This window comes from Myodes glareolus, chromosome 21, assembly GCF_982192425.1.
Source record: "Myodes glareolus chromosome 21, mMyoGla1.1, whole genome shotgun sequence".
Lineage (NCBI taxonomy): Eukaryota > Metazoa > Chordata > Mammalia > Rodentia > Cricetidae > Myodes > Myodes glareolus.
The window spans coordinates 64,122,930-64,262,276 of record NC_142046.1 but is presented as its reverse complement, the minus strand read 5'-3'; the positions used below and the strand labels follow the sequence as shown (position 1 = coordinate 64,262,276).

Here is a 139,347-nt window from a genome sequence, read left to right as displayed (position 1 = left end):
AGAGCCCTGGACCACTTTGCCTTTTTGGGCCCAATGCCCCATCCTAAAGGCGAGTAGGGGACCAGTGTAAACTGATGCCCTCCGAGGAACCCTCCCTTCGCTGTGTGGGATCCTAGTGCAGCCCAGCAGTTGGGCCTAGACGTCACAGCAGAGGCTTCTTTTAGGTTGCTTGGTGCTGAGCACCGCATGAGATGCTGTTGGACCCATTCGCTTTTAGTTTTGGGTACTCTGTCGACCTGTAGGCCGTTACTCCGCAGAACACCTAGTAGTAGGTCGCTGCTGGGTGGCGGTTTGGGAAACAGATGGTGGGAGAAGGCTCAAGATAGGTATCAGGAGCCTATTATATTATATTACCAGCCGATTGCAAACTATGAACCTATTGTGTGTCCTCATGAACAGTCGAGAGTTCCCACCTCTCTGCACAAGGGAAGAGAAGCCTTGTTCTAGCCCAAGTTGAGCCACGGTGGATTAGCAGCTCCCCGCCCCCCCCCTCCCCACACACACACACAAATATTGAACAGCATCTGGAAGAAATTCTGCTGCTGTGATGAGCTGGTGAGGAGCCCACCCTCCCCACCTCACCCCTTCCAGCCCAGAAATTAGTATATTTTGAACCCCCAAGTTTTGACCCAGTATGCCACATGATTTTTTTTTAATCTGTCTAGGAACCAAATGTCTGCTTTGCTTCGTTTGCAGAATAATTCTGCTCTTCAGTTCAGTAGCTTTTACCAGGTACCTGCTAAATGATGACAATAAACAGGTCACCATCAGCAATCCCTCAATATGGGTAGGGGATGAGGAAGCAGGGCTTTTGTACCCATTTCTATCAGTCTTTGTTAACAAGCACTCACTACTGAGTGTCAGGCACTGTCTAGGGAACACAGAATGCTGAGAAAGTGTGGTGTCTGTCCTCAGAGAAGCTCTCAGGCAGTTGAAACACCAAGAATCCAGACTCTGAATTTTTGTGTGTTTGTGGTTTTTGATTTTGTGTTTTGTTTTGTTTGTTTGTTTTTGTTTTGTTTTTTGAGATAGAGTCTTTTCACTTTGTAGTCCTGATTGGCCTGGAACTTGGAACTTGCTGTGAACCAGGCTGGCCTAGAACTCAGAGATCTTCCCACCTCTGCCTCCTGAATGCTGGGTTTAAAGGCCTGCACCTCCACACCCAGTTAAGTCTCTGAAGTTTTATTAATAATAACATTAAGAATCACTCCGGACTCTGAAGGTAGGAGGAGACTCACTTGATCTCCTGTGGAGGGAACAGAATCGAGGTGAGGGAGCTTAAACCGATAGCTAGGAAGTTTAACAGTTAGGAAGGAAGGTGTTCCAATAAGACAGACAGAACAGTACGGGCAAGGTGACAGGGTCAGTAGTGTAAAGTCCATTTGTCTGGCCGTCCCTCCTTCATCCTGACAATGAATTCGTGCATTCTGAGAAGGGTCCAGAACCAGCATATGAGAGCTCACACACACATAGACACAGTAAATAAATAGTTCACTTATTTTAATTGGAACGCAATAATTGTACATACGAATGGGTACAGTGTGATAACCCAACACATGCATGCCATGTGTCATGATCAAATCACAGTAAGTAGCATTTGCATGGTACACATGCTCATTCCTTTGTGTTTGGGACCTCGGGACTCTTCTAGTTCCTTATGAAATATATAATGAATCACTGTTAATAAAAACTTCCCTACCGTGCTATAGAACATAAGAACCCAGGGCTGCTGAGAGCCTGGAGAGATGGTCCAGCAATTAAGGGCGTTTGTTGCTCTCCCAACAACCTGGGTCTAGTTCCTAGGATCCACAAGGCGGCTCACAGACCATCCATAATTCCTGGAGATCAGACATCCTCTTGTGGGCACTAGGCACACATATGGTGCACAGATATGCAGGCAAAACAATCATGCATATAAAATTTAAAAAAAATTTAAAAAACTTTAAAAAAAGAAAAGAAAGAACTCAGGGTTGGAGAGATGACAGAGCAAGAAAAGTTGATGGCTGCCAGACCTGGCTTCCCGGAATCCACATGGCTGAAGGGGGAAGGGAGAGAACTGAATGCTTTGGGTTGTGTTCTGACCTTCACGAACAAACACCTCAGTATGTTCACGAACACACACACACTAAAGAAAACCTAACAGGAAAGCTCACTCGAGTCCCTCCCTTTCATCTAACCGTGTTTTGTATCCATTACCCACCTCCCTCCATCTTCCTGTCTGCTAGTCTTCCTCATTTCCTGGTAATATTTATTCTGTTCTCTGCTTCCGCGGGAACTCCTTCAAGCTTCCACATAGGGAACGAGCTAACTATGGTGGCTCACACCCTACCGCTCAAGAGATGGAGACAGGAGAATCGGGAGTTTAAGGTCAGTTTGGGCTAATATGAGAGTTGGCAGCTAGCCTGGGTTACATGAGACCCTGTCTCCAACACAAAAACAGAACAGAAAACCCACATTTAAATTACAATATGTAGTGTTTGTCTTTCTGTGTCTGACTTATTTCATTTATGGCACCCAACACCCATGGAATTAAAATTTAAGTAGAAATTTTGAATAAAATAAAATAATTACCCGTTCAAAACTAGGCACTAATACTCATTTTGAAAGGTTACAGGTGAACATTTAAATTTTTAAGCGCTATTGTATTTCACGTGCATGTGGTGTGTTTTATGTGACTGTATGTGTGGGTACCACATATATGTCTGACGCTGGAGGAAGTCAGTGGAGGGCGTCGGATCCCCTAGAAAGGTTGTGAGGCTCCTGGGTCCTCCGCCAGAGCAGCTCTGAATTGCTGCGCCATCTCCCCAGCTCCTAAATATGCTCTTCCAAAGAAAATTGTTTTTAAAAGAGGGAAATTAAAAAAATAGAAAATAGACATAAATAATTGATAACGGATGTTTTAAAGCTCTGACATTATGGACGATCTAATTAGCTCCCCTGAGCTCTCTTAGCAGTTAGTACATGAGATCATAATAACTTGCTTAAAAACAAACCTTTTAACCCAGGGCCTGATATACTTATAACAAACCTAGACCGCAACAATATAAAACTCAACGTGTCGTCAGGAGGTGATGTTTTATTCCAGCACTCAGGAGGCAGAGGCAGGTGAATCTCTGTGTTTGAGGCCAGCCTGGTCTACAGAGAGAGTTCCAGGACAGCCAGGACTACACAGAGAAACCCTGTCTGGGGGCGGGGGGCAGGGAGAATGAAAGAAAAGAAATCAACATTGTCGTTATTTTCTTTATTATCATCATTCAGTTCAGTGACTTTCAGCGCAGATGAATCCCCCAAAGGGATGCCAAACATCTTTAAAGGGTTTAAGTAACAAAGCAAAACTGGGGTAGTCATTCAGCAAATAAGTAGAGAACTCATTTAATAGGAATAAGGCTGGGCTTCCATCTCCGATGCTCCAGAATGCACAATCACAGATTGAAAAGACATTTTCTGCTTTTGGTTTGCTTAATTTTGGAATGTGATGTTTATTATTTTTTTAAGAAAAAAACCCTTCAAGTATTTTTTTAAACAATAAAGGTTTGTTTTGGTTATTGGGTTTCGGTTTTGTTTTGTTTCTGCATTCTCTGGGGCTAGAGAGATGGTCCAGTGGTTAGGACACAACCACCTGCAACTCCAGCTCCAGGGCATCCAACGATCTTGTCCAGCCTCCACGGACAGCTCTACTCACACGGATATACACACTATTAAAAATAAAATACAATAAATATTTTGATTAAAAAGGCCTTTCATGTTGTCAAGTTCTTTGGTTTCTCTTTGATTTCTCAAAGATAAATGATCAACTTAATCTCATCCGTCTTTGTTTGCTTTGTTTTTTTGAGATGGAGTCTCACATCCTTGACTGTCCTGGCATTACTCTTTAGACTAGGCTGGCCTCAAACTCACAGCGATCCTCCTGCCTCTGCTTCCCAAGTGCTGGGATTAAAGGCGTGCGCCACCACCATGCGACAGTCTTTAGTATCTCATGCATGCAAATTTCCTTTACTTCTTTTTGAGGCGGGGTCTCCTATAACCCCAGGTGGTCTCTAACTTGATATTTAGGTAAGGCTGGTCTTAAACTCATGATCTTTTGGCCTCAGCTTCCTGTGTATTGAGGTCACAGGCATGTGTTGTCACGCTACTGTGCTGCCTCTATTCCCATTTTTAACAAGGAGGGCAGAAAGAGGCTTCACTGCGCATTTTGCAGGGAGACTTAGTGACGCCGTTTTGTATTCTTTATGTTGGTTTTAGCAACATTCCCTTTAGGGCTGCGCTCTGATTTTTGTGGGTGTTTTTATCTTGTTTCCCTTCCTCCTTTAAAAAAAAAAATCTAAATTGGCTGAGTGGTGTTGGCACACACGTTTAATCCTAGCACTCAGGAGACAGGGGCAGGCACATTTCTGAGTTTGAGCTCATCTTGGTCACGAAGTGAGTTTCAGCATAGCCAAGGCTGTTACGTAGAGAAACCCTGTCTTGAAAAACCAAAACCCAAACAAACAAATAAACAAGGAATCTTCAGTTTAAAAAAAAATCATTGAATCAAAATAAACAAGAATACAATCTATGCCGGGGCCTGATGGTTTAGTGTGGGGGGAGGGGGTGGATGGAAATGGGGAGGCAGGATGTTCCTCTGATGCTCAGGCCAGGTAACTTCCTGGGAAGTGGAAAATAAGAGACCCCACTCAGACATATGAGGTTGTCCTCTAACCTCCACACAAGCTTGCAAACACACACACATGCACACGTACACACACACACACGAATCCAATCCAGGCAAGGGGTATGAGCAACAATACTCACTGTTACTGTATTTAATTCTTCTATTTTTGAAAGATATGAAAGTTAAAGCATATTCATAGGCCCCTAAAAGTATCATGGGCTAAAGGCCCTGAGCCTTGCCAGTCCAGATTCATTCTATTTGTGGTGAGTGCTATTGATTTTCCATTTGCAGAGACAAAGCCCTGCTCTGTTCTTATATCAGGGCAACCAGAAAAGAAAATGAACCCATCAAACAATATGAAAGCAAATAATCCTGCGGACGGGTAGACAAGAATACAGTCAAATCAGAGACCTCCGTAGCCTAGGAGGAAAGACTGAGGTCTAGAGACATGCACCCTCATGGGGCTGGGACAAGAATTCCAGAACTGGGCCGTTGTCTCAACCCTCCAGACACCCTTCTGTGATGAGGTAGCTCGACTGCCCTAGAACATTCCGGGAAGGGCTGACCGGTCCCCAGTGGCTCATTTTCACAGGATTCGGGAAGTTCCTGAATTACCCCATAGCCTGCTCTTGCCAAGCCCTGGGGCCTGGGGAGTGTTCTTCCCAGAGGACTCTGTGAGGAAACTCCTCCAGATGGCTTTGTTTCCAGAGGACAGCAGTTTGTAAACTGCTCAGAGGCAACAAGACCAAGACCGAGTGTCTTTACATCCACACGGTCACGTTTTGTTGAAGAGGAGAAGGGGGAGGGCTGGGGAGGAGCAAAGTAATGGGCTGCAGAGAAGGCTCAACATTTTTTTAAGATTGTGTATTTATTATGAATGAAGATTTCTGTCTGCATGTATGCCTGTAGGCCAGAAGAGGGCACCAGGTCTTATTATGGATGGTTGTGAGCCACCATATGGTTGCTGGGAATTGAACTCAGGACCTCTGGAAGAACAGCCAGTGCTCTTAACCTCTGTGAAGGCTCAACACTTAAGAGTGCTCACTGCTGTCTTAGAGGCTCAGGGTTGCATTCCCAACACCTCTTGCCAACATATAAGATGTAAAAAAGTAAATAAACTAGCTGCCCTGCCTTGGAGGAAGGGAGACCCACTTCTGTCATCCAGGTGACCAATGCTGACCAGAGGACCCACCCAGAGGGGGGAAGATTGATCATCCCATGCCCTGAGAATTTTGTTCCCTCCTGTTTTTCGAGACAGGGTTTTTCTGTATTGCTTTGGAACCTGTCCTGGAACTAGCTTTGTAGACCAGGCTGGCCTTGAACTCACGGAGATCAGCCTGCCTCTGCCTCCCAAGTGCTGGGATCAAAGGCGTGCACCACCACAGCCTGGCCTGGTTTTCTATTTAACCTAGTGGGGGAAGGCTAAAGATGCAGTCTAGAGTTGAGCTTGAACCATCCACGGGTTGGCTTTCTGGACCCACTCTCTGGGTGGCAAACGGTACCGTGCTAAGAGATAAAAATATAATATTTAAAAATACAGGCAGAGGAAGGAAGAGCTGGGGAAGGTGAGGGCCTTGTGGAGTCTCCGTTGCTTTGTAGCTCAAGGCAAGACCCAGAAATGTCTCTAGGGAGCTCTAAGTGAAAAAAGAAAACAGCCATGTTTGAATATATATAATTTCTGGCATGTAGTGCATGGGAGTGCAAGCTTTGTGCGTGTGCTCACACATGCGTGCGGTCATGCATGGCACGAGCATGTGGAGCCTAGAGGTGACTTTGGGTATCTTTCACTGTCACCTTCTGCCTTGTACACACACACACACACACACACGTGTCTACGCTCTACGCTCTAGAATCCAGTTCACGAGCTTCTGGCAAGGGGCTGGAGGTTGACGAAACACACAGAGGCAGACAGACACACGGACCTCCAATCGCTGGTACAAAAGCCCTTCTTTAATAGCACCATGGAGGCTTAAATACCCTGCAGTCAATGGCCAACAGGTGAAAATCCCATCCTCTAATCCTCTAGGCAAAGCACAGCTTTTAGTAACTTCAAGTAGAAGGTTCTAGACAGGGAAGAGCAGCTGAAGGCCAGGACTCAATTAGTCCCAACAACTTTTCACCTATCTTTTGAGACAGGGTCTTGCATTGGGTGCAGAGTTCACTGATTGGCTAAACCAGCTAATCAGAACACTCTGGGCAACCCCTGTCTTGGCCCCACCCAGTGCTAGGGTTATAGATTCTTAGGGCCATGTCTGGCTTTTTGGTGGATGCTGGGGATCAGAACTTAGGTCCTCACAATGCTTGGGAGGGGGCAGGCGATTTAAGTATCTCCCTAGCCCCAAGTTTGTATTATTTATTGACTTTCTTTTTGAGACAGGGTTTCTCTGTGCAGCCCTGGCCACGCTGGAGCTTGATCTATAGACCAGGCTCACATCGCACTCAAAGATTCGCCTGCTTCTGCTTCCCATTAAAGGCGTGAGCCACCACTGCCTTGCTCCAAGTTTGTATCTTACGTGAACACTCACTAAGTGAGTGTGCACACCCAACTGTGAAACCCAGTGGCGGGCTGGGTAGAAAGCAGCTATTTATCACGGGTGATTGTTGTTGTTTTACATCTTTTTGCCAAAGGATCAGGCAAACAGTTTATGTTAATGTTTAAATATTTGACTTTATAAAGGGATTTTTTTAAAATAGGAAAGTATGAACTGTACTGGGCTGGACATCATCAGGAAAGATAACTGTAATTTACTGGGACGGGGGCAGTACAACATAAAACTTCTCCCAGCAGTATCCACAAGCCCCTGGTGCAGCTGTTCCTCTGGAATTTGGGCGGTCTTGCTCCCCCTTCCCTACCCTCCTCCAAGTGCTATCTTTGCGTCTCTCCTCTAATTCTTATCAGCTCCCTAGAGGAGGCAGCAGGCAACACCAGCCTCCTTGTAGTCAGAAGACACTGTAGGGGTGGGGTGTAGGATAAAATAACACTAAAAGGCCTAATTGGACAATCCTGTCTATGTCCTTGGCAACCAGTCTCAAAGGACCTTACCTTTGGTCAACAAGTATTTACTGAGTTTCTGTTGTGTGTCAGGTGGGTGTGGGGGGCAAGAAGTTGCACAGACCAGAAAAGGAATCTGAACTTTTCAGGAAGCAGGCAAGAATTCTGACACTGGTCACAGTGGCCCTCCCGTGACTGACTCAGAGAAGCCCTTGGTCATAGCAGAACTTATAAGGCCAAACCAGGGCACGGCTGGTCTGCTTCTTTTGATACCCCTGTCAGAGTAGAGGTACAGCTCCATAGGTAGAGAGCTCTCCTCACACGCAGGACACCCTTGGTTCAATCCCCTTTACCACATAGGTTGAGTATGGTCGCGCACAGCTGTAACCTCAGCTGTGGTTAATCAGGAAGCAGGGGCAGGAGGATCAGAAGTTCAGTCCTATCCTTAGCTACTTACCTTGTTTGAGACTAGCCTAGGATACAAGAGACCTGATTCTCCTTAGCTATGGGTGTTCTTCCCTTCACTTGCTCAGATGAAACACAGAATATATCAGAAAGAAGTAACGGTTAAATTTTTAGGTGTCAACAGAGGGGACATTTGAGTCACCCCAACTTGGTAAATGTGCGCATTGTGTGGAATACACAAAAGCACATGTGTGTACCTGTGCATGCACACGCGGAAGCCAGAAGTGGACACTGGCTTCCTCTATCATTCTGCACTGTAGTTTTTGAAAAGGGTTTCTCTGAAACTGGAGCTGGTAGGCAGAGGCTGCTTGTTCATTCCCAACAGCCCAGAAATAATCACACAGAAACTGTATGAATTACAACACTGCTCGGTCTGATGCGGGAGAATTGTCTGTATTCTGTCAATCATATTTTAATAAAACGCTGATTGGCCAGGCAGGCAGTATAGGTGGGAAAACCAGACAGGAAGTAGAGGTGATGCAATGAGAACAGGAGAATTCTGGGAATTCTGGGGTACCAGGCATATCGACCTCTGACTTCAAGGGGTAGAGGTAGATTGACCTCTGTGACCTCAAGGTGTGGTAGTACACGCCTTTAATCCCAATGCCTGGGAGGCAGAGACAGATCTCTGTGAGTTCAAGGTGTGGTAGCATACACCTTTAATCCCAGCACTGGGGAGGCAGAGACAGGAGGATCTCTGTGAGTTCAAAGACAGCCTGGTCTACAGAGTTATTCCAGGACAAAGATATACAAAGATCCTGTCTCAAAAAGTAAAAGTAAAAATAAAAGAAATAGAGGTTAAAATAAAGCCACATAAAGATGGAAAATGCACAGAGAATCTTGATACTGTATGTTATTATGCTCTCTTTGAATTGTTTGAATGCTGAGGAAGGAGCAACAGCTGCTAAAGGACTGTTGTTTATAAATGCTGCTGAACTAACCCAAGATAGGTATTTTGAAAATACCTTGGCTTCAAAACTGAAGTCAAAAGGTATGTTACTTTGGAGAAGAGATTTTGCTTTTGTTTCCACAGAAAATGAGAGGTTGTGGATTCATTCTGAGTTAAGAAAAATCCAGTATGATCAAGGAAGGCCACCTGAGAAATCTCCGACAGGAACAGATGGCCCAGATGTCTGAGTTCTTCATCCAGAACAGGTTCAAGACTGCTGCCTGAGATGATCAAGACTCACAGGATACTCCAGTCAGGACTTGATGATAATTCTAAATTTTCTTTAGGTCCCCATAAGATTATCAGCGCCCCCAACCAGCAGGAAGTAGCCTGAAATACTACGCCCACATTCCCAACAAATGGACTGTGGGTATTTTCCTTTGTTTAAAAAAAAAAAAAAAAGAGGGAAATGATGCGGGAGAATTGTCTGTATTCTGTCAATCATATTTTAATAAAACGCTGATTGGCCAGGCAGGCAGTATAGGTGGGAAAACCAGACAGGAAGTAGAGGTGATGCAATGAGAACAGGAGAATTCTGGGAAGCAAGGAGGTTCCTCTGTCACTCCTGCGCAGACCACTGAAGAGGCAGCATGTAACTTGCCCAGCTGAGAAAGGTATGGAGCCATTATGGCTAACATGGATGAGAATAATGGGTTAATATAAGTTATAAGAGTTAACAGGAAGCCTGACCTAATGGGCCAATCAGTTTATAATCTTATGGAGTCCCGTATGTGATTTTCTTTGTTGCTTGCCGGCTGTTGGGGTACCAGGAGGGACAGAAACCCCAACAAGCCGGCCCTCATGTTACACTCGGTCTATTAGTTTGGGCTTCTTATTAACTAACTCTTACATCTTAAATTAACCCATTCCTATTATTTTATATTTTACCACAAGGTTCATGGTTTACCGGTAAGGTTCCTGGCCGTCTCCTTCGGTGACTACGGGGTGTCTCCCTGACTCTACTCTCTCTCTCTCTCTCTCTCTCTCTCTCTCTCTCTCTCTCTCCCCCCCCCCGTCTCCACTACCCCATCCCCAGTGCTGCATTTTAAGATGAATATGCCTCTTCCTCGCTTTCACATAGAGAGGTAAACGTGGGTCTTCATGCTTGCGTAGCTATCAGATTTCCCACGGAGCCATTTCTCTGAGTCCTTGAACTTCTATACTGGTGGAGTCCCGAGCAGTTCACCCGTTCCCTTTTCTGGTCATGTGCTGTCCTTGCTGATTGGTCTGCACAACCACTTAAGATTCTCAGCATTTTATTGGACGTTTTGTTATGACTTTGTTGGCTTTAATGTTTCCTTTGACCCATGAATCTATTTCCTCTATTGTATCTTTAACGCCTGAGATTCTCTCTTCCATCTCTTGTATACTGTTGGTGATGCTTGCCTCTGTAGTTCCTGCTCATTTACCCAGATTTTCCATTTCCAGAATTCCCTTGGTTTGTGTTTTCTTTATTGCCTCTAATTCAATTTCCAAGTCTTTAACTGTTTCCGTCACATGTTTGTTTTTTCTTGACTTTCTTTTTTTGTTTGTTTTGTTTTTTGTTTGTTTTGGTTTTTTGAGACATGGTTTCTCTGTTGTTTGGAAACCTGTCCTGGAACTAGCACTTGTAGATCAGGCTGGCCACAAACTCCCAGAGATCTGCCCATCTCTGCCTCCCAAGTGCTGGGATTAGAGGTGTGCACTGCCTGGCTGACTTTCTCAACTTTCTTTAAGGGATTTATTGATTTCTTCCAATATTTTTGTCTGTCTTTTCCTTGATTTCTTTAAGGGAATTTCTCATTTCATCTTTTTAAGGGCCTCTATCATCTTCATAAAGTTATTTTTAAGGTCATTTTTTTTCTGCTTCTTCTGTGTTGGGATGTCCAAGTCTTGCTGTTGTAGAATCGCTAGGTTCTGATGGTACCATATTGCTCTTTCTGTCGTCCAACGTATGATTGCACTGGCATCCACCCATCCCTTCCTCCAACCAGTATAGGCTGTGCCTGTGCCTCTGGGGGCTGCTCTTCCTCTGCTGGTGCAGAGTCTGTGTCTCCAGGGCCGCTCTTTGTCCGTCGGTGCGGGTGGTGTCTGTGTCTCTGTACCACTGAGACTGCGGTGGGTGATTGGGCTTGTGGAGCTGGGTGGAACTTGTAGATTACAGGGTCCGATGTGGGAGGAGGGTGGAGAGGCCTGCTGGCAGGGGTCTTACTTACCGACCAGCTAGTGGGGCTTATGTGTAGGGGGGAGAGGCATGGGATGTGTTCCAGGGCCTACGGTCTAGAAACAGGGCTGTCCAGCTGGGAGACCAGCCACTCACCTCTTTGTCCAGTCTGGGCAGGCAGTGTCCGTGCCTCCAGGGTCCACTGCTGCTGTAGTGAATTCACTTACATGACTTTTAAAAATCAATCTTTAAGAAGAAGTGACGTTTCCAACCTTGGGGATGGGGGTGTAGCTTAGTACATGCGAGACCCTCAGTTCCCTTCCCCCCACTACAGAAACCAACCAAAAGAAATCCCAGGTGGGCATAACAGCGCTTAATGCCAGCTTGGGAGGCAGAAGCAGGTGGATCTCTGAGAGTTTAAGACCAGCTAGGGATATAAAGTGAAACCTGTCTCAAGAAAAAAAGAGAAATTCAACCTGCATGCAGAAAGTTAGTGCAGTAGCAAAGGTATACTCAGGAATCTTTCAGAAGACAGGGTGTGTGTGTGTGTGTGTGTGTGTGTGTGTGTGTGCATGTGTGTGTGTGTGTGTATGTGTGCGTGTGTGTGTGTGTGTGTGTGTGCGCGCGCATGTGCGCACACGTGTATGTGTGTAGGTAGGTAGCATAAGTGGGGTTGACTGATGCACAGGTACCTGTACAGGTAGACAGAGGTCGGCTTGGACATCAGTCTCCAAGACCAGAGAAGATAATTTAGATTGTCTTATTCATGTGGTGAGACATCCTTTTCGAAGGGGCTTTGCAGTAGAATGATGTCCCATAGAAAACAAGCTCATCTTTTAATGATTCTAACTGTGGCGTGGAGACAGATGAAGAAAGAGTGGAAGATCGAGTCCAGGGGAGATTCAGTGGTCCAGGTAAGAAGTGGCTGTGCCAGGCTGTGCCAGGCTGTGCCTGTGCCTGTTTGTACGGCCACAGGAAAAGGAAACCAACCACAACGAGCAGTACAACCGACAAACAAAAACATCAATGAACACAAATGATTGCCTAACTCATTTGTTAGCAAGGAAATAAAAATTAAGAACACAATGAGATATCAATAGATTGGCTAAGAGTATTCATTGTGGCACTAGCAGAAGTTAATGAGAATTTAAAGAAACAGCAACTTTTTTATTTTTATTTTTTACTTACCAATCCCAGTTCCCCCACTCACTCCTCCCCTCCCCTTTCCCCTGCACCCCTACCTGTTCCTCAGAGAGCTTAAGGCCTCCCCTGGGAAGTCAACTAAGTCTGTCCTTTCATCTCACATTTTTTGTTTTTATTTTTTTGATTTTGGGAGGTTTTTGTTTTGTTTTGGTTTTGGTTTTTTGTTTTTCAAGAGAGGGTTTCTCTGTGCAACAGTCCTAGCTGTCCTGGAACTAGCTCTTGCAGACTAGGCTGACCTTGAACTTACAAAAATATATATCTGCCTCTGTCTGCTGAGTACTGGGATTAAACCACCCACTCACCTCACTTTAAAAAAAAAAAAATTAAACCGGGCGGTGGTGGCACATGCCTTTAATCCCAACACTCAAGAGATAGAGGCAGGTGGATCTCTGTGAATTCGAGGCCAGCCTGGTCTACAAGAGCTAGTTCCAGGACAGGCTCCAAAGCTACAGAGAAACCCTGTCTCGAAAAAACAATATATATATAAAATTTATATGTGTGTGAAAGAAAATTCCTGAAAAGAAGCTGTGTCTGGTCGTGAGCAGCAGCCAATAAAAATCTCCTGGAAGGAAACTGCGTCTGCAGAGAAGGATTGGAATTCTGTAAATTCAGAAGCTAATTCCCTTATCTGGAGATAGTTTTAGCCTTTTGGAACAGTCAGTCCTTGCCCCCACTCTGCGGCTGAACTAACACCTCATGATAATAAACTAAAGCCTCTTAGACATTGTCAACCGTGGAACACTGACTTCCACCAGTCCCGGAGCCATGCGATCGCATCTTAGGCCTGTGAAAACAGCTTCCCCACTCTCCACGTGTCTGCCGCTCTGTTGTGCCCACCAGGGCAGCTTAAAATCCTCTTGATTAATGACCTTCTCTGTTCTGTAAAACAATAAAGAACTTTGTAAAACTACTTCCACATTAGAACACATAATTTGCAGTAATTTAAATCTGCATTCCAGGGCTGGAGAGATGGTTCAGAGGTTAAGAGCACTGGCTGCTCTTTCAGAGGTCCTGAGTTCAATTCCCAGCAACCACATGGTGGCTCACAACCATCTAGAATGAGATCTGGTGCCCTCTTCTGGCCTGCAGGTATACAAGGAAGCAGAATGTTGTGTATATATAATGAATAAATAAATCTGTATTCCACTCAAAATGGCACCAGAATAAGCTGTCTTAGAGGTGTGGTTTCTACATCACATGAGCACAGGTGCCTACAGAGGCCCAAGGAGAGCACTGGACCCCCTGGAGCTGGAGTTACAGGTGGTTATGAGCACCTAGAGTGAGTGCAGGAAACTGAGTTCAGCAAATGCTTTAACCACAGAGCCGTCTCTCCAGCCCCAAGAAAGAGCAGCCTTTGGCCCAGTCATTTCCTGCTCACCCTGGGGATGAGAGATTCTCACCCTATTCTTAGAGGATGCTCTAACATACACTACCAGACACGGGACAAATAAGATGAGCAGGGGCTGATTAGCCACATATATGCTGTTCCCAAGGCTGAGACTGACACATGTCACAGTGGACCACACAGGGGCTGGGCTCTCAGGAACAGAATAAACAGTGAGGGGCGGTGGGATTCATACATCATAACAGGAGTCTGGGAGGGTTCTTGTTTGACTGATTCTGCAGGCTGCCAGGGAACTGAAATCCAGCGCTCAGTGATAGGCAGGAATGTACCTGATACCCTTGACAAGGAAGGTTATCAGCTAAGGCCTTACCCAAGCGGGCAGAAGGGAAGGAGATCTTGCCACAGCCTTTGGAAGCTCCCTGATAGTCTCCAGCTGTCAGGACTGCACATAATATTGAGCCTGAGTGTTTGGCCTGTATTAGTCATGTTTCTCCAGAGAAACAGAACTAACAGGATGTGTATATATAGAGAAGAATTTTATTTTAAGGAATTGGCTCACGTGACTGTGGAAGCTAACCCAAAAGCAGTCTCCTGGCAAAATTCCTCTTTGCTGGAGAGGTGGGGGTGCAGGGATTGTTCTGTTAGTACCTCAGTGGGCCGGACGAGACCGTCTCACATCATGGAGGGGCGACTCAATTTCTTCTAATGTGACGCTCATCTCAAAACCACCCTGGACTGGATGGCTCGGTGGGCCAAGTTCCATCCCTGTGATCCACATTGGTAGAAGAAAATATTTTTTTGTAGGTTTTCTTCTGGCTTATACATGTACACACAAATAAATAAACATAGTAGGGGCTGGAGAGATGACTCAGGGGTTAAGAGCACTGACCGCTCTTCCAGAGGTCCTGAGTTCAATTCCCAGCAACCACATGGTGGCTCACAACCATCTGTAGTGAGATCTGGTGCCTTCTTTTCTGGCCTGCAGGCATACATGCAGAGAGAACACTGACATAATAAAATTTTAAAAAGTCTTTAAAAAAATAAAAGTAAATAAGCATAGTAAAAAAAAAATTTAAGAGGCTGAAGAGGTGGCTCAAAAGTTCAAAGAACTTTGTGTTTTCCAGAAGTCTGGATTCCACTCTCAGTACCCACATGGGGCAGCTTATTACCTCTGCAGCTCCAGTTCTGGGGCGATCAGCGTCCTCAGCATGTTGGGCGCCTGCACAAACATGGCACACATGTGGTACACACACACTCACACACACACAGGTGCATAATTAAAAATAAATAAATAATCCCGGCACGATGGTGCCCACCTTTAGTTCAAGCATTGTGAAGCAGAGGCAGGTGGAACTCTGTGAGTTTGCGGCTACCTTGCTATATATAACAAGTCCCAGGCCAATTAGTGCTCCACAGTGAGACCCTGCCTCAAAACGAATAAATAAATATAATTTTTAAAAATCACCCTGATTGACTCCTCTAGAATGCTTGACCAAATAGCAGAACAGGGGCACAACCAAGTGAATATATAAAATGCACTGTTGCTAACACCAGCTGTAGAGGCATATACCTGTAAGCCCTGCACTGAGAGGCTGGAGCAGGAAAATCTCCATTTGAGAGTAGCTCGACACCCGGGGCTACACAGAGAAATCCTGCCTCGAAAGAGATCTCAGACTACGAGCAAATTCAGCTGGGCGTCGTGATAGACTACAAATATCCTAGCACTTGGCGAGCAGAGGCAGGAAAATCAAGGGTTCAAGGCTGGCCTGAGACAATACATAAAAGAAGGAGAGGGAAAAACTAAAAAGAATGATCACATTGCTCTGTAAACTGGGAGGACCCTCACTGGTAGAGACGCTGGAAATGTCAGTGGAGCTGATGCTACATGCCATTTCTCGGCCTTGATGCTCCTGTGGGTAAGCCCTAAAGAAACAGACTGAAGACAGTTACGTCCAGAGTAGCATTGTGCAAAACAGGCTGCACCTGGCAGCAACCCAAATATCTATCAACGGTAGAACAGATAACACTGCAGATAGTTAGAACACTGTAGAACAGATAACACAGCGTTATTTCAGAACGCTGAAATAACGGAAAACTAACAAGGTGTAAGGCTGCATCCACAGCCCAGCTCCGAGGTACTTTCATCCCTGTGACCCACAGGAAGATGAAGCAGGTGGACAGACTGAGCACAGAAGCTGAAGGCCAGCCTGAGAAACATAGTGAGATTCCACTTTTTCAAAGCTAAAAAGGAGAAATATAACTGCAAACTATGCAGAAACGAAAATAAACCACAGCCACATGCCGTAATCACTGATTTTTTATTTTTTTTTAAAGACAGCCAGGCTAGGGAGATGGCTCAGTTGGTAAAGTGCTTGCCTCACAAACATGAGGACCTGACTTTTTAAAAGACAGGCATGGGGCCAATTATGGATCAATGGGGTAAAGGAACTTGTTGCCAAGACTAATGGCCCGAGTTTGATCCCCAAGATTTGCCTGGAAGAAGAGAATTAACTCCCTCAAGCTGTCCTCGGGACCCAAGTCCCAAATTTAGTCCCCAGCATTCATGTTGGGCAGCTCATCCCTGTAGCTCCAGTCCCAGAGATTCTGGTGCACTTTTCTGATCTCTGCAGGTTCACGCGGGCACTCACACGCACACACACGCACACACACATGCACGCATGCACATGCACGTGCATGCACACGTGTTTTTTTTAAATTAATTTTTTAAAAAGAAGAGTGAGAAAACAATTTAAGAACAAACCCCGTTTGGAGGCACATGCCCTAGGGAGGAGGAGTCATGGCGGTCACAGGGCTCACTGGCCAGGCGGCTTAGCTAGAGAGCTCCAGGCGGGCAAGGAGAGGAGCATGGTTCCTTAGGAACAAGATCTGAAGTTGTCCGATGGCCTCAATGTGTCCACCCACACACATATATGCACATGAACATGCGTGCACTAATGTGAGTTTTCGGTGAAAGAAGTCGATGTCTAGGGATGCACATTGTGGTACAAACCTCAGAGCGAAGGCTGGGGGTCTGACTCAGTGGACAGTACTTATTTAGCATTTACAGAGCCCTGAATTTGGTTCCTGGCACTGCATCAACTGGGCACAACGGTGCACTCCTGTAATTCCAACATTTAGGAGACAAAAGCAGGAGGTTTGAGAGGCTGAGGCCAGCCTGCCTACACAGGGAGATCCAGACCACACATAGTGGTGTCTGCCTGTACTCTCGACGTGGGGAGTGGAAGAGAATCAGTTCAAGGTCAGCCTGAGTTTCTGCCATCGGTCTGAGGACCAGCCAGGGTTACTGAAGACAACTTTGTCACAGACATCCAAGGGTTGAAAATGTAAATCAGTGGTGGGGTGCTTGTCTACCACACAGGCCCTGGATTTAATCTCCATCACCATGCAGGGGGAAAGGAAAGAAGAGAGAAAGAGGAGAGAGGCAGGAAAGAAGGAGGAAGATATTCACAATAGCATTAGGATGGTGGTGGCCTACAGCACTGGACATGGTGACTGACAGAAACTACTGGAGTGTTGATGACCTCCTGCTCCTTAGTCAGAGTAATGGCTCATGGATGTCACCTTTATCGTACTTGATTAAACCGTACGTTCATTCCCATGGAATTTTCTCTCTGTGTATTTCCCCATAAGTAGTTTTAAATGATGGAAAGTTGAAGGCTCTGGACAGCCATTGCAACACTGTTTCTGCCAGGGTCCACAGAAGTGAGTCTGCTCCACGCTGACTAAAGGTCAGAGAGTTTGAGCTTATTCTTGCTCAGAGTTGTTCCCAACAGGTGTGGATACAAACAAGAGATCCTGACCGAGGGTGTGGTTAATTAGTTAATTGAATCTGCTCCATCTTGACCAAGGGTTGGAGAAATCAAGTCTGCCGTGTTAATGAAGTTTGCCCCCGCTGCCCTTTCGGAGTGGAATATATAAGCATGTGGAAGAAAAACAAAATCAGTATTCACCAGATTTCCCTCCTGATGCCATTCTGTGTTTCTGTCTCTTATTTCCCTCCTATCTCTGTTCCTTTTGCTAATAATTCTAATCCTCATGCTCCTACCCTGGAACGTGCAAATTCTGTCGAGGCTGGACCTTGACAGATGTCGCCTCAACGTGTGGCCTACGACACAATTCACCAGAAAATAAAACAATTTCTAAATGATTCCACAAACATGTTTAGTTTCAAAAATAAGCTCATGAGTCAAGCAAGGGGGTATACATCTATAAATTGAATTGATTGTCAAGTTTTATCACAACAATAGAAAATAAACACAAAGTATAGTCGGGTTTTCTTTGGACCACCAGCTCCCAAATAATGATACAGAGATGTCTTATTAAGTATAAAAGTTCATCCTTAGCTTAGGCTTGTTCCCAACTAGCTCTTAGAACTTAAATTAGCGTGCTCACTTTGGCAGCACATACACTAAAATTGGAATCATACAGAGAAGATGAGCATGGCCCCTATTGTTCTTTAAAAAGATATGATGTTGGGATGCCCCGAGCGGCCTGCAAGCCAGGCAGAGGCAGCCGCCAGAGCAGTGCAGGTTCCCCGGGCAAGCGGCAGAGTCAGGCGGCTGGATGTGGTGAACAGCAGAGTAAATGGACATAAGGCTATATTATGTCATATACATAATGGACATAATATGGACATAAAGCTAAACATTTATTACTTAAAGAAGAGGGAGACATTTATTACTTAAAAAGAGGGAGACAGAGAGACATAAAGACAAACATAGAGAGAGACACAGACACGTGTGCACACGCCAAGAGATGGACAAAAGAGAGAGAGTTAAGATGGCGACCAGGAGGTCAGAAGTGGCTGGGAGTGGGCGTGGTTAGTCCTTAAAGGGACCGCAAAGGAATAACAGCCCCTGCACAAGGGTGACATGGAAATTTGTGACACATTCCATATTTTTTAAAATGCAAACTTTTATTAGCTTGTTTATTAATCCACATTCTGCCACATGCCCAGTTACCTCTCCTTAGTATTTGTACATCTGAGTTCCTCCATCTCTCACTGGCAAATTCCCTACCTTTCAGATTCTCCCCCAGAGTTTCTCTCTCTTCAGGAAGTCCCACCTATTCTCTCTTACCTAGCTGTGGGCCACTGAGCTCTTTATTAAACCAATCAGAAGATATTTTAACAAAGACACATCTTCACAGTCTACAAAAAGATTATTCTACAACACAGAGTAAATTCACATCGGGGTGAACAAACCAAAACTGGACCTCTTGAACTAAGAGGTGACAGCCAACAGCTAGGGATGAATGCTAGACCCGAGAAGGCAGCAAAGACGTCGGATAAGCTGCTGGGCAATAAGGGTAAGTGTAAGCAAGCAAGAGAACCTTCTGGAATCAGCAGGAAGCTAGGACTAGTTTGTAAATCAACACAAATTTCATTATGCCTGTTATAAAAAAATTGTGGTACATCCATACAATGAAATGTTGTACATCTGTTAGAAAGAATGAGTTAAGACTACCTATAATTACTCAGTCAAATTTTCATGATACTTTATTAAGTAAGAAACAAAATTATTAGAGGGGGTGGAGATGCAATTTTCTTAGTAGAGTGCCTGTTTAGCATACATAAAGTTGTGGGTTCAATCCCCAGCACCACGTAAACTAGGCACAGAGGCACAAAACCTAGTAAAATAACCTAGTAAAATCCTTGCACTTCAGAAGCGGAGGCAGAAGAAAGATCAGAAGTTCCAGGTCATCTCATATACGAAGTTTAAGTCCAAGGATATATGAGACCCTTTCTAAAAAACAGCACAGGTTGGAAGATGGGGGAGAAAGACAGAGGAGGAAGGAAAAGAAAAAGGGAGGAAGAAAGCAAAAAAGCAATAATTATGTATGCTATATGTGTTTTTATAAACATATATAGTAGGGAGGCCACTAGTTAGTTCACAGCTGCTCAGTCCCTAAATAACCACACAGAAACTGTATTAATTAAATCACTGCTTGGCCCATTAGCTCTAGCTTTTTATTAGCTAGCTCTTACACCTTAATTTAACCCATTTCTATTAATCTGTGTATCACCACGAGGCTATGACTTACCAGGTAAAGTTCTGTCATCTGCCTCTGGCAGGGCTGCATGGCTTCTCACTGACTTCACCTCCTTTCTCCCAGCATTCAGTTTAGTTTTCCCTACCTACCTATATTTTCCCCTGTGCAGACCTAAGACAGTTTCTTTATTAACCAATGGTATTCACAGCATACAGAGGGGAATCCCACATTAAGAAATCCTGGAAGAATACACTTGAAGTGGTTAAGAGACATCTGCAATGACTTAATTTTGTAAATATCTGGCTTGTTTAAAGTTTTACAAGGAACATACATGATATTGTGCTGATAACTTTGAAAGACTAAAGTATCCTTAGACAAGTGAATGGACCAATGCAGAATGTCTATACAGGGAGTCATCAAAGGGTTCTCTTCTACTCTGAAAAGTTTTGTGCTACCAGCGAGGTCCTTTAGGGTTTTCAGGATTAGAAAGCTTGTGTCTCCACAAATACTTGGATCTAATTTCCAGTCTTCATTCCTCGTCTCTGTCCATCTCTTGGTATCAGCTGGAGACTGTCAGGAGGAAAAGAATAGGCATTTAGCAGAAGGGTTGTGGATGAGCAACCCTTACAGAAAGGTTCAGTCTCTGTGGAGCTAAGGAGGAAAATCCCATGTGCGGAGAGAGTGGTACATAAAAGTATTAAGTGCAGATATCATCTGTGGTAACAGTGACACCAAGAACCCACATCACACTTTTACTTGTGGCTGCCAACACTGCGGGTTCCACAGAAAGGAGCGTGTGGTAGGAAATCAGAGACAAAACTCAGTCATACAAAGCACAGATAAGTACAGAGAGCGTACACAACCTGCCTCCTGTAGGGAAGGACTGAATTCACAACTTTACACCAGCTGGATAAATGACCATCCACACTAGGAAGAACAGGGGCCAGACAGGTTTCAGCATCCAGGTATATAGTTTATGAGGCCACGCCACAGTAGGCGGGAAACCTTCCTGCAGCACTTGATTTGTCCGCAACTTTAAGCAGTCCATGTTCTTTCACTAGCCATACTGGTCTCATATCTTTCTGCCAGTCTTACTGCTCCTGATTCTCACTGTAAACCTGACTAAAACCTGCCAGAACTAACCATGCCATGGCCTGTCCTGAAAATCCTACCAGATGAATTAGTCTATAACTTTTCAACCCAATCCCACTCAGGACTGGGCATGAGCAGAAAATAGCCAAATTCTTTACCACATTAAACACTGTTGTGGGATATTCGTACACTGTGTGAAGATGTGTCACTGTGACTGGTATAATAAAAAGCTGAATGAATGGCCAATATCTAGGCAGGAGAGAACAGGCGGGACTTCTGGCCAGAGAGACGAAGTCAGAGGGATGGACATAGGCATGAGACACCAGCAGGACTCGAGACAAGTCAGACATTGGGGAGCGAGCCACTTGATAGAACGCAGATTAATAGAAACACGTTCATTAAGTTATAAAGCTAGTTTTTAAAAAGCCTAAGCTAAGGCCAAGCTTTTATAATTAATAATAAGTCTCTGTGTCATTATTTGGGGGCTGGCAGTTCCAACAAGGAAGCTTACTACAGAGCACAGTCCATTTCTCAATAGAATTATTGCTCTCAGAAACCTGTCTTTACTGTCTACATGCTGGGTAGTGTTTTTAGTCTTCCAATCTTCCACCAAAATATCCCATTGAGTAGTGCTTACAATATTGTGGAATTTCCTTGTCCTTCGTCTCCAAATTCTTCCTTTTCCTCCCAACAAACGATGTCCAAAGGCCTTGTAATGGAAAAAGTAAAAACTCTGCGGATCCCCGAGTGGCAGCAGTGGGCAGCAGGCCATGAGACCATGGAGGGCCACGAAGGCAGCTGGGTCCAAGGCAGGGAGTCTCATGGTGGGTGAGAGACCTCAGCAGAGCAGCCAGTCTCATGAAGAGAGACAGCCGCAGCGGGTGAGAGACAGACAGGTAGGCACGCCATGCAGAATGAGGTTGGATATTTATTTAGTGGGTTATGGAAGGGAAAGGGGAGAAAGGGAAAGAGCAGAGAGGGAGAGAGAGAGAGAGAGAGAGAGAGAGAGAGAGAGAGAGAGAGAACCAGAGAGAGACAGATAGGGAGGGGAAGAGCCATGGCAGCAGTTACCTCTTTGAGAGAGAGGGGGAAAAGGAAAGGAGCTCAGACTGGAGGCTTAAGGAAGATCTGCCTGGCTCTGTAGTGGGCAGGGCTTGTCTCTTAAAGGGACAGGACAGACCATTACAGGCTTACTTAACACATTGCTAGATTTGGTCACAGAAATGACCCTACCAACTTTCTATGTTAGTTTCTATCATGTCTCTGTGACCAAAACACCTGATGTAGTCAACTTCAGAAAGAAAACATTTATTTTGACTTATATTATCAGAGAGTTTCAGTCCACCATCGTGGGAAGGAAGGGCATGGCATGCAGCTCTTCTCACAGTGTCAAGAGCATGAAGTAGAGGCTGTTCACAGCACGGCAGACCAGAAAGCAAAGACAGACTAGCTAGAATCAGAGACCATGTGTAACCTTCAAAAGCTACCTACTACCTTGGCACCTTTAATCCCAGCATTCAGGAGGCAGAGGCAGGCGGATCTCTGTGAGTTCGAGGTCAGCCTGGTCTACAAGAGCTAGTTCCAGGACAGGCTCCAAAGCTACAGAAAAACCCTGTCTTGAACATGGTGAATGCATTGGCTTTCAGTTTAGCTCAGCTATTTCCCAGAATCCACAGCTCAGTGCACCCCAAGGCTATCAGTTGGGGTCTGGGGTATAAAGTAGAATTTGCCTGCAACTGTTCAAAGGACGGCTCTGCTGTTATGGAACTTCTTTAAGGTTTAGGAGCTCTCCCAGAAAATGAAGCACAGAGCCAGGTCAAACTCAGGGTCTTTTCTAAGGTCCCTTGGAAGCCATACAAGTGCTCCACTCTCCTGTTCCTGTCTTTTGAGTTTCTTCGAGCATCCGATCTGGCGCCAACCACAGACTTTCCTAAAGAAGGCAAACCCAGGTAGGGGTCAGACCTGTAGTTAGACAATCACAGAACTTCATATCTATATCATGTTACCAGAGAGAACGGCCTTGCTTTGCAGAGGACATAGGACTGTCAGATTCAGCAAATAAAATACAGTCAAATTTAAATTTTAGATACACAACAATGACAAAAAGTTGTATTATAAGCATATTCCAAAATTGCATAGGATTTACTTAAAATTCTGTTTAACTGGGTTCCTCCTTGCCAGGGTCTCATACAATCGGCTTATTGTGACAAACCCAACCATAAATACATACAGGTCAGGATTTGATTTTTGCTTGCTGGTTTGGGACTGTTGTTGTGTTTGAGTTGTTGGTTTCTGTGATTATTTCGCTTTGTTGTGGCGCTAAGGACTGAAACCCAGGCTCAGCTAGGAGTCTCAGACTCCTACTTCCCAAACTTGGAATGATTCGTGATGTATAGGGATAGGGAGGACACTGTAGCCACCGGGACTTTAGGACGCTTAGGCCCAAGCCTGGCATATCTCCAAAGGACGGCAATGGAAGACCAGACATTCAACTGCTTCTAAGACTTGATGTCTTAACTACCAAATGGTCTATTTCCAGAGTTACTTTGTCCATTTATTTAAAAAAAAAAAAAAGAAAAGAAAAGAAAAAAAAAACAAACAAAAAAAAAAACCTCATCTCTTGTAAAATGCGGGGCATGTTTTGCGTTTCTTCTGCTTTTATGTTGCTCCATGAAACACAGGAGGAACGGGTGGTTTTCACCCCTGTGAGCAGCACTAAGCTTCCCCACCCCATCCCATTGCATCCTACCCCGACTTCCACCCCACTCCGAGAGGAGATCAGGCTAAACTACTAGCCTGGCCCACAGTGCCAGAGCCGGACTGTCCCAGGCCTTTCCCATCCTGATTTACGGGAACTCGCGCTAGTGATCAATCATCCTTAATTTTTAACGGGGCAGTGTCCTGAACCAGCCAATAGCCGAGACTGCCCCCCGACACCCCACCCTCACTGACCTTCTGCGACTGTCCACTCAGTCTGCCTGAAGCTGCCTAGCGACCAAGAACTTGGACCAGGTTTTGTAACGGGACCTTTGGGGGAGGAACACGAAGTCAAGAGGGCTTGGCAGGGTGGTCTCCAGTCTCCTTCTTCCCCACTTTCCACTCCCCTGTTTGTTATCGCTGCAGTTTTCATAGGCTTGCTTCCCCTTGAGCCTTCTGCCTCCTCTTCCCTCAAAGCTGTGCTGCCCAGCTCGCCCTGGCCCTCCTCTCCTGCTGCCCCTGGCTCATTGTTTAGTTAAGCGGGACCCGGGACCCTGAAGATTGAACAGATGGGCTGAGACCTGGGCGTGAAGGGAGAGAAGGGCCAGCCGGTGCCGGGAAAGGGAAGCGGTTTGGGGAAAACAAAACAGAGGGCGGAGCCAGGGAGAAGGTGGCCCCAGAGGGAGGAGGTGGGAGCACACCAAGAAGGGTCGAGGCCCGGAACGGAATGGGGGCGGGCCTGGGGATGGGTTGGACCCCCTGAGCTCCTAGGCTCACGGCTGCCTCTGAGGCTAACTGGCTTCACAGGTCGCAGCTGACGTCGCTGCCCAGATGGCCTCCAGGCTGACCCCGCTGACCCTCCTGCTGCTGCTGCTGGTTGGGGTAAGTGGTCCCTCGGAGGGGGGCGGGGGGAGGAGTAACCCCCTTTGGGCCCTGGGGAAGGAGGGAAGCTCCTCCTGGGATTAAGTTCGTGCCTAGCCCTACCATAGGAGGAGGGACTTGAATTCTATATTAGAAGATACACTAGCTGAATGACCTTAGGCCGGTCCCTTCTCCTGGATTCCTTAACCCAATTTATAAAAGGCAGAATACATAGACCCCCACCCAGCTCACCATCCAAGCTTAGTGGGGTCATAGAAGGCAAGACGAGGCCCCCCTTTGATGCTGTGACAGGCTCTTCCAGGTCAGGGTCTGTAGAAAGTGGGGTGCAAGAAGAAGGCTGGCAGACAGACGTGGACCCGTGCCAAGGTTAGGAGCACCGTGGTCCAAGTGGACTAGGAGGACAGGGGGAAAAAGTAAACTCATGAAAAGAGTGAGTGCTTGCTTCCGGTGGGTAAGCAGGACGTTATTCTGAAAGTTGGCATCCTGGGTGACCTTGGGGAGTCACCACCTGACGACCGATTGAGCAAGGGATCCGATTTTACAGACTTTCCTTCCCACTTCTGGAAACACTGTCATATAAGGAGATCCTCCTGGCTCACCTCCCAAATGCCTAGACGCCCGGGGTTACAGGTTGTACCGTTGCACCTAATTCCCACAATTCTTCCTTTCCTGTTGGTATACTAATTGTTTTCAATACTCACTAGTATACCACACCCACTCTGAAAATTCACAGTCCTAAAATAAGGCTCACAGATACAAATGTCTATACTACCCTGGCAAGTGAGTCAAAACGAGAAAACAGCTTCCTGCTTGGCGGTCGCTGAACACAAACACCCGATAGCCAAATTGGAATTACCCCATGTTTCCTGCAGAGAATTCCCCTGGCGTTGCCTATTTCTGAAGGAATAGCCCTTTACCTGCCAGGCTACACCAAAAGCAGCTGGTACAGTGTGCTCACAGTCTTCCTGCCTGGAGTGGTTGAGGGAACTATGGCTCCCTAAGAATGAAACCCTGTTTCTTGAACCACAGGATAGAGCCTTCTCAGATTCAGAAGCTGCCAGCCACAGCATCCAGGACCCATTGGTCACTCAAAAGGAAAGCAGAGACATCGTCCCTGAGAGAGATGGCCCCTGGAGTTCAAGTAAACATACAGTACAGTCTTCTACCTGGCCAACGACCAATGCACCAACCAAAAACACAGCTGACACCACCCAGAACACCCAACCGATGGCACAACTACCCACAGATTCTCCCAGCCAGCCCCCTATGAATGCTTCTGGCCAGTCCCCCATGGATTCTTCTAATAAGCCCTCCATAACCACAGATCCTTCCAACCAGTCCCCCATGAAAGCTTCTGGCCAGCCCCCCATGAATGCTTCTGGCCAGTCCCCCATGGATTCTTCTAGCAAGCCCTCCATAACCACAGATCCTTCCAGCCAGCCCCCCATGAATGCTTCTGGCCAGCCCCCTATGAATGCTTCCGGCCAGGCCCCTATGAATCCTTCAGGCCAGTCCCCCATCGATCCCTCCAGTCAACCGTCTACAACCACGGATCCTCCCACGCAGGCTCCCACCAAACCCTTCTGCTCAGGGCCACTTGCTCAGTGCTCTGACTCAGACAGAAAGTCCTCAGAGGCTACCCTGGCGGAGGCTTTGACCGAGTTTTCCATGAAGCTCTACCGCGCCTTCTCATCCACCAAGAAGGCTGAGACCAACATGGCCTTCTCCCCATTCAGCATTGCCAGCCTCCTGACGCAGGTCCTTCTCGGTAAGACTCTGGCTTCCATCTAGGCTGCACGTGGGACTCTCTCCTAGGCATCACCAATCACACACTTCTGCGAGGCTGTGTCTCTGAGAAGCTGTAAAATGGGCTACGTGACAGGGGTGGTAGGTCTTCATTCTAGAACGCTGCTTTATTTAGCCATGTTTTAATAAGATCCTGTTGCTTATAAAAGCCTGTGGACTCATTAACAGCATATAAAATAAGGTCCCAGTCGTGGTTCAAAAGCAATGGAAGCTGATAAGGGAGATGAAGTCATCAGAGGTAGGACCTGAGATAGAGTCATGGTAATGCACTTCCTGGCTGTGCAACCATGGGCAGTTCACTTAAGAGCTCTTGAGTGTGAGTTCTTGACTGTGAAGTGGAGATGGTGAGATCTCCCTTCAAAGTCCAAGAATCAGATGATGTGGTGCCTTGACTCCCTGGGAGGTAAAAACCTACCACCATGAGAGTGATTTCCCTAGGAGAGGCAATGACAGATTACCACAGGAGAGAGAGAGAGAGAGAGAGAGAGAGAGAGAGGTGACACCCCTAACACCCCAGCCTAGAAAATTACAGGAAGGCTCGTAGAGACTGCACATACAAGATCCCTCCTCCTGACTTCCCAAAATCCTAACATCTCACCATAGTTGGTAAGATGCTGGTAGCACCTGACTCTCCTAATGTGACAGACAGCAAGACTGTCCTCAGACACCCTCAGAATCTCCTGGGAGATTCTTTCTAGTCTGTTGGTTACACTCTGTTCATTTCCATTCAAATACTGCATTCATCTTATTATTGACTCTGTGACCTTAAATGCATTAATAACACAATCTCTGAAAGTTCAGGCTCCCCTCTCTATACTAGAAAAGTGAGTATCCTATGTAAAAGGCTTGGTGGTAACTTAATAAGATAACATAGGAGAAGCATTAGAATGCCTGGACTAGATGCAGTGCTGTTGCCGTGGAGAAGACGCACATGGTGTTTCATAATGAAGAACATCCATCCTCTTTTACAACAGGGGTCTAAGGCCTCTGCTTATAGGATGATTCTGTAAACCCAAACCATCTGAGTCAGGGTTAGTGTGGAGCAGATACGTGGGATTTACAAAGGTGGAGATCAGTGGAGGAGACGTTTGAAGCCCCAGGAAAGCCAAGTACCGCCCACCACCCTCTTCCTGACACACAACTGTCTTCCAATGTGCTGAAGTCCCACCATGGCGAGACACACCCTCCATTCTAGCCGGCCCACAGCCCTAGTCCCAAGTAGTGGGTCTCTCATTCCTTCCCCAAGAGCTCTTCTCCCTGTCCTCTGTTGTAGGGGCTGGGGACAGCACCAAGAGCAACCTGGAGGACGTCCTTTCCTACCCCAAGGACTTTGCCTGTGTCCACCAGGCTCTGAAAGCCTTTTCATCCAAAGGTGTCACTTCTGTGTCCCAAATTTTCCACAGCCCGGGTGAGTGTGTCGGAGTCCGGAGGAGGGGAAAGAGGAATGGTACTGAGGATGGGTAAGAGCAGGCGGGGACACAGCAGGAGTTTCTGGTGGCTCCAGGGGCGGGACTCTCCCTCCCTGTGAGACCTGGGCAAATCATGTGCATTTCTCCATTCTTTGGACTAAGAGAGACTATGTATCTGTTAACCACAGGGCTAGAGGTTAGATGTTAGAAGCATAAAGTCGCCAAAAGATATTTTTGCTAAGTTTTAGGTCAAGGGAGTCTTCAGATTCATCTTTTGTACTTTTGTGTTATACGAATTTGTTATCATTTACATGTTTATGTTAGGTAGATAGTACCAGTAAATAATATAATAATGATAAACAATCAAAGCAGCAGATGATAAGGAGGAACCTCACAAATGATCTGACGCAGTTGTTTCTAAGCCTGGGACCCTCCAGTTGGCCTTTTCTGCAGAGCTGCTCAGGATTGGGTGGGGGTAGGAGGCACCCTTCACTTCCAAAGGTTAAAAAACACAGAGTTCGTCTAACACCTCTCTTTTGGGTTTTTGGTGTTTTTTTTTAAATATTTGTTTATTTATTTATTTACTTATTATGTATGTTGTGTTCTGCCTGTATGTCTGCCTGCAGGCCAGAACAGGACACCAGATCTCATTACAGATGGTTGTGAGCCACCATGTGGTTGCTGGGAATTGAGCTCAGGACCTCCGGAAGAGCAGTCAGTGCTCTTAACCTCTGAGCCATCTCTTCAGCCCTCTTTTGGGGTTTTGTTTGTCTGGTTCGTGTTGGTTTTTTGAAATAGGGTCTCGCTATGTCGCCCAGGCTGGCTTCAAACTCCGGTTCTCCTCTGGCATCAGCCTCCTGAGTGCTGGAATTCTGCGCTACCACACGAGGCTTCATCCCTACGCCCACTTTTTCTCATGCGCTTTTCCCTTCTTTCTTTTGTAAGAAAGCATTTTTCTCCCATTTTTCCCTTCTTCTTTGTGGTACTGGGGATTAAGTCAGGGCTTTCTGCAGCCCACTCCAGTGCCTCCACTGGACTGCATTCCCAGCCCTCTTCCTCTGCTTACTTATTTCCTGAGATTGCCCTCTCTGTAGCCTCAAGTTTTTTATTTTTTCCAAGACAAGATTTCTCTGTGTAACAGTCCTGGCTGTCCTGGAACTTGATCTGTAGACCAGGCTGGCCTCAAACTCACAGAGATCAGCCTGCCTCTGCCCCAGAGTGCTAGGACTAAGACTTGGGTTTTGGAGATTATCTGGTCTAGGTTGCTGAAATTATAGCCATGTGATATTGTGCTTGGCTTTCCCTTTCCTTCCCCCGCCCCCCATGAAAGTCATAGTTATAGAAAACTGAGAAGGGGCTGGAGAGATGGCTCAGAGGTTGAGAGCACTGACTACTCTTCCAGAGGTCCTGAGTTCAATTCCCAGCAACCACACGATGGCTCACAACCATCTGTAATGAGATCTGGTGCCCTCTTCTGGCCTTCAGGCATACATGGAGGCTGAACATTGTGTACATAATAAATAAATAAATTTAAAAAAAAAAGAAAACTGAAAAAAATACAGGGAAGGAAAAAATAAAGAAAAAAGGAAAAGAGATTGCCTCAAATCTTAATTCTCCCTCCTGTCTCTTTCTCTCTCTCAACAAGATCTCATTCTGTGGTCATAGCTAGCTGGACCTCCCTATGTGAACTATGCTGGCTTTCAAATACAGAGATCCTCATGCCTCTGCCTCCCAAGTTTCTGGGTTAAGGGCATGCTCCGCCATGCCTGGCATTAAAATGTATCTTTTTGATATGAATATATATATATGCATATATATATATATATATATATATATATATGAATCAGAGGTTTCGCTACATACTGCATTCCTTACCTACTTCCGACCAGTGGTGTCTTTTGTCCCATTCAGCTAATGGACAATTCCACTATATTCAATATTTTAGGGCTGCCTGTATCCCATCCATCCACATCCATAGTTCTGCTAAGGTTCTGGGTTTTAGGCTGCGTGAAGCAGCAGCCAAGCCTGGAGAAATACCTTGATCTATTTAGTCCAGTGAAACAATATATTCTTCCAAGCACTCATTTTCTCCAGTGGACTTGGGCGGTGAGAGCAAGAGTCAGGAAGTCTCATAATGAACTTCTCCTGAGGCTTGAAAGTAGGGTCTATTCCTGCTGTGTAGGGAAAGGACAGAGGGGCAAGTCAGGTGCAGGCTACTCCACTGGGGGCTGTCTAGCCGAGCTCTCTCCACCAGCAAGCAGAAGCAGCAGGGGTGCTAGGAATTCTTAGTGAGGGATGTTTTCTTAAGTCTGATTTGCATAGAATTCATTTGCATACAGTAGAGGTGTGGGCTGGTCCCTGCTCCAGTAAAATGCTGGAGTGTTCATTGGAGTGAGCAGGAAGAGCCATGGGAACCCCACCAGATGTGATGGGTGTTTAATCCCTGAGCTTGGGAGGCGAAGGCAGGTAGATCTCTGTGAGTTCCAGTTTGGTCTACCTGAGTTCTGGGCTAGCCAGAGCTCCGTAGCAAGACCCTGTCTCAGGAAGCACAAACAAACAAGGTGAAAACACGAGAGAAGTGTGTTCACTCTCAGACTGGCTCTTTGAAGGCGGGTGGGATTGTTGTGGGGGGTGGGGATTCACCCTTCTGTCCCGCCCCTCAGACCTGACTGTCAGGGACACCTACGTGAATGCCTCTCAGACCCTTTATGGAAGCAGCCCCAGAGTCCTAGGCCTGGACAGTGATGCTAACTTAGAACTCATCAACACCTGGGTGGCCAAGAACACCAACCACAAGATCAGCCAGCTGCTGGACAGCCTGCCCTCTGACACCCGCCTTGTTCTGCTGAATGCTGTGTATCTGAGCGGTAAGGAAAGCATCCAGCAGGCAGTGTGCGTCACGGGGTTCTACCTCCCACCCCGCGACTGTCCTACCCTGCCCTCACAGGGCCTACAACGCCTTTCTTGTCCCTACCTGCGTTACAGCCACCCTTTCTTCCTTTAGCCAAATGGAAGAAACCATTTGAGCAAAAAACTCAGAAGTCACCTTTCCTCTACAAAAACTCTGTGATTAAAGTGCCCATGATGAGCAGCAAAAAGTACCCTATGGCCCACTTCAGTGACCAGACTCTGAAGGCCAGGGTAAGTCCCTGACTCCTCCCATTCCTGCTTCAGGCATATGATCGCCCTGACTTCCTTGCTGCAATGGCCCTATCATGGTGGAGTGCCTGCTTGCAAAATCTCCATTTCTGTTTCTCCCACCTTGTAGTCCCACCCTCTTTTCTCCTCCTCCACTCTCTAGTTTTGGAGACAGGGAAGTTTAGGCTGAAAGACACGAGTCTAGACATGATTCTAAAGTTTCTTCATTCATCTTTACTGCACCAAATGGCAAAAAGTCAGTCTTTTTTAAATTCTGTACATCTCTCTCTCTTAACCCCCACTCCGGGTACACTGGTAGCTTACTGTGTCATCTGTGTGTGTACACTTTTGTGCAGTATGCATGTGCATAAGAATGCTTATATAGGTATCGCTCTGTGTGTGCAGATATGTGTTAAGTGTGTGTATACACAGGTGTTGAATTAATTTTTTTTCTGTTTTTTTGGAGACAGTGTTTCTCTGTGTAGCCACTGGCTGTCCTGGAACTCACTCTATAGATCAGACTGACCTGGAACTCAGAGGTCCACTTGCTTCTGCCTGCCAAGTGCTGGGATTAAAGGTGGATGCCACCACGACAGGCTAAATTAAATTCTTTAACAGAAATTGAACAATATAATTCTAGTGGGTAGGGAGAGAGAAAGGAAAGAGTATGGAGCTCAAGCGGGGCTTGATGGTTCATACCTTTAACCCTAGCTCTCTAGAAGCAGAGGCAGATAGTTTTCTGTGAGTTCAAGGCCAGCCTAGTCTATATATAAAGTTCCAGGATAGCCAGAGCTATATAACAGAAAGATACTGTCGCCAACAGAAGAAGAATATGGAGCCCAAAAGATTCTAGGTAGTAAATTCTCCCATGCCCAATGACTAAGCATTCCTGTATCTCTGTGTCTTGGGGAAGGTTTTTTGAGCCAGCATTCTATATCCATGGTGCATCCATGGACAGAAAACATTTGAGGAAAAAAATATACTGAACACGCACAAAGTTTTTCCTTGTCATTATTCTCTAAACAATATGGTATAGCACCTATGGGGTCTAATTATACAGGCCATATTCCTAATGGCATGGCAGTCATAATTCTGAGCAACCTGGCAAGGCACAATTTGCACCTTCCACACAGAAAGTGGTCACCTGGCCTTTAATAGTGAGACAAACTAACGCCACCCAAAACAAATGGTCAGGATATGCTGGTGCCATTCTGGTCTGGTCCTTCTATTGTAATGTGGGGAGCTGCCTGGGGAAGAGGTGTTTCTTAGTCTGTGTGACAGAGTGGGCATAGATAGTTATGGACGTGACCTAACTCATTCTTCCCCGCTACCCAGGAAACAGAAAGCTAATGAACTTCTCAGTTTACCTTTTGATATAAAAGCTGTTTGGATGATAAACGCAGGTGATTTTCAGAATGTAAATTCAGGACTTCATAAAGAATCCCTAAAAACTCCCTCCCAATATAGTTGTGTGAGTTGTGGTTTTATTCCCATACCTCCACTCTGGTATGAGAAATAATTTAGGTCTGGGCTGGTCCCGGACTCCAACACCGTATTAGAAGCAAGCTAGAGATAATTTGAAGTATAAGAGAAACAGGGCTTAAATAAATTACATCTCAAGCACAGTTGGTAGAGCGTTTTGCCAGGCTGTGGGTTTGATTCCCGGCACCTCATAGAAGTAACTGTGGTAGTGTAGACCTGTGATCCTAGCTTGTAGGAGGTGAAAACAGAAGGATCCAAAGTTTAGGGTCAGCTGGGTGGTGGCAGCGCACGCCTTTAAGTCCAGCACTCGGGAGGCAGAGGCAGATGGACATCTGTGAGTTCAAGGCCAGCCTGGTCTACAAAGCAAGTTCCAGGGCAGCCAGGACTACTGTACAGAGAAACCCTGTCTCAAAAAACGAGGAGGGTGGGGGGAGGAGGAGGATTAAGAAGATATTTCAGGGTCATCTTCTATTAGTTTAAACCCATCCTGGATTGCATAAGACTCTATTGAAGGAAGGAATGGAAGGAGGGAGGGAAGGAGAGAGGAAGGAATGAAGGGAGGATGGGAAGGAAGACAAATCCTACTCTTGTTATTACATAGCTAGTCAGGGTATGATCCAAAACTTGTGCTCATACCTCGGGCTCTCACCAGGACTGGTGCACTTTAGTCTGATCGACTGGTATCCCCACTTCATGGCACATCATGGCAGTCAGATTTGGCTGGTGCTTGTTGAACGAGTCTATACTAAAAAACAGTCTTGAGGAACAGGGCACGGGGTGGGAGAGCTCATACAGTGCATCTCGTTCTCTCTAGGTGGGACAGCTGCAGCTCTCTCACAACCTGACGTTTGTTGTCATGGTGCCTCAGAGCCAGAAGCACAAACTTGAAGACATGGAGGAGGCTCTCACCCCCACTGTCTTTAAGGCAGTCATGAGGAAGCTGGAGCTGTCCAGATACCAGTCCACCTACCTGGTAATGCCTCAGATAAAAGTGAAGAGCAACCAGGACATGCTGTCAATCATGGAGAAGATGGGTGAGTCCTGGCCAGGAGAAGCAGGGGGAAGGTGGTGCTCCAATGTTGCCAACATGCTAGAGCGTTTCTTCTTCACCTGTATCAGAAACTTACTCCTCAACCATGTGAGCTAAAGGACCAGGGCTTTATCCCATGAGATCATTGAGAAAACAAGCTCAGAGACTATCTGTGACTTACCCAAAGTTTGCATGTCTTACCTGTGAACTAACTGGAGTCAAGCCCAAATGGAGGTCCAGACCTCTAGCTCTCTGGGATATTTCTACTGGGGTTCCCTGGAACAGGTGACCCAGATGGACTATGGACATTCACTTCCTGGCCATAGTCACTAATTTGTTTGTTTGTTTTTCGAGACAGGGTTTCTCTGTGAAACAGTCCTAGCTGTCCTGGAACTCACTCTGTAGACCAGGCTGGCCTTGAACTCACAGAGTTCTGCCTGCCTCTGTCTCCCAAGTGCTGGGATTAAAGGTGTGTGCCACCACTGTCTGGCCACATTCACTAATCAGATCCATCTAGATATGTATGAGTCTGGGGTTTCTGAGTTTAGGGGAGACTTTAGAAGCACCCCTTTCTAACCTTTGACATCATCCCTAGCTAGATCTGTGGCTCATTCCTGTTTTGACAACTTGATCACCTAATATATAATCTGATTTCCTAAAACCAGGATCAGAAGCTAAATAATAGACTGAAAGAGATGCCTGTTACCCCTGCTGCTGAGGAATTGTGAGGACTTTAAAACAGAGATCAAAAAACAAATATTAGCTGGGTGGTGGTGGTAATCTATGCCTTAATCCCAGCACTTGGGCAGAGGCAGGAGGATCTCTATGAGTTTGAGGCCAGTCTGGTCTACAGAGAGAGTTCCACCAGGGCAGTTACACAGAGAAACCCTGTCTCGAAAAACAAAATAAAATAAAATAAAATAAAAACCCTTAAATATCAAGACAAAATGTGCTGCCGGCGTGTCTGTTGCTAAGGAAATATTAGGGTTCTAGGAGTTCTTTATCAGGAATTTAGGGTAGAGACCAGTAAATATTTCTATCAGTATATATTTCAGTATATAGCATTTTTGTCAGTATATATTTCTGTCCGTATATATTTCAGTGTATAGCATTTCGGTCAGTATATATTTCGCTATATAGCATTATACCTTCACGTGATCTCATTTTATTTTTTTTATATTTATTTTTATTATGTATACAATATTCTGTCTGTGAGTATGTCTGCAGGCCAGAAGAGGGCACCAGACCTCATTACAGGTGGCTGTGAGCCACCATGTGGTTGCCGGGAATTGAACTCAGGACCTTTGAAGAGCAGGCAATGCTCTTAACCACTGAGCCATCTCTCCAGTCCCATGATCTCATTTTATAGCATATTATTTATCTCTATTTATTTCTCAAAGTCCTTGGAGACAAGGAAGTAATATTCCATTTTTTCAGGGGAGACTGGGGGGGCAGAGAGTGAGGCCTCTTGACTCTTGAGAGTGGTTGATGGTTGGGCCTGATAACAAAGGTTCCCCCTTAGAAGACCAGGAGGCAATGACTTAGAGACTGAGAAGGAAGAGACTGGAGGGATTTGAGACTAACCCAGGAAATTTAAGAACAGAATCTCCACCCACCAAGAGTTCCCTGCTGATCTCGGTTTGTTTGTTTTGTTGTTTTTCCGAGGTTTCTCTGTGTAGCCCTGGCTGTCCTGGAAAGAGCTCTTGTAGACCAGGCTGGCCTCGAACTCACAGAGATCCACCTGCCTCTGCCTCTCGAGTGCTGGGATTAAAGCCGTGCGCCACCACCGCCCGGCTCCTACTGACCTCTGATTTTGTTTTTCTCTTGTTTTGTCTCAGACTTCTTTGACTTCTCTGATGATCTCAACCTGTGTGGGCTGACCGACGACCCAGCTCTTCAGGTGTCTTCCATGAAGCACCAGACGGTGCTAGAGCTGACAGAGACGGGCGTGGAGGCCGCTGCGGCCTCAGCCGTCTCTGTGGCCCGAAACTTATTCATCTTTGAGGTTCGGCAGCCCTTCCTCTTCCTGCTCTGGGACCAGCAACACAAGTTTCCAGTCTTCATGGGCCGGGTGTACGACCCCAGGGCCTGAGACAGGCAGGAGTCGGGCTCGAATCAGCCGGCCTACCCAGGCTTCCACTTATCCCGTGATTGCCTTCCCTGGCCCCTTCCAGCCTTAGGATTGGGCAGAGGGAACTGTTTTCATCCTCAGCCCCCATGGCACCGACATGCTCTCTAAACCACTTTTTGCAGCTTTATGGGTCGAGTTTACCAGACTCTACAAATAAAACTTGCAGACATTTCTTGCCTCTGGGTTTTAGTCGCCTCGATATCAGTGAGCAGGAATCAGTACGCTTCCTGCATCGCCTACCTGCTACTGTGTAACAAGCCACTCTACACTTAGGGCTTTCAATCGTGGACCATTTCTTATGTCCCCCGAGTCTCAGGATTGCCCAGGGGCCTTGCGGAGCTGGCTAGGTTAGCTTTCCTGGGCATATGGGTGCATCTCCCGTAGTTAGTGGGTTAGTTGGGGGATGGCTGGTTTCTGATGGCCTTGGGTGACACTTTTTGGCACGTGTGTCTCTAATGTCCTGCCACCAGGATGACCTCTGTTGTAAGAGCACAACCTCTTTCTCTCACTTCTGCCTGCATCAAGCTTAGTATTTTTCTGTCAGCAGTTGACATGGAGAACTCTCAGATTTAGAGTGAAAAGCCACTATGAAATTATGGGATAAACAGCCATTAATTGAGGACCACAAATGCAATTTATCTGTCATAATCCTTATCTTGATTATTTGCCAAAAAAAACAACAATAACAATATAAAAAAAAAAGGTGCTGAAGAGATGGCTCAGCGGTAAAGAGCAATGACTGCTCTTCCAGAGGACCCGGATTCAGTTCCCCCTGGATGCCTGACACCCTTTCCCTCCACAAGTACTAGGTATGTACCTGGAGTACAGACTTACCTGCAGGGGAAAACCACCAATGCACTAAACAGAAAATAAATTTTAAGATGTGGCAGTAGCAACAGCAATGAACGAGGTGGGGGAATGGTCGTAGGATTCTGCCAGGAGTTTTGCAGACATGGAATTGCTCCAGCGGCTTGGCCTGGCTCACTGGGGCTGTTCAAAGTCTTTGTGGAAAGTTTTCTCCTGGGCATGGTGGCATGGACCTGCAATTCCAACATTCTGTAGGCTAGCCTGGGCTACATAACAAGACTGTCTTTTAAAAAGTACAGCAAAAATGTTTCCTCTCTCCGCCTCCAAATTTGGTCTTGTTTGTTTGTTTGTTTTGTAGGCTGTACTCCTCAACTCCTTGATGTCTCAGTGTTCACCTCTCCTTGCGCCCCCCTCCCACATCCTTCCTCATGCCATCTTTCTATCTCTGTGTCTCCCCATCCCTCCCGGATTGAGTCCATTAGCTTCCCTGGCTGATGAGGTGAAGGACCCACACATCAGCCTGGATGCAGCCGCTTTCCCAGCTCTGCCCACACACACCTTCGACTTCAGGTTCCCATCCATTAACAGCCTAGAGGTCGTGTATTCCCTGGCGTCTATGCACGGAGCTGTCACTCCACAGACAGGTACTGAGCATCTTCCACATATGGTGAAGATTTAACCCTAAGGTTAAGCCAGGCTGCTTGAGATAGTTCTAGGTATGGAACCATAGCGGATGGCCAAGATACACACACACACACACACACATGCACACACACACACACCGCTGTTGCCCCACATTCCAGAAACTTCTGCCATCTTCAAAATCTATCTTCCCCACTCCCTCCTTCCAGAAAATCTTCTATAAGACGCTGAGACACTTGGGAAGCAGCTGACAGAATAGCATGTCACCTAACCTAACGGCACTGTACCCAAACTTGAAGCTCTTATCCTTTGGGCTTGTCCCTTTCTCCATGGTGCTGAGCTGGGGATGCCAGGCTCATGGCTAAATGCAGGATATAAGGTTGCCTAAGCTTCCAGTAACCCTTGGCAAGATAAGTTTAGCATGGGTCTTGGTAGCTGTCTTGGTTTTTTTGAGTAGTTTGTTTTGCTTTGCCAGACAGGGTTTCTCTGTGTAGCCAGAAATCATTGAATAAACCAGATTGGTCTCAAATTCCGAGACCTGCCTGCATTGCTGGGATTAAAGGTGTGTGCCACCACCGTCCAGACTGGTCTCAGGCTCCGAGACCTGCCTGCATTGCTGGGATTAAAGGTGTGTGCCACCACCAGCTTTCAAGGCCTCTTGACTATGAAGTCAGGAAGAAAATTAGCAAACTCCTGCTTAATTCCACTGATCAGCTGATCAACAGGCCAGCTCAAATTCATGAAATAAGGACAGAATCTCTGCCTCTTAAAGACAAGACCCCTGAAGTCACTCTGCAGAGAGCGTGCATGTAAGAACACACAAATCATTCTCGCACATTTTCAGTCTGTCTAAATGGTTGTTTGACTTTCAGCAACTCTCCCCAGCAGGCTGTTGCTCTGAGTTTTTCCTCAAGAAAACCAGGGAGAAAGCTGGGCAGTGGTGCACACCTTTAATCCCAGCACGTGGGAGGCAGAGGCAGGTGGATCTCTGTGAATTCAAGGCCAACCTCGTTTACAGAGTTCCAGGACAGCCAAAAGGCTACACAGAGAAACCCTGTCTAAAAGAAAGGAAGGAAGGAAGGAAAGAAGAAAGGAAGAGAGAGAGAGAGAGAGAGAGAGAGAGAGAGAGAGAGAGAGAGAGGCAGGCCAAGAAGATGGTTTAGCAGCAGAAAGCACAAGTCTGATGACCTAAATTCAATCCCCCAATTCGATAGTAGAAAGAGAGAAACAACTTTCATAACATGCCCACACCACACACATACACATACTGTATATACACATACACATACCATATATACACATACATACACACATACCATATGTACACACACATACCATACATACACACATACATACACATGCTCCACACATATACACATACCATACATACACATACACACATACACCAATAATGATAATAACAGAATAACAATAGCATTTTTTTAAAGAACCAAGGAGAAATCTGGGCTTAGTAGCATGTCTATAATAACAGTACTGAAGGGGTTGAAAGAGGAGAATTATTTGGGAGTTTAAGACCTATATGGTCAAGTGTAGGTCAACCTAGGCTATAGTGGGACCCTGTCTCAAAAGCACAAAACAGCCCTCAGGAAGCAGGTGCAGATGGATCTCTATGAGTTCAAGACCAGCCTGGTCTACAAAGGATGTTCCAGGACAGATGGGGATACACAGAGATTCCCTGTCTCAAAAACAATAAGTAAATAAATAACATTTAAAATATTTGCCTATATCATAATACTAGGAACAAATTTATTGCAAGCTGCCGCAGGATGATTGCATTTAACTTTATTTTTTTTTTCTTTTGCTGACTCTGTGGCATCCTTAACCCTAGTTCCTCTAACACACATATCTCTTGAAAAAGACAGAGGGCTACAGAGAATGACAGACATGTAGTCCTAAGTCTCCAGCCTGAAGCCCTTCTCTAGGGCAAACCTCCTCCTGTGGCTGACACCTGACTACACATGGCTCCACCTGTGTGAAATTCTAGTAAAGATCAGTGATCGTGGTTCCCGTACAATTAACATTTTGACCACATGGTGGCGCTATTGAAGCTTTGTCGTGCATAGCCACATGGACATTGCCCTTGAGTTTTTGGTGGTCCAGACTTGCTTCCCTCTCTCACCTTCCTAATGAAACATCTCAGAAATCTGCATGCAGTCTTCACATGAAGCCATGACAATCTTCACCATGCAGTTCGATTTTTTTTTAAAAAAATGTGCATGGGTATTTTACCTGCATGCATGTACGTATGTATAACCACTTGCCTGCCTGGTGTCCATGGAGGCCAAAAGAGGGTGCTCAACTGAATAACGAGTCTGCATCCATCTTAGGCTTAAAAGTCATCTTATAGTAAAGACAAATTAAGCTCATTACTGTTTATGATTACAGGATTGGGCTAGGCCCCACCTGTAACCTTAACTACAGATGGTTCTGTACTGCCTATTCCAGGAATGACAATTATGTCTCTGTTTAAAAAGTTAATAACCATCTGGCAACCTTACCTTTGTTTCAGAAGGGTTGCTATGGCTACCTTTCTAGGACTACCTGTTGTTATGACCCCCTCACTATGACCACCTTGTAACCATGCCTTTGTTTCAGGAGGTCATTATGATTGACTTGTTATGCTTAGTTCTGCTTCTGTTACCCCGCCTATTTTGCCTGCCAAATTCCCCATTTAGAAACCCACTGCCTCTGAGCTAGAAAAACCTTGTCTTCCACACAGCGAATGTGGACCCTCTCAGGCCTCATCGTAGTGGGAAGCAGCCTGTGTACTCAAAAGAAAAAAAGAACTAAAATAAATAGATAGATAGATAGATAGATAGATAGATAGATAGATAGATAGATAAAAAAAGCTAGCTTTAATTAATTGTTCATCTTAATCTGATTTGGGTGGTAGTCTTGACGATTTAGGTCAGTGGTCTTTATCCTCCCATCTTTGATATTAGCAGGATCCCCTGTGGGTGCCGGGAGTCAAGCCTGGGTCCTATAGAAAAGCAATCAGTGGTTTCAACCACTAAGTCATCTCTTCATCCCCTACTTCTGATATTTCTATAGGTTGCTGAAAATAACAGTGATCTGGTATCATAAGTTGCCCAATTATGGATTTAAACTTGATTCCTGGACCAAGGTATGGCTCAGTAGCAGAGCACTTGTCTAGAACACAAACACAAAATTAGGGCTGGAGAGATGGCTCAGAGATTAAGAGCACTGGCTGCTCTTCCAGAGGTCCTGAGCTCAATTCCCAGCAACCACATGGTGGCTCATAGCTATTCATAATGAGATCTGGTGCCCTCTTCTGGCCTACAGACATACATGCAGGCAGAACACTAGATAGATAATAATAAATAAATCTTAAAAAACACAAAAGGCTGAAGTTCCATCCCAATAGCAACAAACATCCTTGCAAAGTTCACCTTTCACCAGCTGAGTTGCTATTTCTATTACAATACCTTCAGCTTCTGCTGAGACTCTCAAATCCTCCAGACTTCCAGGTCAGAAACATCCTGGTGTTCGTCAATATTTAGGGTCTTGTTCTAAGCTGTGGTTGGTAGCCATAATAGTATAACCACGTAACGTGAAGTAAGCTCAGAGTTATTTAATTTTAGGATGCAGTTTGACAGACTTGTGCCATTATCTTTGGGTTTGACTGTGAGGGTGTCTCAGAAAAGACCAACATGAGAATAGGAAGAACCAGTGTCAAAGATGTGTCCTTGGTAAAGATGGGCACTATTGATGAAGCAAAGAGATTGAGGGCTGGACAGATAGCTCAGAGGTTAACTCCAGAGGCCCTGAGTTCAATTCCCAGGAACCACAGGTGACTCACAACCATCTGTAGTGAGAACTGGTGCCCTCTTCTGGCCTGTAGGCATACAGGCAGGCAGAACGTTGTATATTGTATATATAATAAATAAGTAAATTTTTAAAGGTAAAGGGAGGGCCTGAAGAGACGGCTTAGTGGTTAAGAGCACTGACTGCTCTTGCAGAGGTGCTGGTTTTGATTCCCAGCACCCACATAGTGGCTGTCATTGCCTGTAACTTCGGTTCCTGGGGATCTGATGCCCTCTTCTGGCCTCTGCGGGTACTTCACATGCATACAGTGTGCACACACGCAAGCAAACAAAATTACAACCAGACACTGGGCAAATGAGATCGCTGGGGATGGGGAGAGCACCTGCTACCAAACCTGAGGATCTGTGTTCAATCCTCCAGACCTACAAAGTAGAAGGAGAGAACCAAACTCTTCCCGTCTCTGACACCACACCAATGTCATAGCACACACATGCCTATACGTAGGCATAGTAAATGAATATGTAATGTAATAATAATTCTTAAGACATCTACACTCATGAACATAAATATAAATTGTCAAAAAATTAAGGTAAAGAAAATGAATTCTCTCACTCTTTTTTCTAGAGCTGGGACACACTTCTATTGTTGGTCATCAGAATGCTAGATTTTCTGCAATTTAGAGTCTCTTACTTTCACCGGCAGTTCCCAGTTCGCAGACCTTTGACCTTTGATGGTTACACCACAAGCTTCCTTGGTTCTGAGACCTTTGAACTTAGACTATGCTGTATCACCAGTTTTCCTGATTGTCCAGTTTATTAATGGCCTGCATGGGCCTTCCCAGCCTCTGCCATCATGAGAGCCAATCCCTTAGTAAGTGCCCTGTTGGCACAGTGTGGTAGCAGATGCCTCCGGTTCCAATCCTTGGGAGGCAAAGGCCAGAAGACCAGGAGTTCAAGGACAGCATCAGCTACATGGCAAGTTACAGGATACTCTGAACCCTGTCTCAGAAAAACCACCTACCAACCAGAAAAACAAAAACAAAACAATAACAAAAAACAAGCAAAAATAAAAACCTGGACCAGTTGTGGCAGTGGTACATGCCTTTAATCCCAGCACTCAGGAAGCAGGGGCAGGAGCTGGCAGATCTCTGTGTGTTCAAGGCCAACTTGATCTATGTAGTAAGTTCCAGGCCAGACAAGGCAACATAGGGAGATACTGTCTCAAAAGATCAAAACAAACAAACAAACAAAAAACCTTATTGTTTTCTCTCTGTGTCTTCCCTCCTCCTCTCCCCCTTCTCCTCTTCTTCCTCCTCTCCTTCCTCCTCTTCCTCCTGGTGCTAGGGGTCATACCTTGGGCCTCACACATGGCAGGCTAGTTCTCCACCGCTGACTCCAACCACAGTCCTGGTTTTGTTTCTTGGGAAGGTCCAAATTCAGGTTATGCCATTGCCCATAACAGGAGACCACACTGACCACATTCATGAAAAGAGAACATTGAGCCAGGCTGTGGTGGCATACACCTTTAATCCCAGCACTTGGGAGGCAGGTGGATCTCTGAGTTTGAGGCCAGCCTGGTCTACAAGAGCTAGTTCCAGGACAGGCTCCAAAGCTACAGAGAAACCCTATCTCAAAAAAAAGAAGGAGGAGGAGGAGGAGGAAAGAAAGGAAGAAAGAAAGAAAGAAAGGAAGGAAGGAAGAAAGGAAATGAAAAGAAAAGAAAAGGAAAAGAAAAGAAAAGAGAACATTGCTGAGATTTGGGATAATTCAAAACTTAGGTGATTTAACAATATAACTTCCAGAATAATAACTGGGGAGGAGGTGGAACAAACCTTCCACCCCTGTTGTAAGGTTTTACTACATTTTGTTCTTTAATTTACTAAATGCTAAATTTGCTATTAGTTTGTACAATGAGCATTGCAAAATTTACTTCCTGGCATGACTAGTTCAGCCAGGCTTTTTGATGTTGTTTTCAGACTCTGTGTGTGTGTGTGTGTGTGTGTGTGTGTGTGTGTGTGTGTGTCTACCAACACAGACCAGAACGGGCCTTGTTTGTACAAGCAGAAAGCTCTCTGAGCTCCTGAGCCACCTCCCTGACTCTATTTCAGCTTTTTCATAGCTTTTTAAAATGATCATCTCTAATTTCCATTACAAAGTTATTGATTTTGGAGGTGGATTTTTTGGAACTGGCACTTTCACTTAATAAGCTGAGATACCATCAACCCAGGATGCGGAAGATCTCTTCAATGATTTCTCTGGATGGTAAAATCACACCACATCATCATTAATGCCACTGTCAGAGGTTATGACGTTCTCAAACAACAGCTCAATCTCACATAAGACGAGTGTTGATGACAGTTATTTACTGTTGCCGGCCCAAGTGGTCCTGTCATTAGCAATAACTGTAAGCACAGTTTACAGCCCCTCAGCCGACAGCTTTGAAATTATGCAATCCTTGATGATTTTTATAATTGTAGAAGATTTGCAGTCTTTCAAATTTGTACCACTAAAATTTACATAATATACAAGTAGCACCAATCCTTATTATCTCCTTTCTATGGATAAAAAAAATGAAGCTTTTATTAAACTAATGTCCTAATTCAAAGTGTCTCAGCTGACAAACAGTGGGGTCAAGAGTAGACGCCAGTGTCTAATTCCAGAACTTGGTGCTCGATACACCAGATCCCTTTTTCCCTAAGTAGGTTTCTCTTCTAGAAGAAACTGCCATTCCTTCTCCTAAGCTGTGACTACAAACACACCCAGAAGATCGGCATGATTTTGGATCTTAGAAAGAAATGCTGGGGGAAAAATATGAGATTCCCTATTTTCTATAACAGGGACCTCAGGTGCCGCCCCCATAGATGCACGTAGAACAACGGTCTGCTGATTTCGGGTGGGGGTGGGGGGTGCAGGATGGACGGACTACCATCTGCGTCACTGAGACAGACCAGACTTCTCTGAATCTCTTCATGCAACACAGATGAATGCCTACTATTTCAGTGATTCCTCTCATGTCACATCATGTCTTTGACTTGCAATTTGACATGCATGCCCGTTTACACGCATACAAGCATGTGCCACCCGTGTTTACGTACATGCACACACATCCATGGATGGAAGAGTCACAGATAGGTGCCGATGTTCTCAGTCACACGCTCGTACCATGTGCGCATGCGTACACACTGTCGTCTGGAACGTGGTAAACTACATCCATGCCCCAACCCCTGAGGAGGGTCTCCTGAGGGAGAAGGGTGCGTCCATGCCCCATGAGCTTGTTGTCACTAATTACAAACCTTGAATTATCCTCATCCATCATTCTGAAGTGACAGGCAGGCCCCACAGCTCCCTCACGTGCTGCACTCTCCTTCTCCTTGAGTGACCACAGATCTGTTCCACAAAGCAAAAAGCATTTTAGCCCGATATTCAATCCTCTCCAAAAACATAAATGTGGGCACATTCAAGGCTCAAACTTTAGTCTTCTACTCCTCTCCCCGCCACCTGGAGAACTCACAGCGAACTCTCCTGCCCCACCGCCGATGCCCCCACTCCCTTTTCAGCTGGTTCGTACGTGTACCTGTATTCCATTGCCACGGTGCTGTGACTTCAAATTGATTTTTACCACATTTAAAAATAAGCTTTTAGGAAATAAGTTGTGCGGAGTCAACCAGTAGGGAAGACTAGAAATGTCATTCATACCAGGGTCCTAACTGCTTGTCCTGTCGTAGCCCAACTCTGTGCCCAACACAAGCTCAGGCTTGAGAACTAGTAGAGGTTTCTGTAGCTCAACATTTGCGCTTGGAAGTCCCGCAGGGACCTCTTCTATCGCAGCTTCAAATTCCCAAGCTGTATTGGCCCCACGAGGAGGGACCAGATACGAACTTTCAGGGTGCCAGGTCAGTGCCTGAGCAGAAAGTGCCCAGCAGCCGAGCCGTTGGGCCAAGGGTTCTTCCAATGAGCCGCAGTCACTGCTCTCTTGGTTGGCTCCAGGCTTGACCAGAGTCAAGTCTCAGACTCTGCTGCCTCAACCAGATGTCCAGTCCTGCAACCCCAATCCCTTAGCCAAGAAATTCTGCTTTGTGGGAGCAGGCTAGTTTCCTAGAGCATCCCAGGGTCTCCTTTGTGGAGTGAGGTTAGGACTGGCCACATGAGGGAAACTTGCGCTGGTGCTGATGCTGAAATGATGTTGTCAACCTCCCAGAAGGCATATATATCTTTTACCATTGTCCTTAGCTCTAAGCACAATGTCTGCCACCGTCCAAGTGGCACTGGGAGCATATTGCTTAAAGCAAAACAAAGAGAGAAAATCTTTTCTGTGCACTTAAATGTTTCTGCTTCTGCGTCTAGTGCAAACCTCCTCCCCCAACGTCTTCTTGTCTTCCTCCAAAGAGAACCCTGGCTACACTGCAGATACTGTCTGATCAAACTGCTAGCATGCTCAGGAATATTTGAGTCTTCTCATCTGCAGCCACTAATAAGTTCACTGGTTTGGGTTTTTTGTTTGTTTGTTTGATTGATTGATTTTTTTTCTAGCACTGGGGGCTGAGTCTAGGACTTCATTCTAGGTAACTGTTATCCTGACATAAAGAGCCCCTTTGTGAACCTAATTCAAACTCTACTTCATTACTTTGGTACTACTTACTTACTTCTTCTTCTTCTTCTTCTTCTTCTTCTTCTTCTTCTTCTTCTTCTTCTTCTTCTTCTTCTTTCTCCTCTTCCTCTTCCTCCTCCTCCTCCTCTTCTTCTTCCTCCTCCTCCTCCTCGTTCTCCTCCTCCTCTTTCTCCTCCTCCTTCTTCATTTTGGCTTGTTTGCTTTTCCGAGTTAGGGTTTCTCTGAGTAGATCTGGTTGTCCTGGAGCTCGCTCTGTAGATCTACCTGCCTCTGCCTCCCCAGCGCTGTGTGTCACCATGCTTGGTGGCGCCACTTATTCTTATGAAGATTTAGTAAGGTGGCCCAGAGTACACGCACCTGTAATCCCAACATGTGTCTGGGGTATTTGTTTAGGAAGACTGCGAGTTTGAGACCTAGCTAAGCTAAGAGTGAATTTGAGGCCAGTCAGGGGTAAATAATAAGACCCTGTCTCAATACACTAAAGCCAAATATAAAAAACAAGGCATAACTCTTATTCTATAATTTCATCAACTAGGAGAGTTCAAGGGAGAACTGGGAGAGGGGAGTAGGAGGATCAGCAGTTCAAGGACAGCTTTAACTATGTAGTGAGTCCTAGGCCAGCTTAGGTCACTCAAGACCCTGTTTCAAACAGACAAAAAAACAGACTTGGTGAAAGTGAGATTGACATTTTAGAGGAAGGTGGAGAGGTGACCGAGACTATCACTCTGGGAGAAAAAATAATGGACCTAGCCAGTAACAGTGGGTCATGCCTGCAATCTCAACACTTACATATACTGAGGCAGGAGCATTGTGAACTTGAGGCCAACCTGAGGTACATTACAAGACCTCATCTCAAACAAACAAAAAGATTCATACCGGCCCTGTGCAGTGAGTCATCAAATCAGTGACTGAATGAGCTAGCTGCTATAAAGCAAGCATATCCAGCCTTGGGGGCACGTGCCTTTAATCCCAGCACTCCAGAGGCAGAGGAAGGTAGCTCTCCAAATTAGAGACCAGCCTGGTCTGCAGAGCAAGTTCCAGGATAGCCAGGGCTACACAGAGAAACCCTGTCTTGACAAGCAAGCAAAAAGAGCAAGCTTGGGGCTGGAGAGATGGCTCAGAGGTTGGGAGCTTCTAGAGGTCCTGAGTTCAGTGCCCAGCAACCACATGGTGGCTCACAACCATCTGTAATGAGATCTGGTGCCCTCTTCTGACATGTATGACTATACACGCAGCAAGAATACTGTATAAATAATAAATAAATAAATAGCTTGCCTCTGCATCCCCTGATTGAATACTCATCCTTCAATCAATCATGATTTGACTAGCTAAGTCTTGGGTGATTGACAACCTTTGGGATGGCCCTCAGTGATCCCATCTCCTGGCATCCAGACTCTTGTGTAATTCCCTTCTCTTGAGTAACTGGTTTCTGACCAATAGGCTGTCAGTGTCGAGGGGCTGTCACTTCCACGATTAGGTTACCAAAGCCTGTGACCTTCATCCTGCCAGCAGGCTCTCTTTCTTGTCGGCGCGGAGGATGCAAGGCTACTGAGTTGGAGAGCCCCACATTGCACAGGGCTTAGCAGCACAGGGAGACGAAGGCTCTCAGTCCATCCGCCCTGGAGGAACTGAATCTTGAAACAAGGGTGAAAGCAAGCACGGAAACAGATCCTTCTTCCATGGAATCCCAGCCGGGAAAGACACCTTGATTATGGCCTCGTGAGAAACCACCGTCAGTGGATCCAGCTGAGCCTCACGACGCCCAAGCCACAAAACCTGTGAGGGGAAGAAATGCTGCTCTAAGCCATCAAGTCTGGACTAATTTGCTACTTAGCAATGGACAACGAATGCTTTGCAGCTGTGGAGCTGCCCTGAAGGAGCGGATGGGTTCAGTCTCGTATGAATCATGCTGACTGAAAGTAAAGAGTAGGTTCTCAGGCTGGAGAGATGACTCAGTAGTTAAGGACACTGGCTGCTCTTCCCAAGGACCACGGTTAAAGTCCCAGCACCCACATGGCAGCTAATAACTATCCCTAACCTCAATTCCAGGGGATCTGACACACTCACAGGAATGCACATGTAGGCAAAAACAAAACAAAACACCCAATGCACATAAAAATAAATAAATCTCTCTAAAACAAAATAATAGATATTTCAGCACTCGGGAGGTAAAGGCAGGTGGATCTCTGAGCTTGAGGTCAGCCTGGTCTACGGAGTTCCAGGACAGCCAGGGCTACACAGAGAAACCCTCTCTTGGGGTCAGGGAGGAACCTCCTGAAAACAAAATGAAAATGCCGTGGCCAGAGGCGTGGTGGAATCCACTCAGCTGTTCACCTCCCACATCTGTTGGCAGTGTAAGAAGACAGCTGGTAACACATGCAGAGATGTAGATTTGGCAATGATTGTTGAAGTTAAGACTGGATAAAATCACCACTAAAGACAGAAGAGTCAAGAGCAGCTCCCTTGGGAATAGTAACAATTAAACGGCAGATGGAGAAAGAGCCCAAAGGGATAGACAAAGGCAGAAGTGCAGAAGACATGGGCTTGATGTGAAACAAATTGAGGTTGTTTGGCAGGTGAGACGCGTCTAAGGAATTGCAGTCTGCTGTTGGAAATCTGAACCTACAGCTCAGAAGTTACATATTTGCAACTGTCGTTACAGAAGTGACTGGAGGGCTGGACGTGGTTCTGCACAGCCGTGACATTATTAGCATTTGAGAAGTTGAGGCAACCTGATGGTGAGAGCAAGACCAGCCAGAGCAACACTGCAAGACCTTGTCTCAAAAAACCCAAAACAAAACCAGGCTGCGGTGGCACGTGCCTTTAATTCCAGCACTTGGGAAGCAGAGGCAGGTGGATTTCTGTGAGGTCCAGGCCAGACTGGTCTACAAAGTGAGTTCCAGGACTGCCAGGACTTTCCTTTGCACAGTGAAACTCTGTCTCAAAAAAAAAAAAGCAAACAACCAAACAAAAAGCACACAAAAGCGAGTGTCGAAATTAGGCACGTGATAGTCTTACCCAGTGAAAGTATGAGAAAGAGGGCTTGCAGGATCTGCAAGAATCTGTGTGCTTGCTTAGGTGCGAGAGAAGAAAGGCAAACCTGCAGAAAGGGAGTTGAGCAACCGCCGGAGATAAAAACCAATCTGGGAGGGACCAACCTCCCAGATACCACGGACATTTCAAGATGCATGCAGATGGCCCAGCGGCCAAAGACACCCGCTGCCAAGTCTGGAGGCCTGAATTCAGTTCCTGGGACCCACAAGGAAGAAGGAGAGAACTTCCATAATGTTTCCTCCATCTTCTGCTTGAGGACCATGACATGTGAGCACACATGCACAGACACACATGAACAGTAAAATATAATTTAGAACGTTTAAGATAGGGCCTCTATATACTCTTTACGTCTCTGGCTGGCCTGGGATTCACTATGTAGAGCCAGGCTGGTCTTGAACTCTAGGGGTTCTGCCTGCCGCTGTCTCCCAGATGCTGAGATTAAAGACGAGCGCCACCACACCTGACTTTAAAAAGTCTGATAATATGAAGGAGCGAGCAGGGCTGGAGAGATGGTTCAGGGCTTAAAGGTGTGTCCTGTTCCTGCAGAGGACCTGAGTTTGATTCCCAGCACCCACATCAGAGAGCTCACCTCTGCCTGTCACTCCAGCTCCAGGGGATCTGATGCCTCCGGTCTCCTACATACCTGCATCCATGTGTACATACCCACTCCCCACATGCACAGAAGTTCTAAAAAAATATTTTTTTTGAATGGGTAGGTAAACGACTCTTGCCTGGCATACTGAAATAGATGCCGTGCATTCTTTGAATGTTTGTGAAATTCACGTGTCGAAACTGAGAAGTTTGGTCTCAGAGTAGCAGGGAGTAGAATAGTGATTGCTAGATGATAGGAAGGCTGGGGGTGTCCACACAGAAACATACAGGGCGGATAAATAACGGAGACTGAGACGCTTGTCTAGAAGGGAGAAGTACTAGTGTCGTACAGCATGACCAGGGGCTATGGGTCATAGCCACTTGCATAGCATGTGGAAAACTAGAGAAGAAGGAGATGAACGTGTTAACTGTCCCAATTTGACCATGTATACACTGTAAACCATGTGATTGACTGGCATCCCACACAGAAAAACTATACATTTGTTTGAAGTAAAAATAAATGAGCCGGACGCAAAGGAGAGATAGAGAGTAAAGATGATGGATGGCATTACAGAACGTGGGGTCTGGGGACAGGCTGGGAAAGATCTGAGTATAACGTATCTAGGCTGAGCTGGACAGTGAATGTTCTGCCATCCCTTCCACCGACATTCCCAGGCATCTCTGTTGTCCGTTGGTATTCCCTTCCTTTCCTTTTCTCCTGTTCTTTGTCTTTGCTCCTTCTCCTTCAGTTTTGCTGTGTTGTTTGAGACAGGGTATTATTACTGTGATGTCGTTCAGGCTAGCCTGGAACTCACTATGTAGACCAGGATGGCCTCAAACTCATGACAAGCAATCACCCTGCCCTCCGAAGTGCTGGGATGACAGGCATGCCTTTTTCTATAGTAAACAAAGTCTAAAACTTCTCAAGAGCTAGGTATATGGCAAACAGTTTACTGTAAATTGCCAGGTGGTAAATACACTAGACTTTTGCCAGCCATGCTTTCTGCTGTAATCACCCAGCAGCCACGGCTGTAGAAAGTAGCCATGGGCGATACAGTTGCATTCCCATGAACTTTATGTACACAAAGACAGGCAGACCCAGGAGTAGGGCTGTGACCTCCTGGCTGGTCCTTGCCCTAGCTTAGGGAAAGGGCTTGAAGACAGAATCCCTAGGGCGATCACTATTGCTGAAAAGCAAGGATGGCCAAGACCTTGATTGGTGGATGTTAACTCATGAACGAACAACCAATCGTTCACGTTGCCTGTGCCCTTACCTTCAAGTGACAGGTTCCATCTCCATCCCTAACAATGTCTTACTTTTTAGCTGTTGAAAACGATTCTCACATAGCCAAGGTTATGAAACTCATTATGTACCAAGAATGTACCTCAAACTCATTATGTACCAAGAATGGCCTGAAACCTCTGATCTTCAGGACTTTGTCTCTTAAGTGCTGAAATCCACCGTGCCAAGCAACATCTTCATCTTGAGCCTTGTAAAAAACATCAATAAGTTCCTACATGATGGAAGGACAGGACCAACCTTAGTAAGTTCTATTCTGCCCCCCATGCCTGCCCCCCATATACATTTCATAGTAGACAACAACATTTAAAAAAAAAAAACTAGTATCGATATAGAATCAGCTTTGGACAAGGATTTTGAACTTATTTTCCTGTGCATTGATGTCCTTGGTGATCAGCAACGTGAGCTTGGAAAACAGCACAACTTCTGACAAAATAAAAGGATTTCTTTATGACAGAAGAGGGGGGGACACCGGTGTGGTGGCACATTGTGGGTGTAATCACAACATTCAGAAGGCTGAGAGAAAAGGACTGCCGGAAATTTGGGGTGGATTTGGACCACACAGCAAGACTGTCTCAAAACCACCCCCCCCCAACAATACACACACACACACACACACACACACACACAGAGAGAAGTAAACATCCAAGAATATTCTGTTATTCATCAGGACAAAGATTCTGGATGCGTACTATGCTGTCAAATAAAGTTGCCACTGTATGAAAGCAAAGGGCTAGCCTCAGGTTTTCATAGCAAACCCGAAGTTGCCACACATGGTCTCAGAAGGAAACCTAACAAAAATCCGCATAACATAAACGTAAAGAGCAAAAAGTCGTAAAGAGCCTCGTCTTACAATGACTATATTCTGATGAAATTTAAAATGATATTAAACTAAATTTAAAAGCCAGTTGTCCCTCTACTCTAGTCAGACTTCAAGTGTTCAGTAGCTGCGTAGGTCAGGGTGGCTACCATCTTGGATGACACACGCGTAGAACCATTTCCGGTTTTACCCAGAAAATTCCATATGACCGCTCCTCTCTGGATCATTCTTTTATAAATGCAAAGACTGAGGCCTAGGGAAGTAATGCAAGCTTGTTACGGAAAAGTATGGGTCTAGACTCAAGCTAGCCTCCTTCCTCCCGAAACTCTAGGATTCCCCAGCTCAAAGATTCTAACTGGTGCTGGTAGGTGTGGGGGGGAGGCAATGCTGGTTCAGAGAGACGCTTGTGACTGACCAGGGAGGGCTTCAGATGCTGCGCATTCCTGATCAGGTCAGGCTTGCCCTGCGGCACTCGGGATTAGCTCTTCTGAACAGCCCCACCTCTTCTTTCTGGAGTTGCCAGCTTCCTGCCCAGCCCAGGGGGCGCATATATCAGGAGGCTCCCGCACTGCTTTGGGTGAGGCTAAAACGAGGAGAAAATTCCAGCTAGGGAAGAACTTCTGGTCAGAAGGGGCGTTGAAGGTAGGCAGGAAATTGACACAGTGGTCTCCAAGTCCAGCACCAGGGGCATCTGGGAACCGGGCTTCTGCCAGCCCATCAGGGAGTTGCATTTGGCGGGAATTCCATTTGCCTTCACCTGCACACCTGCAGTGTGTGTATGTGTGTGTGTGTGTTGATGTGTGTGTGTTGTGTGTTTATGTGTGTGTGTGTTGGGGGGGACGTCCAGGAATGGGGCAGGAATAGGGAGCAGGAGGCGAGAGGCCAGGGGAGGGGGCGCCCGGGAGCGCCCTGACCTCGAGGGCTGTCGAGAGGCGGGGAGAATGGGGGTTGGGGGAGAAGAGGGGAGCCTGGCAGCCAATAGGAGGGAGGATCTCGTTTCAAAAGGGTTAACCCACAGCCAATGAGCGCCTGGGGGAGCGGATCCTGCTCACTCCATTCAAGAATCCCAAGTATTCAAGATGGACGGCAGGGAGTGTGGAAGGAGAAAGGGGGCGCGGGGGGAAGAGCCCGATCTCTAGAAGAGCGGAGCGCCACGGCCAGCCCATCCCGGAGCCCTGGTCCCGACCGGCGGGTGGAAGGGCAGCTGACGGGGGCTCGAGTCCGGCGGGGACGGAGAGAGGCTGGCGGGGTACGAGAGGGCGTGAGAAGGGGAGCGAGGCCAGGAAGGGGAGCCAAAAGGGAGGGAAAGGCAGAGAAAGAGCCCGGGAAGAAGGAGGTGGCGGGCAGAGGAACCTAAGAAGAGCGATGTGTAGGTATTGGGAGCTCGGCGCTTTCCGGTTTTCTCTCGGTGAGGGAAGGGGGTGCTCCGGCCTTTTTCTCTCCTCCTGCTTTTTCCTCCCCTCCTCATTCTCCACTCGTAGGCATGGTCTCTATTTTTCCTTTCGAAACACTATCTGGGGAGCACCAGGCGTGTCTTACCGAGGTGGCCTCACTGTCATTTTCCAATGGGGGCGTGGTGGGAAAGGGTGGGGGGCTCTAAGCCTGAGCCATCTGCCTGTCCCTGGGCTTGGGAGGGTGTGGGGACGCGGGGGACTTGGCGTGTGTGTTCCGAGAGCAGCCAGGGCATTGCAGGGAATTCATCACCTCTAGAACTTGTGGGGTGAGCCCCACTTGCTGTAGGGGTGTAGGGTGTACTGGCTTTTGCTAGTAGCGGTAGCGTGTGAGGACGTGGGTAGCTGTGCCCCCCCCCTCCAGTTGGGGTGAGTGTCGACTGAGGGGCGACTTGTATAGCAAGTATGGCTGAGAGTTTGCGTGTGCGTGCAAGCGCGTGTGGTCCAGCCTCGAGGTGTGGCAGGGGCACAGTTGGGTGTCGAGGGGAAAGCGCCCCTCACCCCACACTTCCCAGCTGCCTCTCTCATCCCATTCACAGAACAGGGCTTTCAGGACCCTCCTGGTCTCCTCCTCCCGTCGCCATGGTTGCGGGAGGAGGTGGGGGGATTGCAGGAGGAGACAGTTAGAGCCAGCCCCTTGCCCCTGCTGCTCCAGCTAACCCCCCACCTGCCCTTTCTCTCCTTTCCACAGGCTGGGCCCCATCCCTGCTGCTCTGGCGGGCAGGGGCCGGAAGATGGTGGCCAATGAGGAGGGGGAGTGGAGAGAACTTGAGCCAGGGCCTCCCCTCCCCCATTTCCTCCTCTGTTTCTACACCCGCTTCTGGAAGGAACTGGGGGGGGGTGGCTCCTAGGCCCAAGGTGGGGGAGGGGTCCTGCTGGCTGTTGTATTGCTGGTCTCCCCTCTCAGGAATGAGTTGGGCACGTGAGCTCCTAGGGACTCAGTATCCCAGCTGCCTCTCCCCTCACTCCTTTAAGGAAAGATCTGGGGACTCCTTGATGAAGAATCTTTGGCTACCCTGAAGCTCACTGGTAGTCTTGTCTTTGTCCTTTTGCCCCATGTTGGCCTGGTCCAGTTCCCAACTGGCTTGCCCAACTCCAGGAGCAGAGAGGCCTGGCGACTGACCCAAGCGGGGCCTTGGTTTCCGTCCATTGGAACTGTGCAAACTGGGGCAGGGCCCCGTGTTTGCAGATTACAAGAACAAACTCTGTCTGGGAAGGCGGGAAAGAACCTCTCCTGCTTCCTGAGGGGGTGGGAGGAGGCTGGAGGGGGAAGCCCAAAGGAAGAGCTCCCAGTGGAATTCAGTCCTCCATTTTCCCCCCACTTATTGCAGTGAAAAGTGGGGAGTCTCCCTGAGGCTGCTCCACCATCTGAATGGATCCACAGAGGAGTTGCCTCTCAGCCTCTGTCCCTTTGGTCCAAACTGTAGCTGGCTTCTGGTCAGTAGCTCTGGCTGGCTCCCTAGTCCCGGGATTGAGTGTGAAGACTCAGATACTGAACGTGGGGGTAACGGGAAATTTGTCTTCTAATCCCACCATCAAGGAAAGCTTATCCTTAACTCAAGAGCCAAATCACTGATCATTTGACCTAACACCATAGATTCAGTGCTTGCACCCCCAGATCTGGGAGCTTCTCCCTCGATACCTGTAGCTGTAATCCTATTACTCTGGTCCTGGAGGTCCACCACCTGAGACATCACCTTGAGACCTCCAAGGCTCCTTTATCGAAAATTAAGAAGTTAATTTTAGACTGGAGACAAGTCCGAAGGTGCTGTGCTTCTGGGTGACAGGGTTCTCTCGGAAAGTCTGCAGGCCGACAGGCAACCTGCTATGGTCACCTGGACTACGGGTGAGGAGGCAGGGAGAGGAAGGCGGAGCCGAGTGGGCCGGGGCCGGGAGGAGGCAGGGCCGGCACGCCTCCGCTGCTGGCCGGAGCTCTTTTCACATTGTGCTACTGTCCTCACCTGTAACGAGCAGTGCAATGTTAAAAGGGCATCGGCCTTGTAGTGCTACCCAGTGCCGGCAGCCTCCTCCACATCGCTGTCTTCTCCCCGGTCTGGGCACCAGTCAGCTCCCCTGGTGAAAACTTGGGTTTACGGAGCCATGTGTGATCCCTAGGCTAGACATGGCATGCATCCCCATAGCAAGGGGGCTAGAAAAGTTTCAGCTGTTTGGCTAAGGCTGTTGCGCTCAGAAGTTAGGACTTTGTCCTGAGCCCAAGAGGAAGGTACCCATCTATTTTGTCAGGAGAGATTTGAACTGGGGGGGGGGGGTGAAAGGTTTTGATGCCACCTGCTGGTTGTGTGAGGATGTCCTCTGAAGTCTTCAGCTTTTAAGGATAAGCCTGGAGCAGCTCCTTAAGTGAAGAAGGTCTGAGTTTTCAGACAAAGCTTGGGGTGGACAGTTGGTGAAGTGGGGAGAAACGTAAGGAGGCCCACGGAAGACCTCTGGGAATGAGGGGTACACAGGAAAGGAAAGGGCCAAGAGGAAGGAGAGTTGCCTAGGCAGAGGCTTCAGTGTCCCTAGCATCCTCTGCCTCTTGTTATGGGAAGGAGGTCTCTGCAGCCAAAGTTCTCAGCATGACCTCTGGACCATATCACCTGATGGTGATGGCTCTTGTGGGCAGACCTGCCTGGGCACCCAAGATCTGGACAGCATTACTTGGGTCTTAAAAGATTAATGTCCTGAGCCAGGCCCAGAGTCTTCACATGCTCCACAACCATGCCGTTTACTTTTCTGTCTTTCACAGGACTCTCCTTGGGCGGTTTTGAGCTTGCTCTGGTGTGGGAAATGCGACCAAGAGACGGAACTGAGTCTCTACTCGTGTTTAAGGACTGAAGATAATTGGTATCAGTGAAACCACACAATGGGCCAGACACGCTTTCTCTGGACCCAGCGCTCAGATGTTTCTGGCTTGTGTTTACCCTGCACCTGCCAGTTCTTTGTCCTGCCCATGGTCTCTCCATGCTGATGTTAACAGTATTTAAGATAGTATAGGTAACTCTGAATCCATGAGTTCAAGCTGTTAAAGTTATCTGAGCCTTCCTGGGCATAGTGGTGCATGCCTTTAAAACCTGCACTTGGGAGGCAGGTTAAACCAAGTGAGCCGGAGACTAGCAGGGTCTATAAAGGAAATTCCAGGCAAGCCAGAGCTACATAGTGAGACCATTTGCCTGTGGGCCCTTCCCCCAAACAACAACTTCTTGTCTGACACAAAACAGCTATTGGGCAGTATCATTATACTTTTTTAAGTTTTAGGATAAGGGTGTGGCTCGATGGAGAGAGCTTGCCAGGCATGCACAACATAAAGCCAGGTATGGTAGAGCATACTTGTAATCCCAACACTACCAAGGTGGAGGCAGGAGGATCTGATGTTAGAAGGCCAGCCTAGACTATAGAAGACAGTCATTAGTCCATGCTTCCGTGTGTCCTTGATCAGCCTGTGGGCCGTGAGCCCCTTGGCAAACCTCTATCTCCAAAAAATACATTATCATTCATAACAGCAAAATTACAGTTATGAAGTAGAAAGTAACCTAATGGTTGGGGTCACCACAACATGAGAAACTGTATGTCAAAAGGTTGAGAACCACTGTTACAAGGTTGTCGTTCTCCCCGTTTGATCTTTTATGTATCATTCTCTTGCACTTCTAGCCACAGAAAAACACAGTTTCCTCAAAGTAGCCAAGTGTGTGCCACGGCACACAGTTCTGTCTGAATCTCTTTCCCTGGTGTTACCCTTTGCCCATCCTTCCATCGTGGTCTCTACAGTGAAGCCATCCCTGATTCTTTAAGTTCCTCCTCAGCTTCCTCTGGACTACAGTCCTTACCTTCTGTTGAGGTCCCCTAACTTCCTTCTAGCCACTAAACTGGAAAAAAAAAAACCAAGTTGTCAGGCCATGGCTAGCTTCCTCACCCTGCAACCCTGGAGGAGTTCAACACAATGCCTGGCAAGTAATACATACCTATAAGTATTTGCAATACCCATGAGTTGATCTGGAAACAAGGATGTAACCTAACAGATTTTTTAGCACACATATATGGTCTTCCCCTGTAGAGGCTGAACGCCTCCAAATCAAAATTTCACTTAAGTGAACCCCCCAACCACATTCCTTAGATCACACTTATGTGTAGATGCTATAGTTTTGAGCTATATCCCACTCTGGATCCACTGCCAGCCGTGTCTCAGCCCATAGATTTTCATTTTAGCCTCAAGGGTATCCATGAGTTGATTAAAACATTCCAGGACCAAGCATAACAAAACAAGGGGATGCAAAAAACTAGAACCCACCAAAACTGTGGAATAAGTTTGCACTAGCTGCTTATCCTGAGTCCAGATTTTAAAAGTAGCCTCATTAGGGGGAAGTCTGGGCATCTGGAAACATTAGATGACCCATGGACAAGCTCACCAAAACCCATGCCTCACGATTCACTGCTTGTGAAACAGGTGGAAAATCTTGCCACAGACAAAACAACTACTGCCTCCTACCGGTTTTTGTTTTTCTTTAAGGGATTCTTGCTGGTGCCTACTGGGGCAGTAGGAGGCCCACACCTACGGAAGGAAAACCGCACAGCACCTCAGTTGCTTTTCCCCTTTTTATTAAAAATAGACCCAAACACTTTATATATCATACAAAAGTTTCGTTCGCTGGTGGCAGTCACTGGAAAGACTGGTCCCGCAGCGCCGATGATCCACCGCCTCCAAGGGACTGGGTCCCAGGGAGCAGTGGCTGAGCCTTGGGGAATGCCCGTAAGTAAAGACTGCTCTCTCTGGCAACAGCCAGCCGGGGTGGGGGCTGTTCTTGGGGCAGCTTTCCCCACCCCACCCAATGGCAAAGATTAGATACTTAAAAGTGCCTCTGTAGTGCCAAGGTAAACAGCGGAGTGAAATGGGAACCCCTGCAACTGATTTCCCAGGGTCTAGGGTTTGTGTTTTTCCTTCTATTGGCCCCATCTCTAGGCCTTTTTTTTTTTTTTTTCTTTCCTTAAACCAAGAATGGGGTTGAGTAAACTACCCTCAGACTCTGGGGCCCTGATATCTGAGACCAAAATTTCACTCCAACCTAAGTCTTTGCTATTCTGTGGTCTAGCCCCACCACCAGGATTTGTCCTGGTTATTCAAAAAAAGGCGGATCAAAGTTTGATAACTCCTAGTCCTATCTGCCTGAGTTCACACCCTGCCATCACTGTTTTCAGGGCCGCAAGCATCTCCTCTCCCCAGTTTCGTATTTCCCTGACGCTACCCGCTCCTGAGCCTTCACTACCCCTGGGGTATCGCAGGCTCCTGTTCCGAGGGGACCTGGTGCTGCTGCGGTGGGGGAGGGGAGGCGGTGGTCATTTGGAGCCAGGTTTCCCCAGGGGTGGGCAGTACTCATGCTGGTGTGGACTGCTCACAGGGCCAGGGGACTGGTGTGAGGAAGGTGGGGCATGCGGAGGAGGGTCCCAGCCTGCTGAGTCCCCCCTCAGTCCCAGCCGTTGTCCTTCACCATGTGTGACATCTCAATGATGTACTTCCCTTCTTTGTATTTCTGGCTGGTCTCAAAGGCTTGTTCCTGGTGGGGAGTAAAATGGTGACCATGGGAAAAAGGTGTCTCGCACCTCCAGGCTCCTCTTCCCACACCAAGGCCAACCCGGTTCCAAGCTCCCTCTGTGGACCATGCAAAAGCCTGGTGTCTGCGCACTGGGTCTGGAGAGCCGCGGGGACCGTCTAGGAAGCGGCTCTTCTCAAATACTTACATATTTCCAGCCCAGGGTGGTCTTGCAGCTTTCGCAGAAAATGTCAGCTACCGAGTGGAGTCCTGTGAGCAGGAGGCGCTGTTCAGCTGGCCCACAACCCACGTTGACCCTGTCTCGGGAAACAAGGACCCAGCACACAGTAGGGTTGCTCTGTCAGTCCCAACCTACCCAAAAGGATTTCTACCTGGGGGGAACTAGAGCGTCCGCCTTCAGTAATCCACCCCTTTAGGATCAGTCCTTGGGCCTTCTTTAACTCCGCACAACTTAAGACTGCTTTTCTGATCCTTTTGAAGGCTTACCCCCATTTTGCAAAGAGAAAAGCTGCCGTAGCACAAGCAAACACACACGCACACACACACAAAGAAAGAGGTAGACTCACACGGAGTTAAACAGGTAGGCCCGGCCATGGCTCCCTTGGAAGGACTGTGGAAACAGGACAGACAGTGACCACTGGGAATGCCTCAACCCCACTGCCTAAATCCCGCTGGAGTGGCGGGAAAGGAGACCTCAGGTGCTCCCATTGTCTCGGAGGGAAAGCCCGGGGAGGCAGGCGGTGGGCCCTCGCTACTGCGTTACCTTGGAAATAAGCTCATCGTGTTTGGCCAGATGTGCTCGACAGTGGACACAACTGTAAGTGCGGTGACAGCGGGGCAGGTAGCTGCGGAAAGTCTTTGTGGGTAGACAGGCAGGGGCCGGGCCAGGGTCACAGCTGGGCATGACGGGCTGGAGGACGATGCCCTGGCGGGCTGGAGGGGCTGGTGCTGTGCAGCCCCCGCAGAGACGGTCGCAGGTAAAGCAGCGGAGCAGATTGGCTAGAGCCGTGTTTCAGGACGGTAGAAGTGTGGGGGGGCTGCCCGGCCAGGGCCCCCCCAGACGAGAACCAGATAAAAATGGAAATCACCTGGTAAGAAACGAAGGTGTTCGTCAGGGGGGGAGATGTGACCTCATGAGGAGCCGCTCTTGAGCGTCTAAAGAAGATGGGGCTCAGCTCATCTGGACCCTCCCACCTTTGCCATCAGCCCTCAGCTTCCCATTGCACTTTCTGTCCCCTAGAGTCCCATTCTGTTCTGGCAGCGGTTCCAGGCGTCCTGTGCCATGGCCAGGGAGTTGGTACCTCTTGCTCTCAAGAGGCAGTAGCAGCCTCCAGCATTTTCCACTGAGAGCAGCCTGCTGGCACAGACACTGCCTGAGGAGCAACATCACCTGCAGAGACTCCGCTTGGGTCCAGTTCTGTGAGAAACTGCCGCCTAACCTTTGCTCAGAACCTTATAAAAGTGAAGTGTTCCTGAGTTGGTTTTTTGTGGTTGTTGGTTTTTGGTTTTGTTTTTTCTGTCTCAGGGCCTCTGTTTGCAGTACAATTGGCCCACATTTTGGGAAAGAAGGGAGAGGGAACAGGCAGATGGGTGCTCACATCCCACTTAGCCCTTCTCCTGGGGTTGTCCTGAACCCTGGAACTCCACACAACTTGGTAGCTTCTTCAGTATCTCAGACCTTACACGTGGCTGTTCCTTAATCCTGCATCCTGAGCTACACATCCCAGACTAGAGGGAGCACTTGCTGTCTTCCTAGCCTCTGGACCTCATCACTGTTTACTTACTGTTAGCTTAGCTCTGAGTTAAAGACTGGCACCTAGCCCTAGGAGGAAAATTATCTTTCCTCCATCAAGCCTGACAGCTGGACCCATGGAAGACGGGCAGCACATCAGACCAGACTCCTGGGCTAAGCCTGGCAGTGTGGCATCGTGTGAGAGCAACATTAATGGGAAACAGCCGGGTAAGGGGACTCGCTATTTTTAAGAGCTGGGCTTTGGGGCACAAGGCGGAAAATGGCAAACACTGGTGACGGGGCAGCAGCACATGAAATAATTGCAGGGCTCTGATTAAGAATCTTGAGACGCTGGTATCTGCTCACCATCCCTCCAGTCCTGACGTGGCTGAGGGTACTGCAGGCAGGGGATAAGGAGGGAGGTGTCCTCTGGTAACTCCGATAAGCAGGTGAGGTGCCCTATCCTGCAGCTGTGGGTGGGGTAGCCTGTGTCTCCTTCAGAGGTGCCCGCTAACAGCTCTAGTGATGCTGGACCACCAAACAGAGGAGGCAGTCATCATTCCAATTGCCAGGGCAAACGGGCTGTTCTCCTGTCCTTTGTGGTGGCCAAAAGCACCCCGACTGTTCTGTTCTTTTCAAGGCTTGCCATGTAGTCTTTCCACAAATCCCCTTGAGTGAGACCATCTATCTTCAGTTTCTGGTTCTCAACCGTTGGCTGGGTCCCAGGAAGACACCTTGGGCCAAATTCAGGGTGACATTGTGTTCTGGACCTCCTTACTACACAGTTCAGCATCACTCTCTTGATCTGCCTTCAACTTTGCCTTCGAGTTCCCCTCAAGGTTCCCCCTTTAAACACCTACTCCAAGGGACTAGGAGTAGGAGAAGCCAGGTTTGCCCCCTCCCTCTAGCTTCTGCTCCGTCCCCAGCCCTGTCCTCTGTCATTGTCACGCCTCCCTCCCTGTCCCCTGCTTCTCAGTCCAGCAGAGGAGAAGCTGCAAAAAAGGCCAAAAAAAAAAAAATCCCAAGGAGGAGAGTTGGGGTCCTTTCTTTTCCCATCTCTGCCATCTCTTGTCATAGGGTGAAGCTAATCAGGCAAATGACTGGGGGCAGAAAAAAAAACAAAAACAAAGGTGAGTGCTGGGAAGAGGACGATCTGTGATGCTGAGCTGGGGCTGGACTGTAGGAGGTGGGGGGAGCAGAAGGGCTCTCAACTGGGAAAACTGGCAGCGAACGGCAGAAGTGATGAGACAGAGGCCGATGGAACCAGGTGCGAATCCAGTGCCTCCCGGGAATAAAAAAGGGGAGGGGGACTTGCGCGCACAATGGGTATATTCAATTGCTTTGAGGTTCTACCTCCCCCTGGGCCAGCATTTTCAGTATGGTATGGTCCGAATGATTAGCAGAGCAGCCAGCTCCCAGGGCGGGCTTTGGGGGTCTGCACCAGCAGCAAAAACAACAGTGATGTATGAAGCTTGGAGCCAAAGTTGCCGAGAAATAAGTGCGAGAGAATCGTCAGAGCTTGGGGAAGGATGGAGAAGCCGAGAGAGAGAAGCGGAGGCACCGGGGAGGGGGAAGGGAGGACAAAGGGTGGATGAATAATGCTTTTGCAAAGCGGGGAAAGCAACACGCAGCAGGAAGAGAAGATTTGCAAAGGGGAAAAATTGATTTGGAGAAGGGCTGCCCCCTCACCTTGAGGTCTGCTCCAGAGATCTCCGTCTATCTCTCTCAATCCCTCTGCTCTCTCTTCTCTCTTCTCTTTCGGCTCCTTCAGTTGGGAAGGGGATGGGATTGGGTCGTTGGGGGTTTGAGGACTGGGACTGCAGGCTGGATAGCTGCTGGGGGCCAGAGGTGGCCTCTCGTTCTGTACCTCAGTCTGTGGGTAAATGTGGCTGTGTGTTGTGGAACTGCATCATAACACTGTGACTCATCCAACCCCCCACCCCCCTCACCTCCCACGTCAGAGCAGGGCTGGGAGACACAGGAGGCGGGTTGGGAGGGAGGGAGGGATAGAGGGAGGGAGGGAGGGGGCAGGGGCTAGAGGAGTGATGATAGGGAGTGGAGGCAGAGGGATGGCTGGGTTTGGGGTGTGGAGGCTGGTGGTAGGCAAAAGGAGAGATGGGTTGTTAAGGAGCAGGGCCCTGTGACCAAGGAAACAGAACCTGAGGGAAGGGCAGGGATGGAGTTAGGGAGGCAGGGCTGGGGAAGTAAGAGATGGAGACAGAGTGAGAGCCAGGAAGTACACACACACACACACACACACACACACACACACACACACTACAGGATACATTTTTCCACTTCAACTGTGACATCAGCTCTGATGCAGGGTAAAGGAGGATATACCAATTGTCATGGATGACAAACTGGGCTCTCCAGTGTGCTCAGTACTGAGCACTTGGAAGCTTTAGCATCTCAGTGTAATGCCTCCCAAAGAAGTCATAGGTCAAATATGACATCTTGCACCCAAGAAGCTCTTATCAACTACTGCCTCCAAAACAATGTGTGCTGCAAATGGAGATGTCTATGGGACATAGGGTCTTGACTGGACTGTAGACTTCAAGACCACATCATCTAGTGTAAAACCCTGCACGTAGGAGAGACTTACAGAGCAGGGCTTGCTTGCATCTTCAGGCAATGGCCAAGTGTCTGGCTTTGATCTCAAAGACTCCTGAGTCAAAAATCTTAGCTCTGCCAATTATTCACCAGGAACCACGGGCAAGTGACTAATCCTCCTGCGCCACACAGCTCTTCGGCTCCATGAAGCTAATGATATTTACCTCATGGAGAAGTGACTGGGAGAAATGGCACGTACATTTCCAAAGGAGTACCTCACACACAACAGGCACTAAGTAAAGAATGATGTGATTTTCTTTTGTTCCCTTTTTGGTTAACTTTCTAAGCTGGCGTCCAAATTGGAGAGCTTTGTTAGGAGTGGGTTAGTGTTACTTTGGAACAGCGTTCTCCATGTGGGCAAAGAGGCAGGCAGAGGGACTGCCAGTTCCAGGCCAGCCTGGGCTTCATGGTGACATCAGTAATAGATAGAGAGCCCCAAACCAATACAAACAAAAGCATATTCTCAATTTATAACCCCTAAGCCTAGAGAATATGTACTATTAAATATTTGATATTTCAAGAGACATAATACCAAAATTTTGCCTTGTAGAGGGATTACATTTTTTAAAACCAGCTTCCAGTTAAAATTCATCTGACTTAGAATACTTCCTATGTGGTACAGGACTGTGTCACTAAACCATGGACCCAGGATATGCCCCCAACACAAGACAACCTCCCCCTTTTTTGTTTTTCACAGAGGATACCTTACAGAATATGAAAACAGTAGGACTTAGACTTCTAGAAAGTAGTATCCCATCTTTCTTCTCACATGTGAGGGGCGAGGGTCAAGGCAGCGACTATGGGCAATGAGAGATGCTGCTAGCTGGGTAAGAAGAGAGGGGAGTTCTGGATATTCAATCGGGAACAAATCTGGGGTTAGGGAATTCTGAAAAGACAATGTTCGTATCATGAGGGTAGTACTACAGGCCTGGATGTGAGAAGAACTGGCTAAAGAAAAAGAATAGTGTATTCTGGTTACCAGTATTCAAGAAGCTGAGGTGAGAGGATCCCAGTAAGAGGCCATCCTGAAGTACACAGTGAGTTTCAGGCCATTCTAGACTAGAGTGTGAGACTGTGTCTCAAACAGACAGGTTGGCTATGAAGGTGCAAGCCTGTAATCCCAGTATTCCATAGGTAGAGATGGGAGGAGCTGGCATTCAAGGTTCTCAGAAAAACAAAATCCAGAGGGAAAGGTTGAGAGGGGCAGGGGAAGTTTCGTCCGGGCAACAGAAATGAAAGGAAATACGGGAGCTGTAGAGAGACTCAGCAGGTAAATGCACTTGCTGTCAATGCCTGCCTGAAAACCGAGTTCAGTCTCCAGACAGAATCCATGAAGTAGAAGGACAGAGCCAACTTTGAAAAGTTGCTCTCTGGCGTCTGCATGCACGTTGTGGCCACTGCCACCCCGGACATCATCGTCAGCGTCACACACAACATTAGATCAGACAAAGGAGAAAGGAAAGCTAGGGGGAGGACGAGTGTGAGAATCCAGCCTTGAGAGAGAAGGGAAGGTCCTTAGGGCATGGACTTAGAGCCGGGAGCCAAAAGGATATCCATAAATGTAAATCAACAGAAGAACAAAATGACCAAAGATTTAGCTGGAGAGGAGAAGGAGTGGGACACAGACAGGATGGGTTGGGGGTGGGGTGGAGATGGCAGGAGTGCCTAGTGAGACTGGAAATGACAAGAGAGTGGGCAAGCACAGATGATTGATACGCTGCGTCCTTTTTCTGCAATGAAGAAGCGAAGGGGAGAGCCATCTCAAAGGGAGGAGAGGGCTCTTCCTAAAGGCAGCTTGAGATGATTATGCAATATCCACATAAAGATGACCTTCAGGTAACTGGGAGACATCACCTTGAGGGAGCGTGTGGAGGCAAAGAAGACTCAGGAGAATGAGTTCCAAAGAAAGAGGATGAGCTCCTTCGGGAGGCTGGAAGTTTGCTAATGAAGTCTAGTGCTAAAATTCTGAAGAATGGTAAAGGATCAGCCTATGCCTAATAGTTCATTTAAAAGCTACTGTCTGGAGCGAGAAAATGCAGGGTTCAATAAAAATCAATACAATTAAAAAAAAACCCTAATGTCTGCATGGTGAATGAATGAAATAAGTAAAGCAGATCCCCAAAGAAAATGGTGAGAGGTGACAACTTACCTCCCTAAAAACGGAGGGCTGCATAGGGCCAGAAAGGGAAAGGTAGACCAGAAAGCCTTTAATCCGAGGACTCAAGAGCCAGAGGCAGGCGGATCTCTGAGTGTGAGGGCAGCCTGGTACACAGAGTGAGTTCCAGATATCTCGAAAACCAAACCAAAACAAGGAGAGAGAGAGAGAGAGAGAGAGAGAGAGAGAGAGAGAGAGAGAGAGAGAGAGAGAGAGGAAGAAATAAAAAGAAGCAGTACCTGTAACACAGTTACCATAACTACCACACAGGTTCTAGCTGGAATTAAACGAACATGTACCCTCTGCACCTGCGCAGTCATGGAACAATACCTAACAGCTAACACTATGCAATTGTTTGCCCATTATTATAAATGGATCCAACTCCCTAAGTTCTTGGTTTGAATCTGTTTTAGTACATTTCTCATTGCTATGATGAAATACTTGACACAAAAGCAACTGAAAGAAGTTTCTATTTTGACACATGGTTTGGGAGGCAGAGTCCATTGGCACAGGGAAGCTGCAGCAACGGGAGCCGCTACCAGCTGTGGTGTTGGAACCTTGCTCACATCTGGCCAGATGAGGAAGCAGATGGGGTGGAAAGCTGGGTCTTACGCGACTTTTTCCACTTCCTCTTCCGATTCAGCCCAGGACCTCAGGCCCCCAGAACAACAGTGTTGCCCACATTCAGAGTGAGTCTTCCCTCTTTAGTCTCATGCTTTCCTGAAATCCTTTCACAGACACACCCAAAAGGGTGCCTCACTGGTGTTGTTCGTAGGGTTTACTAATTCAATCAAGCTGGAAAGCGAAACTAACCACCAAAAAGCCAACCTCTAAGCCTCATAGTGGTGCACACTTTAAACCCAGCACTCTGGAGGCAGAGGCAGGTGAATCTCTGTTGAGGCTAGCCTGGTCTATGTAGTGAGTTCCAGGACAGTCAGGACAGTGAGACATTGTCCGGAACAACAAAACAAAACAAAAACCCTACATTTACTAATAACTGAATGTTTGGACAAATGCCTCCGATTATCTTAGTTTCCTTCCCGAAGGAAACTGGAGATAATATACCTACCTGGGTTTGAGGGTGTTGTGACATAAGACACCTTAAAAAACTTGGGAAAACACTGTATGAATAAATGAGATTTTTATAGTCTCTTCAGCCTACAATAAAAATTTAAAAGGTGCCAGGCGGTGGTGGCACACACCTTTAATCTCGGGAGGCCAAGGTGAGTGGACCTCCGTGAGTTCAAGGTCAGCCTGGTCTACAAGAGCTAGTTCCAGGACAGCAAGGACTGTTACACAGAGAAACCTTATTAAAAGGCTAACTCAGATACATTATAGGCAATGTGCTTAGTGCTTTACATATATCTCATCCAATCTTCAAAACAACCTTAAGAGGTCGAATACTGTTATTATTCCCATTTTACAGACAAGAGACATCTCAGGGGAAGGCAGCCTGTGGTTTAACCAGTCAAGCAGTGAGCCAACAAGATTCCAAAGGCCCATACTCGTGAAAAGTGGATTGTAGACTTATGGGTAGACGTAGGGGAACCGGTTAGCAGTGGTGTAAATGACTGGCCTTGTATAACTGTCGGATTTACCTATAGAACAGTCCAGATTCTGGCAGAGGTTGATGGATAAGGGCTGATTAATAAGGTAAATATAGGAATTCACTGGGCTTTTATTCTACGTTTACTAAAGTAAACAAGCAAGCAAGCAAACAAACAAAAACCACCATCCTGGCTTGGTGGCTCATGTCTCTAAATTCCAGCTTTCAGAAGGCCCGAGGCAGGAGAAATCACCGCGAGTCCACGGTTGGGTAGCCTGGGCTACAGTTAGACCAGAAAAGAAAGAATGAGGGAGAACAATTAACTGGACAGGCACCCACAAGAGGAAGCTGTTAGCTCTGCGCAGCCTCAAAGCGGTGTGATTGCTGCCAATGTCCCTCCGCCTGGGTCTCCTGCTGAAGCTGGGTTTTGCTAACTTTCTGACTCGAGGTCTAGGCGAGCCGAGGATCCAGTCTGTGAGGCATCTCCCTTTCTGGTCGCCCTTCGCTTTCCTGGACAGCAGATCGGGACAGACCACGTATCCGCCTCCGGCGCGTGGGCGCACCGGCAACGCCTCCTCCCCGCCTCCTGCGGTCTTCCCGCACCAAGTGACGGCACTGCCCCGCCCACCTCGCGCGTCACGGCACAATCCTTGAACTACGACTCCCAGAGGGCCGAGCGGCGGCGCGCGCTCGCCTCCATCCAACTACATGTCCCAAGAGGCATTACGCGACCGCGCCTTCTCCCACCGCGCAAGAACGGAACCGCGTTTGCGTTCCGGCTGGTCTCTAAGTGAGCGTTGTGTCTGGTTGTGCTGCGATTCTGTCCGGAGGCTTCTGTTACGTTCATTTAGGGCCTGTGGTTGTGCAGGTAAGGCTTAATTAAGAACTTCAGCTCACTTTTGCGAGGCCTGGGCAGATTTCGTTGCTGGAGATAACTGCCACAAATGCTGAACCTAGAAGTGCGGTTTAGAATCAGAACTAGTAACTTACGTTTCTTTGGTAGATTGTAATTTACGGTGTTTTTTGTTTTGTTTTTCCTACTGTGATCGCTGTTACGCGAGGACGTGTAAGTTCCCACCGTATGATAGCTGAAGAGTTGGTTCGGGTGTAGATTGGACTGTAGTAGCTAGGAGTCCCAGAGCCGGACGTGCAAATGTTTTCTTAGTCTGAACCCTGTGTCCTGTTCTTTGCACACTATTCAGAGTCTAGTTTCTTCTTGGCTAATAGAGTTGGAGAGCGGGCATCTGTTATTTCTTTTCCAATGGAATGATGGAGCCGGGTGATGGTCGCGCACGCCTTTAATCCCAACACTTGGGAGGCGGAGTTCAAGGCCAGCCTGGTCTACCCAGCTAGTTCCAGAATAGGCTCCAGAGCTACACAGAGGAACCCTGACTCGAAAAAGAAAAGAAAAGAATGATGGAGAGAAACCAGTGTGATCAAGTCTCCTGTTAACAAAATTTAACAAAATCTGTAGGGAGTATTCTCTATATAACCTGGTCATTCGTTTACTCAGTGTTTTCCGTCGAGGTGCGCTACTATTCTACCTACTAGAGATAGGGTAGCAAACAAGAATACCTCTTCCTTCTAGTTGTGGGGAAACTGAATGAAAACAAATACCCAGTCGTAGTGGCATTTTATTTGTCTTTTAATAAATAAAGCTTGCCTGAAGATCAGAGAGTAAAACAACTCCACTGGTTAGTCTTACAGACCAGGCAGTGGTGGCACACACCTTTAATACCAGTAGCCACATTAGTTGCCATAGAAACTTTAATCCCATCTTTAATCCCAGCCCTAGGAAGTGATATAAAACAGGAGGAGACAGCTCACAGACACAGTCTCATTCTGAGATTCTTGGAGGCAGGATCAGGATTGCCATTTTGGACTGAGGTCGAGGTAAGAGCCAGTGGCTGGCTGTTTTACTTTTCAGATCTTCAGGTTGAACCTGGATTCTCTCTGAGTTTTTATTTATTAATCGTGCTTCACCCAGTGAGTCGTAAGGCAATAAGAACTGTGCAGAAAAGGTTAAAGGGATGAAACTTTTGGAAGATTTTGAATGATGGTCTATTGGTGAAAGTTTTTGTCCCCCCCAGCAGCTCCTAAATAAATACAAAGGGTTTTAATATTAATTATAAATGCTTGGCCAATAGCTCAGGCTATTACTAACTAGCTCTTACAACTTAACCTATTTATATTAATCCATGTGCTGTCCCTAGGCTAGTAGCATCTCTAGTCCATTTTGTGTGTCCAGCTCATTCCGCATCTGGCTAGGGACTTCTCTGACTCCACCCTTCCTCTTCCCAGCATTCTCCCTCTGTCAGGCTGTCTTTTCCCAATCTCTTTCTGCCCAGCTATCGGCCAATCAGTTTTTTATTAACAATTATAGCAGTACATATTTACAGTGTAGAAAGATTGTGCCACAGCAGTGGCCTGATGTAATGATTTGAACCAGTGTTTAATTTGGGTTCTAGGTATCGCAGCTACACAGAAAAGATGAGTGAGGAATCCAACGATGACAAGAAGCCAACGACTAAATTTGAACTGGAGCGAGAAACAGAGCTTCGATTTGAGGTGGAGGCATCTCAGTCAGTTCAGCTGGAGTTGCTGGCTGGCATGGCAGAGATCTTTGGCACAGAGCTGACCAGAAACAAGAAATTCACCTTTGATGCTGGTGCCAAGGTGGCTGTTTTCACTTGGCATGGCTGTTCTCTACAGTTGAGTGGCCGGACCGAGGTGGCTTATGTCTCTAAGGACACACCCATGTTGCTTTACCTCAACACGCATACAGCCTTGGAGCAGATGCGGAGGCAGGCAGAAAAGGAAGAAGAGCGAGGCCCCCGTGTGATGGTTGTGGGCCCTACTGATGTGGGCAAGTCCACGGTGTGCCGGCTGCTCCTCAACTATGCAGTGCGCTTGGGCCGCCGTCCTACCTATGTGGAACTGGATGTGGGCCAGGGCTCTGTGTCCATACCTGGTACCATGGGGGCCCTCTACATCGAGCGGCCTGCAGACGTGGAGGAAGGTTTCTCCATCCAGGCCCCTCTTGTGTATCATTTTGGCTCCACCACTCCTGGCACCAACATCAAGCTTTATAATAAGGTCAGTGCTGGAGCTAAGGTGGGGTGGAGGGAAAACTTAAATCAGGGTAGGAAGTAGGGCATTTTGTTACATAAAATAGAAGAAATTAGTCGTGTGGTGGTGGCACTCGCCTTTAATCCCAGCACTCGGGAGCCAGAGGCAGGCGGGTTTCTGTGAGTTTAAGGCCAGGCTGGTCTATGAGAGCTAGTTCCCAGACAGGCTCCAGGGGTACAGAGAAACAATAAATTTTTGCCCTCTAACTTAATCACTTTGGATTTAGAAGAAATCTAAACCTAAATCAGCTTCAGACTGCTAAACATTTTGTGGCCATATTCTTTTTTTTCCCCCTTAGAAAACCAAGCATTTTTTATATTTAATTAGTTCATTTATTTGTGTTTTTCGAGGCTGGGTTTCCTCTACGTAGCCTTATCTCTCCTGGAACTTGCTCTATAGACCACTCTGGCCTTGAACTTTGAGAGTGAGCTGCTTCTGCCTCCATAGTGCTGGGATTTTGTCACCATCTCCCGGCTTTATTTTATCTTTTTTGGTTTTAGACTAGAGTCTTGTACTGAGACCGTCTCATAAAAGAAAAAAAAGAAAGAAAGAAAAGTGTGTGTATGGGGGGGGGGCTTAGGATGTAGTTCCCTCGCCACGCACTTTTCAAGACCTGTGGCTGGGTTCCCAGTCCTGCACACAGACACTGAAGTAGATGGATTTGGGAACTGGAGAGACGGCTCAGTGACGACAAGCCTTGGCTGCCCTTCCACAGGACCTGGGTTCAATTCCAGGGTCCAAGCACCCACTTGACAGTCTGTAACTGTGTAACTCTAGTTCCAGGGAATCTGATACCCTCAGACGGACATTCATGCAGGCAAAATACCAAATCAGTGCACATAAAATAAAAATAACAGACACATTTATCTGTTTTGTGTTCTCATTTTGATATTTTCCAGATTACGTCTCGTTTAGCTGACGTGTTCAACCAGCGGTGTGAGGTGAATAGAAGGGCTTCCGTGAGTGGCTGCGTCATCAACACCTGCGGCTGGGTCAAGGGCTCCGGGTACCAGGCCCTGGTGCACGCAGCTTCAGCCTTCGAGGTGGACGTGGTGGTGGTTCTGGATCAAGAACGACTGTACAACGAACTGAAAAGGGACCTGCCTCATTTTGTTCGAACTGTGTTGCTTCCAAAATCAGGGGGTGTGGTAGAACGCTCCAAGGACTTCCGGCGGGAATGTAGGGATGAGCGTATCCGTGAGTATTTCTACGGATTCCGAGGCTGTTTCTATCCTCATGCCTTCAATGTCAAATTTTCTGATGTGAAAATCTACAAAGTTGGGGCACCTACCATCCCAGACTCCTGTTTACCTCTGGGCATGTCTCAGGAAGACAATCAGCTCAAGTTAGTACCTGTCACCCCTGGTAGAGATATGGTGCACCATCTCCTGAGTGTCAGTACCGCTGAGGGGACAGAGGAGAACCTTTCTGAGACAAGTGTGGCTGGGTTCATTGTGGTGACCAGTGTGGATCTGGAACACCAGGTGTTTACTGTGCTGTCTCCAGCCCCCCGCCCACTGCCTAAGAACTTTCTTCTCATTATGGACATCCGGTTCATGGATCTCAAGTAGTCATTAGCAAGAGCCTCACTTTCTGGACCATGGAAATCTGGCCATCACCCATGGCAGATGGAATGAGATTTGGGGACGAGGAACATCTCGTAGGAAGCACAGACTCTGCCTCTGAAGACAACGGTAGGAGCCAGACTCCTGTACTCTGAACCAAAAGGAGAGACTATGAAGAGAAATGGCTATTTTTTTTTTTTTTTTAAGATCACCTAAGGTGCCACTTTAAATATTCCAAGACCCTGGATAATTCCATGTCTTCCACTGTGCTACCATGAGGGGATTTTTTTGTTACTGCTTTCTGGTCCACATATAGTTCCTGTTATATCACCAGGATGAAAGTGAGATAAAGTTCAAACTTGAAAATAATTATTTTAATAAATATCGTTGTCATATCATAAGTTGTTGTGATTCTTTTTTAATTTCATTTTTCTACCGAAGCATTAGAGAAACTATAGGAAGGGTTTATTGCTAAAGTGTTGTGAGGAGGAGAAACCCAAGAACCTACTTGTGAGCTGAGCATGTTTGTTTTTGTTTTAAGACAGAGTTTCCTTGTGTAGCCTTGCTTGTCCTGAAACTCACTCTAGACCAGGCTGGCCTCAAACTCACAGAGCTTCAGCCTGCCTCTACTTCCTGAGTGCTGGGGATAAAGGTGTGTGCCACCACGCCTACCTGCCAAGCATGTTTTTATGATGGTCCCCACTTGTTTCACACTTAGATGGTAAACCTGTTTCCAGTGCTGGGTGTACTCAGAGATTAGAGACTGGCAATAATCTTGGGATGGTTTCAGCTCTATTTCCTAAAGATAGCCTAATGCCTTTAAAAAAAAATTATGAGTGAGTCTACCTGCCAGAAGAGGGCATCAGATTCCATTTTAGTTGGTTGTGAGCTACAATGTAGATACTGGAAATTGAACTCAGAACCTCTGGAAGAGCAGAGCTCTTAACTACTGAGCCATCTCTTCATCCCCCAGTCATTACCTTATAGTTAAAGCTATCCTTCCTGTTGTCTGTTTGTCTAGAATCAAGTTTCTGTGTTCAAATGTACTAGAGCGTTTGGGTATAAAGCTGGGCAATGTGTACAATGTTCTGCCTGCGTGTATGCTTGCAGGCCAGAAGAGGGCACCAGATCTCACTACTGATAGTTGTGAGCCACCATGGGGTTGCTGTGAATTGAACTCAGGATCTCTGGAAGAGCAGCCAGTGCTCTTGACCTCTGAGCCTCTCTCCATCCCTATCTCCCAATTCTTTATTGCGCACATATGCACTCATTAGAAACTGTTTTAAGTGGGGAACAAAATAAAGTTTTATGAAGCTTGCAGCAAAAGAATAAAAAAGGCAAGTAGTATACAAAAGCTTAAATTTGGGCATATGGGATAGTCAGGAAGGGCCCTTACTGAGAATACATCCCCAGAAGACCTGGAAAAGTTAAACGGCACTTATGCAAAAGCTTCCTCATAGAGGAAACTACAAAATCCAAAATTAAAAAAAAAAAAAAAAGCTGAGCTTAGTGCTAAGGAGAAAGAAGTGTAGTTGGGTGTAACAAACAAAGCAAAGGTGAGTCTGTAGGGAGCTTGAGAGACCAGAGAAAGTGCTCATGAATCCGAGTCAAGCAGACTTTATCCATGCACAGCAGCAGGAGAGACACAGGACAAGGGTCATTTAGCACAGGAACGACAATGCACTTCACACTCGACAGATTTCCTTCTGGCGTTGTCATACTCGATTTTGGTTGATTTTCTACTGCTCTCGCCTACTTCCCTGTCCTCTGTCCCTGTCTACCTCCAGGAACACCCACGCCCCCCCAAACACATTTTTTTAACCCAGTCTTCATTTTGAAAAGATCATTGCCCTGTGGAGAATTGACTACAGAGGGCAGGTCTCTGGAGAAGCCAGAGACCAATGGGATGTTTTCGTGTCGGTATCCAGGTGCGACTTGGTGGGGAACAGATGAGGGGAGTGTTTCCATTTGTGCTTGGGGATATTTGAATGTCAAATGGATAAGACCTGCTGACAAGAAAGATGAGAAGAGAATGGGATCGAGGATGATGATTCATGGTGGAGTCTGTGTGTGCTTTATATTTTATGTGTATGAATATTTTGCCTGTGTGTATGTATGTGCACCACATGCATGCAGGTGACTGGGGAGGAGGTCAGAACAGGGTGTCAGATCCTGACTTGAAGTTTAGCCTGGGAGTGCTTTCTGGGTGCTGGGAATCTCTGTAACAGCTCTGCCGGTCCTGGAACTCACTCTGTAGACCAGGCTGACCTCGAACTCAGAGATCCACCTGCCTCTGCCTCCCGAGTGCTGGGATTAACGGCATGTGCCACCATCGCCTGTCTATGGAAATCAAAATTCTTTGATAAAGTAGTAAGTGCTCTCTCTTTCTCTCTCTCTCGTTCTTTATTTTTTTTGGGGGGGGGTGTGTCTTCTCTGTGTAGCCCCGTCTGTCCTGGAACCTGCTCAATAGCCAGGTTGGCTTCCAACTCAGAGATCTGCATGCCTCTGCCTTCCAAGTGCTGGGATTAAAGACATGTGCCACCATACCTGACGGTTTAGTGCTCTTGACTGCTGAGTGCATGTGTGTGCACTGTTGAGATAAGGATCACTCTCAGACTCAGAATTTCTCCATAGTACAAGTGCTGGAGTTACTACATGTGTCACCATACTTGACTTATATAAGTTTTTAAAAAATTTATGTCTTATGTATGAATGCCTTGCAAGTATCCCTGCATGCCAGAAGAGGGCATCAGATCCTTTTATAGAGGGTTGTGAGCTACCATGTGGTTGCTAGGAATTGAACTCAGACTCTCTGGAAAAGCAGTCAGAGCTCTTAACAGCTGAGCCATCTCTCCAGCTTCATAAAAACTTCTAAATTTTTTAACTATTTTATTTATTTATTTATTTATTTATTTTTGAGACAGGGTTTCTCTGTGTAACAGTCCTGGTTGTCCTGGAACTCTCTGTAGACCAGGCTGGCCTCCAACCCACTGAGATCTTCTTGCTAACTCAGTCTCCTGACCCAAGGTTAATTTTATTAGCACAAATGCAAACTCAGGGTTCACAGTGTGATCGAATATCTCCCAACATACAGTGCTTTTAACTGTAACTTAGCAATGTAGGTGCTGTGAAAATGGAAACGAGGAACAAAGGATGGAGGTAAGAGGCCAGACAGGGTTGGGATGCAGTTCTAGGGGCAAGGCTTTGGATTCCATTCTCAGCACTGGAAAGGAAACAGGCTGGTGTGGGGGTGGTGACAGAACGTGAAGCATTCTGGGAACTAACCAAAGAAACCTCACTATGGATCTGGACGCACTGATGTGGATCAAAATTGGCCTTGGAAAGCAGTCTTTGAATGGTGGGGGATAAACTGTCAAGGCACTGTACAGGGAGGATGTTAGATGCAGACTTATCAGAGGGTGGAGAGTTGGCAGGACGGTTTAGCTGATAAAGGCACGGTTGCTAAACCTGACAGCCTGGAGAAAACTGACTCCCACAAGTTGTCCTCTGACCTCCATACATGTTCTGTGTCACGTGTGTGCCTCTTCTACCTCACAAAAGCAAGGAAGAAAATATGCAGTGAAGGGAATAGGATCCAGAGAACAAAGAGAAAGACTGTCTTTTTGTTGGAGGGAGGCCGCTTATTGGTTCCCAGCTGCTCTCCACTTGTTCCCCCCAGCTGCCTAGAACTGAAATAATCACACAGAAACTGTATTAACTAAATCAGTGCTTGACCCATTAGCTCTAGCTTCTTATTGGCTAACTCTTACATATCAATTTAATCCATTTTTATTACTTTGTGTATCGCCACGTGGCTGTGGTTTACCGGCTAAAGTTTGGGTATCTGTCTCTGGTGGGGGCTACATGGCTTTTCCCTGACTCCACCTTCTTTCTCCAGCATTCAGCCTAGTTCCCCCCCCCCCGCCATGCTCTGTTCCCCTATAGCCCTGCTATAGGCCCCAAACAGTTCCTTTATTTATCAATGGTAATCACAGCATACAGAGGGAAATCCCACATCATCTTTAGAAAGATGCTTACATTTGGCAAGTATGCCAAGCATCCAACCCAAGGCCTTGCAAATGCTAAGCCCAAATTCTGTCAGTGAGCTTCACCCCCAGCTCCAAAAAGATTATTTCAAGAGGACAAGGAGTGAAGATAGGATTTTAACAGGAAGAAAGTTAAAAAAAAATGCAGTCATTTTTACACTGCTGAAGGAAGACATTCTTCGAAGCCTGTCCTGGAACTAGCTCTTGTAGTTGAACTGGCTGGCCTCCAATTCACAGAGATCTCCTGCCTCTGCCTCCTGAGTGCTGGGATTAAAGGTGTGCGCCACCACCACCCAGCAAAGGAAGGCATTCTTTTTGCTAAGTTAACTCTGGCACTGGCTTGCCATATACAGACGTAGGAAAACTCAGGCGAAGGGCATTTTGAAAAAGCGTAGATATGCAGCACGAGAGAAAGCACCAGGTATTTCCTGACACACTTGTCAAGTAATTTATTTTAAATGTGATGATCTGGATAATATATTGTTTTGGTCTATTTTTTTTTTTTTTGAGACAATGTTTCTCTGTGTAGCCTTGCCTGTCTTGGAACTTGCCTACAGACCAGGCTGGCCTTGAACTCGCAGAAGTATTTGTGTTACATCCAGTGAACCCTTCTTTCTGGGGTACACGTTTTGCCATCTTAAGGAAAGGAGAATGGACTCTCTGTTAATCCTTTGCTAGTGTTCACCCAGCAGAAACTGAGTTTAGTAATCCAGCAGTTTTACTACGCCTCTGGAGAGCCTAAGGCATTCGGTACCTCTGGTGGGATGGTGGAATGCTTTTTCCGTTTGGTGTGGCCTGGTCAACAGACACGATTGCTCATCCAGGTTCTGAGCAGAAAAATCGAGCTGGCAGATGGGCCAGTGGGTGAAAGCGGCTGCTGGGCAAGCCTGACAACTCGAGCGTCACCCCTGGAAGCCAAGAGAGCCAACACCTGAAAGGTGTCTCACCCCACCCGCCTCTCTTTCATATAGCTGAGGATTTGAAAAGTAGTCAACATGAACCCGGATCAGTTGTAATAAATGCTGGGTTGAGAACAGTAGTAAAATTGTATCATAGGAGTACAAATGATAATATACACCATGTCAGAGAAGGAGACAGACTAGACTCTAAAGAACAAAGGGTAGATTTGTGCATTAACTTGCGGCCTAAGGCTAAAATGTCAAAGTTAAATCTGCAACATTTAAAGTCAACCCAGGGAGACAATGACAGAACTCGGAAATCACACTGGACACACGACACACGAGAGACCTTGGCTTCAGGGAAGTGGCGGGTGGGACTCCTTTTCCAAGGGCTGTTATGTAACAGAGCTGTTCTACAAATGAGAGACGGCCTGGAGCCGTGAGAGGAGAGCCCTATGGCAAAGCTACAGGGTCCACAGCTGTCTCGGGCTAATTAGGGCAAAACGTAGTGCCGTAAGAGTCGGCCAGCAGCTCGCCAGGGACGAGAGCTGTTCTAGAAAGCCTTCTCTTTTCAGCCTGTTTTCTCAAACTGGGTGAGGTCAAGGCGCCCATCCCTTGGGTAGCCGCGGAGGTGTCTATGCTCACACAGCGCGCTCTCCTAGGGCTTCACTCCATCGCAAGACGCTATGGCTCCAGGGCCGACAGCCACGCTCCTTCATCTATCATAGCCAAACTGGCAGGACACACTCCTTACATTGCTCTACTAACCCTGCCGCCACCTCCCTCCACGTGCGAGCCACAGCCCACGCCAAGCCATCACTCAGATATTTTGCCGGGGTGTGGGAACTGGCCACGCTGAAGACTTTTCGCCCACGGATTGTTTTAAATAAAGTTTTTCTCAAAAAAAAAAAAAAGGGGGGTCGGTGATGGTGTCCTAGCGAGGCCTCAAGCGATTGACCAATGAATGAAGAGGCAAGGCAGGAAGCCGGAAAGACCTACCGCTGATTGGCTGGCGTAGACGCTTGTCAGGACTGTACCATGCTAGCTCGGAGGAGGCTGATGAACTAAGAAAGGGCAGCGGCTTGTTCTTTTGAGTATTTTCGGGACGTACGAAGACTTTTCTTAGGAGGTCTCCTTGAATACACTAGAATAGGGAGGCAGACAAAAGAAGAGAGAGCGCTCGCCCGCCCGGCTCCCCTGTCCCCACTTTCTGCAGTCCGCCAGGCCCCTCTCCCGGCCAGCGGCCAGACACGACGGCCTCCCGGGCGCGCTCCCGCGCCCCTACGTGCTTGCGGCGCCGTGCCCCGGCAGCCAATCCGAAGACGAGGTCGCCGCGGTCGCCCGCGGTCGCGCGCACGCCGCCGGGCGGCGTCGGGGGCGGGGGGAGCGGGCGGGAGGGAGTGGTGAATGGGAGAGTGGACGGGGGCGGGCGCGGCGGCGCGAGCCGCATGAATGAGAAGAACGTGCCCCGCTAGAGACGTCGCCCGCGCCCGCGCCGGGGAGCCAATGGGAACGCCGCGAGACCCGGAGCCCCGAAGCTGAGGGCCACGGTCGCGCGCCGGCTCGGAGGCGAGCGGCGGCCGTCGGGAGCGCGCGGCGGCGGGGCGGGCGTGGAGCGTGCGGGGGCCGCGCGCTGCCTCTCAGAGGCCAGACGGCAGTGCTGGGAGGCGGCAGCGACGACGACGACGGCTGCGACGGCGGCGACCACGACGGCGGCCGGTGACGGGCACCGCGCCGGGGGTGAGTCCCGGGGACGCTGGCCCCTGCGGAACCGGAAGTGCCGGGCTACTGAGGTGGGAGGGGAGAGTGACCTCTAGGGAAGGGGGACCGCGGAGGGGAGGAGGTTAAGGCCCTCGGGCTCCGTGGGCCCCCGAAACGGACGGCCGCGGAGTCCGGAGAGCCACGGCCACCGGGGCTCGGAACCGGTTGGTGCCGGGCTGCCCGGTTGCGGAGCCGCCGCCCCTTCCGTCCCCGGCCCGCGATTCTCTCCGGGCCGGCGGGCCCTGCTCAGTTTTCTGGCCCAGGGGTTTGTCAGCTCGGCTGCCGGGTGGGGACCGGATCCCGGTCCCCTTTCGCCGCTCCATAGCTCAGGCCCCTGGCCCCACATTCGGCTGATACTTATTTTGGCCAGAGCTTCGCCCAGTGGTTATTTGTTCTTTCTCCCGTCCACCCGCTGCTTCTCCCTACCCCCCCCCCCCCATCGACCAGGTGCTCCATGCCTCAAGTACTTTGTACTTTTTACAAGTGGGAGCTTAAATGTGTTTGACAGTATTTTATCTGTAGGAGTCTTATTCATAGACAGGTCTAAAGTTCCTCAACCACTTGGCCAAATGAAACCACTGAAATGAGAAGCTAAGAAGTGACTAAAGTTATTAGAAGCAGTCGTAGAATCACATGCATGATCCATTGCAAACCAGTTTTGGCTTCTTGGGTTTGCTTCCTGGTTAATGCCATCTTGTCCAGGGTAATCTGAGGTTTGCATCTCCATCCTTCGATCCCAGTACGTGTCAACTCTATATCAGACATCTCTTCTGCCTCGTGACAGTGTATAAATTCACCTAATGTGTATAAGAATCTGTCGACAGGTGCTTGGGTACCTACCTCAGCCCGTGATGGCAATACTCTTAAACTTCGGCTGCGGTGTTTGATCTCATAGCTTATGTGCCTCTTCTGTATGGCCTCTCCATTGCCATAGATTCAAGTTTACTGGACTGTGCTATAATGCTTAGTTATTGGAACAGATAATACCTGTGCTGTCGGTGGCACTGCTCCTCAGGAACTGCTTGTATTGAACCTTAACTAAAGCCTTCAAACTGCATATCCTAAATTGTTTGTTTTATAAAATTTTTGTTGTTGTTTTGAGACAGGACCTCTCTACATAGCCTTGGCTGTCCTGGAACTCACTTTGTAGACCAAGCTGGCCTCGAACTCACAGAGGGCTGCCTGCTTCTGCCTCCTGAGTGCTGGGATTGAAGGTGTGGGCTACCACACCCGGCTCCGTGTTTGTTTTACACATTCATATTTTTATTCTGCGATTCCCCCCACCCAGTCAGCGTGTGTCATACACATTCTTGTGCACTTGGCTGAGCCCGCTGTGGATCCACAGAGCGTGACTGATGAACCACACTCACCCTTCCGGTTTCGTGTCTTCTCTTTCTGCACCACATCCCTTTGCTGGGACTTGGTGTGTTCTTATTTATACCTAATCCATTATTTTATCTTGTCCCTTCTAATATCTTAACATTTCAGATGACAGTCTCATTCATATCTCAGTATGTGGTTCCAAAACTGCTTGGCCTTCCATGACTGCTGTACCATGGCAGTATTGGTCTGTGTGACTTTTATTATGTAGTGGGATCTGCAGCAGTACAGGGTTCAAACTAATGAACCAACTTCACATAAAATTTAAGGAATGTAATTTTTCTTTGGAGTTTTGAGGAAAACATTTATTTTAATAGTACTGTACAGATCAAGAATTTTGCTTTTTCCATTTAATAATGATACTTAGGCCTAAATTCATCAAACAGAAATAATCATAAAATCGGGACTAAATTGGATCTGGTTTGTAGGATCATGAGAACTTATTACAATCTTTGGGTTTTCATTCTAATGTTGCTTGCCTGCTCCCTCCCCCCCTTTTTTTGTTTTAAAACTAAGCCTCACTATGTAGCACTGACTGGCCTTGAAGCTATACATACCAGAGTGGTTTGGATACTCAGAGCAATCCACCTGCCTCTGCCTCCTGAGGTTAATGGTGTTCACCACTATTCCTGAGTGGTAACTGTAGCAGGCTCCTTTGCCTTCTGTGTTCTAGGTAAAAGAAGAAGTTATAAATCTCAGGACATATTTGATGTTTTTAATAGCTGCTGTTGGTATCAAATGATATAGTACTTGAGCAATAGCACTGCTTCTTTCAGTTAAAGTTTTTTTTTTGTTTGTTTGTTTTATTTTGTTTTGTTTACCGAGACAGGGTTTCTCTGTAGTTATCAAGCCTGTCCTGGAACTAGCTCTTGTAGACCGGGCTGGCCTCGAACTCACAGAGATCCACCTGCCTCTGCCTCCCGAGTGCTGGGGTTAAAGGCCTGCGCCACCACCACCTGGCTAAAATTCTGACTTAAGCAAAAATCTTGGTCTGTCAATCCTAAGTTATCATTAGGCATATGGTGTGGTAGAAAGGGTTTATGTCAGCATAACCCTATGTCTGGGGTTCTGAACCTGGCTACACAGGTGATTCAGTGGAATGGCTTCAGGCCTTCTCTAGCCTTCAATTTTACAGAATAGGATAAGGGACTCTGTCACCAGATAATGCGGGTAAAGTGCTTTGAGATCACCAGATGAAAGCATCCTGTAGAATTAAGGTGCTGGTGTTGTGTTGTTACTGTGATCAACAGAAATAATTGCTACTCTAATCATACTGGATTATGAGCAGCTTAGTTTGCCTCCTAATAGGCCTGTGTTAGGAGTTAAAAACTATTGAATTTGGAAGAAAATGACCAATCCCTTTGTTGGATTGAGTTTCTCATAGAGAATATTTCATTTCTTGGTGCAAGATCGTTTCTTACCCAGGACCCTTAGATGATTACAAAAGGCTAAAAATTGAACTTCTGCTTATGTGGTGTTGTCGCTAAAAGGCGTAAGCATAGAGAGACACAAAAAGGAAATGATAGTTGCTGTCCTATTTTTAAGCTTCCTTTCTTCATTGTGGGAATAAATATTCTCTTTGTCCAAAGAGAAATATCTGTTTTAGTAGTGCCCTTCACTTCTGTGCCCTTGTTTTTAGACTTTATATTCTTGGTGTGCAATGTTACTGCATTTTAGTCAGGAGAGATGGGCTTATAAGAGCGAGTCCTTGGATGACCTTAGGTCAGATAAAACTAGGTTCTCCTCCTTCCAAACAGAGTAGCCCTTAAAAAGGTGAAGGACTCTGAATATATTTTCTTTCCATTTAGAGTTCATCTCCACATGCATAGAAGTGAAGTCTTCCTTTCAAAAGGCACTTTTTAATAGTTGCTTGTGGGGCTTTAGCCTTTGGGGTTCTTAAGAAATACCATGAAAGAATTTCTTTGATAAAAATATTTGGTTTTCTCCAGGTAAAGCACCGTATCCCAGTTAAATTCTGCATCAAGGAAGCCCAAGATTGAAGACAAAGATCAGAGACACTGACTAGCCTGGAAACAGGGACATCTTTGGAACTTTCTCTACAGTAATCTTTCAAACTACCACCAGGTGAAATCGATTTCATCTTCCTCTGCTTATTGAAAGAACATGGCTTCAAGGATTTTAAATTTCCTTTTAGTTTTTCATGAACTCTCTGGGAAAAGAAACCCTTAAAGGGCTTGGGAATAAGAAGAAGAGATTGAAAACGGACAATACCGCTGTCTGTTTTTCTCCCCCTTCAAAGAAAAGGATTTACAACTCAACCCTGTAACAGCTGTTGTCTAGCTTTGGCCACCAGGAGAGAAGTAAATAAAATACAATCACCATTGCCAGACAGCGCTGGTGAAGCCAGGTGTGAGAGTGGTGCCGAGGAGACTGCCGAAAGGGACAAGGACTGCAGCGGAAGATCGGCTTTCCTCAAAGCTGAAGGGACCCCAGGTTCCTTCTGGGATTAAAATAGAATCCTAGTGCACGCCACTTAGGTGGAAGTGTGGTGTTGTGGAGGGGCTCTCGCAACTCCCCAGAAGAGCTAACGCTTCCTGTCCTCTTCTTTTTGAAGACCTGCCTCCATCCATGAGCTTCACCTTGATCTGCTTGGCTCTCCATGTTTTCCACCTGCAGCTGTTTGCCTGCACACAGCCTTCTGTTTGTCTCCAAGTTTTAAGTTGTACACATTGTGCTTCCTAGTCTCTTTTTCTGCTTTGTTCTGGGGAGGTGGTTATTGATCATTTGAAATCACCTTTCCCCCTCCCATGTGCTTTCCTTCATTTGAGATCTTTTGACCTTTATTTTTGTTTGGGAGGGGGAAGGGTGATAATTTTGCATTTTCTGTTTTCCCCCGTTTCTTTCCTCTCTGTTTCCCTCATCCCATTTTCTTGTCTGTTCTGCCGCTGTGTGGGCCTGGGCTATGCGGCAGGGCACATCTTTCATCAGAGCTCCAACATGCCCGCAGAGTCTGGAAAGAGATTCAAACCCAGCAAATATGTACCGGTCTCAGCAGCCGCCATATTCCTAGTGGGAGCTACAACACTCTTCTTTGCCTTTACGTGAGTTTTCTCCAGCAGTGGCATGTGGGGGTGGGAGGGCCATGCCATGGAAAGTGAAGACTATTTTTTCTTAGTTTCATAGTTATTCGGAAGGCCAGTAGATGACTGTCCTTTACTCTATTGGTGTTTCCTACTTCCCTCTGCTTCCTGTCCTTTGGACTCACAGATGTTTTCATGATTTCCTATCTAGTTCCATCAGAGGTGATTTAAACTAGGAACGAAGACAGAAGACACCTCAGAGAGGCTTGAAGTTTAAATGAGAGAAAGAGAATTGGATTAGACTTAAATCCTTTTTTCCTTCTTTCTGTTTTTTTTTTTTTTTTTTTTTTTTTTTTTTTTTTTTGAGTCAGAGTCTCCCTACAGAACCCTGGCTATCCTAGAACTTGCTATGTAGAACAGACTGGCCTTGAACTCAAATAGAACCTCTTGTCTGTGCCTCTCAAGTGCTGGGGTTTCAGTCTTTTCAGATAGTCACACCTGGGGTGTCTGAGCCACAGGCTAGAGATTGTGGAGCCTGAGGACCTCAGAGAGGTTTTTCTTTTTGTCTTTTTGAGACAGTATCACCGTGTTGCCCTTGTTGTCCTGGAATTCCCTAAGTAGATCAGTTGATCAAATTTGTGTTAATCTTTCCTCTGCCTTCTGTATTGTGTCTGGGGTTGTAGACTTTTCTTTCTTTCAATTTTATTTATTTATTTATTTATTTAATTTTTTATTTTTTTTGAGGCTGGCCTTGAACTCCACCTGGGATTAAAGGTGTGTGCCACCACTGTCTGGCCTGTAGACAAGTTTTTACCATGCTATGCCGTAGTTGGTTTTGAGATTTGAGAATTTTGAGACATAATTTTGCCGTGTAGCCCAGGCTGGCCCTAAATCTATCATCTTCCTGCCTTAGCCTTCTGAGCACTGTGAGAATTGATTTAAGTTATGCTAATGAGACAGTTTTGGTTTATAGTGTTACCGGGATGCTTTTCTCTTTACTTCTAAGAGCTAAGGCCTGGAGACAGGAAAGAGCGGGCTTTATTTAGGAAGAAAATACTAGGAGAGTCATTTGCACTAGTTTCCACTGAAAGGAATTGGAGTTCTTGTGGTCATTAGTTCTGATGGGAAAGGTAATTGGCATTCAAAGATACCTACCTCTATTAGAGCCTGGGGTCTCACTCAACCTTTCTAGTTAGGATCGAAAGGCTGTTTTATTACACTTGTTTTACCAGAAGAGACTGATTTTCCCCTTTTCCTGTCCCCAGTGTGGTAGCTGTGGCCACCTAGCAAGTGTGTTTTCTGTTAGGAATTTGTAATGAGCCTACACTAGCCTTCTGAGCTTTATACTGTTGAGTCACTTCTTAGAGTGGTCAGTGAACCAAGATCTTCATTTTCATTCTCTTTTCCTGTGTAACTCGTATGCTGCCTTTGACATGTTGAGTAGCAAAAGGAGGGATGCTTCTTTGGTATCAGAACGTGCTCTGATTTTTGCTGTTTTGGTGTAAGCAGACTCAAACCTGTAGCTTACCTTTGTGCTTTAGTAGCAGTTGTGCTGGGTCAGGAGAGGTCTGTGATTGGATCAGGCTCATACTTTTAGGCCTACCTAATGGGAATGCCCATTTCTCTTTGAGAGTCAAGCTCTTGGAGTAGCTAAAGTATTCAGGGGAGTAAGTGGTTTTTCTCTTTCAAACTGTTGTTGAGATCAGACATGCAGAATCCTTATTTTTAATTTGTTAATCTGAAACCATTGAAATGCTTGGCTTGTTATACCAGTTTGTCCACAAAGAATTGTCCTGACAGGCATTGTCTTCTTCAACTGATAGTTGAAGCTATTTAACCTACTTTTTCATCCCTTGGTGCCTGTTGAGTTGGGTCCCTCTTTATTTCATGTTGTGTCAGCCGCAGCAAAAGTTGTTTGTGGTGCTCCAGGGTCTTGTGCATGGTAGCTGGGTGTTTTGAACACTAAACTCCATCCTTAGCTTGGAGGAAAAGCGGAGGATGTTATTAACTCTATTTGGAATTTCTGTTTCTAATACAAATTTAAGCCTAAATCGTAGATGAGAGTCCCCATCATTAATCTCTACAGAGTAAGTTAATGGGCTCCTGTTTCTTACCAAAGTCTCACATGCCCACCCTGTAGAGTCATAAGCACTCTGTTGATTGTACTTTTATCACCTGACTGGATTTGTCTGATTTTGGTGCCCTCAGAGGCCAGAAAGGGTGTTGGATACCTAGGAGCCAGAGTTACATAGGTTTATGAGTGCCATGTGGATGATGGGAATCCACAGTTATGGAAGACCTGTAGTTGCCTTAAACACTGGGCTATCTGCATCCCCACCACCTAGCTCTTGCTACCTCTGAAAGTCTTCTCTCTTTTCCATCTGACTCAGGTGTCTCCTCTGTAAGCTTTTTTTTTTTTTAATATTTATTTATTTATTATGTATACAATATTCTGTGTGTGCCTGAAGGCCAGAAGAGGGCACCAGACCTCATTACAGATGGTTGTGAGCCACCATGTGGTTGCTGGGAACTGAACTCAGGACCTTTGGAAGAGCAGACAATGCTCTTAACCTCTGAGCCATCTCTCCAGCCTCCTGTAAGCTTTTCTTTGTTTTTGTTTTTGCTTTGTTTTGTTTTTTGTTGTTGTTTTGTTTTGTTTTCAAGACAGGGTTTCACTGATTTTGGAACCTGTCCTGAAACTTGCTCTTGTAGACCAGGCTGACTTCAAACTCACAGAGAACCACCTGCCTCTGCCTCCCGAGTGCTGGAATTAAAGGCACTGAGGCACCATTCTTAAGAATGGGCTTTTTTGCATTCCTTCCTTTGAGATTCAGTTCCTTGAATAGTTTTAAAACTATGTGCCATGTGCAAAAGAGTTCATGGCTTTGAATGGAGAGGTAAAGAAGGCTCTTTTTGAGCCCACTTCTGTGGGGTCATAAATCTGTAACTGCTCTGTCACCCGCCTGTTCTTTTCACTAGGTTACAAGTGGCTCTTACATCAGTCTAGGTCCCAGGTGATAATTACTCTGGGACCTGGAGGACTGGGAGCAGGAAGAAGAGTTCCTTTCAGCTGGCAGACATAATTAGTGGAGGCATGTAGGCTTCACCTAATTAGGAACAATTTACCCTCCATGCTGCTTTGTTAAGTAGGGAAAGCTATGAACAGAAATTACCAGTTAGGTCTGGTCATCAAAGAAATAATGATGCTTTTCTGCCCCAGAGAAGTCTGCAAAGAGTAGTTGAGGTTCTGCGTAGAATTGATTCTCTGACTTCATTTGTTCAAACAGGAGTGGCAAATATCCTGCCTTAATTCATTTCTCTCTTTGCTGTTTGGGTAGGAGAGTATCTGCTTAAGTAAGCACACCCTTTCCTGGTCAGGCACTAGAATTTGCATCTAAGATAATGCATCTGGGTCCCATCTGTTGTAGTTTAATACTTTTTGTTTGTTTATCGAAACAGGGTTTCTCTGTAACCCTTGCTGTCTTGGAACTCACTCTGTAGATCAGGCTGGTCTCAAATTCAGAGATCCACCTTCCTCACTGCCTTCCGAGTGCTGGGGCTAAAGGCACGCACCACCATAGCTGTCTACTTTTTTGTTTTTGTTTTTTTCTTTCGAGACAGGGTTTCTCTGTATAACAGTCCTACTTGTCTGTTCTGGAACTTACTCTGTAGACCAGTCTGGCCTCAAACTCAACAAGTTCTGCCTGTCTCTGTCTCCCAAGTGCTGGGATTAAAGGCATGCACCACCACCAGCCAGCTGTTTTTTGTTTGCTTGTTTTGTTTTGTTTTGTTTTGTTGTAAGACGACATTCTCACTATGTAGCCCTGGTTGGTTTGGAACTCATTGTGTAAACTAGGCTGACCTCAGATTTATAGACATCTGCCCGCCTTTGCCTCCTGAGTATTGGGATTAAAGATGGTTGTCACCATGCCTGTCTTTGGAGGTCAGGAGACTGAGTTTGATACTTTGTTAATGTTTCTGAATCTCAGTTTTTCCTTCTGTCTATAAAGAAGTTGAACTGGAGCACTTTATTTCAGCTGTATAAACTTTCCTGGATGGCACCGCACATGAAATTTCAGTACATAAGACAAAAAGTAGGAATGTTGTGATTCAAGTGAGACTAATTTAATAAGTCCAGCTACTGGTGCTTCTGTCTTTACCGTTCCCAGGTGCCTCAGAGCTCCTGGCATCGCTATGGGTATCATTACATTGATCTTCTCTAAAGTGTCCTTTGGTTCAATCTCAACTTTCTGTTTAAGTTGGGGAGAAGAGGTAGGGGATTTCTGTTTTTGGTAAAATAAAAAGCAGGTTAGAAATCCAGACACTTTCCAGAATCCTATCCATGGTACAGCTCACTTCCTTTTAGTTCCAGCCTCAGGTCCCTTCCAACTTTTCTGTCTACAGATTTAGGCAGCCTCTGTGGCTTTTTTTCTTCTCTTCTCTTCTCTTCTCTTTCATTCCTGTGGAGGTGTCAGCACCTGATGTTAGTGGGAACAGTCTTGTGATCTGCGGAGGCTCATTGAGCAATGGTTGCTCCTTTCCTTCCCACACGGTTTTCCTCTTCTAGGAGTAAGTGCCCAGGTCCTGCAGCACACATGGCTCAGCTGCTGGAAATCACAGGGTCTAGAAGTCCAAAAGAGCACAGGTTTTAAGAGAAACCTGTGAACCTGTCCGAGGACAAAATGTTTTCCTATGGGATCTTGAAGAAAGCGTTCCTTGATGAAATTCTCGGCAGGAAACGGGACGTTCATTCCAGTCTTCTCATCAAGAAACACTAGATAGACGGTCAAGCAGTGAGCTAGGCTTGGGTGGAATGCATGGGCCTTGGCTGTAAGTGTGCTTGAATCTCTAGTGCCTCAGCTGGGGATGGGGTGATATTAAGCTTGCTGGAGCTGGAGTGACAGCTGATGACAGTGGTAATGGTTCCCGTGTCTTCTGTTTGGTGAATTCTCAATGCTATACATGCTAGTTAGACTAGTAGCAGAGCATGCCATGTGTCTATCTCAGCCTTTGGGTGGGAAAGAGAACAACCTGTCCCAAACAAAGACAAAAAGAGCAGATTCCCCCTCAAAAGAATTTTAGCATCTTTTCAGACATTCTCCTTCATTTTCATGTGTATATTACGCAACTGAAGCAGCAAGCTTAAGAGTTTCTTGTGAACTGAGACAGGATTAAAATCTACAACCTGACTGGCTTTTTCTTTCTAGGAACTTTTTCCTTTGTGTAGTAGAAAGGGCTAGAAAGGCTAGGGAAACAGGGTTTCAGGAGCGTGTACGTTGAAGCCCCCACTTCCCTTTTTACTTGGCATTGAAAATAGGCATAATGAATGGGTGGGCAGAAGAACCTGTTCTACCTGGGGTGGTTTATGTCTGGGAATCCCATCAGTGAGTCAGCCTTCTGGGCTGCAGCCACTCCCTAAGCTCCTGCGCTCTGTGATTATTACTTACAGAGTTAAGGACAAGTTCTGACTTCTCTCCTTAGCTCCGGCTGCACCTCTCTCCATCAAAGGCAGCCGATTCAAACAGACAGTTGTGGTGGTCATCTTGGAACCTGGTGTAGTGCTAAGGCAGTGGAAAAGCTTTTTCTCAAGACAAGGAGAATATAGGCTGTGGCTGGAACAGTCTTTGCTCAGATGGTTAAGGTGGATTGTTTCCAGCTACAGTCCTGGGGCTAGAAGCAGTAGGTCTGTGAGTGTGGAAGATACTGTTCATGAAGGGGAATGATTCAAATCACTCAGACATGCTGCCAGTGTGGGAACGGTCTTTATTTGGCAGTGCATATACTCAGTTCCACGATTATACATTCACTGAGACATGCTGATAGAGATTGAGAGGTGAAGTTTGGCAGGATACACAAGGAATTAGGTGATTTGTTTAAGTTGGAAATGAAACTGAAGAAGAGGGATCTAGAAGGCCGAGAGTTGAGGTAGGTATGGTGGCGCAGCCTGTCACTCAGGCACAGCCTGTCACTCAGGAGGCTGAGCCAGGCAGGGATGCTAACAGTTGTAAAGTTAGTGTCAAGGTGCATAGTAAGTTCTAGGCTAGAATAGGCCGCACAAAGAGGCCCTCTCTCAAAAAAACAAAACAGACTGGTGGGCTGGGGAGAAGAGACAGACTCACTGGACTCAGATGAGTGCTGTGGTGGCTGGTGCTAAGGACCTCGGTACCCTACAGTTAGCTTGTTCTCTAATTATCTTCCAGGCTGGAGGAGTGAAGTGAGTCACCTTTCTCTTCCTCCTCAGGCGGAAACTGAAGGGACAGCTAAGTACCAGGGAGGGGCCCTGACCTGGGTGACTAGTTTTCAGTTTCTCTCCTTCCCTCCTAAGAAACCTGGGAAATAGGCTTGGCTTCGAAGTAGGGCCCTGACCTGGGTGACTGGTTTTCAGTTTCTCTCCTTTCCTCCTAAGAAACCTGGGAACTAGGCTTTGCAGTAGAGTCCTGCAGGGACTCTTTTCTTCTTAAACTCTGCCCCAACTCATGCCAAGATATGAGAAATCTTTTCTGAACCAAGAGTTCAGAGGAAGAAACTTTATAGAGGACTTTGCATGTTAATAGTGTGGGATTCTGGCTGAAGGGATGTTTTCACTTTGATATCTGTCTCTATTATTTTGGTTTCCAATTCTGTGTAGCCCAATAAAGAGATGTAATGATTTTATTGATGTTTACACTCTGCAAAGCCTGGCACATAAATAGTATTTACTTTAACTTTTTAAGTGGATGACTGAATTTGAAAAACTAGATAGTGGAGAAAAAAATTTGTGTCTCTGGTTTATTTATGTCTTACTACAAAGCTTCTGAATAGTCTGAAAGACTTCTGAATAGTCTTGGGTCACTACTTATAGTTGTGTTTTTAGATTGAATGGGAACTAATCACCTTTCTTGACTCTTGTGAATTAGTGTTCCAGACTTGAATGTTCTCTGATATCCTAGGCCTGTCGTTTCCTTCATCAAACTCTTCCTGTCTTCTGACTGTCTGGGTAAAAGGGACAAGAACAGATGCTGTCCTGATTCTGGAGATTAAATTCTCGGCCACAAAGCAGATTAGGGTATTTAGCCGCTGTCTTGTGGTGTGTAGGAAGTTCTCTCTGAGCTGAAATGGAAATAAGACTGATAAAGTAAGGTTCAGAGCCGGTCTGAGCTCCTGGGACATCAGCAGAGAAGGGCAGCCCTTCTATTAAGAGTTGGGTTCTGAAAGAACATGAACTCAGACTTACATGAGCACTCCTCTTTTTTCCTTGGTATCTAAAGCATGTCTCTTGATTTGAATGCCGTGAATACTGGATATGTATGGCCAGTTTTTCCCCCTAAAAGAGTTAGGATTTCTTTGATCTAAAATTCGCTAATTTTTTCTGTCTTGTTCTTTGCTCCATTTTAGATGTCAGAAGTCTAGTTCTTTTTTTTTTTTTTGGAATGCTTCACAGATTTGTATGGCATTCTTGCATAGAGGCTATAATAATCAAATATTCTAATTTTAGCATATGTGCTGCCAAAGTGAACACAGTTTTTGTCTGTAGAGCCCACACTGACCTTGAACAGGCAGTTGTATGTGTTCAGGTGTACACTAATGCGCCTGACTTAATTTTTGTGTTCTGGATAGACATTCTCATTTGTATTATTATCATTATTATTATTATTATTTTGGTTTTTCAAGACAGGGTTTCTCTGTGTAACAAGCCTGGCTGTCCTGGAATTCACTTTGTTGACCAGGCTGTCTTTGAACTTAGAGACCACTTGCCTCAGCCTCCTGAGTGCTGGAACTAAAGGCATGTGCCACTACGCCCAGCATTATATTTTCAATTCTCAACCATTATAATTAGCCTCTAGATACCTGATAGTGGAGAAACCTAATGTGGCTGAGATTGTTTCAAAGTTAACTGAAGATGGATGGGGAGCTAGAGAGGCAGGTGGTATCCACATTCTTAATGCTATTGTGCAGGTCAGTGGGACATAGATCCAACCGTAGGTTGCTCCAGAGACAGGAATATAGCTGATACTCATTATACAGTCAATCCCTAGTTCTTGTGTCTGGTTTGTAAGGAGATGTGGGTACATTGTAAAGTCTGTCCAGTTCATATTCTGCTGGTATCAAAGTGTTAGAGGCAGACCTTCATTTTCTTTATTGTCTGCAGGTGTCCAGGACTGAGCCTGAATGTGTCACCTGCAGTGCCCATCTACAATGCAATTATGTTCCTCTTCGTGCTGGCCAACTTCAGCATGGCCACATTTATGGACCCAGGAATTTTCCCCCGAGGTAAGATCTTTCTGTATCCTCATGTAAACTCCTTGTCATTAAAAATAATTATTTGGGTAGATCTTAGGTTGAAGGGTCTTCAGATTCTGGGATACTGTTAAGAGGAATATGTATCACACAATATTTAGTTATTTGGTTTACTTTGGGTCAGACCTTTTTTATTTAAATTTTATTTAAGGTTTTTTAGTTTGATCATTATTCTTTCTCCTCCCCTAATTCCTAGATGTTCCTCATCTCCCTCCCTACCCAACTTCATGTTCTTTCCCTCTCAGAAAAAAAAAAACAACAACAACAAAGGAAAATCAATACAAACAAAATTTAACCTAAACAAAAATCACACAAAACAGAATCTGTGTTGAGTTGGTCTACTACAGCTTCTGGACTTGATGCCCAGTGTCATTCCATTGGAGAAGCTGATTTTCTTCTTTCTCAGCAGCATCAATTGGTTTTTTATTAATTAATTAATTTACTTATTTTTCACATACCAGTTCCAGTTTCCTCTCATTCCTCTTCTGCACCTCCCCTTTGCCCTACCCCTGCAGGAATCAGTTGTAAATAGCATCTTGGTTAAGGGTGAGATTTTGGTCTGCTTCTTTGATTTTTGTTATTCAGAAATTTACTCAGAGCTTGTAGGTTGAGTGATGTTAAGTACAGTAATATTTACTATATTTAGACAGTTCTGACAGTGTGGTACAAAGTACAGTGGAAGTATGGGTAAGGTTCTCTTGAGAACATCGACAACAGTGCAGTTACTGCCTAGAGAAGTTAGTGAAGTACTGCTAAGAATGGGTGAGAAGACTTTCCCAACTAGAAGCCTGAGGAAGAGGAGGGCAGTTTCAGACAGAGGAAGCGTACACAGAAGCTTGTGCCCATGGAATAGTGACATCATCAAGTTGGAGGCTACAGTGTATGGTCAGACTAGAAAAGAAACCCGGAGCCAAATTGTGAAGGACTTCATTTGCTACATGAGGCCTTTGAAAAATGTGCTGCTTCTGATCCCAAGGGGGTCTTTAGTTTACAACAAAATAATTCTTTTGAGAGTGTACAGACAGCTTTTGGCTTTGGCCATACAGTAGATTCAACAGCATCGTTCATGACAGCTTAATGGGGCAGAGCAAAGAGTGAAAGAAAATCTGCTGCTCCATTGCCCTGGAAAATGAACTCAGAAGCTCGGCGTGGCTAGGCCTGTGCAGTACTTAGACAGCAGAGGATACTTCCGTTGTGGCAGTTTCAAGGGTCAGACCTTGGAAGATAAATCTAATGCTGAATTTTATAAACTGAATGTTAAATAGGCCGTATATTTGCTTTTGTTTTTTTCCATGCTAGGGATTGAGCCCAGGCCCTGGACAAATCCCCAGGCTCTAGACAAGCACTCTATCACTGAGTTCTACTCTCAGACCTAGATAATGAGTCTGAGATACTCCCTACTTCAGTTATCCAGTGGGCAGGAGTTAAATACTGTGCTTTAGGAGTGTACAGCTGTGGTATGTGAAGTGGTAGGAGTAAGATTATGTAGAGAAGTTGAGTGAGGTTAGGAAAGACATGAAGTAAGACCTGGTCAGTTCTGCCATTTTATTATGGGTAAAGGAGAAAGGAGCCATTAAAGAGGGACTGAACAAGGAGGAGGAGAAAGTAAAGTGAAAGCTAAGGAGAATTTATCAGGTAACTGACTTCCTGATAGTATAGTGACTCAGAATCTCCTGTTTGGTTACTAAGAATTGATCCTTTAAATAATTACTTCTATTTTAAAACAGGGTCTTACTCTGTAGCCCAGGTAGGCCTTGAATTCTGTATTGGCCTTCTAAGTGCTGGAATTATAGGTGTAAGCCACTATAATAACCAGCCGAAAAATTGATCTTAACAGTAGTTTATGTATGTCTAAGAAAAGGGTGCAGCCGAATTCCTGTTGTTTTAAGGCAGTGAATGGAAAATGAGGAAGCAGAGTCAACAAACACTAGATTTCCTCTTTTAAGAAGCAAGCAAAGAAGGCTGAAGATGGTGTTATATTTTAAGAGAAAAGCAAACTTTTTATAAGACAAAAGACCACCATGTGTGTAGCACGAGGAACTAGAGCCAGAGAAGAATGGGAGAAGCTCATGTCGGAAGTCTCATGGAGGAGGAGGTTCTTCTTTGGAAGGTGGACTAAAAGAAGAACTGTCATGAGTAAGAGGTAGAAAGACCACGAGCTGACAAAAATTGTTACTAACGACATCTGATTTTCCTCACAAGTGTAAATTATTTTTCCAGGCGGTCTTGGGTTAGCAAGTGAGCTGCGGTTTTCCTGAACTCGCTGTGCTCTGAAAGCCTGCCTCAGTGTTACTGGTCATTTTTAGATTTTTGTGGGAAAAGGCACTTTGAGTCTCCAAAACCAAGGAAGGATGTTTTTAGTGAGTCATTAATGTTCCTTTGTCAAGATACTCAGTGGCCTGCTATACAGAAAGCTCTGATGACCATATGTGATAATCCTCTCCTCCCTCTTTCTGAGTTAGGGTTTCTTTGTATAGCCCTGGCTGTACTTGAACTTCCTCTGTAGAGGAGGTCTGCCTCTGCCTTCCAAGTGCTAGGATTAAAGGCTTGTGCCACCAATGCCCAGCTCAGAGAGAACTCTTACATTTTGGCATATTCCCTTTATTTTAAATTTTTTTTTTTGTTTTGTTTTCCTACATTGCTGAGGATCAAACCCAGGGACTTGCACATGTTAGGCAACAACTCTGTCACAGAGCTATATCCTTGAAGATTTTCATATGAGCTTGGCATGATTGCACACCTTTAATCCCAGCTCTTGGGAGGCAGAGGCAGGCAGATTCCTATAGTTTCAGCCTAGCCAGGGCTGTGTAGTGAGACCATATGTCAAACAAACTCCAAACAAACTATATGTGTGTGCGTGTCTGTATGTTTGTTTATATATAGCTTGTATCTACCAAAGTAGTAGGATGCCTTTCCATTCTGAGAATTGAGCCCAATACTTTGTGCATGGTGCACAAGACATCTACCTGCCTGGATTAAAGCTATTCATCACCATGCCTGGCCAAAAACTTTATAATCCCCCCCCCCCCCCAGTGCTTTTCTGTGTAGCAGCAGCCTTGGCTGTCCTGGAGGAACTTGCTTAGTAGACCAGGCTGGCCTTGAACTCAGAGATCCACCTGCCTCTGCCTCCCAAGGGCTGGGATTAAAGGAATGAGACACAATGTGTGGCAAATTTTTTAATAAAGGAGAATGTATATTCTTGCTAATCCTGATATTAGAGAAAACCTTTTGCTGTTAACCATGCAGTATGTGAACTGTGGACCTATAAAATACGACATTCTATTTAGGTACTTAAGAAGTTAGGCTAGAGAAGTTGCTCAGTGGTTTTAAGTCTCTGCTCTGGCAGAGACCCTGACTGATTCCAGCACCCACAGCCCACAACTACCCATGACTCTAGCACCTGAGGATCTAATAACACCCTCATCTGGCATGCACAGACACACAGACACACAGACACACACACACACACACACACACAAAGTCTTAAAGAGTTACGTTTTAAACATCCTTATGTTCCTAGTACTTAATAGTTTGGACACAATTGTTTTTAAGTTGATTTTCCCTCTTTTCAAGCTGAAGAGGATGAAGACAAAGAAGATGATTTCCGAGCTCCTCTTTACAAAACAGTGGAGATCAAGGGCATCCAGGTGCGCATGAAATGGTGCGCCACCTGCCGCTTCTACCGCCCTCCTAGATGTTCCCACTGCAGTGTCTGTGACAACTGTGTGGAGGTAAGAGCACTTACTGTAGAATTACGTACAGTGTTCTGCCTGCATGTATGCCTGCAGGCCAGAGAGGGCGCCATATCTCATTACTGATGGTTATGAGCCACCATGGGGTTGCTGGGAATTAGCTCACAACCTCTGGAAGAGCAGCCAGTACTCTTAACCTCTGAGCCACCTTTCCAGTCCCTCTTTTTACTTTTTTAATTAAAATTTCTATTATTTTATGTGTATGGGTATTTTTGCCTGAATGCATGTCTGTACTGTGTGCATATTGGAGACCAGAAGAGGACGTCAGAACCATGGAAATGGAGTTATAGAAAACTGTGAGCCTTAATGTAGGGAATTGAGCCTGGGTTCTCTGGAAGATCTCTCCAGCTTTCTTCTTTAAAAAGATTGGTTCTTATGTATGTGTGTACCTGGTGCCTGAGGAGGTGGCATTAGATCCCGAGGAACTAGAGTAGATGGATTTTTCTTTGGGTTCCCAGCCTATGAAAAACACAGAGACTTATTATGAAAGCTTGGCCTTAGTTTAGGCTTGTTTCTAACTAGCTCATAGCTTAAATGAACACATTTCTGTTCATCTATGTGCTGCCACATGGCTCTTAACCTCTCCTGCATGTCATGCTTCTTTGTGTCCAGCTGGCTACTCTCCAACTCTCCCTTTCTTCTTCCTAGAGCTCCCTCTGCCCCCAGAAGTCCTGCCTGTTTAGCTATTGGCCATTTAGGTTTTTTTTCTTTTAAACCAATCACAATTATATATCTTTTTTTTTAAGATATGTACCACCACAATCAGTACATTCTTTTTTTTTTTTTTAAGATTTATTTATTTATTATGTATACAACATTCCTTCCATGTATGCTTGCATGCCAGAAGAGGGCACCAGATCTCATTATAGATGGCTGTGAGCCACCATGTGGTTGCTGGGAATTGAACTTAGGACCTCTGAAGAGCAGTCAGTGCTCTTAGCCTCTGTGCCATCTCTCCAGCCCCACAATTATATATCTTTATACAGTGTAATCAATTACCTCAAAACACTAGAGTTACTGATGGTTGATTGTGAGCCACATGTGGGTGCTAGGACCCAAACCCAGGTTCTACAAGAGCAACCACTGCTTTTAACTGGGTCATCATTGGACCCCTTAGAGCACATTATTTCGCCTACAAAGATTTATTTATTTATTTATTTGAGATAGGGTTTCTCTGTAGCTTTGGAGCCTGTGCTGGAACTAGCTGTTGTAGAATAGGCTGGCCGCAAACTTGTGGCTATCCTCCTGTGTCCCAAGTACTGAAGTTGTAGACTTGTAGCACCATGTTAGTCAATTTGTTGATCAATTTGGGTTCTGGCCAACCTCTGGAAGGACTTCTTTCAGTTAACAGAGCAAGAGGAACTGCTTAATTTATTTATTTTTTTTTATTTGTCTGGGTTTTTGAGATAGAGTTTTTCTGTGTAGCCCTGGCTGTCCTGGCGGCTGGCCTTAAACTCAAAACAAACTGCCTGCCACTGCCTCCTGATCGCTGGAATTAAAGTCATGCGCTGCGATCACTTGATTTTAAATTTAATCTTTTAAAACTTTAAATTTTTGTGACTAAGTGGTGAATATGAATACTAAAAGTAAAGCTTAAGTTCTGTTATTTTGTTCCTGTTTTCTTGTCGTGTGTGTGTGTGTGTGTATAATTGTGTCTGGAATACATGTGAAGGTCAGAGGACAACTTGCAGGGATTGATTGTCTCGTTCTGTCATGTGAGTCCCAGGGATTGAACCCAGGTTAGTGCTATGTTTTTAAGGACACCTTTTATTCTGTCTCTTTTTGCTCCTAGGAATTTGATCATCACTGCCCCTGGGTGAACAACTGTATTGGTCGCAGGAACTACAGATATTTCTTCCTTTTCCTCCTTTCCCTGACAGCCCACATTATGGGTGTGTTTGGCTTTGGCCTCCTTTATGTCCTCTATCACATAGAGGAACTCTCAGGGGTCCGCACTGCTGTTACGTATCCTTGGAGGCCTTTGGCTTGTGGGATGGGGCTGGGAGGGCAAGTTGAGTCCTTGAGTCAAGAAGTTGAAAGGGGAAGTGGTTGTACTAGAACTGGGGAAATAAGATAACATTGCCCTGCTTTCCTTGACTACCTGGAATCAGAATGGCAGTGATGTGTGTGGCTGGCCTGTTTTTCATCCCTGTAGCTGGCCTCACAGGATTTCATGTGGTGCTGGTGGCTAGGGGACGTACAACGAATGAACAGGTACCAGGAGAACTGGCAGGAGACTGACAGGCATGTCTCAAGCCCTTAGCTGCTGAAGAGCATAGCGCTTAGACAAACAGAACCTCAGTGAATACTTACGTGATGATGTAGTGTGGTGAAGTGGGCCTAGGTCCTCAGTAAGTAGAATTAAAGCTGGCGATGGTGCTGCACCTTTGGAATCATATTTAGGAGGCTGAGGCACTAGGTTTGAGCTATTTGGACCATGTAAGAAATGGCCTTGTAGCCAAGCGGTGAGATCTCTGTGAGTTCGAGGCCAGCCTGGTCTACAAGAGCTAGTTCCAGGACAGCTAGGGCTGTTAGAGAGAGAATCCCTGCCTCAAAAAACCAAAAAAAGCCGGGCAATGGTGGCGCACACCTTTAATACCAGCACTCGGGTGGCAGAGGCAGGCGGATCTCTGTGAGTTCAAGGCCAGCCTGGTCTACAAAGCTAGTTCCAGGACAGGCACCAAAGCTACAGAGAAACATTGTCTCAAAAAGCCAAAAAAAAAAAAAAAAAAAAAAAAAAAAAACCCAAAAAAAAGGAAAGAAAAAAGGCTTTGTTATCGTTCTTTTTTAACAAATATTTAGTCTGTGACTTTACAGAAACTAGTTGGCACAGAAAACATACAGTACTGCTTAAAGATTATTTTTATGCATATTAATAGCTAACCTTAGTTTCTTATCTTAACAAATTGCCTCAATACTGAACATATACACTGTTTTTCTTGGCATTATTCCCTAAATAATATATTAACTGTTTGCATAACATACTGTATTATGTGTAGTATAATAGTACTATGATGGAAAGATAAATTAGTGTATATAACATGTACATAGGCTATATGCAAATACTGTGCCAATTTATATAAGGGAATCTGGATTATTTATTCAGTATTCAGAAAATTACTTAAACCCATCTTAATACAGGAATCTGATGTTGAAGATTGATTTTCATAAGGTAGACTTAGAATTTTAACTGAGAACCCCCAACTCTAGAATCCCTGTGTTTTTGTTTGTTTTTGTTTTCTGAGACAGGGTTTCTCTGTATAACAGTCCTGGATGTCCTAAAATTCACTTTGTAGACCAGGCTGGCCTCAAACTCACAGAGATCCACTTGCCTCTGCCTCCTGAGGGCTGGGATAAAAGGTGTGAGCCACCACTACCTGGTGAATCCTTGTTCTTAACCATTACAAGTGTCACTTTTGTACATGAAAGGATGGCTGCACAGCCAGGTGGTGGTGTACAGGAAGCAGCCTGGTCTACAAGAGCAAGTTCTAGAACAGGCTCCAGAGATTCATAAAGAAACCCTGTCTTGAAAAACAAGCAAGCAAGCAAACAAAAAGAATGGCTGCACACTCATTTGCCTTTCGGCATAGTATGACCTGGTTCTTTTTATTTCCTAGGTTACAGGTAAATTCCGGGGAGGTGTGAATCCCTTCACCAATGGCTGCTGTAACAATGTTAGCCGTGTCCTCTGCAGCTCTCCAGCACCCAGGTACACCTACATTCTTGGGTGTTCATGCTTGGTCAAACTTTTGTCTTCTTTGGCTTGTTCTGAATAAGGGAAGTCTGATGGAAAATATCTTTTAGGAAGGGCTTTGCTCTTAGAATAGTGAGTGGTACAAGGATGAGACATGGTGAACTTGTAGGTGTGGCTCATTGCCTTTGAGAATTGAGGATGCATAAAATTTAACTGCAGTGCTTGACATTTGCTTGTAAAGTCCTACTCTTGCTGAATGAAGATGTGTACCAAATCCAATCAGTTTAACGCTAACTTTACACTAGACTGAAGATTAAACTGAGGATCTTACTGCATATTCAGAAATCTTCCTTCATACTTTGTATGCAAGTAGAAATTTTGAATGAAATAGTAAATGAAAGCCTTTTTGCTCTTGCTACACAGGTATCTGGGGAGACCAAAGAAAGAGAAGACAATTGTCATCAGACCTCCTTTCCTTCGACCAGACGTCTCAGATGGGCAGATCACTGTGAAGATCATGGATAATGGCATCCAGGGAGAGCTGAGGAGGACTAAGGTGAGAACAGGGAAGTATACATCTTTGTGTTAAGTAACTTAAATACAGATCTTTTCTCTATTAGATTTCAAGTTCAGTGACAGACACTGAGTCCATCTCTTTCTGTGTCTTCATCTTTAGATGATAGATGCTCAACTCTTCTTTGTCCTTTTTATCCCCAAACTGACTCTTCCCAGTTTAGAAATGTAACTGGTTCTCCAGTACTGTTTTCTTATGCCGACCTAATGCTACCTTAATGTAGTTTCTCAGTCTGATTTCCCTCCCTTCCTTTAAAGTCTAAGGGAAGCCTAGAGATAACAGAGAGTCAGTCTGCTGATGCGGAGCCTCCACCTCCTCCTAAGCCGGACCTGAGCCGATACACAGGGCTGCGAACGCACCTTGGCCTGGCTCCTAATGAGGGTAAGGGCTGCTTTGATATGTGAGATCCTTGACATAGAAGACAGACAAGGTACCATGTAAGCTGTAGAAAAGATGAGCAAGGGCCGGGAGGTAATAATTGAATTAGGGCTTACAACACCCAGCGAATGGAGTTTTCTTTGGATAGCTAAAAGGAGTGCTGCCAGTTAGTAATAGACAGTGATTAGCTGGTTCCTTCCTTCCACTATGGATTCTGGGGATTCAAATTCAGGTCATCAGGCTTTTGTAGCAAGTGCTTTTACTTGCTATGAGTTTGCCTGAATCACAATTTCTTAGTACGTTTGGTGCATTTGCTCGCCACAAATTATGAAGATCCTTGGTCTTTAAAAAATATCTTCCCTTCCCCCGGGTGGTGGCACATGCCTTTAACACCAGCTCTCAGGAGGCAGAAACAGGTGGATCTCTGAGTTCAAGCCCAGCCTGGGCAACAGAATGAGTTCCAGGGCAGCCAGGGCTACACAGAGAAACCCTGTCTCTAAAAACAAAACAAGACAAACAAAAAAAAAGAAAAGAAAAAGAAAAACAAGAAACGAAAGAAACAAACAAGGACTATGTGGACCAGACTGTTGCTGAACTCAGAGAAGTCTGCCTTCCTCTGTCTTCCGAGTGCTGGGATTAAAGATGTGCACTACCACACCTAGCCTTACCATTATTTGTATTATGTGTGTGGGCGTTTAGCCTGCGTATGTATGTCTGCTCACCACTTGTAGTACTGTATCCAAAGACCAGGTTCAGCTGAGTCTTTAGAATTAATTTCAGCAAAATCTTGTTTCCTAGACTTTGCTTTTATTGGGTATACTTGATTCTGCTGTGCCCTTTTCCTGTACTTTGAGAAACTCTGTGACAGTTAAGAATTAACTTATACAGTTGTACTCTGGGTTTCCCGTGTAGATAGCAGTCTCCTGGGCAAGGACAGCCCCCCTACACCTACCATGTACAAGTACCGACCAGGTTACAGCAGCAGCAGCACATCAGCCGCCATGCCTCACTCCTCCAGCGCCAAGGTACTGTGTACCCTAAGAAGTGGGGCCATACATAACCTTTCTTGAGGAAAGCATGGGGGTATCCTACTGATTATTGGCATTAATGGAATTGAATTTCTTTGATGTGTTCTTCATCAAAAAGGAGCAATGACAAATACTAGATAAAAACACTGATTAGTGGGCACTAGAGAGATGGCTCAGAGGGTAAGAGCACTGGCTGCTCTTCCAGAGGTCCTGAGTTCAATTCCTGGCAACTACATGGTGGCCCACAACCATCAATGAAATCTGGTGCCCTCTTCTGGCCTGCAGGCTTAGTTGCAGACAGAGCACTTATTTAAAAAATACAAAAATAAAATTAAAAAAAAAAACCCCACTAATTAGTGTCAAATCTGATTTTAGAAACCAAGTTACTTAGTCTCTATAAGCCTCATTTCCAGCATCTTACAATGAGGCATTTGTTCCCAGTCACAGCTTTGTGTTAAAGGCCAACCATATGATGTCCAAGTTTAAAGTGTACCACTGGAATATAATTTCTGTTCTTCAGTGTCTCTTTGGGCTCAGGTGCCTGGCAGCTGTCAAAAGGAATGCTAAGACTATTTTACTCTTTCTACAGTTGAGTCGTGGAGACAGCTTGAAGGAACCAACCTCAATTGTAGATAGTAGCCGCCATCCCAGCTACCGCTCAGAGCCCAGCTTGGAACCAGAGAGCTTCCGGTCTCCCACTTTTGGAAAAAGCTTTCATTTTGATCCGTTGTCCAGTGGCTCACGATCCTCCAGCCTCAAGTCAGCCCAGGGCACGGGCTTTGAGCTGGGCCAGTTGCAGTCCATTCGTTCAGAGGGTACCACTTCCACCTCCTATAAGAGCCTGGCCAATCAGACACGTAATGGAAGCCTCTCCTATGACAGTCTGCTCACTCCTTCAGACAGCCCTGATTTTGAGTCAGTACAGGCAGGGCCTGAGCCAGACCCACCTTTAGGCTACACCTCTCCCTTCTTGTCAGCCCGGCTGGCCCAGCAGCGGGAAGCCGAGAGGCACCCACGTTTGGTGCCAACCGGCCCACCACACCGAGAGCCCTCGCCAGTCCGATATGACAATCTGTCTCGCCACATCGTGGCCTCCCTCCAGGAACGAGAGAAGCTGCTACGACAGTCACCTCCACTTGCAGGCCGTGAGGAAGAGCCAGGCTTGGGAGACTCAGGCATTCAGTCAACACCAGGCTCAGGCCATGCCCCTCGTACTAGTTCCTCTTCAGATGATTCAAAGAGGTCACCCTTGAGCAAGACTCCACTGGGACGCCCAGCTGTCCCCCGTTTTGGCAAACCAGATGGGCTAAGGGGCCGGGGAGTAGGGTCCCCTGAACCAGGCCCCAACTGCCCCCTACCCGGGCCGATCAATGTCTTATAGCAGCCAAAAAGCCCCATCTGGTGTCTCTGAGACAGAGGAAGTGGCGTTGCAGCCATTATTGACACCCAAGTAAGTATGTCTTTTCCTCCTTCATGTGATGTCATTAGAAGTCTGGTTGTACATGATTCTAGTATAGGCAGACCCTGGGGACCCTGAGAACCCTTTCATAATTTGATAGCCTTATGGACAACAACTCTTTAGAGACTGAAGATTAATAATATTCCCTTAATACTATCTTCCTGATAATTACTTGCCAGAATAAGTATATGAGAACTGAGGTTGGGAATAAATTGGGAAAAAAGAGAATCCATCTTATTTTAAGCATGTCAATAAAGTCAAAGAGACTGGATTGTTTAGGTAAGAAGATAGATGGAAAAGATGCTCCCTCCATATTAGACCCTTTTTGTGTATGGTTGTATTGTATATGTATTGTGCATCTTTTCCTGATGTCTGTTTCTTCTTTTTCCCCCAGAGATGAAGTACAGCTCAAGACCTACAGCAAATCCAATGGGCAGCCCAAGAGTATAGGCTCAGCTTCCCCTGGCGCAGGCCAGCCAACGCTCAGTAGTCCCACAAGGGGAGGAGTCAAGAAGGTGTCAGGGGTGGGTGGTACCACTTATGAGATTTCTGTGTGAATCTTGGCGCCTCCCCTCCCCCACACCTCTGCACCTACACCAAAGGGCCTCAGGTGGCCACCTTCCTTCCCTCAAGGGGCTCCCCTACTTTGCATGGACATTTTTAAACCACCGATTCCAAGAGGATGAGGCTTGTTTTACAAAATGCCATGGGGTTGAGGAGAGTTGGGGCCCTGAGACGGGTGGCACCCCCTCCCCCTTTTGATCTTTTAAGACCTTCCTTCCCTTTGATCCCTGGACCAGACTCAGTGGACATTTGTGCAATTGCTCGCCCTGGAGGGAACCAGATCATTTTTAAACCAGAAATAATTTTTTTTATTATTGTTACGGATTCTATTTTTTTCCTCTTCTCCGTTACCAGGTGTGTGTGTACATATATATATATATTATAAATATCAAAGAAATTATATATCTATCCTGGGATGGGAAAACAAGGGAGGGATATATAGAGATATATATATATAAGGAGGGGGATTTTATTCTTCCCTTTCCTTAGACCAGCAGGAAAAGAGACAGTACAGTCTTCCTTTTCCCCACGGTTCCCTCTTTTGTCCCAGTTATCAACTAAGGAAATAGCACCCTCTGCTGGTGCTAAGTGATTAGGAAAGAACCCTCAGTTAAGTCTGGGGTTCTTGGGTCAGAAAAAGGAACTTGCAGGGTTTTTTAGGCTTGTTGACATCTGGTTTCCCCAGGAAAGGGGTCACAGTTCCATGACGGTGGTGGGAGATCAGGAAAAGAACTTGGCCTAGTTTACAAAAACATCAGGCAATCTCTCCCCCCTCCCCCATTCTTGGTAGACAGGGATTGTGGTTGGCTTAGTGAGCCCATTCAATGCTTCCCTATAACTTAGTTAAAATGATCTTCAAACCCCAGGCCAGAAGAGAAGAATCCAAAAAGCAATATTTCTCATCACATGCCAAAAATGGGATAGAGAGAAGGAGTGGCAGGCCTAGGCCCCTCCGATTGTCCCCTGGGGTTTACCCCTTAGCCCACCTCAATATGGTGCTGGGTAGAGGGGTAGCTGGGGTCTAACCTTTAACAGGAAGAGCCCGGCCTCTATACAGAGACCCTATCATTTTTTTTATTCTGATTAGCCATTTTAAACCAACAAGGAATAAAATAAATCCTGATCTAACCAGCTCCCCCTGGACTTGTGTTTTATCTGGCTAGGTGAATGATCTTGTGGGAAGTCAAAAGAGAAGCCCCATTCTCTAGTCTGCTTTTATTCTGGCTAACAAATTAAATGTCCTGCTGGCTGAGAGAAACCTAACTTTTTGTAACAAAAACTTCCTCTTTTGAAATCTTAGAACTCTTGGGTCATTTCTTAATTTACTCTTAGAAAGTAAAGCAGGTTGGAGAGATGACTCAGCACTGACTCCTCTTCCAGAGGACCCAGGTTGCAGCTCACAACTGTCTGCAACTTCAAGATCTGACACTCTCACACAGACATACATGCACACAAAACACCAATGCTCGTAAAAGTAAATAAATTATTATTTTTCCTTTTTTTTTTTTTGAGACAGGGTCTCTCTGCAACTTTGGAGTCTGTCCCGGAAGTAGCTCTTGTAGACCAGGCTGACCTCGAACTCAGAGATTCACCTGCCTCTGCCTCCCGAGTGCTGGGATTAAAGGCATGTACAACCACTGCCTGGCCAATAAATTATATTTTTTAAGAAAATAAAAAGCTAGATGTGGTGTATGCCTTTGATCCCAGAACTTGGGAAGTAAAGGCAGGTAAGTCTCCTAAGCTTGAGGTCTTTATAGCCTGCCAGGGTTACAAAGTGAGACACTGTCTCAACAACCACAACCTAAAACTTTGTTTTTCCCAAACAACCAAATCCATTTTTAAAAACTAAAGAGTAGAGAAGCATTATACTTCTTCCAGAGGTTCACCTAGCACACACAAGGCTTGAGTCGGTGCCCAGAAGAAAGGGTGGAGCATAATGAAACAAACACCAGCATTTTTTTTCCTGCTAAAATATCCTGGTGATTATGGGTGTTTCTTTGTAGTCCCCTGTTGTATATCAACACAGGCATAAGCCTTATTTGGGCCAGCTTTCCTGACGGGTTGAAGATCATCCAGGCACTTAGCTCTGAACATTATGGGCAAAATACTAGCAATTAGTGTTGCTTTTCAACCATGTTCTCTTTTCTCATTTTGATTTCCCAACCTAAGGAAATAATGTGATGGCAAATGGCACTTGCCTCTTAAAAAGTAGCCATACTAGCTAGTCTGGTAAACACGCTGTTTTTTTTTTGTTTGTTTTTTTGTTTTAGAAAGAAAAGAAAAACCCTAACAAATGAAGTCCTAAAACTAAATTGCACAAAAGAAGGGGAGAAAAAAAAAAAAGAGCTGCTTGTGAGAAGGGATGTCCATGAAAAAAGCCAAATGGACTAAGCCATAAAAAAGCACAGCCCTTTTTAAAAGTGTATTCGTCATTAGCGCAGCAGGAGCTGGCTTCTGTCTAGCTGTTGATGCCCCAAGGCAGTGCCCAAATGCCTGGAAGACAATTTTTGTCAGCAGGTTCAATGTGGCAGAGTTCAAAGGTCCTGTTAGCGGAGGCTGCTGCTGCTGCTGGCCTGGGAGCTGCCCATACCTGGGTGATCTGGACTATGTCGGTTCTGGAGGAGATAGAAAAGGGGGAAAGAACATTTAGAAATGTAAAGACAGACCTGGCTGGACATGGTGCACGCCTTTAATCCCAGGGCTTTGGGGAAAGCCTGAGGCAAGCCTATCTCTCTGGTCTATATAGTTAGTTCCAGGTCAGCTAACCAAGTTTATATCTCAAGACAGTCTTAAAACAACAACAAAAAAAATCTTAAATAAAGATTAAAGGTGTGGTGGCACACGCCTTTAATCCCAGCACTCGGGAGGCAGAGGCAGGTGAATCTCTGAGTTCAACAAGAGCTACTTCCAGGACAGGCTCCAAAGCTACAAAGAAACCCTGTCTTGAAAAAACAAAACCACCACCACCACCACCAACAACAACAAATCTTAAATAATACAAGATGAGCCTGCTTAGCATAGACTTGTAACCTCTTGCAACTGCTTAGGAGGCAGAGGTAGGAGGATTGCAATAATTTTAAAAGACTGGATCTGACTCAGTGTGTAGAGCACTGCCTCAAAGAGAAAAAGAACATGAGAAATAGCCTTGGCCAGTTCTGGAAAAGACAAATGTTTGCCCTGGGTTTTCAATCTTGGGTCCAACTTGAGGCAAAGGGTTCTATTTAAGAAGGGTGAGAAGGAAGCTGGAGAGATGGCTCCAGTTATGAGCATGTTCTGTCTTGTGGAAAACCCAAGTTCAGTTCCCAGCACCCCCACAGGATGGTGACTCCAGCTCCAGGGCTGACCTCTCCTGTTCTCTGTGGGCACTGTACTTGTGTAGGGAAACACATGTATACGTAAATTAAAAATAAAAATGGCTACATGGAAAACTCAACAGGCGCTACAGCAGCCCTCTACCTTCTTCTTCTTCTTTTCTTTCTTTTTCCTTTTCCGTTCAGGATCCTCTTCTTTTTTCTTTTTCTTCTTTTTGTGATCTGAATCAGATGGCGTTTCTGTAGGAGACATAAGAGCCTGTTTAGCATAAGATCTGTTGCTATGAACTCTTAAGGCTGCAGGAAACCGAGCACCAGAGGATCTGCTTTTTTCCTGTGTTCAGAAAAGATATAGAGGTGCTGGGAGAGCAGCTGCCAAGTCACTGCTCGCCCAAGACAGAGCTTCTTCTTGGGGAAATCTGGGCGTCCTGAGGAACTAAGCTTAACTGAAGGCCACGCAGACTTGGGCTGAACAGAAATGCTTCTTACCTGGGGGGACAGGATCCTGGGTACGGCTCTGTTTATGCTTATGCTTGTTCTTCTTCTTGGGAGGCTGGATGTGCATCAGACGACACTGCTCTGGCAACTGAGGGAATGAAAGGAAGGTCCAGGTGAATAGAGGAAACTGGATAGAACACTTCCTCCGCGCCTTTTAGGCCTCCCCAAGAAGGGACTCACCGGGCCAGTATGGAGGCGGAAGCCAGACAGCATGGTCCCTGTGATTGGATTAAAGGAGCTACTAAGAATAGGAGGCTTCTCGATGAGGGAGCGGAGGCTGCTGTTGTCATGGGAGCCAGGGAGGTCGATCATCCCTGGCAGGTCAGGCAGGAAGTTACTTAGCTTCTCCTTCACCTTCTTCCCACAGAACTTATTATAGGCCTGTTCCAGGTTGTAATGTGTGATTAAATTGGTGCTGCCCGTCAGCTCTGTGCTGCCTAAAAAACAGCAATAATGAACTTATTTTTTTTAATTTATTTTTATTTTATTTGCATTGGTGTTTTGCATGTATGTCCTCGTGAGGATGTCAGATCTTAAAGACAGCTGTGAGCTGCCATGTGGGTGCTAGGACTTGAACCCAGGTCCTCTGGAAGAGCAGTCAGTGCTCTTAACTACTGAGCCATCTCTCCAGCCCCACAATAATGAACTTATATACAAAAAGCAGATGACAGGGTTTGTTTTGGTTTTGTTTTTTTTTTTTTTTGGTGCCACCAACCCAGAAGGAACTGAAGGAAAAAACAATTTTTAGGTTTACTTTATGTATCTGTTTATTTTGCCTATGTGTATACATGTGCACCACGTGTGTGTCTGGTTCCTGCAGAGGTCAGGAGAGGGGTTAGATATAGAAGTACAGATGTTGTGAACTGCCCTAGGAACTGAACCTGGGTCTTTTACAAGGGCAGCCCATACTCCTAATTGTTGAGCCATCTCTCCAGCCTATATTTTAATACTAATAAGGAATCTAGTAAAATAAAAAACAAACAAACTATTGTCTTACTCACTGTTATATTGCTATGAAGAGACATGATCATGGCAACTGTTAAAACTGAGAAAGCTCTTAATTGGGGTCTTGCTTACAGTTTCAGAGGCTTAATTCATTATCATGGTCGGCAGGACAATGGCAACATGGTGCTGGAGTTGAGAGCTACCTACTGATTGGCAGGCAGAAAGAGTCTAGACCTGGCATGGATTTTTGATACTTCAGAGCCCACCCCCAGTGACATACTTCCTCCAACAAGGCCATATCTCCTAACCTTTCTAATCTATTCAAAGAGTTGCACTCCTTGGTGACTAAACATTAAAATATGTGAGCCTATGGGGGCTATTATTCAAACCACAATTGTAGAATTCCAGCACTTAGAATTTCAGATTTTGGAGCATTCCAGACTTCACATTTCTGGATTTGAGTAACTAGTAACTCAAATTACTAACTAGTAACTAGTAAAATTTATGCAAATATTCTGAAAACCTCGAACCATTTTAGATAAGCATTTTAGATAATAGACACCCAATAACATAATAGTCAGGTGTGGTGGTGTACACCGGTAAGCCTGGAATGCCGGCACTCAGGAGGCTTGAGGCCAGACAGCTCCACTCAAAGCCAGCTTGGGCTGTGTAGTGAATCCTGTCTCAAACACCCCCAACTCGGGAACATACAATAAACACAAATATTAAACTGTGGGCTAGAGGAATGGAAAAAATGGAACAAAGTAGGATAGAGATGGTAACAAAACCATACCTTGCTTTAATAGGAAGACTAGTCACCATAGGAAAACAGACTTTGTGACTGTGAGACTACCTTGTGACTGATACATTTATTCTTCATGATACCAAGTATTACCTAGGAAGAACTACTCAATGAAAATATGAGCAACCAGAATTCTAATACTAGCTGTCCTCTCTGCTGCTCTTTCCTTTTATCTATGTAATGGGGAAAATAGCTTTGTGTTTCACTATTGTTTTTAAAGATTTATTTATTATGTATATAGTGTTCTATTTGCATGTATGCTTGCAGGCCAGAAGAGGGCACCAGATCTCACTACAGATGGTTGTGAGCCACCAGGTAGTTGCTGGGAATTGAACTCAGGACCTCTGGAAGAACAAGTGCTCTTAACCTCCGAGCCATAACTCCAGCTCCTGTTCCATTATTTTCAAGGCTCATTGGTTAAAGAAATGTACAAGATAGTACCTATATATTTAGTGGCTGACTTTTTTGAAAAAAATAGAAATATGCTACAATATGGACCAGACAGAGTAGACATAGTTACCTGGCAACTGCACTGGTAAGTATGACAGCACAACACAGCAAGAACGGCTTGTTTGTGATCATTTACTTGGGAAAGCTGAGGGCAGATTGGTGTCTTGTGCACAGGACTAGTTAGTGCCCAGGTCACACACTAAAATGTTTCTGAAAGGGGGCTGGAGAGATGGCTCAGCGGTTAAGAGCATTGCCTGCTCTTCCAAAGGTCCTGAGTTCAATTCCCAGCAACCACACGGTGGCTCACAACCATCTGTAATGAGGTCTAGTGCCCTCTTCAGGCATGCACGTAGACAGAATATTGTATACATAGTAAAAATAAATATTTAAAAAATGTTTCTGAAATGAGCTTTTTCTTCTGGTCTAGGCCTCCCTCCACCTGTCTGCTTCTCTTCGCTGTCAATGACTCAGAAGAGCGATGTGCAACTGGCACTGCCTTCTGCTTGTTAGGGTGTTTCCTTCCAGATGAGAAGGAACTTAGTGCTCTTCATAATCTCTAAACAAGCTGATCAAAGTGGCACACGCCAGTAATCCCGGCATCCAGGAGGAGGGGGTAGGAAGCTCAGGAGCTGATGCTTATCCTTGGCTACACAAGTTTGAGGCCATCCCGGGTGACATGAGACTGCATCAAAGGGGGAATTAAGAAAGTAAGTATCGGACTGGCTAGACGGTTCAGCACATGACCCAGATTCCATGCCCAGCACCCACACAGCCGACAGGCATTTGTATGTCATTCCGGTTCCAGGGAATCTGATGCCTTCTCTGACCATCCATGGGTACCAGGCACACACGTCACATACACACATGAAGGAAAACATTCATACATATAAAATAAACACAAAAAATAAAGACATGAGTTTAACTTCTATTTAAACTGCTAGTTCTCTGAAAATGACTTATAAACTTCTTTAAGAAGCCATGGCTCCTGAACACAAATCCTAAAATGTCAATCCTATGCAGATTCATTTTCTTTCTCCTTGAAATTCTAAATCCTGCTCACATCACTATGGCCTCTTCCAGTTATTGGACCTCAACATTCTGTAATACATTCTGTAAGTGTAGAAAATAATACTTTTTTTGTTACTGTTATTTTGAGACAGGGTTTTTCTGTTGCTTTGGAACCTGTCTTGGAATTCCCTCTGTAGACCAGGTTGGCCTTGAACTCACAGAGATTCCCCTGTCTCTGCATCCCAAGTGCTGGGATTAAAGCCGTGTGCCACCACTGCCTGATGAAAACAGTATTTCTTAGTTAAAACAAAGTTAAAAACAGTGGTAGAGTGCTTGCGTAGCAATGTGGAAGGCCTTGAGTGATTCTCAGTCCTGGAGTCGGGGAAGGAAACTGCAACTTAAATTCCCATAATACAGCCGGGCTGTGGTGGCACAAGCCTTTAATCCCAGCACTCAGGAGGCAAGAGGCAGGTGGATCTCTGAGTTCGAGGCCAGCCTGGTCTATAAGAGCTAGTTTCAGGACAGGCTCCTAAAGCTACAGAGAAACCCTGTCTCGAAAAACAAAAACAAAACAAAAACAAACAAACAAAAATCTCATAATACATGGCGGTGCATGCTCTTAATTTTAATTTCAGTACTTGGAGACATAGGCAGGCGAGTCTCTTAATTCGAGACAAGTCTGGTTTACAAAACGAGTTCCAGAATAGCCATAGCTACACAGAGAAACCCTATTTTGAAAAACAAACAAACTGTGGTACTTGAGCCTAATATTATTTTTTAATTAATTTTTTTTTAAAGATTTACTTCATTTTTTATGGTTTTTCGTGCTGGGATTAAGCTGAGATTAAAGGTGTGAGCCGCCACCACCACCCGGTTTAAGATTTACTTTATTTTGTATGTATGAGTGTTTTTCCTGCACATATACCTGTTTGTCATATGCATGTATGATGCCTATGAAGTGATGAGCCTCTGACCGCGTGCTGGGAACCAGGCCCCACCCTCTGCATGAACAAGAGCTCCTAACCACTGAGCCAGCTCCAGCTCCTGAGCCTAATACTTTTTAAAAAATGATTCATTAAAATAAGATTTTTTTTTTGAGACAGAGCCTCTCTTTCTGGTCTTGGACAACTTGTAACTCACTATGTAGACCAAGTTGGATCCCAAGTGCTGGAATTAAATGTATGAACTCAGACTGAAAGATTTATTTTTTACCTTATTTGTGTGTATATGTGTCTGTGTTGTGTGAACACATTCCACATATCATTAGAGCACCTGTGGAGGCCCAGCAGAGGGTGCTGGAGAACTGTGAGGCTCCCCACGTGGGTTCTGGGAACCAAGTGCCATCTATCTCATAACCTCGGAGCCATCTCTAGCTCTAGCTCCCCTGTAGCCAGGACTGGCCTTGAACTTTTGATGAAGCCAAGGATGCCCTTGGACTCCTGATCTCTCAAGTGCTGAGACTGTAGACATATACCACCATGCCTGGTCCCCAGCACTCCATGCTTGCTAAGCATGGACTCTACCAGCTGAGATCCATCTCCAGCCTTCCGATTCATAGTTTTAATCCAACTTAGTTTTGGAGCCTCATCGACCTCTCCCTATCTCTCTCCTTCCTTCCTTCATTTTCCTTCCTTTGAGACAAGGTTTGTCTATGTTAACAGCCCTGGTTGTCCTGGAACTCACTCTGTAGACGAGACTGGCCTCAAACTCACAGAGATCCGTCTGCCTCTGCCTCCCGAACGCTGGGATTAGAGGTGTGCACCACCTTTGGCCTGGCGGACATCTTATTCTTGATGTCATTTTGGCTAGCAGCACATTTTGAAAACCTAAGATGTGTGAAGCGTAACTACAAAGTAAGATTGACACTAACAAGAATTCAAGTACGATCCTTAAACCACACACACACACACATATATATATGTATATATATATATATATATTTTAAAGATTTATTTATTATGTATACAACATTCTGCCTCCATGTATGCCCACAAGCCAGAGGAGGGCGCCAGATCTCATCACAGATGGTTGTGAGCCACCATGTGGTTGCTGGGAATTGAACTCAGGACCTCTGGAAGACCAGCCTGTGCTCTTAACCACTGAGCTATCTCTCCAGCCCCGTATATTTTAAATCTCAAAAAAAGCTACCTAAAGACTAAGTTTACCAATCTCCACTTCTCACACTCATCCCTCCCCCATTCCTTACCTAGCATTTTCCTCCAACGGAAATTCAGTATTTGTCAACTGATTTACAGAAACAGGTACAATCAGAACAGATAATGCAAAAGATAAAGAAACTACTGGAGGTAGCTGGGCCTGGTGGTACAGAGGCAGGTGGATCTTGGTGAGTTCAAGACCAGTCAGGTCTACAGTGAATTCCAGGCAAGCCTGAGTCACACAGTGAAACCCTGTCTCAACAAAACAAAACAAGTCACAACTGAAATAAAGCTGTTGCAGGACACCTATCACTAAAGCACAGTCTTTATGCTTCAGTTTCTCAATTACAAGACACAATACAAAAAAAAAAAAAGAATACAGACGAGACCTCTTTAAAAGGGCTAAATACTACATATTGCTACACACGTCCCCAAATTGTCAAACCCGGCCTCCCAGTTCCAAACAACGGCTCGGGCTGTGACAGAGTCACAGATGGCGGACAGCGCCCAGAAGCGCCCAGACCCACACCACGAAGGCGAGCTCCTCACCCGGCAACTCCCGCATCAGGTAGAAGGGGCCGCTCCCAGCAGCCGACTTGTCTGCGCCCGCGGGGGCCGAGCTCGCGGGCGGCGGCGGGGCCGCGCCAGGACCCCCTCCCGGAGGAGGCGGAGGTGGCGGGGGCGGCTTCCCGGGCCCGAAGCCCAGGGCGCTCGGGGGCGGTGGGGGGTCGGCTTGAGCTCCGAACAGCGCCGTGAAGTTCTCCATGGCACCCTCAGCTATCGGGTTACCCGGGATCCGGCGTTAGCGACGTTCATTGGACAGCGCTCTCGCAGGGTCCCACCCTCGTCCTCTAAGGACTTCCCGTCATTGGATACATTAGGCCCCGCCTATCGACTTCCGGTGACCACTTCCGTCGCTCTAAGACAGGGTTCGGGAGGTGGGTCTCAGTCCTATAGCCAATAAAATGACTCAGGTGGAAAAGCGACAACCCTACAGACCAATAGACTACCTAACTCATTTTCTGGTTTATCGCTGCGCCCAATAAGATATCTACATCCGGGTTCGTAGGCGTTGCCTCTGCTCCACGGCCCAATAGAAGCCTCGCTATCGGGGGGCGGCGGAGGGACTAGCCGGGGGCGGGACGGAGCCGGCGAGGGACCAGGCCGGGAAGATGGCTGTCCTCGCGCCTCTCATCGCCTTGGTGTACTCGGTGCCGCGGCTTTCTCGATGGCTTGCCCGGCCCTATTGCCTACTGTCCGCATTGCTGTCCGCCGCGTTCCTCCTCGTGAGGAAACTGCCGCCGATCTGCAGCGGTCTCCCCACGCAGCGCGAGGATGGCAACCCGTGTGACTTTGACTGGGTGAGCGCCCCCTGCCTCGGTAGCTCCGGAAGCTCCCGACCTTGACCATCCCCGCCCCGGCGGGTGCACGGGAAAGTGTGGGGGCAGATTTCGGGACGTGACCGTCTCATGGACGGAGTGGAGAGCCGAGGCCGTTACGAGTCTTAACCTCCTGGCTTAAGGTGGAAAAACAGAACCCAGGGTTTCCTCCACATATGAACGGTGGTCTTCAGGGATGCCAAGCTTCCTGGGGCGCCGGAGAGGAAGACAGATCAGTAGCAGAAATACCATTCTTCTATCTATCTGTCTATCATCTATCTATCTGTCATCTATCTGTCTGTCTGTCTGTCTGTCTGTCTACCTATCTATTATCTATCTATCGTCTGTCTGTCTCTGTCTATCTATCTGTCTGTCTGTCTAGCTATCCATTTATATCTGTCTATTTGGCAAATTGATCCCAGTGTAGTTAGGCAACTTTCCCAAGGTCACTCAGCACCCAGAAAGTGCTGTCTTACCTTGTTCAATTCTGATAGGCCAGCCGACTTAGGTCGCTAACTCAAAATGACTTAGGTGGAAAAGCAACCGCACGACTGCCCAGGCCACTGTAACTGCACACCCTATCATCTTCAGGGGGATAGAGAAACAGGGAAGGCTACAGAAACACGAGGCGGTGGGGGGGGGGAGCAATAATTTCAGAACAATTAACATTGCTGTGAAGGTTGTGGACATAGAGCTAATATTCCTTTCCTGTACAAATATTTATGTTAGAATGGCAATGGCCCAGATTCATCGCCTGAAAGTATTACTATAACCTTTGTTAGGCTGCGTTTCTTTCTCCAGACACTTCTGGGACTCTCAAACAAGATTATTAACTTTGTTTACACTAAAGATACCATACTTTTGCCAGGCTTTGTGTTGTACCCCATTTGTCCTAGCACTCTGGAGACAGAGGCGGATGGATCTCTGTGAGATTGATGTAGGCTCTTCTGGTCTGTATCACTCATTCCAGGTCAGTCAAGACTACATAGTGAGACCCTGTCTCAAAATGACACCACACCAGATACCCTACTTTCCTCCATCCCTGTGCTCTAGAGTCATACCTTATAAGTTGTAACACTGCCAGGTGGCTCTTAAGAATCACCTTATGAAACTGGGTGATGGTGGCGCATGCCTTTAATCCTGGCACTCAGGGAGCAGAGACAGGTGGACCTCTATAAGTTCAAGGACAACATGGTTTACAGAGCTCCAGGACAGACTCTAAAGCTACAGCAAAATCCTGTCTCAGAAAACAAAACAAAACAAAAAAACACAAGTAAACAAAAAAGAAGACCTTAACTCTTGGGGCTTGATAGATGGCTGAGTGGTTTAGGGCACTAGCTACTCTTGTAGAGGGCTTGGGTGAGGTTCCTCACACCGACATGTTGGGTCACAGCTATCCGTAATCCAGTTCCAGCACTCAAATCTGGTCTGTGAGTACTAGACACACAGTGCACTTATATATGTTCAGGTAAACCACTAATTCACATGAAATAAAGATAATTCTTTAAAAACGAACATATCCACATCAAACTCTCCGTATTGGCCATCTGTGAAACTTTCTTAATGAACTATGAGTCCCAGTTTGGCGTGAGTGGGCTCCTGAAAGCTTCAAGGAGCCAGGCTATGTCAGCAAAAGTAGACCTGTGCCTGTAGTCCTTACTGGCCTGGAACTTGTTCTGTCGACTAAGTCAGGTTTGGGCTTTTGGCATTTCTCCTGCCTCTACCCTCCAGAATGCTGGGTTCACATGTGTGCAGTACTACTTGTGGGCTCACTTTGTGTGTCCTGAAGGTGCAAAACAATAAAAATTTGAGACTCACTGAAAAGAAATTGTAATAAAAATAGTAATTGTAGAAAGTGCAGCATGGTAGTGCACATCTGTAATGTCAGCATCTGGAAGGTGGAGGCACAGAGATCACAAGTTTAAAGTAGACCAACGTAGGGGGCTGGGCGCCCCCCGACCTACAAAACGTTCTCGAAAACAAAACAAAATTAAAAACATATAGCCTAAAGTATATAGCATGATTCTTTCTCAAAACCAAATGATGAAAAGGAATCCAGCCCTTGAGAGCCTGAGGTGGGAGGAGCATAGTGAGTTTGAAACTTCCCTGGACGACACAGTGAGACAGAAGGAAAGAAGGGAAAGAAGTGAGTCTGGCAGGTTATCTAACTTCCACGCGTGTACTGTGGCACGGGTATGCACACACACAAAGAAAATCAGTGGGACATGATGATGTACCCCAATAATCCTGGTGCTTTAGAGGCTGAGGCAGAATTGCCTGGGCTGGGCAAGATAATGAAAGCAAGTCTCAAGGACGGAAAGAGGGAGGGAGGGAAAAGGAAAAAGAGAAAACCCCAAGGTTAGGGATTGGCTCAAAGACACATGCAGTTGCCAAGGGTAGACTCTGAACCTGACTTTTTTGACTTGTTGGTCCCACTACCACCTCAGCCAGCTCCAGTTATCTCTTTATTACCAGCCCAAACTGGATTTCTTGTTTTGTATTTTGCATTCTGCCCTCTGTCCTAGCAGCCTCATTCACCACGTGACTGTCACTGATTGTCTTCCAGAGAGAAGTGGAGATTCTGATGTTCCTCAGTGCCATCGTGATGATGAAGAACCGCAGATCCAGTAAGCCGACCTGCTTTGCACTGCTGGGGGTCAGGACTCAGGCCCTGCAGAAGCTCCCTTTTCGTGGTAGAGGAGAGGAGTGTTACTTAATGAACTAGTTCCACATTCCTTGCCAGGGGCTAGTTTGACCTTGGACTTCTGTATCCTCTCACCCCGTTCCCACTTCTAAGTACCCCAGGAAGAGGGACAAAGAGTGGGAGCCTTGAGCCCAGCCTGACTCTGGTATCTCTCTGTTCCAGTCACCGTGGAGCAGCATGTAGGTAACATCTTCATGTTTAGTAAAGTGGCCAACGCTATTCTTTTCTTCCGCCTGGATATTCGAATGGGTCTACTGTATCTCACACTCTGCATAGGTGAGAAACTGCATTTATTACGTTAAGGTTCTATAATAAATAATTTGGAATAGTAAAGATCTTTGATAAAGTCTTGATTTTGAGAACCAGGTTCTAATCCTTATTTTACTTGTAGATTTTAATTATATGTAGGCAGTAATTATTTACTTGGACAGTACTTTAAGAGGAATATATGCTGGTGATCTATGCAGACGTGTATTCTTTGGTGTCTGAAATACCTAAGTGGGTTTGCAAATCTGTAAAAGACCCCGCATGTTATCTCTAACATGTGTGTTAGTTATCTCTCCGTATGCTATCTCTGACATACATGTTAACTCTGTGTTCAGTGTTCCTGATGACTTGCAAGCCCCCCCTGTACATGGGTCCTGAGTACATCAAGTACTTCAGCGATAAAACCATCGAAGTGAGTATTCTGCTGGTGCGGGATAATTATCTGTATTCTGTCAATCATGTATTTTAATAAAACGCTGATTGGCCAGGCAGGAAGTATAGGCGGGTCAACCAGACAGGAAATAGAGGCGGAGTAATGAGAATAGGATAAGGCTAGGGAGGAGAAAGGTTCCTCAGCCATTCCTGTGCAGACCACCGAAGAGACAGCATGTAACCTACCCAGCTGAAAAAGGTATGGAGCCATTATGGCTAACATAGATGAGAATAATGGGTTAATATAAGTTATAAGAGTTAACAAGAAGCCTGACCTAATGAGCCAATCAGTTTATAACCTGATATAGACTCCGTGTGATTTTCCTTGGGACTTGCTGGCTTGTTGGGGTACTGGGCGGGACAGAAACCCCAACAAGCTGGCCCTCATGTTACATTCTGCTTCTGTTGCTTGACTCCTGCTGTGTGGTGCTGTGCTCGCTATTCAGAAAGATGTTGCCTGAGGACGGCAGTCAGTACCTGGGCTTGGTGGTGCGCATCTGATATGGTGGTAGCTGAGAGGCTGGGGCAGAACTGCCACAGGAACTTTTTCCTGCTTGTTTATTTGCTCGTTTTTGTTTTCAAGACAAGATTTCTCTGTATAGCCTTGACTGTCCTGGAACTCACTCCATAGAGCAGACTGGTCTCTAATGAAGAGATCCTCCTTGCTTTGTCTCCCAGATGCTGGGATTAAAGGTGTATGCCCCCATCACCCAGTGGATTGCTGCAAGTTTCAGGCCAGTATAGGCTCCTAGTGAGTGCCAGGGCAGCCCCAGCTACACAGTAAGATTCTGCCTCAAAGGAAAGGCTGGTAGGCAGGTGAGTTAGCTCATCAGGTGACAGTGTTTGCCACATAAGCCTGACAACCTGAAATGGGTCCCTGGAACCCATTCCCCAGAGTTGACCTCTATAGATGATAGATAGGTAGATAGATAGATGATAGCTAGCTAGCTAGCTGATAGATAGGTAGATAGATAGATGATAGATAGGTAGATAGATAATAGATAGATGACAGATAGATGATAGATAGCTGATAAATAGGTAGATAGATGATAGATAGGTAGATAGATGATAGGTAGAGATAGATAGATAGGTAGATAGGTAGATAGATAATAGATAGATAAACTTTTTTTTTAAGATTTATTTATTTATTTATTTTGTTTGCAGTGTTCTATCTGCATGTGTGCCTGCAGGCCAGAAGAGGGCACCAGATCTCACTATAGATGACTGTGAGCCATCATGTGGTTGCTGGGAATTGAACTCAGGATCTCTGGAAGAACAATCAGCGCTCTTAACCTCTGAGCCATCTCTCCAGCCCCGATAGATAAACTTTTAAAAGAAAAAGTTCAGTGGGTAAAAAGAAGGTCCTTGCTGCCAGACCTCTGTCTTCAGTCTGGAAAGAGAAAACTGTTAAGTGGGCAGTGGCCTATGTGCTTATACCCACATAGTAAATGTAATTAAAAAATTTTTAGGTTATTAAAAAAATTGGCCATTTCGCTTATGGTAGAGTGTGTGCCTCATATGTATGAGGCACTGGATTCAGTCTTTGGTACCAACAAACAAACCTGGAAAGGTTGTCAGGGTACTGGTTCGTTATGGGGAAGGGGAAGCCCAGGTTAAGGCGTTAGCACAGGTCTGAACTCTCTCATGCCCAGCTGTCTCAGCCTCGTCTCTCTTCCCTCTGTGTGGTAGGAGGAGCTGGAGCGGGACAAGAGGGTCACTTGGATCGTGGAGTTCTTCGCCAATTGGTCTAATGATTGTCAGTCATTTGCTCCCATCTACGCTGACCTCTCTCTCAAGTGAGTATGCAGAGTGAAGCGCTGTGCCCTCCTTCCTTTGGTCTAATTTCTCCCTTTCTTACCTAGTTATCTGTATTTCCAGTTTCCTTGATCCATCCCTGTATTTTTCAGCATGTTAAATAGTGTATGTTTTTGCAGGTACAGCTGTCCAGGGCTCAATTTTGGGAAGGTAGATGTTGGACGCTATACTGACGTTAGCACACGGTATGTGGAAGCCTGGGCAGAGGGCGGAGCTGAGACTTCCTTGGAGTGATGTAAGTGATGTGCAAAGTCCTCTCTGGCCTTGTAGGTACAAAGTGAGCACGTCACCCCTCACCAAACAACTCCCTACCCTGATCCTGTTCCAAGGTGGCAAGGAGGTCATGCGGCGGCCGCAGATTGACAAGAAAGGACGAGCTGTCTCATGGACCTTTTCTGAGGTACGTGGACCATGGGCAGTGGCTGGAGAGGGATGTACAGCAGTGAATGGGCTCTATAGTTAGTCTGGGTTCAGTCCTGAATTCTGCCACTTGCCACTGTTTTTGAGGGTGTCGTTCAGTTACTGGATGTCATCTAGTAAATCGCTCAGCAGGCTTGTTAATTTGCTTGCTGCTAATACTGAGGAAAACCATAAATAAAGACGTGCTCTGTGAGGTGCCTGTGGCTCGTAGGCAATTAGGTCCTCATCAGTACACTGGAGGCAGTAACACCTGGCTCATGGGATTGCTTCACAGTTGCATGTGTATACAGACAATATTAACACAAAAATTGATGATAGACACATAAATGCCAAAGAAAAGTTAGGGCAGATTTCTGCCCTCTGGTTTCACTGGTTTCTAGACTGTGCTTAGTTAAATACTTCTTACTCCCCAGCTCTGAACTTTACCTTCCCACCTAGTATCTGATGTTTTCATCACTTTTGCATAGGAGAATGTGATTCGAGAATTCAATCTGAACGAGCTCTACCAACGAGCCAAGAAGCTGTCAAAGGGTGGAGACAGTGTGTCTGAAGAGAAGCCTGTGGCCCCTGCTCCCGCTGCTGTGCCAGATGGGGAAAACAAGAAGGACAAATAGGACCCTGCATTGTTCTTGCTGCCTCTGGATTTCCGGCACCTTTGAGGCCCAATTCCAGCTGTAACCACAATCCTTGCCTGAGGCTGTGGCCGTTTGTTTTCTCCTGTTTGGCTGTGCCTGGGTTGGGGCAGGGTGCCTGCTTCTGGTTTTTAAAGAAGCTTCTAGGGAACCATGAAGCAATGAAGGGCTGTTCTACCCTGGCCAAAGGTTTCTGGAAGGGAGACATGATCTCATAGAGGTAGAAAAGGTTTCCCTCCCAGGTTGGATCAGTGTGTAAACTGCTTTTCAGTGCTTGGAATCACCAGACTGTGGTTTCATTATTCCTCCTAGTGAGCCTGCAAAGCATTGACTAAATTAAACTCTAATATTAGATGTCAGAGTATGAAGCACTAAGAATTCTTCCTCAAGGAGCCGTTCTTCCTTTAGGTCTTTCTGGTTTGATCTGTGTCATTCATAAAACAGTTAAGCGTAAGGGATTGGTGAGATGGCCCAGTGGTTAAGGGCACTGGCTCTTCCAGAGGATTCCTAGCTGCCGCATGGGGGCCTGGACTGTCCGCATCTGTAGTCCAGGGACTCCAACATCACCTCCTGGCCTTGACTGGCCCTGTATGCTTGTGGTGCACGATCACCCATGAAGGCAGAACACCAAAAAGGGGTGTAATTTAATCTTTAAGTGTTGCTCATCCCGATGAAAAACCTTCACCCAGAACTTCCATCATTGGAAATAGAATTGAATGATCCGCCTGTATTGGGAACCGAAAAGAAGGGCAGTGTAAGTTTGAGAGTTTCTTTTGCGTGGTGGGACCAGAAGAAAGCGCCAAGGCTGGACAGCTGTTTTCTCCTACTGTCCACACAGCTTTCCCTAATAAAGGGATTGTTATTTTGATTGGTGTTTCTCCTTTATTAGAGTGGGCAGCTGCAAAGGGACTGCTCCTATTTTTGTTGTTTCTGTTTTTTGAATCTAAGATTGAACATTGAACTCAGGGACTCTAAGCCAAACACACCTCTAGACCTCTAGAGCCTAATTAACTTTTTTTTTTTTTTAAGTTTGTGGGTGAAGGTCTTGATCTATTGGAGGGATTAACCTGGGAATCACCATCCCCTTGATTCACCTAAATACCTGAGAAGTTACCTGAGACTAAAGGCGTCAGCTACTGCGCCTGGGTTATAAATGGGCTGGGGTTCAAAGTCCACTTAGCATAAAAGGCCATACCCTTTGATTTCACCACGTGAGGATATGGATCTCCAAGTTCGGTGCAAGTTAGCAAGTTTCTATAGTCTGTACAAACGGCACGGAAATGCGGTGTAAACTTCACGTGGAATTGGTTCACAGATTCCAGGGTGGACGGTTTAGGTACAGAGAGTCCCTACCCGGAAACGGCGCCAAGCCTGTGTAGTGGTGGTTTTTGTTGTTGTTTTGTCTTTGCTTTTTGTTTTCTCCCGAGTCCCTCAGGCAGGTCCCTTATGCAGCACAGGGTGGTTTGATCCGGACCTCTGCACCGCCCCCACCCCCTTCTGATAGGCAGCGTGGTCGTGCTTGAAGGTCCCGCCTTCAGGTCACGTGGGTGCCTTTACCCGCGCTTCCTTACCCGAGAGGTTTGTACTTGGAAGCTGCGATTTTGGGCTGCAGGTTTGTCATTTGGGTTTGCGTCGCCACCCTATCCTACCAGCGCCCCAGCCCCACATTGCATCTGCCGCCGAAGGTCCCCACCATGGCCCCTAACGGAAGAAAGCGGAAGGCCGCGCCGGCAGAAACTGTGGACAAGCGAGAAAAACTGGCGGAGGGCCCGGCGGTGGTCATTGAGCACTGGTGAGGGACCGGGGAGTCGGGGGGGGAGGGGGCGGGTGGGGAAGCGTATACTCGGGGCCGCTGGGACCACAGGCCCCGTCTGCAATCCCTGTGTCCGCAGCACGAGCTGACGCGTCTACGGGCGCCACGCTGCCGCCCTGAGCCAGGCTCTGCAGCTGGAGGCCCCAGAGCTGCCTGTGCAGGTGAACCCCTCCAAGCCGCGGAGGGGCAGCTTCGAGGTGACGCTGCTGCGCCCGGACAACAGCCGTGAGTGGAGACCGCGGTGGGGTTAGGGGCGGGAAACGAAACCCGAGCACCTGATGACGGAGGGGATGGGATAGTAGTGGGTGCCATCATGATTTAGCTTTATCCGATCCTTCCCAGGTGCTGAACTCTGGACTGGTATAAAGAAGGGCCCGCCACGAAAGCTCAAATTTCCCGAGCCTCAAGAGGTGGTTAAAGAATTGAAGAAGTACCTTTCCTAAGGACGTTGGGCAGGGAGCCCCATGCTGAGGTTTGCATCATGACTCAGGGACGCACATTGGGGTAGACTGTGAAAGTCTTAACCTTACAGCTATCTCACAGGATAGTCACCCATCTTTGGTGACTATTTTAATTCCATGACTTTTGCAAATGTTACTGCTTCGACAGTGTGACATGTTTCTGTAGTGAAGGTCCCTCCAGAATCTTTGCTGTTACTTAGCTTTACCTGCACTTTTCTGGTTTTCGTAGTAGTATGTGTGGTAAGATAGCATCATAATCCCCCCGCAACTCCCTTATTAGCTACATGGACTTATTTTGTCCCTCGTGCTTCATACAGTGCTTTGGCATGTTTTCTGCACTTGCATGTTGAGTGCGCTCTGGATTTTGGGTTTTTGTGTGACTAACCATTGCTGGGACTGTGCATGTCTCTCTTGGTCCTTGTGATTCCTGGATCCTACTCATGTTCCCTTATTTATTTGCAGCTTTCATTCCCTGGAGATGTTGAAGCATTTATGATAGTGCATGGCCAAACTTAAGCTATGTACCTGAAGCCATAGTTTCTTCCTCACCAGAAATGATGGTTCCGTTGTGAGGCAGCCCTTGTAAAAGATATTTGGATTGGTTTAATAAAAGTTAAAGTGTCTGCGAGCATGGGTCAAATTTAGTCTTAAAGGATGGACACAACTAGTTTCGTGGGTTGTTGGTCTTTGTAGTTTTCCTAATGCAAAGTAACTTCTGTGTGGAAATTGTAGGGTCTATAGTAAAACATGTGAAACGCTTATTAAAAAAAAACATGGATGTTGCTGTGTTTGGTGTTGTATGCCTGCAATCTCAGCACCTGGGAGACTGACAGGAAGACTAGAAATTCATGGCCAACCTGGCCTACAAGACCATATTGTTTTTTGTAAAACAAAACAAAACTATAAAAATTTATTTATTTATTATGTATACAGTGTTGTCTGCATATATGCCTGCAGGCCGGAAGAGGGCACCAGATCTCATTACATGGTTGTGAGCCACCATGTAGTTGCCAGAAATTGAACTCAGGACTTCTGGAAGAGCAGACAGTGTTCTTAACCATTGAGCCATCTCTGCATCCCCCAAAGTAAAGTTTTTAAAGTAACTAATTACTTTTAATCTACTTCTTGGTTATGGAGAGAACATCTAGGCCCATCGAGGCTTTTGCTAGGCTTGTCATACTGGCAGTGAGTAAGCAAGCCCCATGGCTGGGCTTCATGGCAGACCTGTGACACCAGCCACAGTGGCTGAGGCAGTTCAGTGCCAGCCTGGGCATTTGAGATCCCACTCATTCTGGTGCTCTATGTAACATAGCTTCATTCTTTCGCATTCTTTAAATAGAACCCAAACAGTGTCCCTGAATTCAGTGACTGTCAGATCTCTTGAACTGTGAAAGGTCTAGTCTTAACTATTCCTATATCTTAACTAGCGTTGGGGACCACAATTATTTTGTCACTGAAAAACGGATTACAAAGAAATAGCTCAGGTTCTTAATTTTCTGTCCATGGTATTGCTATTTATTTAACTTCTGCCTGGAGCACAAACCTGGGAAAGGGAGATCAGTGCTGAGAGAAGGGGACATGTGCTTGCTTTTCTCCCAAGAAAGCCTTCTGCTGATCAACAGTTGTCACCCTCCTAGGAGCTCTGCCCTGCCCTGCCTGTCCACTACGTTAGTATATCAATCTCTGTTTCTGACTCTGAGGAAGGGTCAGGCCAGACAGAGGGAACACCAGGCCCCAGCCTTTCCTCCTCTGTCCAGTTTACCACGTCAATCTCTTCATCTTCTGAACTGCCAGGACATGGGTCCCGCAGTTCAGGGTTAGCAGACACTTCCCTGACTGCCTTGGGTGCAGGATACAATACTTCATCCATGCCTAGGGACAGTTCCAGCCCTGTCTCTGCCCAGTTTGAGCATGGAAGTGAGAGATCCCTGTAAGATCTTTGGGAAGAGTCAGGGGAGTCAAGATGGAGAAGTTTTTCTCCCTGACCATCCAGTGGCTGGGAGCTGGTAATATCAAGGTCTGGAGTCCAAGAGCTTTTCAGTGCAAGTGCCTCTCTGTTCACCTCAGAGGGCATGACAAGGGGGCTAAGAGGCTCAGCTGATTCTGTGTTCTCAGAGGGCATGGCAAGAGGACTAAGCGGCTCAACTGGCTCTTTGTTCTCGACAACCAGTTCCTTTTCCAATCCCGTGAGGTCTCTGGGCCAGAGTTCTATGTCTGGCAAACACCATTCTTCCCCTTCAATCCAATTCTTTCCTGTTTCTGACAGGTGATAACTTGGGGTTCTGCAGCCTTCAGCCCCAGGACTCTCCAGAGATCCTACTGGTGGTTCAACATCTGAGCCACATAGCATGAAGTCCAGAATCTCTTCCAGCTCACTGGTGGCGGCAGCACTTGTAATCCGATACTGCTCAGCTTCACAGGGCTGGCCTAGTAGGGCTGTGTCAAACGTGTAAGGCTCGCTGCAGTCTATGTTCAGCACAGGTTCCTTCCCTATCAGCATTGGGCTGGACCCAAACTCCGACTTCACCACAGGGTGGTCTGGGGAGTGGCTAGCAGAGAACAAAATGTCCTGTAGCCCCGGGCTCTCCGGGGAGTCCTGACACAGCTGTGATCTAGCAGGTATTTCCTGCTCACTGACTGAGGTCAGCAGAGTTACTGAGGGCTCTTCTACATCTGAGGGTCCTGGGACCTGGGGGCTATCTCGGGTGTTTCTGAGGGGAGGCTCCTGCACCACCTCCCAGCAGGTACCATTGACAATCTTCCTCAGCTTTACTCTCCCAACCTGCCCCTCCTCTACAGAGCTGGAGGCGAGGGCTCGGGATTCGGGGCTCTGCTTCTTGCCCCCACCTGTCTTCCTAACATCTGATGGGTCTGGAGTGCTCTCCAGAGAACTGACGTCCCCTGGCTTTTGCTTGTCCGTAGTCTGTGCTGTTCGACTTACATTTCTCTGCCTCCAAAGACGACGGCCAGGAGCTGTGGGCACTGAACTGGGACCACTTAAAACGCCAGAAGGCCTAGATGTACAGACATGGGGTGATGGCTTTGAGCGACTCAGCCTGATCTTGCGGGGCAACAGTTGCTCATCCACAGAAGGGTACAAGGCAGGATGGCAATGCGCTATAGGACCTAGAGCAGGATTACTCTTGTTCTCCTTAGGCCCTTCTCTCTGGCTCGATGGAGATGAGCTTCTTTCTTGAGTCGAGCAAACCCTGGCTTTCTTCTTGAGTAGAAGGGTCTCTGGCAAGCTATCCACAGTTGTTAAGCTGCTCTTTTTGTGAGGCCCCTCTTCTTCCCCTAAGGACTTCAACCTCACTGCTCCAAGAGGACCAGGAGTCTGGGGGGCAGGCAGTGGAGCTCGAGGGCGGCGGCTGGGTGCGACCACCCTGGCAGAGATTGGCGCGGCACTGGGTGGTTGTAAGCACTCCCTGTTTAGTCTTCGGCCCTGGGGAGCCTTTACTAACTTCCCACCCTCTAGCTGAAGGGTTTCCAGCTCGGAGACTCGGAGCTGACGGGCAGCAGAAAGCACATCCTGGGCTTCTTCCTGAGATACTTCCATCTCTGAAGTATACAGGAAATCCACCAGTTTCCTAAGTGTCCTGATCTTTAGGCCTCCCAGTTCCAGTACCACCTTCCGACCCTGAACTGGCCTTTCTCGCTCCAGACGTTCTGTGAAGAAGGGACTACAGGCAGACAGGATACAGCAGTGGGCTGGGACAGCCTCACCTGGGGGGAAAAATACACACTTGTTATACTTTTTTTTTTTGGTCTGTTTTTAGTTCCAATAACTTCCAATAACAAAAATCACTAATTTGAAAATAAAACAAAACAAAAAAACAATGTCATATAATGTAAGGCGATGTGGGATTCCCCTCTGTATGTTATGAATATGTTTTATTGCCATTGGTTAATAAAAAAAAAAAACTGCTTTCAGCCAATGGTTTAACAAAATATAGCCAGGCTAAAGAAAGATATATAGAGAGAGTAGGCAGAGTCGAAGAGATGCCATGTAGCCACTGCAGGAGACAGACACTGGATGTAACCTTACCCGTAGGCTACAACCACATGGCGATACACAGATTAATAAAAACAAGTTAATTTAAGATATAAGAGCTAGCCAAAGAAAGCATGAGCTAATAGGCCAAGCAGTGTTGTAATAATACAGTTTCTGTGTGGTTATTTCGGGTCTGAGCAGCCTCCAACTACAGTAGATGCTTAGAGCTTTAAAGAGACCATATTCTAGGCCAGGTGGTGGTGGCACACGCCTTTAATCCCAGGACTCGGGAGGCAGAAGCAGGCGGGTCTTTGTGAGTTCGAAGCCAGCCTGGTCTACAAGAGCTAGTTCCAGGACAGGCTCCAAAGCTATAGAGGAACCCTGTCTCAAAAAAAAAAAAAAAAAAAAAAAAAAAGAAAAGAAAAATCAGGAAAACAAGAAAAAAACAAACAAACAAAAATATCCAAGTGAGGTTTAGTGGTGCATGCCTATAACCCTCAAAACTTGGAAGGTAGAAACATCAGTGGTTCACAGTCATCCTCAAGGCCAGTATGAGCTATAGGAGTGAAGTGGGAGGTCCTTCTGTATATGTGTTGCTTTTATTGGTTGATGAATAAAGCTGTTTTGGGCAGTGACTTAGCAGAGTACAACCAAGTGGGAAATCCAAACATATATAAAAGGAGTAGGTGTGAGTCAGGGAGATGCCATGTAGCTGCCAAAGGAACCAGATGAGGGAACCTTACAGGTAGGAGATAGCTTCATAGTGATACACAGATGAAAAGAAATGGGTAAATTTACGATCTAAGAACTAGGTAGGAATACACATGAACTATGACCAAAGAGTGCTATAATAATACAGTTCCTGTGTGGTTATTCGGGTCTGGGTGACCGGAAAATGAATGTGAAGTCTCCATTCACATAGGATAAATTATTTGATTTCTTTTCCTTTTGGTTTTTCAAGACGGGGTTTCTCTGTATAGTCCTGACTTTCCTGGAACTCGCTCTATAGACCAGGCTGGCCTTAAACTCAGAGAGAGATCTGTCTGCCTCTGCTCCCAAGTTCTGGGATTAAAGGCGTGAGCTATCACCACCCAGCAAGAAATCTTCAAAAGACCCAACTAAACAAACAAACAAACAAACAAAAATTCTTAAGTGCTTGACATATCTTAAAGCTTTGCAACTATCCCATTAGGGTGTTATGTGCATTTTATAGATTTTCTATGCCCATAAAGCTTGCAATTTGTTTTTCTTTGTTTATTTTCAGATAGGGCCTGGTTATATAGCCCAGGCTTAGCTCAAATCCATGAGCCATTTGACAACAGTGATTAAAGATATACACTATGATATCAGGCTCTGGTCTCCTTTGTGTGTGTGCATGCATGTCTCTGAAGGGGTCATGTTTTCATGCAACTGTGTGCATGTGGAAGTAAAAGGACAACCTCAAGTGTCGGCCCCACCTTTTGCCTTATTGACATAGGGTCTCTCTGCTGTCCTCCATAAGGCCAGGCTAGCTAGTCTACAAGCTTTCAAGGATTTTCATGCCTCTGCCTGCCACCTAAGCAAAGGAGCACTGACATTGGAGGTGCACAGAGCTGTACTGCCTTTACCTGGGGTCTGAGGATTCAAACTCAGGTCTTCACATTTGCATGTTAAATTCATTACCCATAGAGCAATCTCCCTAACCCCTATAGTTCCTTTAAGACAGGGTTTCTGACTGAACTTGGACCTCACCAATTTGGCTAGACTGGCCAACGAACCCCAGGGGTCCTTCTGTTTCCGAATCCCTAGCATTGGAATTACAGGAAGATATCAAGGCACTCAGCTTTTTATATGGGTGCCGACAAGCCAAACTTAGATTCTCATGCTTGAAAGACAAGCACTTTACCAACTGAGCCATCTCCCTAGCTCCTATTTGTGTGTGTGTGTGTGTGTGTGTGATAGTATATACATATAGGTCAGAGGACACCCTGGGATATCTGTCCTCGCTTTTCACTTCCTTTGATACAGGATCTGTTTGTTTCTACCTGCTCTCTACACCAGACCAGCTGTTTCTGAGATTCCAGGGTTCTGTATTTTGCCTCCCATCTCCTTGTATGGGGGCATTCAAGGCAAAGACAGTTGTACTATGTGCTTGGGTTTTAGGGATTTGAGTTCAGGTCCTCATGCTTGCACACCTAGTACTTTTAGCCAATGAGCCATCTTATTTAATTATTTTTAGGCCAAATATCATGTGATCTAGGCTGGCTTAAAATTCCCTATGAAGTAAAATATGAACTGAACTTCTGATCCTGCTTCTACAGGCATGCACCACTACGCCTGGTGTAATCTATTCTGGGGAATTGAACCTATAGCTTCTTGAAACTATACTAAGGCTCTGTCAACTGAGCTATATGCCCAGCTTTTTTAAAAAAATATTTATTTATTGTTTATATAGTTTTCTGCCTGCACATATGCACCATATCTCATTACAGATAGTTGTAAGCCACCATGTGGTTGCTGGGAATTGAATTCAGGACCTCTGGAAGAGTAAGTAGTCAGCGCTCTTAACCTCTGAGCCATCTCTCCAGCCCCAACTTTTTTTTTTTCATATTTATTTATTATGTATACAATATTCTGTCTGTAGGTCAGAAGAGGGCACCAGACCTCATTACAGATGGTTGTGAGCCACCATGTGGTTGCTAGGAATTGAACTCAGGACCTTTGGATGGCTCTTAACCTCTGAGCCATCTCTCCAGTCCCCCAGCCCCAACTTTTTAAAATTTTATATACTTTTATTTTATTTGTATAAATGTTTTGCTTTCAGTGATGCCTGAGTCTAGAAGAGGGCACTAGCTTTCTTGGAACTGGATAACCACTAAGCTGCCAGGTGGGTGCTAGGAATGAAATCAAGGTTCTCTGCAAAACACAAGTATTTTCAACTGATGAGCCATCTCTCCAGTCAACACCTCCTACCCCAGCTTTGTATTGTTTTTGTTGTTTGGATTTTTTGTTTTGCTTTGTGGTTTTTCTCTGTAAATAGCCCTGGCTGTCCTGGAATTATCTCTAGCCTTGAACTCAGAAATTTTCATGCCTCTGTCTCCTGAGTGTTGGGATTACAGGTATGTGCCACCACTGATAGATTATGTTTGTTTGGTTTTTGTTTTGAGACAAGGTCTCAAAAGATGGCTTATCGTGGAAAAGTGCTAGCAGCTGACCATGCTTACAGATTTGAGTTCAGCCCTTAAACCCAGAGGATAAAAGGAGAAAACTGACCTTCACCTAGGGACTGCAGCACACCTCCCAGCTCACAAAATAAACGTGTATATGTGTTTGACTGAGCCTAAGTACACATAGGAGTAGCATGCATGAGTATGACTTACTCTGTTGCCTGAGCTCTCCTTGAATTGGTGATCCTTTAACTTCCTAATTTTACATTTTAAATTCAGATTTATGTATATGAATATTTTGTTCATATGTATCTATATGCACCATGTGTGTCTGTTGCTGACAGGGCATTGGATCCCAAGTTATGACTGGTTGTAAGCTGGTACAAATATCAGCAAATGTTCTTAGCTAATGAGTTCTCTCTCTCTCCCCATTCTAGTTTAATTGTAGGAGGAAAAAGCATAGTAACAGTTTAACTCTGTTTAAAATTTTCCTTATTATTTTACATGCTTTACATGCATGTATATATCTGTGCACAACATGTGTGAGTTACAGACAGTGATAAACTGAAATGTGGGTGCTGGGAACTGACCCATGGTCCTCTGGAAGAGCAGTCAGTGCTCATAGCCATAGCTAGCTTTCCAGTCCCCAACAATTTTCCTTCTAAAAAGAGTTTTAGAGGGACTGGGGATAGAGCTCATTGGGTAGAATGACTGCCTAGCATGCAAAAAAAAAAAAAAAAAAAAAAAAAAAACCCACCCAGGATTGATCCTCAGCTCTACATCATGTTAGGACAGTGATACACTTAGAAGGCAGGAAAATTAGAAGTCCCAGGCCCTTTTCAGCTACATAGAGTTGAGGAAAGCCTAGGCTGAATGAGTCCCTGCCTCAAAAAACAAAACCAAGACTTACCCTAAGCCAGGTGTGGTGGTGAAAGAAAGCCTTTAATCCCTGCCCTGGGGAGGCAGAGGCAACTCCTAGATCCCTGTGAGTTCCAGGCAGCCTGGTCTACATAGTGAGTTCTACAGAGTGACACAGTGAGACCCCACCTTAACAAAATACCACTACCAACATCTCCTCCCAACACTGATTATCCTGGAAACAAAACAACTTTCCACCAAAGAGTTTACAATATTTATAGGCAAGAACATTCTCCTGGTTTCATTATTTACCTCTGTTCTTGGACTCATTTTACCTTGTTCTACAGTGATTTTTCACTTGAACCTAATTTATTTTCTTACCCTCTGCCTGCAGAAGGGCATCACAAAACACACCACTCTGCTGCTGGTGCCGAAGCTGCAGAAAAGCTACCCGGAGGAACCGGGGATTCCTGTAGAGGATTTTGGAACTGGCAGGAGAACACATGTTGTATCTGGTTAATAAATCTTCTAGGTTTTCACGGCTCAGATTCCTGTGGGTGAGATAATATATTTCAGAGGTATAATTAAACCTAATTTATTTTTTGTCTTTGAAATGGTGGAGAAATTTGAGAGACAACAAGTTGAAGAAACATCAGCTGAGAAGTTATGCTAAAGATAATCTCAAGAAAGACTATTACAATAGTGGTTTCAGGCAGAAGCTGCGAGATAAGTCTACATTTGAAACTTGGCTCTGCTCTTAACTAGCCTAGCTGTATAACATCACACAGGTGACCTAACTTCTCAGAGACTCCCTTTTCTTATGCACGAAACAGAAGTAACAGTACTTATCCTGTAACAATCCAGACATGGTGGAGCATGTCTGTGTTCCAGTTCTTGAATGGCAGAGTGTGCGATCAGGAATTGAAGGACATCCATCCTCCCATATATAACTAGTTCAAGGCCAGCCTAGGCTCCGTGAGACCCTGTCTCAAACACAACAAATGTGGGCAATGGTGGTACGTGTGTGTCTGTAACTCAAACAACTGAGTGGAAAAGGTGGGAGGAAAGAGTTTGAGGCCAGCCTGGACTGCACAGAAAGACTTGGACTCAAAATAAAATTCAATACTTCAGCCTTTCTCATTTGTTCCTATAGTGTCAACTATTCACATCATTCCTGGGCACTGTGTCTCAGCACACTTTCAATTTCACACTTGGAAAGACAGTACTGCTGGCTATAAAACTGACTCTGGGAAGCCATGTGCACCTTTCTTTAAACTCACTTCTCACACTAACCAGCAGAGGGTGCACAATCAAGACAAGACAGGATTTGGAAGGCCTTGCATACTTATAAGGTCACTGTAGAAGCCAGGCAGTTGTGGAGCACGCCTTTAATCCCAGCACCTGGTAGGCAGAGACAGGCGAATCTCTTGTGAGTTCGAGGCCAGCCTGGTCTATAAGAACTAGTTCCAGGACAGACACCAAAGCTACAGAGAAACCTTGTCTTGAAAAAAAACGAACCAACAACAACAACAAAAAACACTGTTGATTGATCAAAGTGAACTAGAATGATCTCGTCAGTTTGCAAATATATGGGCTTCGTTAGTTTGGTTAATTGCCTGATTAACATCAGAGCAAACAGGGGTATGCACTTGACCCTCCTTTCCCACCCAAAGAAAATGGATATTCTGACTTAAATTTCTAGATATGCATTTGTGTGTGTGTGTTTGTGTGTGTGTCCCTGCCCACCAGGCCCACTCCCCAGCACCACTTACTGCACGGCTGTGTGTCCTTTTTCTGGTATGATTATGGAATTTTCTCTCAGGTAGCACTGAAGAGTCCAAATAGTTCACGTCAAAACTATCAGGAAAGAAAACAGCGAGTAGGAAAATTAAGAAAGAGAAGCATCAGCTGAGCTCGGTGATCCCAGGTCTGTAATCCCAGCTATTATTCAGGAGGCCAAGCAGGAGTATTATATGCTTCAGACCAGCATTGGCAATTTAGTGAACTCAGTTCTCAAAACAGAATTTTTAAAACGTGAGGCCTTATACCAAGAAGGGATTGGGGGCACAGGGGAGGGGGGCGCGACACTAATTCTCACCCCAGCCAGAGGAAATGTGGATGAACAAGGAAGCTTTCCAAAGTACCAATACCTACCCTTGTCCTCAGACCCAACCTGGAACGGTTCTGCAGTAAATTCGGTCCTGCTGTCCTGTGTTTCCTCTACTCCAGTTGTTTCTAGCCGTGAGGTTGCGCAAAGCAGCCCAGGTGGGCTCACCGTCTCAGCGCTGGTGCTCGCAATCCCGAAACCAAGGAGTGAGGGTTAGGCGGAGGCAACCGTGTCACAGAAGGCCCTGCAAAGCAGATGGCCTCGCACGCCTCAGCCCCGGGGGCCCAACTCCTCTGAAGAGGGATCTCGGGCGCGAGGGTTTCTGGGAATGGAGCATGGAGCCAGTGCAGGCCCGAGGTCAGGGCTGCCCCCCAGGGCCACCGTGGGCTCGGCCCACACGGGTCCTGCAGTCTCCCCGGGTCGCCAGCAGCCACATGCACCGGGCAGTGATGACGGACGAAGGCCTGAGGCCACGCGGCCTGGGCTACACACCGCGCGCTGCCATCCTCGCGCTCTGGTCGGCCAGGCGTCGAGGGCTCCGACGACTTCCTTCCTCCGCCCGGCGCTCCCGACGTGCGCGAAGACGTCATCCCCATTGGACGGCGGCTCCCGGGAGAGCCAATCAGAGGGCGAGAAACACTTTGGCGGGAGCGGAGGCCCGGGGAAGATGGCTGGGCTGCGCACGCGAGAGAGGTAGGGGGTACGGGCGGTGCAGGAGGGCTCCCTCTGGAAGCTGACTCGGCCTGCAGCACAGCGAGACCCCGGCCACGATTTCCAGCTCAATAAGGCGGGCTCCAGGAACGTTGAGGTCCAGTTCTTTGGTCTCCTTGAAAGGCGACAAATAACTTTGGCCCTGCCTACATCGGTCTAGGCCTCATTTGTGTGGGGGGGAGGAAACACGGTATGTGTTTCTGCTTGCAATGTGGCCAATCAAGATAGATATTTTCTAAGACTAGAAAGGTTCGGGGGTGGAGGAGGGACAAAAGATCACCGGACTGGTTTATGACATCCCACCCCCACCCTGGAGGATGTCATTCCAACCCTGAATCTCATAGAACTGGTGACCCAAGGGAGTTGTGGGAACACCTGCTTGAAGTGAGTTCCTGCAGCCATTTGTTTTTGTCTTGTTTTGTTTTTCGAGAAAGGGTTTCGCTGTAGCTTTGGAGACTGTTCTGGAACTTTTTCTGGAATTTGCTCGGTCGACCAGGATGGCCTTGAAGTCACAGAGATCTGCCACTGCCACTGCCACTTCCTTGGAAGTGCTGTGATTAAAGGCGCGTGCCACCACCACCCGGCTGAGTTCCTGCAGCTTTTTACAGACAATTTATTTAACTCAGTTTCTAACTGGAAGTAGCTGTTTTTGCGGGTGGTATTAAAAAGAATGATTTCAAGCTAAAACAAAAAATTAGAGAGAATGAGACCAGGAATGGTGCCACATGACTTTAATCCTTGCTCTCGGAAGGCAGAGGTAGTTGATCTTTGTAAGTTCCAGGCCAGCCTGGAACTTAGTCTACATAGTGGGTCCAGGACAGCAGAAGCTATATAGAGAGTCCCCGTCTCAAAACACCAAATCAAGCAAACAAAGCACAACAACAAAACCCCACAACAGCAACAAGAAAAAACTCATCAGAGAGAGAGAGAGTAAGAGAGAGAGAGAGAGAGTAAGAGAGAGAGAGAGAGAGAATGTCAATTCATACTATAAATCTGTAAAGCTCTTCTTTACCAGTGTGCATTCGGACCATGATCTAGTTTGGATGGCTGACCCTGACCCTCAGTAGATACCTGATGATGTCTCGCTCTAGGTAAAAATGACCCAATGCAAAGTTACCTATTATAAAATGTGGTTAAGGAAATGTAATAGTCAAGAGGATGCAGTAAAAGAAGAACCTGCAGAAACAAAACATTTATGGGTAAGACAGTGTGTTCAAATGTATCTTTAATGAGATTTACCACATTTTCCCAAAGGATCTGGGGGCTTTGTGTGTAACTTAATAGTAGAATTCTTTACTAGTATGTAGGAGGCCCTGGGTTCTATTCCTAGCACTGTTTTCTTTTTAAATTTCTTTCTTCCTTTTTTTTTTGTTTGTTTTTCAAGACAGGGTTTCTCTAGCTTTGGAGCCTATCCTGGAACTAGCTCTTGTAGACCAGGCTGGCCGCGAACTCCAGAGATCCGCCTGCCTCTGCCTCCTGAATGCTGGGATTAAAGGCGTGCGCCACCACCGCCATCTTTATTTTTTACATTTTATGTATGAGTATTCCGCATGTATACCTGCATATCAAAAGAGGGCATGGGATCCTATTATAGACAGTTGTGAGCTGTTTTGTGGCTGTTGGGAATTGAACTTAAGACCTCTGGAAGAGCATTTCTCTGAGACAACTCTCCAGTCCTCCAGGAGAAAGGAGGCAGAGTGGGAGAGAAGCCATGTAGCCCCACCGGAGCCAGACAAAACTTTATCCGGTAAGCCACAGCTACATGGTGATACACAAATTAATGGAGATGGGTTAAATTCATATGTATGAGTTAGCCAATAAGAAGCTAGAGCTAATGGGCCAACCAGTGATTTGATTTAATTAATACAGTTTCTGTGTGATAATTTCGGTTTTGGATGACTGGGACGAACGAGAGGCCTCTTCCAACAAATTGGCGCCCAACGTGGTGTGCCAAATCCACGCAAAACCTGAGAGGGCTTGTAAAGAAATTCTAAACACTTTTAATCATATCACTCGGGAGGCAGAGGCAGGCGGATCTCTGAGTTAGAGGCCAGCCTGGTTTACATCAGCTAGTTCCAGGGCAGGCTCCAAAGCTACGGAAACACTCTTTCTTGAAAAAAAAAAAAACAAAAGAAAGAGGATGAAAATAGAAAGAAGAAGCAGGACATTTTCAGTTGCAGTTGTCACATCCTAATGGGGAAGCAGTTTGTGAAGATGCACACCATAGCTGAAAGAGAGTCCAGATACTGGCTGCAGCAGCAGATGCAGGCAAGGATGGGAACAGAATAAAACTTGTGTATACTGCCTCTGACTATAGAATTAAGATTTGATTGAGCAGGTACAATACTCTTGTGGGTTATTCTGTGGAAGTATAAGGAAAATGTGTTATCCACTTATTAATGCATTTTTATCAAGGTTAAATTAATTTTAATAAATAGAGATGACTTCTTGGTTGGTTTTTTTAATCAAGTACCTTTTTTGGTAGTAAAATTTGTTATCCTTGCTCTCTCTCTTTTCTCTTTTTTTGTTTGTTTTGTGTTTTCTGAGACAGGATTTCTCTGTATAACATTCCTGGCTGTCCTGGAACCTGATACTTAAAGTAGGTTGGGCTCGAACTCACAGAGATCCACCTGCCTCTGCCTCTGCTGCCCTAGTGCTGGGATTAAAGGCAGGCACCACCACACCCAGCTTGTGGTAGTAAAATTTGTAAAGGGAATGAATGATATATGCCCATCCTCCCCAGGGCTTTAAAAATGACTCACTCCGGGTGCATAGCCACCAGTCAGTAGGAACAAAAATACTCTGCTTTTCCTTATACAGAAGGTCAGTATTTTGAAAGATGAACATTTTTTAATTTCATCATGTCATTTATAGTTTTGTTCTGTTTCAGAATTAGAATCAAGGCTGGGTCTGGTGGCTCACACTTCTAATTTCAGGAGAACAGAGGTGGGGGGCAGCTTGAGCTGTCACAAAGAGGGAGAAGGAGGGAAGAGGAAGAGAAGAAGGAAAAAGAAGGAAGGAGGAATAAAGGGCTGAAAATAAGGGATTAGAGCTGTATCACAGTAGAGTGCTTAGTTCGCTTATGTGAAGCCCTGGGTTTGTTTCCCACACCCTGTAAACACTGGGTGAGGTGGCACATACTTGTAATCCAACACTTGGGAGGTGGAGGCAGAAGGATCAAAATTCAAGGTTGTCCTTAGCTACGGAGGCAGTATGAGACCACCTGGGAGCTACATGAGACCCTGTCTTAAAAACCTAAAATAGTGGTGATGAGACCCTGTCTTTTTTTTTTTTTAAGTTTATTTATTTGTTATATATACAGTGTTTTGCCTGCATGTATGCCGCAGGCCAGAAGAGGGCACCAGATCACATTACTGATGGTTGTGAGCCACCATGTAGGTGCTGGGAATTGAACTCAGGACCTCTGGAAGAGCAACCAGTACTCTTGACCTCTGAGCCATCTCTCCAACAACCAGGCCCTGTCTTAAAAAACTACAATAATGGGGCTGGAGAGATGGCTCAGTGGTTAAGAGTACTGACTGCTCTTCCAGAGGACCCGGGTTCAATTCCCAGCACCCACATGGCAGTTCACAACTGTCTGAAGATCCAGTTGCAGGGGGTCTGACACCTTCACACCAATGCACATAAAATAAAGTTAAATAAACCATAAAAAATAAAAAAACTACAATAATGATGATGATGATGATGATGATCGATTTGCCTGCTAAGATGGTTTAGCAGGTAAGGTTGCTGCTAAGATGGGTTAGCAGGTAAGGTTGCTTGCTGCTAGACTTGGGCTTTATCCCAGGGACCCACATGGTGGAAAGAGAGAACAGACTCTGGAAAGTTGCCCTCTGACCTCCACTGGCACACTATTCATAAATAAATAAATGTAATATATTTAAAAAATGAATAAAAATGGGCTGGACGGTGATGATAGCACTTGGGAGGCAAAGGCAGGTGGATCTCTGTGAGTTTGAGGCCAGCCTGGTCTACAAGAGCTAGTTCCAGGACAGCTAGGGTTGTTACACAAAGAAACCCAGTCTTGAAAAACCAAAAAAAAAAAAAAAAAGAAGAAGAAGAAAAATAAGTAGATTCATTATAATGCACAACACTCTATCCTGTACTCTACCTGCTGATTTGAGTGCTGATTTGCTAAGTATTGAAACCCAGGCCTTCTTTGTACATGCTGAGCGTGTACGTTAGCTAAGTGAGCCATTTAAATCTCAGTTCAACAGAACTTCTCGTTTCACTTTTTTTTTCTAAAAAAAACAGGATGTTTTCACAGTGTTGCCTAGGCCTGCCTCAGATCTGCAGTCCTCTTGCCTCAGCTTCCCTAATAGGTTTGGTTATAGGTGTTCACCACCATGCCCAGCTTCTTCTTTTTTCTTCTTACTCTGTAGGCCAGGCTGGACTGGAACTCAGAGATCTGCCTGCCTTTGTCTCTGAGTGCTGTGGTTAAAGGTGTGCGCCATCAGGCCCAGTTCCTATTTCTTTTTAGACATACTTTTATTTTCTTTCTCCCAGCTTTTTCCTAATCTTTCATCATTTTATGGTATCTTGCTTTTCAGTGATGGTTGGGGGTGGGGAAGTTAACTTTTGAAGGTTATTGAACAACTAATATAATGTTCCATGCATAAAAAAAAGAGAAACAGGGAAAGAGAAAAACAGCCATGCATGTCTAAAATATATTTCAATCCATTAACTTATTCATTTTATTTTTTTTTTTGAGATAGTGTTTTTGGTTATTTAGTTCTACCTGGACTTGATATGGTCCAGGCTGCGTCTCCTGTTTCTGCCTCACTAATATTGATTGCCTCTAGCAATTATCTTTGGCTGTTGATCTTGGCAGGGATGAAGTCTGGATATAGAAGATATCCTAAGTAATGAGAGAAGATTCTTAGATAATGAGGTAGTTCTTACTATTATCTTCTTGACAATGTATTTCTTTCTCACTCCACTTTGGCTAAAAGCTAGATCAAACAAATGTTATAATGCCTGCATGGTCTTTGAGTATAATAGACTAAATAAATATGAGGGTCTTCAAAACAGTAGTGTAAATATCAGGTGTTAGATAATGGCTATATCAGGCTGACTAAATGACAAGGAATGTTGGGTTACATAGATAAAGAAGTGTGATGATGGGTAGCGGTTGTCCTGTCATACGTAGAGTGAATAAATCGAACCATGCTGACCTTACACTTCACAGCTGTGAAATTGCAGTATTCTGTCCATAGTGGTGCTTTGGAAGGTAAAGGTAGTAGCTGGGCAGTGGTGGCACATGCTTTTAATGCCTTTAATCCTGGCACTTGGGGGCAGAGACAGGTGGATTTCTATTTGTTCAAGGTCTACAGAGTACATTCCAGGATAGCCAGGGCTGTCACACAGAGAAACCCTGTCTCAAAAAACCAAAGCCAAAAAAAAAAGGAAAGAAAAGAAAAAAAAAGAAAAAAGCTGGAAAAATAAACTGAGAGCATTGTCTCACTGGCAGAGCACACACTTTTTTATTTATTTATTTATTATGTATACAATATTCTGTCTATGTGTATGCCTGCATGCCAGAAGAGGGCACCAGACCCCATTACCGATGGTTGTGAGCCACCATGTGGTTGCTGGGAATTGAACTCAGGACCTTTGGAAGAGCAGGCAATGCTCTTAACCTCTGAGCCATCTCTCCAGCCCCCGAGCACACACTTAAAAAGAAAATAGAGAAAGAAAGAAGACAGAGGTAGTAATGAGTTTAAAGCATATTTCATTTAGCAGATGCTCCATTGGTTGCTATTACTTGGCAGTGGTGAGCTACTGAAAACTTTTGGGGGACAGGATAAATAATGGTCCTTTTTAAAATTATTATTATTGAGACAGGGCTTCTCTGTGTAACAGTTCCTGCTGTCCTGGGACTGACTTTGTAGACCAGGCTGGCCTCAAACTCACCCACTAAGATCCACCTGCCTCTGCCTCCTGAGTACTGGGATTACAGGTGTGTGCCTCCACCACCAGACAATAGTTTATTCTTAATGAGTTTATATTCAATGCCAGACACTTTTAGACATTTATGTTACCAGACTTGTCTGTAATTGTGGTACTTTGTAGACTGAAGCAGTAGGATTACTTGAAGTTCAAGGCCACCTTGGACTATATAGTGAGTTTTAAACCAGTAGGAACTATATAGCAAGGTCTGGCTAAAAAAAACCCCACAAAATTGCTTTTATGTGTATTTTTATTCTTCCAACAGGTTTGTCTGTGATGAGGGCGATGTGTGCCTGTGCAAAGGCTAGAGAAGGATATCCAGGATTCTGTTGAACACTCTCTGGTTTATGTCTTTGAGCCTGGAGCTGGGCTGGTGACCCGCAAATTCTAGTGATCTTCTTGGCTCTGTCCTACCCATAGGCATGCATATGACCATGTCTGGCTTTTTACATAGGTGCTGGTATCTGAATTCAGGTTCTCACGTTTGAGCAGCAAGTGAGCTGTTATCCCCTGAGCCATCTCTCCAGTGAGAGATAGTTGGTTCCATTTTATTGTTAAAGAAAGAGGTTTGGAAATTACATAATTTGGCCAAGGTCACATGGTGGTGCTGGAATACTTACGTAGGAGTAGCTGGAAGCCAGCAGTTTGACTGCAGTCTCTCTTTTTTGCCCTTGTTTTACCATTATAGATTATGAAAGCTTTATGAAGATTCATTTTGCAGCAGCCAGTAGGAACACACACCTATTATTCCAGCACTCAGGAAGCAGAGGCAGGGGCATCTCTATGAGTTTAAGGCCAGCCTGTGTACACATCAAGAATTCCAGAACAGCCGTGGCTGCATAGTGAGACCCTCTCTAAAAAAATAAAAGTAAAAAAGTAAATAAGAAATAGGGTCAGCAGGAGATCTTAGTGGGTAAAAGTGCTTGCTGCCAAGCTTCCTGACCTAAGTCTGACCCCGTGAGTTCATATACAGAAAGGAGAGCATGGGTCCCTACAGATTGTTCTCTGACCTGAACATGAGTGCTGTGCTACATGTGTGCCTATGCACATGTGCAAGCATAGATACACACAAATACATTTAAAAATAGAAAGAGAACCCTTTTAATTCATCATCTTGGCTTAGTAATTAGTGAATAAGTAATACCAGTCTTACCAGGTGGTAATATGCCAGCATTCCCATCACCGAGAAGGTAGAGGGATTTTGAGTTTGAGGTCAGCCGATGGTCCAGTGAGACCTTTTCTCAAGCAAAACAAAGCAACCTCCCCACTGAAGAAAAAAACAAAACCCAACAACAAACAATACCCCTTCCCCTAGTAAATCTTAAATGAATTCAGAGAAAAATCCTGGTAATGTTTTATTTAGGTCAAATAAAAAAGCCAGGTAGTTTTGAGTTCACAAAGAAATAGCATTCTCTTAATTATTTTAACGATATTTTTATCTATTCTAAATTCTTTCTTTGTGGATCCTGCCTGACGCCCCGGGCAAGCCCACATTATTTTGATGGAAAGACAGTGGTTTTCCTCAACAGCTCTGTGCATTCTGCTTCCTTTTAGTTAGAGCAAGAGAGGCTAACAAGCTGTGAACAAGCCTAAGCATCTATTTTTCCTCATTAGCTTTAATGCAATTAAATCAAAACAATGAAATTGAGAGTTTGTCTCAGATATTTCCTACCATTCCAATCAACACACAGCCCTGTTTCTGGGATTTCTCTCTCCTTCTCTCCTGGCTTCCTTTGGGAAAATGCTTTGGGGAAGAAAGCAACAAACCAAACAGCAGCAGGCAAATAAAGTAAGCTCTCTTCTGTTTTCCCACCCTGCTAGATAGGGA

General features: G+C 46.0%; 8 protein-coding genes, 1 long non-coding RNA gene and 1 pseudogene across 12 annotated transcripts; 6 read left to right on the top strand and 4 right to left on the bottom strand.

The window, feature by feature from the left end:
- Positions 1-18,153: 18,153 nt before the first annotated feature.
- Positions 18,154-18,217, top strand: LOC125395139 (U6 spliceosomal RNA; annotated as a pseudogene).
- A 446-nt stretch (positions 18,218-18,663) lies between these two features.
- LOC125394742 (uncharacterized) lies at positions 18,664-23,017 on the bottom strand. Its single transcript, XR_007230311.3, has 2 exons — positions 21,490-23,017; positions 18,664-20,330 (listed from the first exon to the last, which is right to left on the bottom strand). It is a non-coding gene; the product is annotated as an uncharacterized LOC125394742 (long non-coding RNA).
- Positions 23,018-23,755: 738 nt separating this feature from the next.
- Serping1 (serpin family G member 1) lies at positions 23,756-35,599 on the top strand. Of its 2 annotated transcripts, XM_048425757.3 has the most exons (8): positions 23,756-23,864; positions 24,357-24,431; positions 25,461-26,199; positions 27,511-27,645; positions 30,310-30,513; positions 30,651-30,787; positions 33,081-33,300; positions 35,135-35,599. In XM_048425757.3, the coding sequence occupies exons 2-8, from the start codon at positions 24,381-24,383 to the stop codon at positions 35,386-35,388; spliced, it is 1,740 nt and encodes a 579-aa protein (XP_048281714.3). In that variant the 5' UTR covers positions 23,756-23,864; positions 24,357-24,380; the 3' UTR covers positions 35,389-35,599. The 2 variants fall into 2 exon arrangements, with proteins under 2 accessions (XP_048281714.3, XP_085537013.2); XM_085680887.2 differs by lacking the exon at positions 23,756-23,864 and having other exon boundaries at positions 24,255-24,431.
- A 21,484-nt stretch (positions 35,600-57,083) lies between these two features.
- Positions 57,084-61,716, bottom strand: Ypel4 (yippee like 4). The gene is made up of 5 exons (XM_048425687.3): positions 61,472-61,716; positions 58,814-59,138; positions 58,617-58,660; positions 58,238-58,346; positions 57,084-58,053 (listed from the first exon to the last, which is right to left on the bottom strand). The coding sequence occupies exons 2-5, from the start codon at positions 58,952-58,954 to the stop codon at positions 57,964-57,966; spliced, it is 384 nt and encodes a 127-aa protein (XP_048281644.1). The 5' UTR covers positions 58,955-59,138; positions 61,472-61,716; the 3' UTR covers positions 57,084-57,963.
- Positions 61,717-66,808: 5,092 nt separating this feature from the next.
- Positions 66,809-71,191, top strand: Clp1 (cleavage factor polyribonucleotide kinase subunit 1). 2 transcript variants are annotated; one of them, XM_085680888.2, is made up of 4 exons: positions 66,809-66,964; positions 67,886-67,989; positions 68,565-69,192; positions 70,125-71,191. In XM_085680888.2, the coding sequence occupies exons 3-4, from the start codon at positions 68,587-68,589 to the stop codon at positions 70,794-70,796; spliced, it is 1,278 nt and encodes a 425-aa protein (XP_085537014.1). In that variant the 5' UTR covers positions 66,809-66,964; positions 67,886-67,989; positions 68,565-68,586; the 3' UTR covers positions 70,797-71,191. The 2 variants fall into 2 exon arrangements, with proteins under 2 accessions (XP_085537014.1, XP_048281641.1); XM_048425684.3 differs by lacking the exon at positions 67,886-67,989 and having other exon boundaries at positions 66,811-66,964.
- A 6,127-nt stretch (positions 71,192-77,318) lies between these two features.
- Positions 77,319-102,776, top strand: Zdhhc5 (zDHHC palmitoyltransferase 5). Its single transcript, XM_048425657.3, is given in 13 exon segments — positions 77,319-77,475; positions 80,826-81,938; positions 90,046-90,167; positions 93,768-93,925; positions 95,739-95,911; positions 96,058-96,160; positions 97,564-97,655; positions 98,064-98,196; positions 98,472-98,595; positions 99,505-99,617; positions 100,210-100,962; positions 100,964-101,070; positions 101,474-102,776. Coding segments are annotated over 12 exon segments (2,145 nt in total). The 5' UTR covers positions 77,319-77,475; positions 80,826-81,834; the 3' UTR covers positions 101,637-102,776.
- A 330-nt stretch (positions 102,777-103,106) lies between these two features.
- On the bottom strand, positions 103,107-111,618 carry Med19 (mediator complex subunit 19). The gene is made up of 5 exons (XM_087900104.1): positions 111,363-111,618; positions 105,633-105,889; positions 105,444-105,540; positions 105,100-105,194; positions 103,107-104,258 (listed from the first exon to the last, which is right to left on the bottom strand). The coding sequence occupies exons 1-5, from the start codon at positions 111,577-111,579 to the stop codon at positions 104,190-104,192; spliced, it is 735 nt and encodes a 244-aa protein (XP_087756230.1). The 5' UTR covers positions 111,580-111,618; the 3' UTR covers positions 103,107-104,189.
- Positions 111,619-111,941: 323 nt separating this feature from the next.
- On the top strand, positions 111,942-119,330 carry Tmx2 (thioredoxin related transmembrane protein 2). Of its 2 annotated transcripts, XM_048425662.3 has the most exons (8): positions 111,948-112,174; positions 114,759-114,819; positions 115,059-115,172; positions 115,499-115,575; positions 117,285-117,391; positions 117,530-117,595; positions 117,681-117,810; positions 118,298-119,330. In XM_048425662.3, the coding sequence occupies exons 1-8, from the start codon at positions 111,986-111,988 to the stop codon at positions 118,442-118,444; spliced, it is 891 nt and encodes a 296-aa protein (XP_048281619.3). In that variant the 5' UTR covers positions 111,948-111,985; the 3' UTR covers positions 118,445-119,330. The 2 variants fall into 2 exon arrangements, with proteins under 2 accessions (XP_048281621.3, XP_048281619.3); XM_048425664.3 differs by lacking the exon at positions 118,298-119,330 and having other exon boundaries at positions 111,942-112,174; positions 117,530-117,584; positions 117,681-117,805.
- Positions 119,331-119,459: 129 nt separating this feature from the next.
- Positions 119,460-121,364, top strand: Selenoh (selenoprotein H). The gene is made up of 4 exons (XM_048425667.3): positions 119,460-120,254; positions 120,355-120,500; positions 120,618-120,747; positions 121,199-121,364. The coding sequence occupies exons 1-3, from the start codon at positions 120,157-120,159 to the stop codon at positions 120,716-120,718; spliced, it is 345 nt and encodes a 114-aa protein (XP_048281624.1). The 5' UTR covers positions 119,460-120,156; the 3' UTR covers positions 120,719-120,747; positions 121,199-121,364.
- Positions 121,365-121,669: 305 nt separating this feature from the next.
- Btbd18 (BTB domain containing 18) lies at positions 121,670-131,142 on the bottom strand. Its single transcript, XM_048426230.3, has 4 exons — positions 130,886-131,142; positions 130,504-130,588; positions 129,113-129,282; positions 121,670-124,459 (listed from the first exon to the last, which is right to left on the bottom strand). Exons 3-4 carry the CDS (start codon positions 129,234-129,236, stop codon positions 122,400-122,402), a joined length of 2,184 nt encoding a protein of 727 aa, XP_048282187.3. The 5' UTR covers positions 129,237-129,282; positions 130,504-130,588; positions 130,886-131,142; the 3' UTR covers positions 121,670-122,399.
- Positions 131,143-139,347: the final 8,205 nt, after the last annotated feature.

Bases quoted from the DNA above. Each gene is read 5' to 3' on its own strand.
- Clp1 (XM_085680888.2), top strand. From the start codon at position 68,587: ATGAGTGAGGAATCCAACGATGACAAGAAGCCAACGACTAAATTTGAA. The intron at 69,193-70,124 runs GTCAGTGCTGGA...GATATTTTCCAG, and splicing joins ACATCAAGCTTTATAATAAG to ATTACGTCTCGTTTAGCTGA.
- Serping1 (XM_048425757.3), top strand. From the start codon at position 24,381: ATGGCCTCCAGGCTGACCCCGCTGACCCTCCTGCTGCTGCTGCTGGTT. The intron at 24,432-25,460 runs GTAAGTGGTCCC...CTTGAACCACAG, and splicing joins TGCTGCTGCTGCTGGTTGGG to GATAGAGCCTTCTCAGATTC. The intron at 30,514-30,650 runs GTAAGGAAAGCA...TTCTTCCTTTAG, and splicing joins GAATGCTGTGTATCTGAGCG to CCAAATGGAAGAAACCATTT.
- Ypel4 (XM_048425687.3), bottom strand. From the start codon at position 58,954: ATGCCCAGCTGTGACCCTGGCCCGGCCCCTGCCTGTCTACCCACAAAG. The intron at 58,661-58,813 runs GTAACGCAGTAG...CTGTTTCCACAG, and splicing joins ACGATGAGCTTATTTCCAAG to TCCTTCCAAGGGAGCCATGG. The intron at 58,347-58,616 runs GTGAGTCTACCT...TTCCCGAGACAG, and splicing joins GCCTACCTGTTTAACTCCGT to GGTCAACGTGGGTTGTGGGC.
- Btbd18 (XM_048426230.3), bottom strand. From the start codon at position 129,236: ATGTGTTCTCCTGCCAGTTCCAAAATCCTCTACAGGAATCCCCGGTTC. The intron at 124,460-129,112 runs GTAAGAAAATAA...TTTTCCCCCCAG, and splicing joins TGCCCTTCTGCAGGCAGAGG to GTGAGGCTGTCCCAGCCCAC.
- Med19 (XM_087900104.1), bottom strand. From the start codon at position 111,579: ATGGAGAACTTCACGGCGCTGTTCGGAGCTCAAGCCGACCCCCCACCG. The intron at 105,541-105,632 runs GTGAGTCCCTTC...TCATTCCCTCAG, and splicing joins TCCGCCTCCATACTGGCCCG to TTGCCAGAGCAGTGTCGTCT. The intron at 104,259-105,099 runs GTAGAGGGCTGC...TATCTCCTCCAG, and splicing joins AAGAAAAGAAGAAGAAGAAG to AACCGACATAGTCCAGATCA.
- Tmx2 (XM_048425662.3), top strand. From the start codon at position 111,986: ATGGCTGTCCTCGCGCCTCTCATCGCCTTGGTGTACTCGGTGCCGCGG. The intron at 115,173-115,498 runs GTGAGAAACTGC...CTCTGTGTTCAG, and splicing joins GTATCTCACACTCTGCATAG to TGTTCCTGATGACTTGCAAG. The intron at 117,811-118,297 runs GTACGTGGACCA...ACTTTTGCATAG, and splicing joins TCTCATGGACCTTTTCTGAG to GAGAATGTGATTCGAGAATT.